We start from the raw sequence: 143,775 nt of genomic DNA on the forward strand, positions 1-143,775 counted from the left end.
TAGGACCCTCTGGGTCTCTCCAACAAAGTTTCCTGTGAGGCTAGGAGTTTATCCTGCTGACTCAACACCCACAGGTGTTTTCAGTCAGAGGCTTTGAGGCTTTATTTCCCCATGCTGGGACCCTGGATTGTGAAGTCCATCCTGCTCCCCCCTTGTTTCTCTTGGTTTATCTGCGTGCAAATGTGGGACCAACAAGGTCCTCCAGCCGCTGCCTTGCCTCAAGTCCTCTCCACCCTGGCTGCCTGACTCCACCCCTCCTACCCGTCTGGATGAAAATGACTTCTTTAACTCCTTGGTTGTCGGACTTCCATACAGTTCGATTTTCTGTCAGTTCTGGTTGTTTTTTGTTTTTAAATTGTTGTTGTCCTTCTTCTGATTACGGGAGGAGGCACTGTGTGTTTACCTATACCTCCCTCTTGGCTGGAAGTCCTTTTGTGTATTCATTAGGATTGCTGTCTCTGGGATAAATGCTGAGTCATATAGTAAACACAAGTCTAGCTTTGTAAGGACTGACATCTCTTTCCCAGAATGGCTGGATAATATATTGTCCCCATTAGCAACCCATGAGCGATCCCAGTTCTCTGTACCTTTGAGAGCACTTGATATTGTCACTATTTTTTTTTATTTTAGCCATTCTGACAAATGTGCAATGATATCTCACTGTGGTTTTAATTAGAATAGTCCTAATGGCTATTAATAATAAACATTTTTTCATCTTTTTTAAGTATAACATTTTCAATGCATCCTATATTTTGCCTATTTTCTAAGTGGCTTTTCTTGATGAGTTAGAGATTTCCTTGTATATTCTAGATATGTCTTTGTCAGACATGTATGTGGTTGAGAAATATTTCCCCAGCTGGTATATTGAATTTTCATCATTTTAACAAAAATCACACAGCAATGATTTTAAATTTTGATGAAATCTGATTTACCATTTTTTCCTTTTATGGATCATGCATTCAGTGTCATATTTAAAATCCCTTTACCAAGCTGTAGAAATTTTATTCCATGTTGTTTTTTAAAAGTTTTATTGTTTTACACTTTACATTTAACTCCATGATCCATTTGGAGTTAATTTTTACCCAAAGTTAAAGATTTAGGTCAAGGTCTATTTATTTAATCTCTGGATGTCCAATTGCTCCAGCATTGCTTGTTGAAAAGAGCTTCTTCAGCTTCAAGTCTGTATTTATACATCCAAAACAAGCAAGCAAACAAACCTGGTGACCTCACTGCCATATTGTTCTTGGGTCCTGAGGTCTCCAACTGGCCTGCCTTCTCTACTTGGAGTCTTATGCCTTTTTATATACAATGTGCTCAGTTTTCAGTTGGAAAACTAGGTCATTATTTATAAAAGTGGCATTCAACATACAAGGGGGCTCAGAGAGTCCCAAACAAGTTGGATCCAATGCCAAAGGTTAAAGACAGAGAATCTTAAAAGCAGCAAGAGAAAAGCAGCTAGTTACCTACAGGGGAGCTCCCTGTAGGGACTGGCAAGAAATATTCAAAGTGATGAAAAGCAAGGATCTACAACCAAGACTATTCTGCCAGCAAAGCTATCATTTAGAATTAAAGGGCAGATAAACAGCTTCCCAGACAAGAAAAAGCTAATGGAGTTCATCCTTACCAAACCAGTGTTACATAAAATGTTAAAGGGTCTTCTTTAAAAAGAAGAAAAAGAAAAGATCATAAATTTGAACAATAAAATGGCAATAAATATGTATTTATCAACAATTGAATCTAAAAAACAAAACAAACCAGCAGAATCAAAACAGACTCATAGATACAGAAAACAGTTTGATGGTTACCAAATGGGAGGGGGAATGGGAGAATGAGTGGAAAAGGTGAAGAAGGTAAGAAGTACAACTTGGTTGTTACAAAACAGTCACAGGGATATAAAGTACAACATGGAGAATATAGTCAAAATATTGTAATAACTATGTGTCAGATGGGTGCTAGATTTATTGAGATGATCACTTAGTAAGTTATACAAATGTCAATCACTGGGGTGTAAACCTGCAACTAATACAATAGTGTATGTCAACTTTAATTGAAAAATAAAATGATTTTTTTAAAAGTAGTTACATTGTGGGGTCTTTGTATCTATTTAGATAGTCCTTTGGGTCACTAATGGGACAAGCTTGGAATCCATCTTGGTTCTAGTGCCCAGAAGTTTTTTTTCTATTTCAAGCATAGATTTGTGTTTAATACATTTTGTCTGCAGGTCAAGGTGTCTATACCAGGGAGGTAGTCTGCTGTAGCTCATTTCATGAAGATGCAAAAACCAATATCTAGATCCAAGTTACTTCGAGTGCTGGCTCCAGACAGGATAAAGACTTTGCACCCGAATATAAGTCATACACTGCTTCCTTTACCAAGAAAGCCTTACCATGAAGAGAAGTCAGCTTAGCTACAAAACACACAAGACTGTAAATCAGTAATGTCATTGATTTACATTTTTGCACAAGCCCCTTCCATCAACAGGCCTCACTCTGGGTAGCCGAGGTCTGGTCAGCTCATTTGACAGAGGAAGTAGTATTTCCACCTAAGTAATTAATTCCATGTGGTTCAAAGTTGCCCCATGTGTAGAGAAGCAATTATCAGTATTTGTTGATGTTTTAATGCTATGTGAAGTGTGGTAGATTAAATGTTCCTGGGGTAAAAGTAAGTCCCAGATGATTTCTTATAACTGAAGGCAAACATGCATTCTCTACATGCTGGTTCTGCCTCTGGGTGTCGGCTCCACTGACTCTAAAGCCTTCCTTCACGTGGTTTTCAGCCTCCTCTCCAACCACAGCTGGCATTTCCACCTTTAGATTTGGGGTAAGTGGATTCCATTTTCCAGTCATTATGGAATCAAATCAAATCATTTGGCAAAGAGATTTTTAAATTCACAAAGCAATTTAATTTATCTTTTGTAGTTTAGATAAATAAGTAAAAAGATCTCTGGGCACCCTTTTTTTAAATTAAAGAAAGAAAACAATTTAAATAAATACAACCAGGTACAATAAACATGAATTATTTTATTAAAAAATATCACTCTTACAAAATTAAAAATAAATAAGTTGCTGCCACAAAATTGCAGCATAATATATAGTGAAGTCCTTCCATTCTGTTCAGTTAAGAAAGAGATGACAGGATGAACAGAACAAAGTAGGGAAACAAACATGAGGGGGAGCAATTTGAAGACAGTAAAAAGAGGAAGAAGAAGATGGACAAAGTGCTTTAGTGAATGAGTTAGTTACACGAGGTCAGCAAGAGGAGCCAGCCCATCCTCTTGGCAAGTGCTGTGCCAAGAGTCACACTATGGGGACAGTTTCGTTGCTCTTGAGCCTTAGCCTGGGGTAAGGAGCTACTCCCAGTCTCTCTCAAAGGCACTGGTGGCAAGCTCGCCCTCCCACATGGCTGAGGACTGCAGAGTGCCGGCCTTCTTCCAGGCAGGGCCAGCCGAAGGCCCACTCCCTCACACCCATGCACCTGGGGCTGGCTGGGCTTGGCCACTGGGGTCTGGCAGTCCCACTGCCAGCACTACTGAGGAGACTCGAAGACAACGGTCAACTCAGGCTTTTCTTCTTGAAGTGTTTCTAATGCGCAGATTGTCTCATAATTGAAATACATTTTACACAACCTATAAAAGCAAACAGAGAGCCTGGAGTTACACTCTTCAAATGAACACTCTTGGAGCTTTGGCCTTAAACTTCTCAGCTCACTTCCCTCATTCTTTCACACTTCTCAGCACTCCAGTACTGCACTGCACTTCCTACCTAATATGGCTTGTGTTCTGTTTGAACCTTCAAGTCTGAAAATGTTTCAACATATGCAATCATAGAGTGAATAGGGTGATGAATCCCCTATGTCTGTTATTCAGGTCTGACAATTAACAGTCAATCCTGTTTCAATTAAACACAACATGTCACCTATAAATAGTTCATGGAATGACACAAAATGAAGAAGACTTTTTAAACATAACCACAATGCCATTATCACAGCTTAAAAAGTTAACAATAATTCTTTAATATCAACATATGTCCAATAGGTTTAAAGTTCTTTGTTTGGTCATTTTTTTATATCATGTTCATTTATTAGGAGCCATATAAAGTTCACAGGTTGAAATTGCTTGTTATGCCTCTCAAGTCTTCTTAATCATAAATTTTTTCTCCCTCTCTTTTTTAAACTTTTCCTTGCCCCTTAACTGAGAAATCATGCTATTTGTCCTGCCTCATTTCTAACAATTGTGATCTGATTTTGTTGTGGTTTGAAAGTTTATGTTCCTCCAAAATTCCTGTGTTGAAACCCTAAACTCAGTATGCTGGTATTTGGAGATGAGCCTTCAGGAGGTGATTAGGGTTAGACAGGTCACTGGGTCAGTCCTCACAACGGGATTAGTGTTCCTCTAGAAGGTGATACCAGTGTTCTCAGTCTCTCTGCCACGTGAGGACACAGCACAAGGGCACCCGTTGCCAGCTCAGAAGAGAGCTTTCCCCAGAAACTGAGCAGGCAGACTCTGGACTGTCCTCCTTCCAGAACTGTGAGAAATGAAGGTCAGTTGTTCAAGGCACCCCATCTGTGCTACTTTTTGCGGCAGTGAAGGTGGCAGGACAGGCTGACTGCATCTGTGGATGCCCCAGCCTATCTGGAGCCTACCCCTTATCCCCGGAGTGACCTTGAGGGCTGGGTCAGTGACCCCATGCAGCAACAGCCTGGTTCATCCTGATCAATCCCTCCCTTTGTTCCTCTAGTTCTCTTAGCTCTGAGGCATTTGGCTTTTCCTGTAGCAAATGTGCTCCACTGTGTTGGCCTGAGGATGCAATGCTGAATCCAATTTCTGTTCAAACATACATTCCAGTCAGTTCTGGCCTTGAGGTCATGGACAAGGACAGAGGTCCCTGGGTTAATAGAATTTATACTCCTGGGGTAGCACATAGATGACAAATAAACAAGAAAATGGCCTAGCACACACAACGGTGGTCAACATGGGGGAGAAACAAGAAGGGAAGAAGAAAGTGTGCTGGCCTGCTGTTCTCAACAGGATGGCAGGAAACACTTGCTCTGAGGAAGATCATTTGGCAGATCAGTGAAGGGGTGCAGGAATGAGGCACATGGATATCCCAAGGGGAGAGTTCCAGGCAGAGGGAGCAGCAGGCAGAAGTTGAGGGAGGACATGTCTGTGTGATAGTGTAAGGAGGCCAGTGTGCAAGCACCAGAAGGGGCAGGGCCAGAAAAGAACAAACTTGCAGAAACAGTGTGGTTAGGTCACACGGGGCCTTTGGCACTCTCTGTGACTATGACAGGAAGTCCCTGGTACATGTTGTCAGAGAGGACTCCTGTTTCAGATGCACACTCCCTCTTCTATGGCAAGAAAATAGATGCAGAGGAGTCTGGCAGAAGCCAGCATGACAATCCAGACAAAGGGGATGGCAGCCTGACCTGGGGTGAGAACCACAAAACTGGCAAAGGTGGTCAACAGGGACTTCTGGCCAAGATGGAGGTGTAGGTAGACACAATGTGCCTCCTTGCACAACCAAAAGAAGGACAACAACAATTTAGAAACAAAACAAAAAACCAGTACTGACAGAATTGAACTGTCTGGAAGTCCGGCAATAAAGAAGTTAAAGAAGAAACATTCATCCAGACTGGTAGGAAGGGTAGATTCAGGCACCAGGGCAGAGAGGACTTGTGGCAAGGCAATGGGTAGTGGACCCGGGTGCGCAGGCGGCAGCAGGCAGACCCAGTGAGGCAGCAGATTGTGTACAGGCATGGCGCACAAGGCAGCTGGCAGACCAGGCAGTCCCACATTTGTGCACAGATAAACCAGACAAAACTGGGGAGCAAGACAGACTGCGCAACCCAGGGTCCCAGCTCAGGGAAATAAAGCCTCAAAACATCAATTGAAAACACCTGTGGGGAGGTTGCAATGCTGGGAGAAACTCCCAGACTCACAGGAGAGTCTATAGGAGAGACCCACAAGGTCCTAGAACATACACAAGCCCACCCACATGGAAATCAGCACCAGAACAGCCCAGTTTGCTTGGGAGAAGCAGAAGAAGTGACTGAAATCCAGCAGAGAGCGGAGCAAGTGCCATTATTCCCTCTCAGACCACTTTCCCACATACAGTGTCACAACCCAGCAACAGGGTTGCCCCACCTAGGTAAACACTTAAGGCTCCGCCTCTCACTATGTAACAGGTGGGTCAAGACAAAAAATGGCCCAAACAAAAGAACAGATAAAAGCTCCAGAAATAACACAACTAAGTGACGAAGAGGTAGCCAACCTATCAGATGCACAGTTCAAAGCACTGGTGATCAGGATTCTCATAGGATTGGTTGAATTTGGTCACAAATTAGATGAAAAAATGAAGGCTATGATAAGTGAAATAAAGGAAAATGAATAGGGAACCAATAGTGATGGGAAGGAAACTGAGATTCAAATCAATGGTGTGGACCAGAAGGAAGGAAGAAACATCCAGTCAAAGAATAAAGAAGCAAGAATTCAAAAAAATGAGGAGAGGCTTAGGAACCTCCAGGACATCTTTAAATGCTCCAACATCTGAATTATAGGGGTACCATAAGGAGAAAAGGAAGAGCAACAGGTGGAAAAGTTATTTGAACAAATAGTAAAGGAGAACTTCCCCAATGTGGCAAAGGACTTCCAGGAAGTCCAGGAAGCTCAGAGAGTCTCAAAGAAGTGGGACCCAAGGAGGAACACACCAAGGCACATCATAATTACATTACCCAAGATTAAAATTAAGGATAGAATCCTAGAAGCAGCAAGAGATAAGGAGACAGTCAACTACAAAGGAGTTCCTTTCAGACTGTCAGCTGATTTCTCAAAAGAGACCTTATAGGCAAGAAGGGGCTGGAAAGAGGCATTCCAAGTCATGAAAGGCAAGAACCTACATCCAAGATTGCTCTATTCAGCAAAGCTTTCATTTAGAATGGAAGGGCAGATAAAATGCTTCCCAGATAAGGTCAAGTTCAAGGAGTTCATCATCACCAAGCCCTAATGTTAAAGGGACTTATCTAAGAAAAAGAAGGTAAAGAACATGTATAGTAAAATGACAGCAAACTCACAACTATCAACAACCATACCTAAAACAAAAACAAACTAAGAAAACAAGTAGAACAGGAACAGAACCACAGAAATGGAGATCACATGGAGGGTTATCAACAGGAGAGTGGAAGGAAGAGAGAGGGGGAAAAGATACAGAGAATAAGTAGCATAGATGGTAGGTAGAAAATAGACAGGGGGAGGGCAAGAATAGTATGGGAAATGTAGAAGGCAAAGAACTTATATGTATGACCCACGGACATGAACTAAGGGGGGTGAATGTGGGTGGGAGAGGCTGTGCAGGGTGGAGGGGAGTAAAGGGGGGAATATGGGGTAACTGTAACAGCATAATCAATAAACCGTATTAAAAAAAGAGGTGGTCAATGGGCAGGTCTGCTGTGGAAGCAGAGCACACAGGACATGCCTACAGAGTGGACAAGCAGAAGGGAAAGGGGCATCAAAGGTGGCACCACTCTTTTCTGGCATGAGAGGTTCAGATGGTTACCAGACTGATACCAGGAAGGAGCAGTTTCAGACAGACTGGAAGTGCCCAGGTTTGGATTTGAACAGGTAAGTCTGGGAGGCTTATCAGACACCCAAGTGGGCAGGGCAGATAAGCATTTGGGCCTGGTACTCATGGAGATGCAAACTGGGGGGCACAGCACATGTAGGGTAAAGCCAGAAGACTGGACAATATGTATGAAGGAGAAAATGTAGAAGGAAAATGAGACAATGGTTGAGTCCCAGGTAATTCAGCATGTAAATGTCAGGACAACAATAAGCAAAAGATGACTGAGCAGAAACAGCCATGAAGTAGGAGGAAACACCAAGGACAGCATGTGGTCTCACCAGCCAAGGAAGGAATCTAGTGCAGTGGGGGCATGGCCCTGGGAATGTGCATTGGGGAATGTGGCCCAAGGTGCTGACTGACACTCACAGAAGCTCTTCCTACAGAGGTAGGCACCTCTTGAGGGGGATCCCGGCACTGAAGGGAGCCAGGGGCCACCCCACACTGAGCTGGCTGAATGTTATGGAACTTCCCTCCTTGCTTTCTCTGAGGCACTCTCTCAACTTTAAGAAATCCTCATAAATAAGACCAACAACACCCTTCTACGCCAAGACCTTTGCAATCAGGATGAACCTCAGACAGGTCTAGGTCTGCAAACTCCAAGCCCCTGCAGAGAACAACTTCATTTGGCTACTTTCACTGGGCCTTACATTTCTTTTAAGAATGTGAAAGGAAAGTCTTTTCATTCCAACTGACCCTTGAATATATATTCTCAATGTCTAGATGAAGTAGAATATGTAGGTTCATAACTCCTCTACTGTTTTTATAAAATATCTGCAACAGCTAGCCCAGGCCCAACTTTCACCTGAGTATAAAAAAACCAACTTGGTTTTTGGTAAGTGGCCAGCTTTTCCTAGGAACTCAGAGCCCTGCCCCTCACACCCTGCAGGGAGCACTTACTGAAGGCTTTTCAGGAGGCAGCTCTGCTGTCTCAGCACTTTGCAGAACAGCATGACCCCGAGATCGCCCAGGTCGTTGCTGCCCAGGCTTAGTTGTCGTAGGCTCTGGTTGAAGGTCAGTAATGTGGAGAGATCCCAACAGCAGTGTGAGGAGAGGCTACAGTTGTCTAGTCTGCAAGAAAGAGAGCAATTCAAAGAAAATGTCCCCTTACCCTGCCCCAGGTCTCCCCGAGCTTAGCCTGTAATGTTTCAAATAAAAGTGCAGGATGAACAAGCACAGAGTAATTGTATGTGCCATTATTATTTTTTGCAGGTAAGAGTATTTTTTTTCCAGGCTACTGGATTATCCAGATTCAATTAGCAGTAGCAGTTTCTGAATTGATTTTTCCCAAATTTGGTGTCTCCCCCTAAATTTCCTTAGAGCACAAGATCCACACCACGTGCATTCTCTTGCAGTAGAGAGGTTGGTGGTAAGACGAGCCCAGCCCTCACCATCAGCCACCTGGAGAGAGAGCCCTCGCCCCCAGCTCTGTGGTTTGGTCACAGGTCAAACATGGAAGACAGTATCACTTCTTAGGTACCGATGATCTCATCGTCACTTCCCCAACCCTGACCCCACCATCCTCCCATCACTGTGACAAGCTAAGGAACTTACTCCAACATCTGAAGCTTGCAGTTGGGGTGTAGGAGTCCCTTACACAGCAGCTTCACGCCTGTGTCTCCAAGAGCATTGCCTCGCAGGTAAAGGTGTGTGAGGTTCTGGTTAGCACTGAGCACCGAGGACAGAGCTGGACAACAACCAGATGTAAGGCCCACCTTCACCAGCCTGTAGAGAAAACAGGACAAGTCCTCAGGGTGCAGCCTTCCTTGGACACCACATGGATCTCTCACCATGGAGCCTCATCTTATTGGAAAAGCTGCATACTTCCTTAGAGAGGTCTAAGCCAGCCACACAGATAACCTGAGGAAGCATAAAATCCCTGTCTCTGGCCCCATAAGACACAAGTACAGTCTCAGCAGACACTGTGCTGGGGTCAGAAGAAGAGAGAGTGAAAGCAAATTCAGCCAGACACCTCCACAGTCCCTCCTCTTCCTCACACAGAGACCACAGGCTGGGAATGCGCCTCTCCACTGCTTCTTCCATCTCAGGTTGTCCCACAGAACTGCAGAGACCTGTCTTACTTGATTCTTACATCAGCCAGGCAAGGTGACCATGCAATAGTCAGTGCTGCATATTTTTTACAGATGAGAAATCTCAGGCTCATAAAATTGTGTGTTTCTCTTAAGTCAAAGAGCAAGTGTGTGGTGGAGAGGGAGCCCAGATTTAAGCTTTTCTAGGGTCACTGCTGCCTGCTGCTCACCTGTCCATAGCACACTGACTTTGCTATAAGCACCCCTGGAGGCACAAAGGCTTGGCTGTGCATTGCACTCTGTAGCGTTAAGATTTGGATGCACTACTTTGGGTCAAGTGAGCTTATTTTCTCACCCAACAAGAGCATGAGGGCTCTGGAATAGAGAGCTGCCATTCCTGCATAGCACTCAGAGGGTGGGACACAGTTACAGAAAGGCACATGCATGAGGCCAGAGACCTTGGTTGAAGAACATCTTATACAATCACATTTATTCATACTAGAATTTTTAACAATCACATGTTGTTGAGCTCTAATGGGTGTGAAAATCAGGAAAAGTGGGAACACAGAAAGAATTCGTTCAGACTGTGGAGCATGAACAGACTGCGTCAAGGAAGTGAAGTGCTGATCCACCCCCTGCTCTCCATCTTCCCTTAAGTCAGAGTAAAAAGACAGAGTCAGCAGGATGAAGAAGGAAGTGGACCCAAGAGGGACGAGCAGAAACCAAGCAAGTCACAAGTGGCTTCTAGTAAGTTTTGTCTCCAGCTAAGAAGTTCACCACAGGGTCCTTAGTAAACACTCAGAAGGAATGTGCAGGATTACTAGCTGTTATAGACCTACTGTTTGTATCCCTCTAAAACCCATATGTGAAATTTGTAACTGCCAGTGTGATAACATTAGGAGGAGGGGTCTTTGGGAGGTTTGATCAGGTCTCCAGTGTGGAGACCTCAAGGTAGGATTGGTGCCCTTCTAACCAAGACTCCAAGAGCTCCCTCGCCCCACAGTGGGAGAGAACTCAGTGCGAAAGTTACTGTGGACCTGAAGAGCCCTCAGCTGGAACTGGGTCATGTGTCAGAACTGTGATCTTGTACTTCTGGCCTCCAGAACTGTGAAAAATAAATTTTCATTGTTTAAGCCACTCAGCGTATGGTAGCCTTGTTATGGCAGCTCGAACAGACTAAGAAACTGGCAAGATAGAGAACATCCCAGGAGACTAGAGACAGACATCAAAAAGGTAAGGGAAGAATATTTTGAAAGTTATAGAATGGCAAATATCACCACTATTTCCAGAAAAGGACTAGAAGGGATTTTAAAACAGATGTTTGAGGAACATAGTGAAGTGGCAGCAGTCACAAGCAGAAGAGAGGTTGTTAGGAATAACTCACATTTGAATGATCAAAATGTTGGTAATCACTGAAACTGAGGGAAGGGTACACAGCATGTAATGAACTGCTGAGAAAATTGAACAAGCAAGTCCTCCCAACCAATCCACTAGGGTCAGAGCATGGCAACCAACATTGTGTATCTTGGTTTCAAATGATCTATTCAACTTAGCACAGATACTGTCTCATGCACCATATTAAGTTAAAAAATTATTATTTTTCTAAATTTTAATAATGATATATACTTTATGTCAGAAAAAAAGTCTCACAAAAAATTGAGGAAAATTTACATTTGTTGAACATTTACTATGTACCTGGCATGGGATGATGACTTTTAACAGGATCAACTCATTGAGTCATACTAAACCAAGATACAGGTGCTGTTTTTGTTTGTATTTTTAAATGGAAAAAAGACAGAGGTTGAAAAAAAATTACTTCCTGACTGAGAAGAAGGAGCTTCCTAGCTGCAAGCTGGGGATGGGAGGGTAAAGGGACCCTCCAGGCCAAGGAAGATGGTACACAAGGGTGAGGCATAATGGAAGAGCAGGAAGGCTCTTAGGACCAAAAATGAATTCATCACTATTCAGAGTAGAGTGGAGGGTGTGGTGGGCAAGAGAGCAGAGTAGCCCACTAGCAGTTGTCAGGGGCAGCCTTGCAAGCTCAGGTCAGACACATGCACCAACTTTAGTCTGACTTCAGAGAAGAACTTTTGAAGAATTTTAAGCAAAGACTCAAATTTATCAAATTTGCATTTGAAGGCTTCCTCTGGGATGTTATGTAAAAGAAACATAAGAGGTAGAGGGAACCAAAAGTTTCTTGTTTCTCATTTTTTATTTATTAACTAGAATTGTCCTCTTTTTACTGGCTAATATGCCTCCTGGATGTCTTGATATTCAACAAGGCAGGGCCTAAGGAGCAGGCAGGAACAGGACAAAGGGTGAGATGGGGAGTGGGTTACAAAAGCTAAAGGATCCTGTAAATACTCAGTGTGAGACACTTGTATAATGGTGGGGTAAAGAGATAATGGCCTAAAGTTCAAGAAAAGAAAATTTGGAGTTTCAGCCAAGATGGAGGCATAAGTAGAAACCCTTTGCTTCCTCGAACAACCAAAAGGAGGATAACAACCAATTTAAAATTAATAAACAACCAGAAGTGCCAAAAATCAAACTGCATGGAACTCTAATAACCAAGGAATTAAAAAAAACAATCAACCAAAACAACTAGGCCAGTAAGGCAGTGGACAAAGAGAACACATGGTAAGGCTTTGGACCATGCGGGCAGAGCTGGCTGAACTGGAAACCCAACTCAGAGTTGACTGTGGACTAGGGCAGCTGCATGGTGGGAGAAAGTCCCAGTCTCACAGGAGAGTACATTGGAAAGTGGGGCTAGAGACACGCAGGGAAGCAGCACTGTTCCCTCTCTGGCCCCTTGCCCACAGGCAGCTCGGCAACACAGCAAAGAGGGTTGCCCTGCCCTGGTGAATCCCTAAGCCCCCCCTCTTACAATCTAATAGGTGCCCAGAGACAAAGAAATAGTCCCAAATGAAAGAAAGAGCAAAACTTCAGAAAGAGAGCTAAGTGATGAGGAGATAGCCAACCTACCTGATGGAGAATTTAAAGCCTAGGTAATCAAAATGCTCACAGAACTGATTGAGCTTGGTCAAAAAATGAAAGAACAAATTAAAGACACCCAAAATGAAATAAAGCAAAACATTCAGGGAACCAACAGTGACAGGAAGGAAACCAAGATTCAGATCAATGATTGGAACAAAAGGAAGAAATAAAACATCCAACTGGAACAGAACAAAGAAACAAGAATTCAAAAAATGAAGAGAGGCTTAGGAACCTCTGGGACAACTTGAAATGTTCCAATATCTGAATTATAGGGGTGCCAAAAGGAGAAGAACAAGAGCAAGAAATGGAAAACTTATTTGAACAAACAATGAAGGAAAACTTCCCCCAATCTGGTGAAGGAAATAAGACTTTCCAGGAAGTCCAGGAAGCCCAGAGTCTCCAAGAAGTTGGACCCCAAAGGGGAGCACACCAAGGCACATCATCATTAAGTTACCCAGGTTAAAATAAAGAGAAAATCTTAAAAGCAGCAAGATGAAAGGAGAGAGTTCCCTACAAAGGAGTGCCCATAAGGCTATCTGCTGATTTCTCAAAAGAAACCTTGCAGGAAGAAGGGGCTGGAAAGAAGTATTTGAAGTCATAAAAATGACTTGATAATCCAGTACATCCAAGATTATTCTATCCAGCAAAGCTTTCATTTAGAAATGGAAAGGACAGATAAAGTGCTACACCGATAAAGTCAAGTTAAAGGAGTTCATCATCACCAAGTCCTTATTATATGAATATAGAAGAGACTTATCGAAGAAAAGATAAAAAATACGATCAGTAAAATACAACTCACATTATCACAAATGAACCTAAAGAAAAAGAAAAACAACAAAAACAAAACTAAGCAAACAACTAGAACAGGAAACGAATCATAGAAATGACATCACATGGAGGTTTTCAGTGGGGAGGGGGAAGGGAGAAATAGGCAAGAAAGGTACATGGAAGAAGAAGCATAATTAGTAGGCATAAAATAGATGGGAAGAGGGTCAAAAATGGTATAGAAAACAGAGGACTCAAAGAACTTATATGTACAACCCATGGACATGAGCTAAGCAGGGGATGCTGGAGGGTTGGGGGATGCAGGGCAGCAGGGGGGAGAAAGGGGGAGAATTGGGAAACTGTAATAACCATAATCAATAAAATATACTTTAAAAAGAAAAAAATTTGGCTGTACCTAACAAAATATAAATTGCCTGATAGTTTTGCTTCATTAAGAAATACACATGCATAAAGTTGTATGTACAAATATGCTTTGTTAGAGTTGTTTGTAATGGTGAAAAACTAGAAAACTAATCAAAGTTTCATCATTCAATCAGTAGCTAAATAAATTGCCACAATGAATTCCAAGGGATATTTGCCCAAGTCTGTAGATCAGTACCTACCCGCACAGCAATGTAGTCACAATAAAATTAAAATGCATATCATAAGAAAGTAGTCACATTATGATTCCAGTTTTGACAGAGAGATAGAACATTATGGTTTGAATTGTGCTCCCACCAAAACTTCATAAAGTTCTAGCCCCAGTATTTCAAAATGTGACTTTATTCAGAAATAGTGTCATTGCAGATGTAATTAGTTAAGATGAGGTCATTAAGGTGAGCCCTAATCCAATGTGAATTGTGTTTTTATAAAAAGGGGACATTTGGACACAAACAGACACAACCACTCAGGAGGTACACCATGGAGACATGAAGGCTCAGAGTTGGGTGATGGGTCTGGAAGCCAAGGAATGCCAAAGATCACCAGGGAACCACCAGAGCTGGAATGCAAGTACCAAGCAGGGCTCTCCCTCCCAGCCTCAGAAGAAGCCAATGCTGCCAGCACCTTGCACTTTGTCAGCCTGCACTACTGAGAGACAATAAAGCTCAGTTGGAACATTCTATACAACAATGGCAAAAACACACATTTTCCTCAAGTACACATGGAGCACTGATGGGATAATAATAAGTTAGGGCCACATGACAAGTTTTAAGCAAATTCAAGAAAACTGAAATCATACCAAGTATCTTCTCTGACTACAATGGTATGAAACTAGAAATGAGTAAAGAAAGAAAACTAGAAAATTCAAGAATACAAGAAAATTAAAACAACACTCCCAAATAACCAATGGGTCAAAAAAGAAATTATAGGGGAAAAAATAGTATCTTGAAACAAACAAAATACTGAAAATACAATCTGCTAAAACTTATGGTATGCGGGAAAATAGTTCTAATAAGAAAATCTCTAGCTAGAAACATATATATCAAAACCATGGAGATAACTTAATAACTTAACTTTACACCTCAAGAAATACAAGAATAGAACAAACTAAGCCAAACCTACCAAAAAAAAATTAAAAAGTGATTATAACAAATAAAACAGAGAACAGGAAAACAATAGGAAAATTTAACAAAGTAAAGAGCAAATTAACAAAATTGACAAACCTTTATCTAGACAAACCAAGAAAAAAGAGACCCAAATCAACAAAATTATAAATGAAAGAGAAGATATTGCAACTAATACCACAGAAATATAAAAGATCATCAAATGCTACTATGAACAACTATAAGCAACAAACTAGACCACCTAGAAAAAATAGAAAAAATTCTTAGAAATATACAACTCCCATACTGAATCAAGAAGAAATAGAAAATCCAAATAGATCAATTACTAGTAAAAAATAACCAAACTAGTAATAAAAAAAACTGCCAACATAGAAAGGCCCAGAATAAGATGACTGCATTGGTAAATTTTATCAAACATTAAAGAAGAATTACTGAAATTCTTCCCCCAAAAATATCAGAGGACAGAATACTCCAAATTCATTTTATGAACCAGCATTACCCTGGTACCAAATCAGACAAAGACCATACAACAAAAGAAAACTATAGGTCAATATCCATGATGAACATAAGTGCAAAATTCTCAACAAAATACTAGTTAACCAAAATTTAGGAGCACATAAAAAGGATCATTCACCATCATTAAGAATAATGTATCCCCCTAGAATGCAAGAATGATTCAAAATGTGCAAATAAATGTGATACATCATATAAATAGAATGCAAGATAAAGATTATGTAGATGAAGAAAAACATTTAACAAAATTCAACATCCACTCATAATAAAAACTTCTAACAAATCAGGTGTAGAAGGAATGTACCTTAACATCATGAAGTCCATGTATGCCAATCCCACATTTAATACCATGCTCAATGATAAAGGGTTGAAAGCTTTATTTCTAAGATCAAGAACAAGATAAGAGTGTCCACTCTCACCACTTTTATTCAATATACTAGGGGGGAACCTCCAAAAAAAGAAGTTATTTATTAAAAATTGTGCATATTTTTTTACATGTTTAAACTTCAGTCACCTTCAAACTATTCATTTGATGCAATTTACCTACAGAGACATTTTTTCCCACTGCTCAAAACAGTTTTTGAACTTGTCAACTGTGATGCTTTTTAGTGCTCCTGCCATTTTTTGCTTCATCTCATCCACATCAACAAAACATTTCCCTGTGAGGACTTTTTTATCCTGGGAGAAAAAAAATAATCACTCAGGGAAAAATCTGGTGGATAGGGTGGGTGGGGCATGGGGGTCATGCCATTTTTTTAATCAAAAACTACTGAACAATCAGCACAGTGTTGACGGGTGTGCTTGTAAATTGCCCATGATGAAATGGGCAAATGTGTTGAAAGAGTCTTCAGAAAATTTCACTGAAGCTGAACACAGTCTCTCATGGCAATACCAGCTAGTACACTGATACAGATGGGTTCCTAGAACACTCGCCTAGTAGGGGAAGCCTGGACTTGATAATTCCAGTTTTGGGGGGTTCCCCTCATAGTACTGAAAATCCTAGCCAGAGCAATCAGACAAGAAAAGAAATAATAAAAGACACCAGAACTGGGAGAGAAAGAAGTAAATTGCCTCTATTTACAAATTATGTGATATTTTATATTTAACTGAACGTATTGAGGTGACACTGGTCACTGAAATTTTATAAGTTTCAGGTATACAATTCTATAATACATCATCTTTAGTCTCATCACCATTTATTCCCCCTTTACTTTTTCTCACTTCCCCCCAATACCCCTCCTTCTGGCAATCACCATGCTGTTATCTACATCCATGAGTCTTTCTCTTTGTCTCTTTGCTTAATCCCTTCACCCATCTTACCCAGCCCACACCCCCTTCCCCCAACAGCAGATGACATGATTTTATCTAGAAAAAATCCTAAAGACTCAACCGAATAACTGTTAGACTTAATCAATAAATCCAGTAAATACAGAATACAAAATTAACATATAAAAGTCAATAACATTTCTATATACTCATAAATTATCCAAAAATAAAATAAATGTGAATACTATCCCATTTATAATAGTATCAAAAACAATAAAATACTTAGGAGTAAATTTAACCGAAGAGGTTAAAGATCTCTACACTAACAACTACAAGACATTGATGAAAGAAACTGAAGAAGACACAAGAAATGGAAATATATCCCTTGTTCATAAATTAGAAGAATTAATATTGTTATTAAAATGACTATATTACCTGAAGCCATCTACATATTCAATGCAATTCGTATCAAGACTGCAATGCCAATTTTTACAGAAGTTGAAAAAATAATCTTAAAATTCTTATGGAACCACATAGTAGCCAAATAGCCACCCTAAATAGCCAAAGTAATCTTGAGAAAGAAGAACTAAACTGAAATGTTTTGATGATTATAAAGCTATAGTCATCAAAACAATATGACACTGGCATAAAAACAGTTACACAAACCAAAGGAACAGAATCAAGAGCCTAGAAAAAACATATGTATCTACAGCAAACTAATTTTGACAAGGGATCCAAGATTACTCAATAAAGAAAATAGAGTGTCTTAAGAGCTGAACAAGTAGCATTATTCCCTCTCAGACCACTCCCTCACATATAGCACAACAATGCAGTGATGTGAGCTGCCCTGGCCTAGAAACTACCTAAAGATCTGCCCCTTACTACATAACAGGCATGCTAAGACAAAAAAAAAAAAAAAAAAAAAAAAAAAAAAAAGCCCAAATGAAAGAACAGATCAAAGCTCCAGAAAAAAATACAACTAAGTGACAAAAAGATAGCCAACCTATCAGATGCACAGTTAAAAGCACTGGTAATTAGGATGCTCACAGAAATGGTTGAGTATGGTCACAAAATAGAGGAAAAAGTGAACACTACGCTAAGTGAAATAAAGGAAAACATACAGGGAACCAACAGTGATGGGAAGGAAACTGAGATTCAAATCAATGGTTTGGACCAGAAGGAAGAAAGAAACATTCAACCAGAACAAAATGAAGAAACAAGATTTCAAAAAATGAAGAGAGGCTTAGGAACCTCTGGGACAACTTAAAACATTCGAACATCCAAATCATATGGGTGCCAGAAGGAGAAGAACAAGAGCAAGAAATTGAAAACATATTTGAACAAATAATGAAGGAGAACTTCCCTAATCTGGCAAAGGAAATAGATTTCCACAAAGACCAGGAAGTTCAGAGAGTCCCAAAGAAGTTGGATCCAAGGAAGCACAAACCAAGACACATCATACTTACATTACTCAAGATTAAAGATAAGGAGAGAATCTTCAAAGCAGAAAGACAAAATAAGACAGTTACCTACAAAGGAGTTCCCATAAGGCTATCAGCTGATTTCTCAGAAGAAATCTTGCAGGCAAGAAGGAGCTGGAAAGAAGTATTCAAAGTCTGGAAAGGCAAGGACCTACATCCAAGATGACTCTATCCAGCAAAGCTATCATTTAGAATGGAGGAGCAGATAAATTGCTTCCCATATAAAGTCAAGTTAAAGTAGTTTATCATCACCAAGCCCTCATTATGAAACGTTTAAAGGGACTTATCTAAGAAAAAAAGAAGATGATAAAAATATGAACAGTAAAATGACAACAAAACTCACAACTATCGACAACAAAACTAAAAACAAACTAAGCAAACAACTAGAACAGAAACAGAATCACAGAACTGGAGATCACATGGAGGGTTATCATCAGGGAATGGGAGTGGGGAATGGAGGAAGAGGTACAGGGAATAAGTAGCATAAATGGTAGGTAGAAAATAGACAAGGGGAGGTTAAGAATAGTATCAGAAATGTAGAAGCTAAAGAACTTATATGTACCACCTGTAAACATGAACTAAGGGGGTGGGGAATGACAGTGGGACATGGTGTGCAGGGAAGAGGAGAATAAGGGGAAGAAATGGACAACTGTAATAGCATAATCAATAAAATATATTTAAAAATAAAAATAAATAAAATTTAATTTTATTTTAAAAAGAAAAGAAAAGACAGTCTCTTCAATAAATGGTGAAAAACTTAATATTCACATGTAAAAGAATGAAACTAAACACACTATCTAATACTACTTACAAATATTAAAAATAGATTAAAGACGTAAATGTAAGACCTGAAACCATAAAAAACACTAGAAAAAAATAGGAAAAAAAAAAACTTCTGACCTGACTCTTATGCAATGATTTTTTTACTGTAGCACCTAAGACACAAGTAACAAAAGGAGCAGATGAACATCAAACTACAAAGCTTCTGCAGAGCAAAGAAACCACCAACTAAGTTGGAAGACAACCTATAGAATGAAAAATAAGTATTTGCACACCATATATCAGATAAGAATTCATATCCAAATATATGAAGAACTCATACAACTGAACAGCAAAAAGAAACAGATAATTCATTTTTTAAATGGGCAAAAGGACCTGAATAGACATTTTTCCAAAGAAGATATTCACATAGCCAACATGAAAAGGTGCTCAACATCACTAATCATTAGAGAAATACAAATCAAAATCACAGCAAGATATCACCTCATACCTATTAAAATGAACTGCCACCCAAAAAGAAAAGATATAACAAATGCTGGCCTAGACATGGAAAAAATAGACACTTGTGCACTGTTGGTGGGAATGCAGACGGTGCAGACACTATAAAAAACAGTGTGGACTTTCCTCAAAAAACTAAAAATAGAACTGCCATATGATCCAGTGATTCCACTTCTAGGAAAAATATCTGAGTGAATAAAATAACTATATTGAAGAGATGTGTACACCTCCATGTTCATTGGTGCACTTTCTACAATAGCCAAGAAATAGAAACAAAATAAGTGTCCACCATAGATGAATAGATTAAAAATATGTATAGTAAAGAAACCATCAACATAATGAAAAGACACCCACTGAATGGAACAACATATTCGACAATGAATAGGAGTTTAATTTCTAAAATATATGAAGAACTTATAAACCTGGCTGCGTTATAAACCTGGCTGAGCAACTGAGTAGCTCAGTTTGGTTGCAGTGTCATCCTGTACACCAAAAGGTTGCAGGTTCAATTTCCTCTTGGGGCACATAGAAAGGCAACCAATTGATGCCTCTCTCTCTCTCTCTCTCTCTCTCTCTCTCTTTCTTTCTCTCTCTCTCTGTCTCTCTCGCTCTCGCTCTCTCTCCCTCTCTCTCTCTCTGTCTCTCTCCCTCTCTCTCCACCCCCACCCTCTACTCTGTCTCTAAAATCAACAAAAACACATCTTCAGGTGAGGATTAAAAAAAAGAATGGCTATTATCAATACAGCAGCACATGAGTGCTGGTGAGGATATGTAGAAAAGTGAACCCTCCTGCACTGTGTGTGGGAATGCAGATTGGCACAGCCCATGTGGAATGCAGTATGGAGTCACCCCCAAAAAATTTTAAAAAAACTTTCTTTTGACCCAGCAATCTTACTTCTGAGAATATATCCTATGAATATATCCTATGAATATGAAACACTTCAAACAAATATATGCACCCTTATGATCACTGCAGCATTATTTGCCATCACCAAGATCTGAAAATGACCCAAGTGCCCATTAGCAGATGAGTGGATAAAAAAGCTATGGCACATTTACACAGTGGGACACTATTTGGCCATAAAAAAGGAAATCTTACCTTTTGTGACAGCATGGATGGACTGGAGATTATTATGCAAAGTGAAATAAGCCAGGCAGGGAAAGGCAAACACCATATGACTTCACTCATACGTGGAAACTAATAAAAAAATAAACTGATGAACAGAATACAAACAGAGGCATAGAAACATGAAACAATTTCTAGTGAAGATGGAGGTGTAGGTAGATACACTTTGCCTCCTCACACAACCAAAAGAAAACAAGAAATTTAAAAACAAAAAACAAGCTGATCTTCCAGACAATCAGACTCTATGGAAGTCCAACAGCCAAGGAGTTAAAAAAGAAACATTCACACAGACTGGTAGGAGGGGAATAGATGGGCAGTGAAGGAAACAGACGGGCAGTGAGGGCAAAGAGGCTGCCCCATATTCATGTGTGGATAAACTGGGAGGAACAACTAGGGAGCGAGACAGACCATGCAACTCAGGGTTCCAGCATTGGCAAAACAAAGCCTCAAAACCTCTGGCTGTCAAAACTTGTGGGGATTGTGTTGGTGGGCAAAACTGCCCATCTTTTGAAAGTAGAGTGAGAACCAAGCAAGCAGCATTGTTCCCTCTCTGGCCCCTCCGCCACATACAGTGCCACAACATGTCAAACTAGGTAGCCCCACCTGGGCAAATAACTAAGGCTCTACCCCTTACAATGTAACAGATGTGCTGAGACAAAGAAATATGACCCAATGAGAGAACATATCAAAGGTCCAGAAAAAGAACTAAGTGACAAGGAGGTAGCCAACCTATCAGATGCAGGGTACAAAACACTGGTAATCAGACTGCTCACAGAAATGGCTGAACATGGTTGCAAAATAAAGGAAGATTTGAAGACTATGCAAAGTGAAATAAAGAAAAATCCACAGGGAACCAACAGAGAAGGGAAGGCAGCTGGGGTTCAAATCAACAAATTGGAACAGATAGAAGAAATAAACATTCAACCAAAATAGAATGAAGAAACAAGAATTCAAAAAAATGATGAGAAGATGAGGAACATCTGGGACGGGTTTACATGTTCCAACATCCAAATCATAGGGGTGCCAGAAGGAGAACAAGAGCAAGAAATTGAAAACATATTTGAACAAATAATGAAAGAAAACTTCCCCAGTTTGGTAAAGGAAATAGACATACAAGTCTAGGAAGCACAGAGAGTCCCAAAGAAGTTGGATCCAAAGAAGCACACACCAAGGTACAACATACTTACATTACCCAAGGTTAAAGAAAATGAGAGAATCTTTAAAGCAGCAAAAGAAAAGGAGAAAGTTACTTACAAAGGAGTGCCCATAAGACTGTCATCTGATTTCTCAAAAGAAACTTTGGAGGCAAGAAGGGGCTGGAAAGAAGTGTTTGAAGTCATGAAAGGCAAGGACCTACATCCAAGATGACTCTATCCAGCAAAGCTCTCATTTAGAATGGAAGGGCAGATAAAGTGCTTCCCAGATAAGGTCAGGTTAAAGGAGTTCATCATCACCAAGCCCTTATTTTATGAAATGTTAAAGGGACTTATATAAGAAAAGAAGAAGATCAAAACAATGAACAGTAAAATGACAACAAACTCATAGCAATCAACAACCAAACCTAAAAAGAACAAAAACAAAGTAAACAACTAGAATATAAAGAGAATGCAGAAATGGAGATCACATGGAGAGTTATCAGCAGGGAGGGGGAGGGGGAAGAATAGGGGAAAAGGTACAGGGAATAAGAAGCATAATTCATAGAAACAAAATAGACAGGGGGAGGTTAAAAAATAATATAAGAAATATAGAAGCCAAAGAACTTACATGTATGATCCATGGACATGAACTGAGAGGGGGAATTCTGGAGGGAGGGGGATGTAGGGTGGAGGGAGGTAAAGGGGAGAAAAAAGAATGGGACAACTGTAACAGCATAACCATTAAAATATACTAAAAATAAGAAACATGGCTGGCAGCTGGCAGAGAGGAGGGGGTTGGAGGGCTGGGTGAAAAACAGTGAAGGGATTAAGATATGTATATAAAATCCATAGACATAGACAACAGTATGGTGATTGTCCAAAAGAAAGGGGGGTTCAGGGAGATGGAAGTGGGCAAAGAGGTATAAATGGGGACAGAAAGAGACTTTGCCAGGTTGATGAATGTACCATGCAGTGTGCAGATGTTTTATTTAGCTATGTACTCGACCCGTATGGTTTTATTAACCAATGTTATGCCAATAAATTCAATTTTAAAAAGAGTGGGATGGCATATGACTAGTTTTTAATTAAAAGAGTTAAAATAATTTGCCCTGGCTGGTGTGGCTCAGTGGATTAAGTGCCAGCCTGTGAACCAAAAGGCCATGGCTTCAATTCCCAGTCAGGGAGCAAGCCTGAGTTGTGGTCCAGGTCCCCAGTTGGGGGAGTACAAGTAGCAACCTCTCAACATACCTCTCACACATCAATGTTTCTCTCCCTTTCTTTCTCCCTCCCTTCTTCTCTTTCTAAAAATAAATAAATACAATCTTTTTAAAAATTAAAAAAATAATTTATGTATCAGAATATACATTTATGTCCAACATTATTTACTTCTATAGCTCAAAACTATTCCAAGAGTCCCAAATGAAAAACACCACACCCTGGATTTCTTAATAAAGGTGTATGCTTTTTGTCAGTATATTTTATTCAGAGCTATATAAGTATGGCATTCTAAAGGAGTTACTCTTTCTGTCTTCAGTAAGTCATTTGGTAGAAAAAGCATGGTCACTTGATAATTTTCTAAAGTAGAGAACCAGAATACAAGAAGAGGGGATAAATTGATAATAAAGGAAGTTCTCAATAAAAAAATTAAAATATGTGACAGCTCTGGCAGGTGTGGCTAAGTGGATTAGCACGAGCCTGAGAACCAAAAGGTTGCCAGTTCAATTTCTGGTCAGGGCACATGCCTGGATTGTGGGCCAGGCCCCCAGTTGGAGGTGTGTGAGAGGCAAGCACACATTGATGCTTCTCTTCCTCTCTTTTTCCCTCCCTTCCCCTCTCTCTAAAAATAAATAAATAAAATCTTTAAAAAGCATACATGGTATGTTTTTTACCACACTCATACACAATGGAATACTACTCAACCATTAAAAAGGAAGAAAACCCTGTCATTGGTGACAACGTAAATAAACCTGAGGGCACTATGCTAAGTGAAATAAGTCAAAGGAAGAAAGACAAATACTGTATGATCTCACTTATATGAAGGATTTAAAAAATCCTTAAACCAAACTCATAGGAAAAAAAAGAGCTCTGACTTGTGATTACCAGGGGTGAAGCTGGGAGCTAAGGTGGGGGAATTAAGTGAGGGTCGTCAAAGGCATAAAGTACAAATTTCCAGTTCAAAGATAAATAAGTACTAGGGATGTGATGTACAACATGACTGTTGTTGACACTGCTGTGTAAACTACTTTTGAAAGGTAAGAAAGTAAATACTAACAGTTCTCATCAAATGAAAACAACCATTTTTCATAAGTACACAAAGTGATGGGTATTAACTACACTTATTGTGGTAATCATTTCAAAATATAGGTATGTCAATATATATCAGGTGCTGCACACCTGAAACTTCACAGGGTTGTATGTCAATTACATCTCAGTAAAACTAAAATAGAAATAACTGCCTGTTGTTTAAGCCATTCTGTGGGTACTTTGTTACAGCAGCCCTAGAAAACCAACACATAGAGTGTGTAGAGATTGTTGGGTGGGTGGACAGACAGATAGATGTTTAAATACTTCTGTCTGGAAGTTTTCTCATCAGCCTGTTGTAAAGGGTTCTCTCAGAAGTGGGCTGAGAAGACACTGTCACTTCTTACTTTGTGGATCCAAGTCTTACTTCCATCATTTCCAGTCCAGCACACAGGAAGCCTAGGAGACAGCACTCCCCACTAACAACAAGTTAAAAGGAGAAAAACATAAAACAGACAAATCCATAATTCCTCTTTGATCTGTAAGAGATGTGAGGTCACAGGACAAACCACTGCCCCAAAAGGGGAGAGGCAGAGAACCTCACTTGTTGGATCGGAAGACTCTGCGGAGACAGCGCTTGGGTAGGGGCCCTGAACTGTGGCCTGCCGGCTGGAGGCTCGGTGTGGACAGTCAGAGAGACAAAACGCCACGGGCCCAGTCACAGAGGCCCTCTGCTTTTGTAAGTTTTACCTCCAGGAGTTCAATGAAACCCTCACAGTGACCTTCAGATAAAAATCCCTTTGTGCTTTTAGCAGGAGGAGGGGGAAAAGAACTCCATTCCTCTTAACAAGACTTGTTCACAGAAGAGACTGGTTACCCAAAGCCTGCCCTGCTGGGATATTGTCACAGCTTAACTGGCCTCGGGGAAAGGAATCCTCGGTGCAAGCCCATGTGGGGACCTGTTTCACCTAACAGGGCAGGGAATGGGAACTGTGATGCGGGAGTCCCAGTCCAGAGGCCCAGGGTCACCAAGGACTGAAACCTAATCCTAGGGTAACAGATGCATCCCACTCCACACCTCAACGCTGTGTAACTAAAGGCCTATTTACAGGAGTTCCTTTACCACATACAGCATGTCTGGCTATCAAGAAAAAATTACAAGACATAGTAAAAGGCAAAAAATCAAAGTTCAAAGAGACAGAAAAAATCAGAACCAGACTCACATATTACAGCACTGTTAAAATGAACAGATCAGATACTTAAAACAAGTACAATTAATACACTAAGGGTCCTAATGCATAAAGTAGACAACATGCAAGGACTGACAATGTGAGCAGAGAGAAGGAAATTCTGAGAAAGAACCAAAAAGATATGTTAGAGATAAAAATCATTGTAACAGAAATAAAGAATGCCTTTGATGGGATTAACAGGAGACTGTAAATGACTGAGAAAAAACAATCTCTGTGCTTTAGGATTTTAATACAAATTTTCAAAGCTGAAAAAGTTAACAGGAAATAAAAACACTGGAAAAAAAAGAACAGAATATCCAAGAACTGAGAAGCAACAATAAAAGTCCATGTATGGGTATAACATACACACAATGGGAATTCCAGAAGAAGGAAAAGGACAGAAAGGAACAAAAGAGACATGTAAGGCAATAATGGCCAAAAACTTCCCCACAATTAATGTGATACCCCTAACCACAGATCTAGGTAGCTCAGAGAACATCAAGCAGCATAAAATGCAAAATAAACAAACAAAAACCTACAGCTAGGCATATCATTTTTAGAATATAAAAATTCAAATGTAAAAGAAAAATCTGAGAGAAGCCAGACAAGGAATAATCCTTGTCTATTGAGGAGCAAATATAAGAATTACATCTGACTTCTCAGAAATCTTGTGAACAAGAAGAGAATGAAGTGAAATATTTAGTGCGGACAGAGAAAAAAACCCTAAAAGTCTATACCCTGTGAAATTATCCATAAAAAATGAAAAAGAAACAGACTTTCTCAAACAAAAAAAAAATGAGGAAAACTGTTGCCAATAAACCCACCTTGCAATAGGTATTTTTTTAAAGTTCTTTACAGAGAAGTAAAATAATATAGGTTAAATGCACATAAAGAAAGAAAGCATCAGAAACAAATAAAGGGAAGGTAAAATAAAAATTTTTGTCTTTCTTATTCTTAACTGATCAAACAGATAGCATCGTGTTCAATATAATGATAATAGAAAAAATGTATTCAATTATTTATACTGATGTGTAAATATATACTCATATAGAAGTGAAATTAATGACAGCCATGATACAAGTAACAGGAGAGAGGAACTAGGACTATTTTGTTATTATAAAGTATCCATACTACCTGTGAAGCAATAGAAGATTATTTGAAAGTGTTTCTTGCTAGTGTGGCTCAGTGGACTGAGTGCCAGCCTGGGAACCAAAGCATCGCCAGTTCAATTTCCAGTCAGGGCACAAGCCTGGGTTGACAGCCAAAGTCCCCAGTAGGGGGTGCATGAGAGGCAACCACACATTGATGTTTCTCTCTCCCTCCCCCTCTGTCTAAAAATAAATAAAACCTTTTTATAAAAAGATTATTTGAAAGTGGACTTAAATTAGTTGTAAGTGTATATCAAAAAGTCTAGGGTAGCCACTAAAAAAAAAGAAATATAATATATACTAAGAAAAGAAAGACAGTAAAATCATATAAATACTCAATTAAAACCACAAAAGAAAAAAAGAGGAAGACAAAGATAGGACCAAAGAACAAGGGAAACAAATAGAAAACAGGAATAAATATGGTAGATATGAATCCAACTATATAAATAGTTACTTTGAGTATTAGTGGTGTAAATAAACCAATTAAAAGACAAATATTGTAGAGTGAACAAAAAACAAGACCCAACTACATGTTATCTACATGAAACCCACTTTAAATGTAAAGATACAGACAGATTAAAACTGAAGAGATGGAAAAAATAAAAGTAAAGTGATAGAGAAAAATATACCATGCTAACACACACACACACACACACAGTAGAATATTATTCAGCCTTTAAAAAGGAAATCCTGCCATCTGTAACAACATGGATGAACCCAGGGGATATTATGCTAAATGAGGTAAGTCAGACAAAGTAAGACAAGTGTTGCATGATCACACATACATGTGGAATCTAAAAAGAGAAGGCAAACTCGTAGTAACAGAGTTGAGTGGTCATTACTGGGGCTGGTGGTGAGGGAGGGAGACTTTGGTCAAAGGGCAGAAACCCTGGGTTAGAACACCAGTACTCTGGAGACCTGTGTGCAGCATGATGGCTGTAGTCGATAGCAATACATTGTATGCCTGCTATTTGCTAAGAAAGTAGAGCTCAAGCATTGTTACCACAAAGAGAAAGGTAAGGTTGTGAGGTGATGAACCATTTGTGGAAGTTAATTCACAATGTATACATATACATATCAAAACATCATGTTGTACTTATTATTAAGTGTATATGATTTTTATTGGTCCATCATACCTCAATAAAGCTTGGAATATTTTTTTAAATAAAGCAGAAATGGCTATATTAATTTTGGGCAGCACAGCCTTCACAGCAACAAAAGTTGTCAGGGATAAAGTGGGCCATTACACGATACAAGGAGTCAGTTCTCCAAGACCACATAACAATTCCTCCTTTCAGCTGTTCTGAGACCTTATTTCTAACATGGGGGAGGGGCACCCACATCAACAAACAGTTCTCAGATATAAGCAGGGTGTCCAAAAATTCAACTCAGTTCTGACACTATCTGCCCAGAGACAATATCAGATTCTGCAGGCTGCGGCTCAGTCCTGCAAGCCTGCACACCACCTGGCTGCCTTCAGGAGCCAGCTGCATCATCACCTCTGACTGACCAGTTGTAAATCAGAGGGTCCCACAACCTCTCCTTGGGTTTAATTAATGTGCTAGACTGGCCACAGAACTCAGAGAAACGTGTTACTTACTAGATCACCAGTTCACTATAAAGGGATAATGTTAGTCTCTGCAGCTAGTAAAGGATTAACAAAGAGAAGAGAGAAAACTGGCTTAGCCTGATGAAGTTGAGAAAATACAGTTTCACAGACACTCCAGGGAATAGCTGGAATTGCCCCATCAAATGGATTAACCTGAGTGGGCAGAAAACACTAGGTTTCCAATCATCCCAGGAGACAAGTGGCCAGTTCCCCCAGATTAACAGGGGGAAGGAAGAGATGCATGAGGAGGTCCTTCTACTATGAGGCAGGTGCTGTAGGAGCCAAGATGGCAAGCCTAAAGGATAGGAGACACACCTGAGAAAATCTGGGGAAAAGATTGGATAGGATTGGGTAGGATAAGGATGCAAGCCCAGGAAAAACCAAAAAAGAAATTGGCCAATTGGAAAGAAAGCCTGCTCTCTCCCAAGCCTAAGGAAATACAGGGAAGCCTGGAAAAGGCCCCAGCCTCTTTAGCAGCTACACAGGCTAAAGTGTAGCACCCATCAAGGGCTGGATGGGGACAGAGGCTAAGCTAGATTACTGGAGCCTCAGATGCCAGGGTAATGGACCCAGGCCCTCCTCCTGGGCTTGGTGGGGACAAGTGTGAACCTGCAGCCCTGGGCATTGGGACCAGTACCCCCAGCCCCCGACAGCAGAACTCTCAGGAGCAGAACCAATGCACAGAACCCAACATTGTAGCCCTGTCAGGATAAGAACTCCCTCCTACTGCAGTGGCCACATCGCGCAGCAGTGGTCACACTGTACTGCTATAGCCACATCATACAATAGTGGCCACATTGTACTGAAGTGGCCACATCATGCAGCAGTGACCACATTGTGAAGAAGTGGCCACATTGTGTAGCAATGGTTGACTTGCATAGAAGTGTTCACACATAAAACAGGTGACTATCCCCATAAATATTTTAGAAGCAAGTGGAGAATTGGGAGGCACAATCTGTTTGATTTCATTTGACTCTGAGTCTCCAACTCTACAGTCATAAATACCTTACTAGCAGTAGGTAGTATATTCAAACCCTGTCAGAAATTGTCTCCTTTGTTCTCTACCCTCAAATCTGAGCAATCCCAACATTTCCCAATAATGCAACTTTGAAAAGAAGTTGCTTTTCTACTGAGACACTATGAACACTTACCCCAGTTTCTGCAGCTTACATTGTGGATGCTTGGCTTTTTCACATAGCATTCTAACTCCCAAGTCGCCCAGGGCATTTTCCCCCAGGTAGAGTCTGGTCAGGGACGGGCTGGTGGTCAGGATGGATGCGAGATCCACACAGCAGGCCGACGTGAGACAGCAGTTGATCAACCTTCAGCAGAGATGGCAGAATGCCAACATACCCGTCACCCACTCTGCTGTGAACCCAGAAGCATGTATCCCATCACCACCTCTAGTCCAAGCCACACAGGGGGAGAGTGCACCCAAGCTCTGTAATAGCTTTTGATTTCCTTTTCTGCTTGTCACCTTCTAAGCCCACAAGCTTCTTCAACATCTTCCCAGCTCCCAACATTTATTATTGTGTTGAATATGCACAACATACAACTTGCCATTGTAAAGTAACCCTTTCTAACTGTACAGCTCAGTGGCATTAAGTACATTCATTTTGTTATGCAGCCATCCCCACAGTCCATCTCCAGAGCTTCTCCATCTTCCTAAACTGACACGCTGTGCCCAAGAAATAAGAATTCCCAGTTCCCTTCCCCCAGCCCCTGGCACCCACCCTTCTACTTTTTGTCTCTATGACTCAGATCACTCTAGGGGCCTCATTCGTGCAAGTGGATCATACAGAATTTGTCCCGTTGTGTCTGGCTTATTTTACTTAGTATAATGTCCTCAAGGTTTTCCCATGTTGCGCCATGTGTCAGAATTCCTTTTAAGACTGTATTTGTGTATATATCACATTTTGAAATCTATTTATCCATCGATGGGCACTTGGGGTGCCTCCGCCCTTTAGCTATTGCAAATAACACTGCTGTGGACATGGGTGTACAAATATCTGTTTGAGAGCCTCATTTCAACTCTTTGGGATAGATCCCCAGACTTGAAATGGCTAAGTCATTTGGTAATTCTATGTTTAATTTTTTTTAAGGAACTGACACACTGGTTTCTGCAGCAGCTGGGCCATTTAACATTCCCACCAGCTACGTGTGAGGTTTCTAATTTCTCCACATTCTCGCCAACACATGTTGTTTTCTGTTTTGGTTTGGTTTGGTTTGGTTTATAATCACCACCTAATGGGTGTAAATCAATCCAATCATTTTCAAGTGCTTTATTTTCTTCTTTGAAATCCAAGTTGCGAAAGGCCACATAGACGATCAGGCGTCTGCATTGCTTCAGCACCGCCTACCCTGGTCAGTGCAGAGACCAGGGGCCTGTCTAGAGTCCTAAGACCCTTCTAGAGCAGTGCTTACATTGGCTGTGTATTTTCAGCAGGGCTGTGAATACCTTAAAAGAAACATAATTCCTTTTACCGAGTTTCCCTTCCAGGGCTCAGTATGTGGCCTTTCCCCCAGCAACACTACCTGCCCGACACCCAGAGGCGAGCCAAGGCTGACCGTCCACACACAAGCGCCCAGACTGCAGCTCACTGAAGCCTCAGCTCACTCACCACAGTTTCTCCAGGGGGCAGAAGGCACACCGCAGTCCCACACACAGGAGCCGAAGCCCGAGATGCGTCAGGGCATTGTGGCTCAGGTCCAGCTCCAACAGCTTCGTGGAGCCACTCAGCGTGGTGGCGAGGTGGGAGCAGCAGCGGTGGGAAAGGCGGCACCGCCTCAACCTGGGGCCAAGCACATGAGCAGAATGCACATCACCTGTGCTGCCTCCCATCTGCGCGCCTGTTTGGAGCCCAAACAGGGGCCCTTGTGTTCTCATGTAACAAAGGGAAATCATAATGAAGTTTTTGGGAAAGTGTCATCTTATCTGAATCTGAACATGGCCCAAGACATAGGGAAGGGTCACACTGCTGAGCCCCAGGCAGTGGACTCTCTTCCTCAATAATGGTCAAGTCTCAAATACACCAGCAGCACGTTCCTGTTCTGTAAGTAAAAAGGGCAGTGAACTCACACAGACGCTGAGCTCTAGAGGGGTCTTCACCTTCTCTCTGCCGACCTCATCCTGCTGCTCTGCTCAGTGCTTCAATCCCGGACCCCATCCACATAGAGGGAGCAAGCAGCTGATTCTTGATTTGCTTTACACTGACGCATGTGCACACATTCACACACATGCTCACATCACACATGCGCATGCACGTGCACACACACACTACAACAATAACAATGATTTGTCCTTGTTGTAGGAACAAGAACAATAAACAGCTCAGCTCCTTTCCAGGCCAGCAGCACAGCTGCCCCAGAGCTTTCTAGACCACCTCCCTTCCTGTCCCCACCTCCACACCAGCTCCAGGAGAAAGTGGACAGTTAAACCTGTATTTACCTGCAAAGCACCTCATCACCACCCATGTGTCCCTGCTCATGTCTCTGTCCCTGGAATCCCACAGGGGCACCCACAGGGACAATGGGGATAGGAGCAGCGGTGGTGGGGGCTGGGGGGGGGGGGGGTGCAGTTAGAAGCAGAGGTTTGGAAGTGCCAAACCCAGTCAGAGCCTTCAAAGCCAAAATTGCAACCATTTGTAATTTATCAAAAGAGCAAAAGCATTTAAGCGAATGGAATATCATGATGAAAATAGAATCATCCCTCTGATTTCTGCCCTGACAAGGGTTGGAGGGAAGCAAACAGCCATTCTCCCTTCAGTGCGTACTTCTGAGCAGAAACATGCACCGAGACACCACTCAGGCACTGCGGGGACAGCAGCCAAACCCACCCAAATCCTGCCCTGGGAAGCCACTGGTCTTGGAAGCAATCACACTGTCCAGGCAAGTGGCTGTGGTTGTTGGGCCTGAGCTCGTGGAGTGAGGATGAGGAAAGGGGACCATGGCTTATAAACAAGGTAAAGCTGAGAAGACTGGGGATGGGGTGGGTATGATGAACAAGACAGAAGGGCAGGAAGGCATTCAAGTGTTGGGCTGGTCACCATGTGGATGTGTTATGGAACAGGGCTATAGGGATGGCCCAAACACCACGTGCTCCACCTGCCCATACAAGCCTGATCTGTGGGTGGGCTCAAAGCATGCACTCAGAACAAAGCTACTGGGGGTTCCTGGGGACAAGTCAATCCACACAAAATGTGCTGAGGGGCTCCAGCCTTCTCTGTATGCAATGAAACTCTCAGACTCCCACCCATAAGCATGATCTGTGAGGACATGAAAGATACTGGAGATCATACCTTTTTATCACCACCAGCAGATGACCTGTTTTCAGTCCCCTTTTGTCCCTCTCTATCTGATGTTTCCCAAGTAACCGGACTCCAATCCATTCTGCCTTCTCCCTTGTCATGGCCTGAACTGTGTCCCCCACAAAAAAAAAAAATCATACAGTGACATCTTAACCTCTAGGACCTCAGAATGTGGCTGCATTTGGAGATGGGGCCTTTAAAGGAGGGAGTTAACATGAGGTTGCTAGAGTGGGCTCTAATCTGACACACCTGGCATCCTTTTACAACAAGGAGACAGACCTGCACAGGCCTGGAAGAAGACACCAGCCACAACAGAGGGGACAGGCCTCAGAGGGAGCTGGCCCTCCCCACACCTTCACCTCACACTTCTGGCCTCCAGGGCTGTGGGAAATAAGTGTCCATTGTTTAAGCCTCCAGACTGTGGCACAGTGTGATGGAGGCCATAAGAAACCAAGAACCACAGATCTGGCCCCTGACATCTTCGTCCAGTCCCCTCTCTCTCTCTCTCTCTCTCCCCCTCCTCTCTCAATCTGTCACACACACACACACAGGTCCTTACCACAATCTCTGAATGTTACAGCCAGGATTCTGGAGCATTTCACACAGTATCTTCACCCCTGTGTCCCCCAGAGGATTGTCACTGAGGTTCAGGTCCGTGAGGTTCTGCTTCGTGCTCAGGACAGAGAAGAGGCCCTGGCAAAAATTGGAAGTGAGACAGCAGTTCGCCACCCTAGAAATTGGGAGGAAGGAGTAAAGTTAAGAAAATCAGCCTGTGAGAACAGCAAATGATCTAAGGGGCGAGGAATGGCTGGCACTCGCTGAGACAACAGCCTCCCAGAGGTGAGAAATGAGTCAAGAACCATAGGCTGTCCACCGAGGAGGGGTGGGGCCAGGGGCCTGGGTTGAGACCACTCTGAGCATAACACAGAGACAGTGTGAGCCTGTGACTTTGGCTGACTGCAAACTCCCGGTGGTCTTCCCTCAAGTGCCCCCCCCCCACCCACTGCCAGTCCCCATGACTGAGCTGTCCCTCTACTAAGTGACACAGAGAGCAGTTCTCACCCTGGCTGCCTGAGGGTGGCAGAAGTGTTCTCAAAGGTCCCTAGGCCAGGCAACACCCTGGGAATAATGTGGACCAGACTCATCAGTACTTCCAAGACTTCCAATGCGCAGTCTCATTCAAATACAGATTCTAACTCCACGGGTCTAGGGTTGGGCCAGCACTTCTAACTGGCACTGGGTGGGTGCCCCTGCCGTGGTCCCTAGAAGGTTCTAAAACACACGAAGCAAGCACCTGCCCTCAGAGGAAGGGAGCTGGGATCTGGAGAGATAACGGCAGGCTTTCCACCCCATGTGTCACTCTGAGTCTCTATGAGCTTCCTCACAGCTGTGCAGGCTTGGTCAGGCCTCTTGTTTTCTCGCCCTTGCTTCTAGAGCTCCAGTGAGTGGATCTCCTTCTCCCACTCCCTCTCTCCACCTCCCCTATCTTCTTTCTAGCTATTCTAAACTACGTGCCCCCATGGAAACATATCTTGCTTTCCCACCTCCCACCCTCCAAGCCTTCTCACACCCCATCCTTCAGGAGCAGCTGGCTGGGGGCTCCCCCTCTCGGAGCCTCAGGTGCACTCTGAAAGTGTTCTTGCCGTAGCCCAGTTTCCTCAGTCTGCCTGAGACTCCCAACTGTCCCCACAAAGGAACCTTAAGTTTCTGTGAGAGGACCTGGATCTTAGCCACTGCCGAAACCCCAGGGGTGGTCCTTGGAAACCAAACAATAAAGGTGCTGGGGAGGCAGAGAAAAGAAGTTGAAAATCATTGCTGCTGATGGAAGGGTCCATCCTTCATTCTCCTTAATTTTATCTGTGTCTAGTGCCTCCTACAGAGGCCATTCTGTGCCCTCACAGAGCAACTGCCTCCCCACAGCTTCTGGGGCTGTGGTAGTCCCTGGAGGGGACTTCAAAAGTCAGGTAACAGCTGCTCCACTGCCCACCAGTGCAGCCTTGAGTGCCCAACCTCTGCACATGGGCAAGCAGACCCTGAAGGTGGCACTGCTGGTGGTGCTGCTGATGGCTGCCTGGTTGCAAGCACAGTGTGGGGCCTTGAAGCGCTCTCTCCCCTCTAGCACTGTTTTCCTCAGTTTCCCCTTGTCACGTTTGTGCAATGAAGCCCTGTCCCTCCCCATTGTCTCCTGCACACACTCTTCCTCAGAACACATTCATGTGTTGTTCTCATCAGACTCACTGTCCAAACTCCTCTCCCTCCTCTCCGCTGACCCCCACACCCCATCCCCACTCTGTCAAGTCACAGACTTCACCCAGAGAAACCTCCCCCAGTGTCCAGCATGGAGGGCCCTCTGTCCTCTGTGATCCTGGGGTAGAGTCACTGGGCCGCATTTGCCTCTTTGGTATTGACTCGCTGTTACCACAATAGAGCCCCAAGTGGACTGCAAGGAAGTTGAGTTTACAAACATTTTTATTCAGTTCCCCATTGCTTCCTTGGCTTTTTCTCATCCCACTTATCCAGCTACCCTTGTTCTACTGGTCAGTCTCTGCCAATGAAGGGATCTACTGGAGATGGTGGTGGCTGCAGTATTGCAGAGCTGTGGCAATTGCATTTGAAAGACAGCTGAGAAGTGGGGAGAAGGAGAAAGTGCCAAGAGAAAGGTGGTGAAAAAGTGGAGGGCAGGCTCTACTGCCTGCCTGAATCCAGTCTCCTTACCGATGAGAGGAGGCTGAATGAGGGCCTGGGATGACACACTGGTCCACGTTGGAGTGTCGAGATGCCTCCTCCTCCTCCTCTTCCTCCTCCTCTTTAGGTGAATTATGGAGCCACCTCAGGGAAAGAAATTGCAAACTGGGACAGTTCTTGATGCAGAAAGAAGAAACCACGTGGTCCATTCTGGTGGAGAGACTGATCTCCATTCTGGGGAAGTGGCACATGGCCCTACGCACAAAGTCTGCCTCCTGCATCTCGTACAAGCAGTAGAACAGCTCCAGCTGGCTGGGCTGCATCCGCAGGGTTGGGGCCTTGGCTTGGGCCTCGATCCACCTCAGCAGCTCCAGCCTGATGTGCTGGGAGATCTTACAACTCAGCTTCTTCTCCAAGTAGGAGGTTCTCTCCTGGTTTATGAGGCCAAAGAGGAAACGGACAACAAAAATCAAATACCCCTTTTCAAACTTGCCGTAGTTTTCAAGAAGGACTCTCACATCTCGGCTGGGGAGCTCACAAGGACTCTGCAGTGTGTTCTTGGTCCCCTGCTGCTCCTCCTCTTCCAGCAAGTAGTACATGGCAGCAAAGAACTCCTGGAAAGTCATGTGTATGAAGCTGTAGAACTTCTCACAGTCCACCTCCTTCTGGAATAGGTTCACCCTCAGGAACCCAGACACATCAGCCTTCTGCAGGCCGTGGTTCCTGAGGTCACTCTCCTCAAACAGGATCTTCTGATTCCAGATTCCATCCGCAGCCAACGAGCAGAGGCCCCGAAGGTTGGTGGAGATGTGCTGCCTCTGGCTCCCTGCTCGAGAATGCAACAGGCTGGAGAGGAAGAAGATATACACTGCTGTGGTGGTCTTGGAGGTCTGGGTGAGACTCTTGCCACTGTCCATCTGCTGTTTCAGCCCGGTGCACACAATCCAGCAGACCAGGGGGATGAAGCACATGGTGAAGAGGACATCATTCTCCTGGATCAGCCTAAAGGCTTCCCAGGCCTGCTGCTCATCAGAGAAGTATTTGAAGAAATATTCCTTCTTCTTGGCCTCTGAGAAACCCAGGATCTCCACGTGCCGTGGACGGTCCAGCAGATGGTGCAGCTTCTCTAGGGCCACAGGCCTCGTGGTGATGAGCAGTGAGACCTCAGGGAGCAGCTTCTTTCTGATGAGGCTGCTTAGGACAATGTCCACACGCTGCACCTCCTGCCAGTCTACACAGAGTACCTCTGCATGCTCGTCGAAGGCCCCCTGCAGCTCGTCAAAGCCATCCATGAGGAAGAGGATCCTGGCTGGCTTCCTCATGATCTTGCATAGGGGAGGGTTGGGGTCAGGGCAGCAGCTAGCCATCAGGTCCCCCAGGCTCCTGCATGTCCCCAGGCTCACCTCCCGGCAGTGGATGTAGAACAGGTAGTCAAACCTGTCTTGGTAAAGTTTCTCTGATGCCCAGTCTAGCATGATCTTCCTGGCCAGGATTGTCTTCCCGATGCCCGCTGAGCCCTGGAACACCACCGTGTGCACGGGCTCTGAGTGCGGGTCCTCGGGCTCAAACAACAGCTCCAAGTTCATGGAACTCAGAGGGCTATCCTGCATCTGGGCCACAGTCCTGCCGATGGCCATGAATTCCTGCTCCCGTTCCTGCTGGCTCGGGTACTCTTTGACGAGCCGCAGCCTGGTGTAGCGCTTATAGAGGTTCACACTCTCTCCCAGACGGGCATTCCTGTCTTTGATGCACTGGAATCTGCTTCTCACATGATTTCTGTATTTCTTACAGTAATCTGTGGCAGAGACAGAAAGTGAGACTCTGGGAGAAGCCCAAGCACGTCCCCCTCAGATGAGCTCTCTGCAGAGACCTGTCATCCCTAGGGAGTGGTGACTGGAGCTAAGAAATGGGGATGCAGTTCCTCCCCGTGACTGGGTATAATTCTGGGATGTCAACATTTTTCTACACACAGTTGAGCAGAACAGCCAAAAGCCTGGGTACTGCCCCCAACCAGAAAATCATTTTTTTAAAGATTTTATTTATTTTTAGAGAGAGGGGAAGAGAAAAAGAAGGAGAGGGAAATATCAATGTGTGGTTGCCTCTCACACATCCCATACTGGGGACCTGGCCCACAACCCAGGCATGTGCCCTGACTGGGAATTGAACTGGTGACCCCTTGGTTCCCTGGCCAGTGCACAAGCCACTAAGCTACACCAGCCAGGGCCAGAAAATCATTTTAATGTAATGTTACTCCCTTAGGTAGTCCGAAACCCATGCCTTTTAAAATCCAAAACTCTCAATGGTCTCCCCTTGGTTTGGGTACTGCAAGGAGCCAGGTAAACATGTACTGTGTCCTCAGCTATCAGGATTTCCTGAACAGGGCCTTTGCACCTCAAGGACCAGGAGCCCTCCAGGCAACCAGCTCCCAGCTTTCCAAAGCCTCCCAGAACGAATCTCCAAACCAAGTGAAAAGCACCACCCCCATGGTTACCTTTCTTTTTTTTGCAAATAGAGATTCTGGAAAGGTACCCCAATAAGCCCATCCATTCCTCTTCAAGGCTGTCTTCCCGGCACACCACAGACACATGTGCACCTTCTGAAAATAAAGGAAAAGCATGCCAACTGTCAAAAACTAGGACTTCTGACTAGGGTGATGTCACTGAGACACCACACAAGGCACAAGTCAAAGGCCCCTGCCAGGACATCAGTCAAACCAAAACACAGCTCAGAGTTGCAGACAGAGGGTGTGCAGCCAAAGATCTGGCCAGGGGGCATTCCAGTGGTCCTAATTTCAAAGCCATGGCATTGATCCACCCTCTAAGCATCATGTGCCCACAGGATCCAGTCTCAGAATCTCCCTCCCAGGCCCAGAAAGCAACCAGCAAACGTGTATGGCAGCAGGTTTCTCTGTTCCTCGTGTGTCTTTGACTGTCTCCCCTACCCACAGTGGTCTGGTGTTGGGGTCTCTCCATGCTCACCAGGATCCCCAAGGTGGCAAAGGGCTAGCAGGATCACCCTTCCCTGACCCCAAATGCCTGGAATTCATTGTACCCACATTCTGGGTCTTCAAGAGGGAGAATTACCAATGTGGTTTGTGTCTAACTCAGTGGTGCAGAATCCTGGCTGACTTTAGATTCACCTACAAAGCTTTAAAAGTACTGATTCCAGGGCTTCACTCCCATGATTCTTTTTCAGGCACTATTATATTCTTAAAGCTCCAACCTGCATCCACAGTTGAGAATCACAGATCTGAATAGTCACTAAATGATACATTTCAAAGGGGCATTTCCCAGGAGAAACTTAGACACAGTAGAGCGAGAGCAAGGCAGCAGGGGAAGCACACAGTGTACATGCCTGTGGGTGGGCAGGAGCCCATGGGGCCATGAAGGAGCACTAATAGACCTCTGCTTACCCTGAGGGCAAATGTTACTGGTGGCAAAACAAAATCTGCATGAACTCAAAGCAAAACCACAACTTACCTCTTACCTAAAGCCTGACTCCAGCCACTCTTCCCACCCCCCAAAAAGAAGTTCTGACCCTGGTCATAATCCTTCCACCTCAAAAACCACGTGTGAGAGCCAAGATGTCCCAGTGGTTACAAGCCAGGCTTGGGCCACAGACGTGCCTGGCCTAGGCCCTGATGAGGACACAGCCCTAGGCAATGAACACTTCTTACAGGCTCACTTCACATTGTTAGGCAGCCAATTCCAGGATTCTTGCAAAAACTGAAAATCTGTGCCCATTGAAGAATGGTTTTCCATTCCCCTCTCCCTAGAGCCCCTTGCAACTGCCTCTTTCTGTGTCTGCAAACTTGACTCCTCTGAGTGTCTCTTATACATGAATCATACCATTGTCTCTTTGGGTCTGGCATATTGCATTTACTGTAATGAAATGGAAAATTCACTTGAAAGTGCTGGCCTCATGGTGTTCTTGTGAGAAATGAACAAAATCCATAAAAACTGCAACTAGGATTTCACTTGAATTTGGTCACTAAGCATGCAATTATAATTGTGTCATCACATGCAATTTGTTCATAACACCCACTGCTGTGTACCCTCCTCACACCCACTGCTGTGCACCCTCCTCATTTTCCTCTTCCTTGTCACACCTACATTGCTTTCCCACCTCACCGTGCTTCTTCTGACCTGCTGCATCATTGAAATCCCTCCTTTCTAGTAGCTCAACATCATCAGTCTATGACTTGCTAGATTTCTCTGAGCCTGCCTTGTGCCCTTCCCTTGCTGAGGAGACCAAGCTGCTCCCGCCCTGTCCACATGCCCAAAGGAGCATCCTGAGAGGCTTCTAGCACACTTTGCACAGTCTGCAAGTGGGCAGATGGCCCTGAGCCAGAGACTCCAGCTGGTGGGCCTTGTGAGCAGACACAGAAGGAGCTGCAGGCAAAGTTGCAGCAAGTTTTAGATGCAGGAGAGATGTGGATAAAGTGGGGCTAATCAGGGAAGCTTCCTAAGGGTATGTGAGCCTTGACTTGGGTTTCTAAAGGAATTAGAGAAAAAAAACTGCTTTCTTCTACCTTCTCATAGCATGATCATAAGAGGAAAAAAGATAATGAAACTGAGAAAAATAAAAGAAATGATTAAAAAACAAACACACCAACTTTGATGCATCAAAAAGTACCATTAACAGAGTAAAAAGGCAACACATGGATGAAATGGGAGAAAATATTTTCAAGTCATATGTCTGAGAGGGGCTTAGTATCCAGGATATATAAAGAGCTCCTTCAAGTCAACAACAAAAAATAAGCAACTCATTTAAAACATGGGGAAAGGGCTTAAATAGACTTTTCTTCAAAGATAAATGGCCAAGAAGCTCATGAAAAGGCACTCCATATCACCAGTCAATAGGGAAATGCTAATCAAACACCAATGCAGTATCATCTCATACCCACTAGGACAGCTACAACAACAACAACAACAACAACAACAAAAATACATAAAATGAGTGCTAGCAATGATGTGGAGAAACTAGAATCTTAGTGCACTGTTGGTGGGAGTGTAAAATGGTGCAGACACTGGAAAACCATGTGATGGTTCCTCAAAAAAAATGAAACATAGAATTACCATGTAATTCAATAATTCCACTTCTGGGCATACACCTAAAAGAACTAAAAGCAGGGTCTCAATGAAATGTGTACACCCATGTTCATAGCATCATTATTCACAATAATGCAAAGCTAGAAGCAGTCTGAATGTCCATTGATAAGTGGATAGATAAACAATATGTGGTATATACTTACCATGGAATATTACTCTGCCTTAAAAAGGAATGAAATCTCATCATATATGACAACATGAATGAAGATTGAGGACTTCATGCTAAATGAAATAAGCCAGTCACACTAAAAGGCAAGTCCTATATGATTCCACTTATATGATGTCCCTAGAGGAGTCAAATTCATAGACACAGAAAGTAGATGGTGGGTGCCAGGGGCGGAGGGAAGGGGCTGGGGAATTGTTGTTTCATGGAGACAGAGTTTTGCAAGGTGGAAAAGCATTCTGGTGATGGATTATATAGCAACATGAATGTGTTGAACACTTCTGAAACATACACTTAAAGATGGTTAAGATGGTAAATTTTGTATTATGTGAATCTTATCACATTAAAACAAATTCTTTTTTCCTTGTACTCACCCCACTCTGGCTCATCCCTCTTAGCTTTCTCGTAAAGGTCTCTCCTGTTGATTGCAGCAAAAATCCAGACTGCCATACCCCATGCCTTCTGCTCCCCATTGAAGTCAATCATGAGGGTGGCTAGATCCACAGGATCTGCTTTCTCTGTCTGGCCCCGGGGGAGTGCAGTGCAGCCCTTCTGAGGGGGATAGTCTTCTAAGTGCATCTTGAACTTCTTCAAGTCCATGTCCTCCAGGTCCTCCAGGTACTGGGCCAGCTTGCAGCGGACACTGGCCATGCCTATCTGCATCCCTGGTCAGGGCCTAGGGCATAGGTCCAGCTGGGAAGTGGGGGTGGAAACAGCATATGGGTAAGGAGAGTAAAAGGACAAAAAGGCCCCTTTCAGGCCCCCTTTACCAGAGCTAGCTATTTCTTCCTTGAGCCCATCAAGCATAATTAAGAGTTGTTTCTCTAAGCCCCTATTCTCAGGACTGGAGAGATTACTAAAAGCATCCCCCATTCAGGTGCTTTAAAACTTACACAAACAGGACATACCAGACCAGAGCATCCAGACCCTGAACCCAAAAATAACAGCAAAACAAACTGAAGCCTGCACAATCAGCCTGAAACCTCCTGATTTATAACTAACTGCCATGACTACACAGCTTCAGCCCCCTCCCCCATATCACCCAGTAAAAGCCCACAGCACTAACTTTTTGCTGCTGGTGTATCTCTCCATGCCAAGCCCCTTTCCCCTCTGGGAAAGTCAATAAAACTTTGTCCTCTGCACTTTCTTCTCTTTGTGCATTCTTTCATAGCCCACATCACCGGCCACCCCAACAGAAAGCCTCTCTCAAAGTCTATCCTCAGAGAGCACTACCTGATCAAAAAGTCAGAAGACTGAAAGGAAATACATCATTGAACTGTAACGAATTTCATCTGCAGTTCTGAAAAGTGAGTCCAATGTCTACCAGACAGTTGTTCTCTTGGCTCAACTCAGGAGTGTCCTGAGCCAAGAAGGAAGGCATCCCTGTGGGGAGAAAAGATAATTAACCCAGAGACAGTCACACCAGCAGGGTAGTGGGTTCCCAGGACACCACATGGTGTCACCTCCACGGGTCCCAGGACACTCTGACTGGACAACAATCTTGCACAAATGTGTCACTATCCCTCAACTTCAGTTTCCTCGTCTATTAAATGACAGAGTGGAAAAAAAATGTTTATTAAGTTCCTTCCAACTGAAAGACTTCAATTCCTTGTTTCCCTGTTGACCCCAGGAAAGGAGATTGGGGAACAAATTACTCACAGGACATGAGTAATTGTGGTGATCCTGGAGAGATGAGTGGGAGGGGATAGTCCCAGATGCCCTCCAACAGCCCTCTGCAGAGAGAAACTGCAGTGAAGCAGAACTTGGGTGCACAGGGGAACAATGAACACACATCTTTCTAATGTGTCCTGTAAAATGTGTGGTTGTGATAATTAGAGTATGTCATACTAACAGAGTGTCTCAGGAGCTAGGCATGGCTGATAGTTCCTCCTCCCTCACCTGCACAAGGCCCTCCGAGGTGGATGAGCACTTCACCCACCCCATGATGCAAGTGTAGACCAAGTCAGAGAGGTGAAGCCAGCAAGGCACAAAGCCAGGATGGAGACCAGACTCCTTAGTTTCTGAGCTCAGGCTCCTAAGCTGTGTTTTTCACAGCCTGAATCAGTGTGAGACTATTGGTTCCACCACTTAACTAGTTACCTCAGCCAGATTGGAACAGAAATGATCAAAGACAGTAAACAGTAGTTAAAAGGCAAAGACACTCTCCCAGCCTTTATCAGATGAAGACTCATTGTCACGTTCAACAACTCAGGCTTCTGAATTAGACTTCAAGTTGCACAAAGACTAGAAATCAACTCTTTCACTCTCTCTCATTTCCTAGGTTTTGGATGGAGGGACAGACATGTGACTTTGCTTGGGGTCTATACCCTCACATTACTGAGTTGGGAAAAGCTCATCCACCAAAGCCACAGAAAACAACAATAAAGGGAACGGCCAGATGGTGATTCATGGTGCCCACCATTTGGTGCACACCAACATGCTCATCACTCTGTCTTCTAGCTCCGCCCTCACCTCTCCATTTCTGGCCTCACATGCCTGTCCAAGTCCATCCCCTTATGTATTTGAGTGGGGGAGTGTTTTATCCTCAAGTAGACCCACTCACCCACCAACCTTTCCATCCACATCAGGACTCCAGCTCTCCTCTGAGCTCCCCCACTCCAGACTCTTCCCACTTCTGTCTCTTGGTTTGTAAGGATGCCCACCCCAGCCCTCCACTCAGCCAATCTGCAGGAGTCCAGAACACAAGCTGTGACACTGCTCCTGTCCCCACCCCACACCACACGGAGGCACTTAGAGCCCACATAATAATAACTATATAAGAACATGCCAGAAGTGTTGTTAAAGGACACACAGGAGGCTGACAGAAGAAATCCCTTGTGAGCTCTGGCCCTGGAAACACTCTCCCTATTCCTCCCCAGGCCCATGTGGCCACCCTGTTCCATAGAGCTGGACTCACCCAGATGCTGGCCTCAGGAACAGCCCAAGAGGAAGCCTGGTGAATTTATAGTCTAAGACGAAACTTAGTGAACTGTAGTTATTACAGCCCAGCAGGGTCAGGAAGGATGTGGTCTCAGTGTGGACTGAACAAGATTGCACCACAGGCAAAAGCAGAGACTAACTGATGGTTACTCACATCGCCGGGTTTTCCAACCCAAGAGAACAGTATTCTCAAAGAGGGGCCTGGATACAGCCACAGAAGTCTGGCCTCTCTGAGGATCCACCAGGTGGTGTGGTGGGTGGGGCAGGGCAGGAATGTTCAGCAGCTGTGTGAGTGTTGTAAGGACAGAGGAATGCAATGCAGATCCCCCCAGAGCTGGTGAGCAGGGGATCCTGGGCTCTCTAAGATGTCACATGGAGGAAGCGGCAGGTAGTAGGGGTTCTCTCCATTACCTGTTAATTTTTAACCATTTTATTGAGGTGGGTGTACACCATGAAACCATCACCATCAAGGCCAGAAACACATTTATCGCCTCCCAAAGTGTCCTCTCTGATGATGATGATGATGATGACGACAACAACATGTATGTGTGATAAGGTCACTGAACATAAGGTCTACCCTTTTAGCAAATGGTAATATACAATGCAGTATTATTCACTACAGGCACTGTGCTGTGCAGTAGACCTCTGGGACTTTGTCATCTTGTACAACAGAAACTCAAACTACCTTTTAACTAAGATGCCTTTTCTGTCTCCTCCCAGTGCTGGCAACTGCCATTCTACTCTATAAGTTTGGCTATTTCAGATTTCATATATAAGTGAGGTTATAGAGTATTTGTCTTACTATTTCACTTGGCATAATGCTCTCTAGGTCCCTCCATGCTGTCACAAAGGGCAAGATTTTATTCTTTTCATGTCTGCTTTCATGTCTTGGCTATTGTGGACAGGCTGCAATAAACACAGGAGTGCAGATATCTCTCCAAAATCCTGATTTTATTTTTCTTGGATAAGAACAGACTCCACTCCCTGAATCACTGATTCAGTTATTTGGCTGACGTTCATGGAGTGCCTAGTGTGAGCCAGGCACTCCCACAAAGCTGGACAGCTCTGTGCTTTACCCAGGGAGCTGGGGATGAAACCCACAGGCCTGTGTTCTGGCTCTCACAATGGCTGCAGGACCACAGTCTGACAGCAGCATGAGTTCAAGAGAGTAGGGGAGTGGGGGGTGCTCAGCACCCCAGGTGGGTTCAGGGACTCTGGAGCAAGAACAAGTGTCCAAGTCCAGCAGAGCAGTAATTGGCAATTGACTTTGTCTCTTTGTGCCTCAGTCTTCTCATCTATCAAGTGGGACAAAAGTAGCTGCCCTAAGGATTGAACAAATGGATAAATGTGAGGCCTTGGAAATGCAGCCTGATTCAGAGAAGCCTGTCGGAGTGGACAGCTCCCTGTACTGCCGCTGTTAGAATACCACACAGCTTGGGGAGATGGGAGAGAGGCCTCTGCACCTACTGTGGCTGGGGTGGGAGAGCAGCCAGGTCCCTCTCCTCCGTGTTACTGGGGCCAGGTCCTGTGGGGGCAGCAAGGACCCTGGAGGCTGAGAAGCAGAGACAGCACTAAGACCAACTTCCTAAGGGAAAGGGATGCCTCAAGCACCAGGAACAAGGGGTTTTCTTTTTAGGAATGAGGGAACTTTCCCTTTCTTCTTTGTACCTTTCTTGTAGTTAAATCTTCACTTTGTTGCCATGAACTTGCATTATTCAAACCAAACTAAAACAGTAAATGAAAACAACAAACTAAACAAGTGAAATTAACTAACACTGCTTCTTCAACATAAACCCTAAAATAAATCCTCCCATTAAATGGTTATCAGGCCCTGACTGGTGTGGCTCAGTTGTTTGGGCACCATCCTGCAAATTGAAATGTCACCAGTTCAATTCCCAGTCAGGACACATGCCTGGGTTGCAGGTTCAATCCCCAGTTGAGAACAATAGATGCTTCTCTCACACATAAGTGTTTTTCTCTCTCTTTCTGCATCCCTTCCCTCTCTCTAAAAATAAATAAATATTTTTATAAAACAACAAATGCTTATCATAACCTGCCTATGAAGGAGGCTTGCTGTGCTACATGCATTTGTATGAATGTAGAAAGAGAAATTGAGTGAATTTAGGACTTTTTAAAAAAGCAATGTGTGGTTGCTGGGGGCCATAGCCTGCAACCCAGGCATGTGCCCTGACTGGGAATCAAACCTGCAACACTTTGGTTCGCAGCCCGTGCTCAATCCACTGAGCTACACCAGCCAGGCTAATTTAGGACTTTTTAAGGATGCAGTCAACTAGTTAATGGTGATATTGATACTTAAATTTGAGGGTCCTGACTTCTAGGATGAGATTTAATTTTTCATTGTTGAATAATCAAAATAAATTGTGAATTATTTTTCCCTCCTAGAACAATTATGTACTTTTCATGCTGTCCTAGTGATATGAGGTCTATCCAGAAGGTATCCAGCCATGTACTATGAAAAATAGAGACATTTATTGAAGAAGATTCAAGGTACAAGAAACATTCTACACAGGACAATAACACCTCAGTCCCCTTCAAAATAGGAACCTTGGAACCTCCAACAGCTCTTCTAATTGCCATCAGCTGCCCCATCATATTTTCCTGAATCTCATCAATGGTCTGAAATCCCTTCTCTTTCAAAAGGTGATTTAAGTTTCAGAAAAAGGGGGGACTTCTGGCCAAGGTGAAGGCATAGGTAGATACACTGTGCCTCCTCGCACAACCAAAACAAGGACAACAACAATTTTAAAAACAAAAAACAACCCGAACTGCCAGAAAATCAAAATGCATGGAAGTCTGACAACCAAGGACTTAAAGAAGAAACATTTATCCAGACCAGGAGGAGCAGAGACAGGCAACCAGGCAGAGAGGACTCGCAGCAAGGCAGCAGCTGGAGGACGTGGCATTGTGGTGGCTTGCACACTAGGTGGTCCCACATTCGCATGCAGTTTAATCAGGAGGAACAACTGGGGAGTGAGGCGGACTGCACAACCCAGAGTTGCAGCACAGGGAAATAAAGCCTCAAAGCCTCTGACTGAAAACACCTGTGGGTGTTGAGGCTGCAGCAGGAGAAACTTCCAGCCTCACAGGAGAGTTCACTGGAGAGACCCACAGGGTCCTAGAATGTACACAAGCCCACCCACCCAGGAATCGGGACCAGAAAGGCCCAATTTGCTAGTGGGTAATGGGAGAAGTGACTGAACCCTGGCACAGAGCTGAGCAAGTGGCACTGCTCCTTCTCAGGCCCCTCCTCCACATATAGCATCAGAACAAATTGATGTGTGTTGCCCCTCCCTGCTGAACACTTAAGGCTTTCACCCCTTCCTTCATCACAGGTGCACTGAGAAAAAAAAAAATGTCCCAAAGATGAAAGAACAGATCAAAGCTCCAGGAAAAATACAATGAAGCGACAAAGAGATTGCCAACCTATCAGATGCACGGTTCAAAACACTGGTAATCAGGATGCTCCAGAAACTCACTGGGTACTACAACAGCAGAAAAAAAAAGACCCAGGCAGCAATGAAGGTTGATTATATGAAATAAAGAAAAATCTACAGGGTGCCAACAGTGATGGAAAGGAAACCAGGATTGACATCAAATGGTTTGGAGCAGAAAGAAGAAATATTCAACCAGAACAAAATGAAGAAACAAGAATTCAAAAAAATAAGAAGAGGCTTAGGAACCTCCAGGACAACTTTAAACATTCCAGTATCTGAATCATAGGGGTGCCGGAAGGAGAAGAATAAGAGCAAGAACTTGAAAACATATTTGAACAAATAATGAAGGAGAACTTTCCTAATCTGGCAAAGGAAATAGACTTCCAGGAAGTCCAGGAAGCTCAGAGAGTCCCGAAGAAGTTGAACACAAGAAGGAACACACCAGGGTACATCATAATTACATTAGCCAAGATTAAAATGAAGGAGAAAATCTTAAAAGCAGCAAGAGAAAAGGAGACAGTTACATACAAAGGAGTTCCCATTAGACTATCAGCTGATTTCTCAAAAGAAACCTTACAAGCAAGAAGGGGCTGGAAAGAAGTATTCAAAGTCATGAATGGCAAGGGCCTACATCCAAAATTACTCTTTCCAGCAGAGCTATCATTTCTAAGAGAAGGGCAGATGAAGTGCTTCCCATATAAAGTCAAGTTAAAGGAGTTCGTCATCACACAGCGCTTATTATACAAAATATTAAAGAGACTTATCTAAGAAAAAGAAGATAAAAAATATGAACATTAAGATGACAACAAACACACAAAAACAGACTAAGCAAACAACTAGAACAGGAAGAGAATCACAGAAATGGAGATCACATGGAGGGTTATCAGCATGGGAGTGAGAAGGGGAGGGGGGGAAAAGGTGCAGAGAATAAGTAGCATAAATGGTAGGTAGAAAATAGACAGGGGGAGGTTAAGAATAGCATAGAAAATGTAGAAACCAAAAAACTTATATGTGTGACTCATGGACATGAACTAAAGCGGGGAATGCAGGTAGAAGGGGGCATACAGCGTGGAGGGGAATAAAAAGGGAAGAAATGGGATGACTGCAATAGCATAATCAAGAAAATATATTAAAAGAAAAAAAAGTTTTGGGAAAAGCCATACGTTGCAGGGCACAAGATCTGGGCTGAAAGTGGGTCTGAGTCACCTGGGTGATATGATGTTTCACAAAAAAAAATCTGCACAAGACATGATGCATGAGCAGGTGTGTTGTTGTGATGAAGCTGCCAATCACTAGTTACCCACAGCCTTCTGAATCATTCAAGTAGTTTCCACAGAGGAATGTTCAAGCTTCATGCAAAATTTAATGCTGATTTTTGCCGTACTTGCTCAGTCATTTTGAATGTGATGGCCACACAGCACACATGCTCACTCAGTGGCATCTACTGACCCCACAGACTAGTACAGTGAAGTTGTCATTGTTTACACGTGCATTCCAGTTCACTTACATTGATGGCTGCCAGGTTACATCAATGTCACACAAACTCTTCTTGTTATATTAACAATGGCTGGACTTTTTCTAAACAGACCTCATATGTATGTATATATTCTAATGAAATGGTTAGGCTCTATTGAATTGCAGTTTATCCTTTAGTTCTCTTGACAGGGGTCTTTGTTTGTTTTTATTTGGGTAAATTGAGCAAATGAGGTTACCGGACGTGCAGTAAAAATCCAGGCCTTTTTCATACACAGGTTTCTGAGTTCTCACAAGCATGTATGGCCACACAACCACCATCACAGTTGAGAGACAGAACACTTCTATCACCTCCCAATCTCTCCATGTGCCACTTCATAATCAACCTCTGTCCCTACCCATAGATCCTGGCAACCATGGGCCTGGTTTTTCTAGCTAAAGTTGTCGCTTTTCCAGAGCATCATAAGCAGAAGGCTATGGTGCGTGGCCTTTTGGACCCAGGTTGGCATAATCAATAAAATAAATTTTAAAAAAAGGAAAAGTGCTATTAAATTGCTTAAACACCAAGGTACGCATGAAAATTACTTCAGTGGACTTGTTCCTTCCATTTCTGGCTCTACCATCCTCAGAGTGTTTTAAGGTCCTCCATAGTCACAAAATGCCATGGTCATTCCAAGCATTCTTTTGACTGACCACATCTATTGACAGCAAAAGACCAAATATTATAAAAATTCTTTCTTAGGAGCATGAGCTATTTCTCTGTGAAGTTTTGGTCCCATAACCAGAACTTACTTGCCGGCCCACTCCTCACACTATCATTACCAGGGCCCCAGGAGCCTACAATGGAGTTGGAGGAACAGGTTAACTCTTTCAGAGTCCTACAGCAAAGGGGTGGATACTTGCACAGGTTTGGGGTCCTTTTAGCAAGGAAGAAGTCAGCCAATTTATGCTGGTCGGATGACCTGTGGGATCGGCGCCCCTCCTGTGCAATGTACACTCTTCATGCTTAGTGTTTTTGCAGTTTGTGATTTGACATGGATTAGAAGGCATAGGAAAGAGAATCAGCACCTCTAGGGGGAGTAGAAACAAAGGGCCTTGTTAGATAGAAGATTGCTGTGCTGATGAAGGCTGGAAACAGAGGCAAACCATATTACAACAAATGTTAAAAAGCTTGTTTTAAGGAGAAAAAGAAAAAACAGAAGAACATAGTTTTAAAAAATAAAATGGCAATAAATGTGTTCCTGTTAATAATCACTTTAAATGTAAATGGCTTAAATGCTCCGATCAAGAGACATAAGGTACATGAATGGATAAGAATACAAGACCCATATATTTGCTATCTATAAGAGACCTACTTCAGCCCTGACCGGTGTGACTCAGTTAGTTGGGCATCATCCAGGAAAGCAAAAGGTCACTGGTTTGATTTCCAGTCAGGGCACATGTCTGGGCTATGGGTTCAGTCCCTAGTCTAGGTGCATATGAGAGGCAACCGATCAGTGTTTCTCTCTCACATTGATGTTTCTCTTCCTTTCTCCCTACCTTCCCCTCTCCAAATAAATAAATGAATAAATAAATAGACAGACAAATAAATAAATAAATAAATAGAATCTTTTTAAAAAAGAGAGACCCACCTCAGAAAGAAAGATACACACCTAACCTAAAAGTAAAAGGATAAAATAAATATTTCATGCAACTGGAAATATTTTTAAAAGCTGGGGTAGCAATACTTATATCTTAAAAAATAGAGTTTAAAATCATGGCTATAGTAAGATACACTACATAATGATACAGGGAACAATCCAACAAGAGGATAACCCTAGTAAAGAGTTATATATCCAAAATAGGAACACCTAAATGCATAAGCAAATCTTGATGGATGTAAAGGGGAGTCAGACAGTAAAACAATGATAGCAGGGGATTATAACATCCCCTTGACATCAATGGAAATATTTTCCAGAAAGAGAATCAACAGGAGATAACAGGCTTAAACAACACACTAGATCAAATGGATTTAGTTGACATCTTTAGAGTATTTCATTCCAAAGCAGCAGAATATACATTCTCAGTGCGGGGCCAGTGGCACAATGGATAACACATCTGACTACGGATAAGAATATACAAGTTATTTTCAAATGTACATGGAATATTTTCTAGGATAGGCCACATGTTAGAGCAAAAAATAAGTCTCAATAAATTTAAGAAGACTGAAGTCATATCAAGCATCTTCTTTGACCATAATGCCATGAAACTAGTAATCAATCACAAGAAGAAAACTGAAAAATACATAAAGATATGGAAGATAAACATGTTATTAAACAATGAATGGGTTAACAATGAGGTCAAGGAAGAAACTGAAGATACCTGAAACAAATGAAAATGAGAACACACAACCCAAAATCTGTGGGACACAGGGAGCACTGTCCTAAGAGGGAAATTCATAGCACTACAGGCCTCCTTCAGGAATAAGAGAAATCTCAAGTAAATAATCTAATTTTACACTTAAAGGAACTTGTGAAAGAACAACAAACAAGGCCCAAAGTGAGTGAACAGAAGGATATAACTAAGAACAGGGCAGAGGGAGAGACCCATGTTTGTTGTCGCCACAAGTATCACAGACCCTCGGGGCAGCTTTCAGGTGGTTTAGGTGTTTATTTGGAACTGGCTTCTGGAATGCATCAGGCCAAAGTTGCCTCTTTGGGAATATGTTCAATCCAAAGAAGACATCCCTTGGAAGTCTGCTTCTCTCTCCAACTTGCATAATATGGATCAGTCAACCTGGGAGGTGGAGCTGAGCCTTGACTATGGAATCCCTCTATGAACCTGGCTGGACAAACCTGAAGTTGAAAACTGCATTGGACAGCACAGGCAGGAATTACTGGAGGTGTAGACTGGAGGGAGGCTCAGTGTCTCCAGAAGAAAACAGTTTCTTGAAGATCAAAGTGGACATCCTACTTGACATGTTCTCTGAGACCACTGTGAAATACCAAATAATGAAGAAGAAATTGGATAAACTGGAAGTGTCAACTGGGAGAAGAAATGAAGACTTCAAAAGACATTTTGTTAGGAGAATAGGGAGAAATCTACTGATCAGAGGAGTGGGATGAGCTGAAGGTTTGTTCGTTTTTTTTAGCCAAACTAGTGGGTCCTAGGAGAGAGTACCATGGCACCAGCACCCTTGAGTGGCAATAGAAAGGTTGACAACATAATAGAGGAAGCCCAGATTCCAGGCCAGGGCAGTAAATAGCAATGACTCTGGCTGCACAGCACAGGGAGGCCAGTCCTGTGAACTGGGCCTCTGGAAGACTAGTGGTGGTAAGACTTTGGGTGCTCTTCATCACTTAACATACAAATGCACCTGTCCCAAGTGCACTCTCACTGGACAGACACTCTTGGGAGAATCAGCTGGAGTTAATAATTGCATCCCCTCATATTGGTATTTGGGACATGGCTGAGATCTAAAGAGCCCTGTATGAGGTGGTTTCAGATGGGCAGCTATCCTGGTCTTCTGCCCCTGAGGCCACTCTCTCCATCCTTTAGAGAGTGTTCATTCCCTGAATCCACAGCCTCCTCTGGCTTCAGCTTCTCAGCGGCAAGCACAAGCCTTCTATGCAACACTGTATTTTTGTGCTATTTTCCTGTTTACACTACTGTTTTAAATTAAATGATGTTATATTTTTTAAAAGATAAGAGCAGAAATAAAGAAAATAGAGTCTTAAAACATACTAAAAATCAATGAATCCAAGAGCTGATTCTTTGAAAAGATAAACAAGATTGACAAATTTTAATCAGACTCATCAAGAAAAAAAGAGATAGCCTGGGTTCTCCAGGACTTACCAAAGTCTACACTGTCTTGTCTGGGTCACAAAAAAACTGTAACTGAAATGTAGCCTTGGCTGCCTACCACAACAAAAGCCAAACTCATGAGGCAGGTGGTGGTGCAAAAGGAAAGAAGTTTATTCATGTGTCATGACCTAGGAGAATGGAGGACTCCTGTCTCATAGAACATCCCTCCTTCCTGCTCCAGCAAGGATAAGGAGGGGGGGGGCTTTTTCTGTCTAATTATCTTGCTATCTTTTGGCACACTTGGGCCCTGTCTTGCTAGTATTTGGTGTGCTTGAGCCCTATCCATTCATTTGTCTAGCTTTTGGCACACTCAGTGTAAGAACCTGCTCCTGTGCCATTTTGGTCAACTGGGGAAGCTCCCCAGTAGTCCAACTGACTATCTACAGTTACAACAACATACTCAAAAAACCCTTCATGACCCAGACCCATGGAGGAAACACACATTCTGGGGCAACCAGAAACCTCAAGGGGGCTGAGACTGGGAAGGGGATGTGGTGCTGGGTGCAGCTGGGTAAGAAGCCAGTATCTAGGCCCAGGCTGGGACAGCTCAGAGGGGCCCAGCAAGGACAGAGATAAGCTCACCAGCACGTACCTCCCCCAACAAAAAGAAGAGAAGGGACAGGAGGTGGAGATTGCCAAGGAGGCTGAGATTTCCAAGAAAGAGACTGCATTTTAAACTGAAAGTAACCGTTGGACAAATCACATGGAACAGAAAGGGGCAGTGTACCAAAGAGGAATTCAGTGTGAGAACACAATGATAATTTTGCATTATTGAGTCCCTATGAGTCATTGTAAGGAGAAGCCTGGTGTAGGCCCTGTGTGTCGCTGCTGACTCTCCCTCTCCATGGAGGGACATTTCCCTACGGCCAAGCTGTGGGCACACATGCTTCTCACCTTGGCCACCCCTGGTGTCTCAGTTGAGACTGGTTTTCATGGTTTTATGAGTCCAGGTACTCCAGAGTCCCCGCAATGCTGGGCCCTTACACTTTCTGAAATGCAAACATCCTATACACTTTATTTGGAATTGGCATTTTGTGTCCACTTAGTTCTTCCTTTTTCAAGCTGTTCTCTATAATTATCCCCTAGAAGGAGCATCAGAATCAGAGACTCTCATCACAGGGCCCAGCTGTCCTCGCCACATGTACCTTTAAGTGATACTCCTCAGCACTCCCCAGTGGTTTTGGAGGGCTGATTGAGTTAAAGAAAATCTAGGAGTTTTTATTGCAAAATTGAATCTAGAATAAAAACAAACATTCTGAGTAGAAGTAGATAAATTATGTCTCAAAAGCAGCAGGTGTGGTATGAGAATTTGTGAACCTTACTAAAAATCAGTGGCATGTAAAATTTAAAAGTCATTTACATTTTATTTTACTGGTGAACTATAAACATTTTCACATAAGAGTAAATTCAGTTCCGTCTAGAATTTTTTTCTGTGTAATTCTGAGTGTTTTTTCCATATATTTTGTCTCCTTTAAAATAAATTCATAATTAATTCTTCCTTAGGAAAAGAAGGCAAATATTTCATTGTGAGGGTTAGAGGAAAATCTTGGCCTTCCAGTTTATTTACATTTTTTAATTAGTTGCCAAAAACAAAATCAGAGATTTCTCTTTGAATAAATTTTATTAATAGGTTTCTGTCTAAGTCTTAGAATTCTAAAACCAATTCAACCATCTCATTTCTTCAAGCAACATAAAGCCCGGAGCCAGGACAGATGGCCCACCTGAGCCAGAGCATGGATTCTTCAGCAGTCCATGGCCTCCGTTGCCTCTGCACCTCTTAGACTCAGCACACGCCTTATTTACACTGCCTGCTAGAAACTGTCAGGTTTTGAATTCCCAACTTGTGATTCTCAGTCGTATCACTCCCCAATGCAGACTTATTGAGATAATTGACAAACAACATTGTGTGAGCTTGGGGTGTACAATGTGATTATTTGATACATTTATATGTTGTGAAGTGATTACCCAAACAAGGTTACTTAACACATCTGCCACTGAACACAGTTACATGTGCGTGTGTGGTAAAAATGATTGAGATTCCTGTCTTAACAAATTTCAAGTACACAACTTTTCACCCTGACTGATGTGCTCAGTGGGTTGGGTATCTACAGCAAACGAAACTGTCACGGGCTTAGTTCCCAGTCAGGGCACATGCCTGGTTTGTGGGCCAGGTCCCTGGTTGGCGGCGAGCGAGAGGAAACCAATTGATGTTTCTCTCCCTCTCTTTCTGCCTCCCTCCCCCTCTCTCTAAAAGTAAATAAACAAATTAAATATTTTTTCAAAAGTACACATCTTTTCAGATAGTGGTGGAATAGGTGGATCTTGTACTCAGCAACTCCCAGGACCAAACTGGAAATACAACTAAACTGGGGAGCAATCATCCTGAAAAACAAATAAAGACTAGCTGAAGAGCAGCCTTACAACCAAGGATTTGCACAAGAAGGCATGTCCAGACTGGTAAAAAGGGTAGAGACATGAAAGGGGCTGGCCCTGCTCCCATGGGTAACGGCAGAGGGGCCAGAGGGACATGTCAGCTGCCAGAGATTGCCCCTGAGAGGCATGAGGCCTGAACTCCAGGCCAGGCTTCCCAGCCCAGAGCACCAAAGCTGGGAAGAGGAGCCCACAGAGCATCTGGCTATAAAAAGCAGCAGTGTTTCTGTTCATTACAGAGAGGCAGTGTGCTGGAGACACAAGCACCCTCCTGAAGGGCCAATACACAACATTTCGTTCACAACCTCTTACTCTGGGCCCTGGCAGAAGAGCGGAGTGCAGACTGAAGTCACCCAAGGAGAGTCTAAAGTTTGTGGTTCTGGAGAGACATGCGGGGGCGGGGGGGGGGGGGGGGGGGGGGGGGGGGGGAACAGCCACCAGGTTCCTGGCCCTGAGTCATTGTCCGATACTGCAGTAGCCATCTTTCCTGGTGGAGCGCTCACCTCCCAGTAACACCAGCCTCTGCACTCCCTCTGGTACTGCCCTGAAGAGCTTAAGCCCTGCTGAGGAGTCAGGTGCATGGGCCAGGCAAAGAGGTCTGGCAGACTTGGGGTGTCAATGAATGGCTTTGGAGCAGAAACCAATCCCCCATTTTCTGTGAACCTGACTGGCGCTTCCTTCTCATGGGAGGTTCAATAGAAACACCCTCTGGCTTTTCCAACAGACCCATCTTCTGGGTTCCAGAGGCCCCACTCACCCAACTACTAGAAGCTCCATCCCACCAAGGTCAGGACAAAATCCAGGCCAGACTCAGTCATGTGCTTCTGGGGCAGCAGATCACACCTACCACCTTTCCTGAAGCCTGGTGGGCACCTCCCCCTCACAGCAGATCCACTAGCCCCATTTTCCCAATTCCTCCAGGGGCCCTTTCAGTGACTGAGCCTGGCAGGCAGCCAATAGCTGAGGCGGGAGGAGGCCAATCCTGGGATGGCTTGGGACAGTTGCTGGCCTGCCCCTGGGGCCTGATGCTGCTAAAAACCAGCCTTAGAGCTCACCTTGGTCCTTCCTTGATGCAGAGCCAGGCCCATCAGAGTCAAGAAAGAGAAACAAAAAGGACTTACACATCTGTGAGTCACCAGTCATGAGAGGGTCCTAAGACACATGGAGTTGGGGACAGAGATAAGGAAGGATGTGAGGAAGGAGACCCTTTGACAGACACATGGAGTAGCCAGGGCTTCCCAGAGCAGCAGACACACACTGGCAGGCAGCAGGCAATGAAGCCTCACTGCCTGTGCACTCTATGGGACAACCCCATGGACACAGCAGTGGCTGGACACTCAGACTGAGCCAGCTTAAGGACCTGGGCCCAGGATCCTGAGGACACCAGATAAAAAAACCCCAAGGGGCTCTGCCCCACCACCCTCACCTGATTCCAAGGAGGCAATGCCAGGTGAACAGAAGGAACACCAGATCACCGACCATAAGAATGTCACCCCCCAACCTGGCTGGTGAGGCTCAGTGGATTGAGCACCATCCTGTGAACCAAAGGGTCACTGGTTTAATTCCCAGTCAGGGCACATGCCTGGGTTGTGGGCCAGGTCCCCAGTTAGTAGCGTGTAAGAGACAACCACACATTGATGTTTCCCTCTCTTTCTCCCTCCCTTTTCTTTTCTCTAAAAATAAATAAATAAAGTATTTTTCAAAAAAGAATGTCACCACCCCTCCACTCCATGTGTGCATACACACACACACACACACACACACACACACGGGAGATATATAATACACAAGAGATATACAAGAGAGATATATAATTCTATCTCCCTTTTAACCACTTGCTTCTCCAGCCCCAAGTGGAAAATTCTACAAGCCTTCCCTTTTCAAAAAGCCAGGTTTTTTGTGAAAACTAACTTTGTCCCCAGCCTGTAAAAGCAGCCATACAGAGGCAGCCCCAAGCCAGCTCAGGGAACCCTCCCTACCTCTGGGCTTCCTCCTTGTGCTCAAGCATGAGCTCAGTAAAGTCTGTCTGGAAATTTCTCCAGTGTTTCCTCTGCATTTCTATCTTGTGGGCTCAAAAACCCAATGACAGCAATGGCATGGCATAGGGCCGTGCATTTTCAAGTGTGGTGGCTGTCTGCTACCAGTGTGGGGAGAAGTTGAGTGATGGCAGCCTGAGCCACATCGACGCCCAGAAGCCAGAACAAGGCCAAGGGAAGCACCAGTTTGTGCCTGGCGTGGATATCACATGAGTCAAGGAAATTTCCGGTTACTGGGAAGAGGACTACACCCAGCAAAGAGGAGAAGAAAAGGCCAGACAAAAGATAGGGAGGCTGGCTGCTGCCCTGTGGCCTGATGACATAGATAGACCCTTCTCAAAACAGTGTTTTCAAATGCATTAAATAAAATTTATAAGCTACAGAGGCAGCCTGATAGTGAAATGCAGCTACTGAAGTATTTTTAAATTTGTGATATTTATGCATCAATTAATAAGATCTAGCAGTTGGCCTAATAATGGTATAATTTGGAAATGGTGATGAGGGTAACTGATATTTCAGAATACCAGCTGTGAAGTGTTTTAAAAACATCTCTAGCCCTGGCTGGTGTGGATCAATGGATTGAGCACTGGCCTGCGAGCCAGAGGATCGCTAGTTCAATTCCCAGTCAGGGCACATGCCTGGGCTGCAGGCTAGGTCTCCAGTTGGGAGCACACGAAAGACAACCACACATTGATGTTTCTCTCCCACTCATTCTCCCTCCCCTCCCCTCTTTCTAGAAATAAATAAATAAAACCTTAAAAAATATATCTCTAATTTCTACTAGTGACAAATGAATAGGATCAACAGTCACTACTGGGTTGTGTTGTCTGCATTCATTAGAGAAAAATCAAGATTAAAATTTTACCACCCAAGTGGCGGTAAAGATGGTCACTTGGACCGTCACTTAGACCCTTCCCCCATCCCCGGACTATGTCCACAGAATCCTGGGGATGCCCTAGGCCTTTCCCAGCTACTCTTCCAAAACAAGTTAGTCCAGGAAAAGCTCCATTATTTCAAAGAAGAGTGACAGATATTTTTAAAGGAATAATCATGAAAACTATGCAAAGATAGGTCAGGAGGAAAGGCATCTGGCCAACACAGATAATGAAGAGCACTGCCCCAAAGCAGGTGGAAATCAGCGTGGCGGCCGGAGTCTTCAAACCATGAACATGCCACATTACATGACAAAGAGGCATTGAGGCAGCAGGTGGGGTAGATTTGCTCAGTTGATCTTAAATCACAGAAAGTGTCCTGGATTATCCAGGTGGCACTAACAGAGGCACAAGGATCTCAGCAGTGGAGGAGGAAGTGAAAGGATTCAGGGGGTTCCATTGACAGGAACTTAGGGAAGGGCCTCCAGGGGCTGGGAGAAGAGAGCAGCTGGGTGTTGCTGGAGACTCAGGAAGGAACAGCCTGCAACACCATGAGTTCAGCCCAGTGAGGCTCCATGTGACTTCAGAACTGCAGAACTACAAGATAATTTTTGGCTTTTTAAGCCAACACATTTGTGGCAATTTGTTATGGCAGCCGTAGAAAATACAATTAAGAACCACTGGTTTCCCATGAAGTCAAATAATTTACAGAATGTGGTATCTGTCAAAGAAGAAACTGAAGAAGAGACATAGAGGGCTGGGCAGTAAGAGTAACAGGAAGAAAAGGAGCTGAAATGAGGGGCTGACAAGCTACAATTGACTGAAAATGGAGAACCTTACAGAAATTAAGGTAATGGCAGCAAAACAAACCAACAAAAGTCCTGACCAGTGTGGCTCAGTTGGTTGGGCATCATCCCATAAAATAAATGGTTGCCAGTTCAATTCCCTGTCAGGGCACATGCCTGGGTTGTAGGTTCAGTCCCCGGTCAGGATGCATACAGAAGCAACCAATCAATTTTTCTCTCTCACATCGATGTTTCTCTCTCTCCCTTTCCCTCTCTCTAAAAATATAAAATAAATAAAACCTTTGTTAAAAAAGTAAAAGGAACCCCTGATCTGCTAGATCATTCAGTGTGGTGGAGAGGGTGCTCAAAACACAGAGCAAAAGCAAAAGGCAAGGACAAATGTTTAAGAGGACTTTAAAGGGAAAGAAAGGCTGCATAAGGCAAAGAGCCGACTCATGCAGTCTTTGTCCCCAAAGACAAGAGCAAATGCTGTAACAAAAAAAAAAAAAGAAAGAAAGAAAAGAAAACTTTCCTAAAATAGAGGAATGACTGAATCTACCCACTAACAAGGCACAAAGTGGTTTGGAAATAACTGACTCAGGGGCACAACCCTTGGGCCCATCTTTCAAAGGTGAAGAAATAACCCTATGAGCAAAAGTAAACAGAGATGATGTTTAGAAAGAAGAGCCCTCAAGCCACCCCCACTTTTCATTGAAACCTTAAGACACAGTGTGGCTTAGGAACTGTGTGCATGTCAATATTCATTCCCACAAATAGTCCAGAAAAACTTTAAACAGATACAACCACAGATATTGAAATAAAGAACAAACTGACAGTAGTAACCAGAGGGGAGGAGGGAGGGTGATAATGGGAAAAGAAGGGGAAGATTCATCAAGGAACAAGTAGAAAGAACCCATGGACAAAGCCAAAGGGGGTAGGATTGAGGGGGGGAGGGGGGGGGGTGGGAAAGGAAGGTGGCAGGAAAATGGAGATAACTGTACTTCAACAACAATTAGAAAAATAAAATTTTAATTTCAATTTTTAAAAAGAATCTTAAAAACACTAAGATGCCCTGACCGATGTGCCTCAGTGGGTTGGACGTCATCCCCCAGACCAGGAGGTGGCAGGTTCCATTCCTGGTCATGGCACATTTCTGAGTTTCAGGTTTGGTCCCCAGTCAGGGCACATGAGGGAGGGGACCAGTAAATGTTTCTCTCTGACATCGACTTTCCTCTCCCTCTCTTTCTCCCTCCGTTCTTCTCTCTCTTAAAATACATATATACATACATACATACTAAGCCCATGCCTGCTTTACGAGGAAAATAAATCCTTGCTAGAGTATAAACTAACTTAATCCAAGCACATAAAGAAAGAAGATATTCTAAAATGATGTTGATGGGCACTGCATTTGTTTTCACATTTTTAAATTAACTTTCACCTTGCCTATATGTAGAATCTAAAGAACAAAGTAAACTAATGAACAAGGTAGAAACAGGCATGGACACCTGGGACAGACTGACAGCTGTCAGAAGGGAGGGGAAAGAGGCACTGGATGAAAGAAGGTGAAAGGAGTAGCCAAAGATCATACATGTGTGATCCACAGACATGAATGAGGGTGTGGGGATTTCCTCCAGGAGGAGGGGGGCTGGATAGAGGGGGACAAAGAGGGGGGAAAGTGGGGACAACTGTAATAGTGTAAATAATAAAATGTAATTTTAAAAAATGTCTGCACATAATTTTGACAACCAAGTTGTATTCCAGTCGGGTGCATTTCCCATGTTCAAGGTGCCTGGCTGCCAGGTGCTCCCAGCCCCTCACAGACAGGCAGGTGGCAGGGCACCTGCAGGAGCAGCCCTACATCTGCAGGAGTCACCGTGGCCTCAGCCTTCCTTCCAGAAAGCTCCTGTAGAAGAAAGATCCACCTCCGTACTGGCAGTGTGAGGAGCTCAGGAATCCCTACTGAAGCGAGACAACCACAACCAGCAAAAAATGTCAAAATAACAACCATTTACAGTTTCTGGAAATTGCCCTAAAGCAGGGGTGTCAAACTCATTTTCACCAGGGGCCACATCAGCCTCGCAGTTGCCTTCAGTGGGCCTGATGTAATTTTAGGACTGTATAAATGTAACTACTCCTTGTTGGGAACTGCCCTTACTGGTATCAGAAGCTGAAACCCCCACCTAGGCTAAGGCTAAGGGAACGCCCTTGGAACCGTAAGACAGCGAGGAGACAAAAGCTTATCTCCCTGGCAGGAATGCTGCTTCTGCTGCTTCATTCATAACTGAACCCCAAAAAGCTTGGTCGGTTAGCCAAAGACGGGTAAGATTCCCCAAGGGGGGAACGACCTAAGACAGGCACGATCACCTGCTTGGGAGGCCCCCCAAAAGAAGGACTTGGGGGGCTGCAGCAAAACGGGGTGATGGACCCTTGCTCCTCAGCTTTGACATAGCCTGAGTTCTCATCGTCTGGGAGAAAATCTCCTTATTGCCTTAGTTCCCACCTAAGCCTGAAACAATGACAGAGTGGTGCAGCTCTGTGTTGAAAAGGGCGGATTCCCCGGGTGATCATGCCTAAGAAAGAATATGTAAATTACTGTGAAACCTTCTTTGTTTAGAATGCTCTCAGTTGAATGAGAGGGGTCCAAGGAGGAAGTTAGTTTGTTCCTCAAAGTCTTACAGCTCTTTGACCCCGACTCAATAGACCAGCAGAGTTCCTTGTTTTCTATAGTTTCTTACTTCCCCCTAATGAGTACTGTACTTTACCTGAATTATTATGCAAAATGAGCCCAATAAAAGCAGGTATGGACTGTAAATCAGCGCGCTCCCCACTAGGGGGGGTGGCCATTTCGTCCCTACTTCCCCACAGAAACTAGTTTGTCTCTGTGCATGTGTTTTTTTCTCGCGTGTTTTTCAGCAAGCCATCCGCAGCGTTCTGTGGTCACTGCTGGCCGGTGACCCACGCGCAACAACTCCTTAACAGTTAAGCAAGAGCTTGGTGTTGCTGCCTGGTAGAAACAAGGTGCCCAGCAGGATACAACAAGGTGGAGGGCCAGATTGGCCCAAGGGCCTTGGGTTTCCCACTTGCACCCTAAAGGTAGGCAGCAAATGAAGCCAGTTACTGAAGGGCCTCTACTAACTCTCCTCAGGAATGGTGAGAACCTGCGGCCCCTGAGCCAGGAGAGGCACTTCCTTCACTCCCACCCTGTACAGCAGTAGGTGGTACCGCCCTGGGCAAGTGAGGCCCGAAACACCAAGACCTCCACCTCCTTTCTCAACCAAGCAGTACAGTACCTCCCCTGAGAGAACAGGGAGCTAATATTCCTCACCCCTGCAACCCCAAGGTGCAGAGAGTCAACCCCTGCAGGCGGAAGCACAGGAGCCCCAGTGGCCTCCTCCGCTGCTCCCGCTAGGCCTTGACGAGGACCTTCCCTCTTGCTTGGGCTGCAGGTCATAGTGTCCTCGCTGCGCTTGCTGCTGAGTGAGTCTGGCTGGCCCCTCACCGCAACACCTGTGTTACAGTGTCCTGTGGAAAGCGTTCCTTTCCACCATTTGTTTTCAGAGTTGTTCATTTATTTATTTTTAGAGAGAGGGTAGGGAGGGAGAGAAGCATACATTCCAGAAGGAAACAGCCATTGGTTTCCTCTGGCAGCGGCATTGGTGGGGCAGGTCGTGGGGCAGGTCCTGGCGCAACCCAGGCACATGCCCTGACCTGGAATCCAAGGGCAACCAACCAGTAACCCAACCAACTGAGCCACACCAGTCAGGGCTCCTTTCCACATTAACAAGTGTCAGAATTGTTCTTCTTTAACAGCGGTCGCTCAGTCTCCTAATGGTGTAATATAGTCCGGTTCACCTGGGTTCCAAGTGAGATCACTGGACTTAAATAAATAAATTTTTAAAAGCCTTCAAACCTCACACTGGGTCAGATGTTCCCATCACTTTTTTTTTTCTTTTGACATAGAACTAAGTTTATTGAACTAGACCTTGAGTTTTCTGTAAATGGAGTTTTATTCAAGGTAAACATTTAAAATACACCATACTTTTGCAATCCTGCTTCTCATTTCTTCTGCTTTTATAAATGCACCGGAATTCTCAAATCAAAAGAAAATGAAAGAAAAAAATGGAAGTGGCCTGGCACTGCTGTCACAACTTTCCTGCCCACACTCTGGGCACTTCCCGTTTCCCAGCCGGCTGCAGCCACTTCTGGAGGTGGGGTCTCAGCACCGCCACCGAACTTTCTCCTCCCCCAGACCTCTAAGCAAACCAGCCTGCCTCGCCTGCCTCCCTCCCTCCCCTGTGACAGACTGCCAGGCTCTCCCCTGTGCTTCACTAGGGGCGAGGAATCCCCCTTCGGCTGCTGCCCTCTGCTGGTCGTGGTGGTAGAGGCAATCAGCCCTGCACCCTGGACCGCAGGTGAAGAGAAAAACTGGAAACAGAGCAGTGCAAACAGCCCAGGGGAACTGAGGGTGTCCCGAGGTCTGAGCGTTCCCGGAGGCTGGCGGAGGACAGGACACTGGGAAAGACAATGTCTTTCTGGATGAACATTAATATAATTCTTTAGAGGCATGGGGGAGAAATAGCTGAATAAAAGAGGTGGGAGTCTTGTATACAGTAATTATTTTGCATTTGGGGAGAAAAAAGTCATTTGTTTGCAAGACCATCAGTCCTGAAACCTGACTTCTCCAAGTCTGGGGCCCACTTCCCTTTGCTGGGGGACCTGGTGTTTTCAGAGGCAAAGGGACTCGGCTCCTGGCACCACTGCTGCTCAGCCTGGCAGTACTGCTCCCTGCTGGGGCTGCTGTGCCAGCTCTGTTTCATTAGGAAGGTGGGTCCAAGGCTCCAGGGATGGTGGACACCTGTGACCCCTGTCTTCTGTGTCTGGTTCTGTCTCTGGAGGTCAGGGACCCTGGAACACTATGCCCTCCCTGGCTGACGCCCACCACCAGCAGAATGTTTTTGATTGAATTCATTGGGATGACATGGGTTAGTAAGATTATATAAGCAGTATTTTAATCTGGCCCTGTGCTCTGTCTCTTACACCTGAACAGAAAAGCAGCCAAACCCTGGACAAAGCAGAGAAGGAGGTGTCCCTTGTCTTCAGCACCTGGAGCCCCACCCTGTGGACCACTGATTTCTGGTGATGCCCCTCCTTTCACCCTCACCAATGCCCACTCTTAAGGCAGGTGTCTGGAAACCTGCATGCCAGGGAGCCACCTTCCACTGTCTAGAGTCAAGAAACATGAGAGGTCACCTGAGACTCAGAAGGTCCATTTGCCTAAATACTCTTAAGGCCACATCAGCGGCTCCCAGAAGACCTGGTCTCAGAAATAAGAACCCAGGACTCTGCCCTTGCCTGGTGTGGCTCAGTCAACTGAGCCCCAGACGGTGAACCAAAGGATCGTGAGTTGGTTCCCAGTCAGGTCACATGCCTGGTTGCCAGCCAGGTCCCCATTAAGGGGTTACATGAGGGACAACTACACATTGATGTTTCTCCTCCCTCTCCTCTCCTTCCCATTCCCCTCTCTCTAAAATAAATAAAATCTTTAAAAAAAAAACAAACAGGACTTTTGTGTAAGGATCACATTGATATGTACTTACTATATCAGAAATTTAGACATGGTCTTTGTGCTGATCAGTGTTGGGTATTTTTCAGAGCAAACCATATCAACAGCCTGTCCACCTCACACCATCTCCTGTGAAAGGACCTAAGCCAGCTGTGCATCTATCTCTCTTTGTCTCATAACATGTCCACCAATGAGAATGCTAATTCACCAGCTGCCCCCCTTAACAGATTTAAGAACAAGGGGAAAGACAGAACAGAAGTGAGGCCTTGCCAATACAAGTGAATGTGGAGCTGAGAAAAGCTAAGGATGACAGATGCTGAAAAGGAGAAATGTAAGCTCTTTTTCTGATATGCTACTTTTCCATTGCAGGAAAACCGCAGCAACCAGGGCACTATAAACTGGTCTGTTGAGGACATTGTCAAAGGCAATAAATAGCAACAATTTGGAAAACCAGCTCCAAGCTACTCAGGCTGCAAGAAACTGCTTCTAGGGGAAAAACTGCCAGGCATAGACAACATAATCCGGGCTGGTTTGATTCCAACATTTGTGTCCTTCTTTGGCAGAACTGACTGTAGTCCCATTCAGTTTGAATCTGCCTGGGCCCTCACTAACATTGCTTCCGGGACATCAGAACAGACCAAGACTGTAGTAGATGGAGGTGCTATCCCAGCATTCATTTCATTGTTGGCATCTCCCCAAGATCTCACATCAGTGAACAAGCTGTATGGGCTCTGGGAAACATCACAGGTGATGGTTCAGTTTTCCGAGACCTGCTAATCAAGTACAGTGCAGTTGATCCACTGTTGGCTCTTCTTGCAGTTCCTGATATGTCATCTTTAGCATGTGGTTACTTATGTAATCTTACCTGGACACTGTCAAACCTTTGTTGCAACAAGAATCCTGCACCTCCATCAGATGCTGTTGAGCAGATTCTTCCTACTTTAGTTCAACTCTTGCATCATGATGACCCAGAAGTATTAGCAGATAGCTGCTAAGCCATCTCCTACCTTACTGATGGTCCAAATGAATGGATCGAAATGGTTGTGAAAACAGTAGTTGTACCCCAGCTTGTAAAGCTCCTGGGAGCTACTAAATTGCCAGTTTTGACGCCTGCACTAAAAGCCAAAGGAAATATTGTCACTAGGACAGATGAACATACTCAGGTTATGATAGATGTGGGAGTACTTGCTGTGTTTCTCAGCCTGTTACTGAACTCTAAGATTAATATGCAGAAGGAAGCTATGTGGACAATGTCACCAGGACCAGGCATAGCAAGTTGTGCATCATGGAATCACATGATTCATGAACTCATATGAATCATGGACTACCCATTCCTCATTGTTCTTCTCTTATGGCAGACTTTAAGACACAAAAGGAAGCTGTGGGTTGTGACCAACTATACAAGTGGTGGGACAGTTGAACAGGTTGTATACCTTGTTTACTGTGGCATAATAGAACCATTGGTGAGCCTCTTAACTGTGAAAGATACCGAAATTATTCTGGTTATTCTGGATGCCATTTCAAATATCTTCCAGGCTGCTGAGAAACTAGGTGAAACTGAGAAACTTAGTATAATGATCGAAGAATGTGGAGGTTTGGACAAAATTGAAGCTCTTCAAAACCATGAAAATGAATCTGTATAAAAAGCTTCATTAAACTTGATTGAGAAGTATTTCTCTGCAGAGGAAGAGGAAGATCAGATTGTGCCAGAAACTACCTCTGATGGTTATACATTTCAAGTTCAGGATGGCGCTCCTGGGACCTTTCACTTTTAGATTGTACAGCTGAGGCATAAAATTCTGTTTGTTGTGTGCTATGTTTGGTATAAGTTTGTCTTACTGTTTCTCTACTAAGAACTCTTTTTAAATATGGTTTGTTATTGTAGCACTTTTTACAATGAAACTATACTTGAACAATTACAAACTGTACATACTGTATGAAACTTCTCCTTTCAATGAGTTTCTTATTTCTATGTGGAATTTCCTATCTTACAGTGTCTTGTAAATAAAGATTAAGTTTCACAAAAAAAATTTAATTGAGAAAAAACATAAAGTGATTATTGATTTATTTACAATAATAAATAGGTGAACGTAACACATTTTTCATAAAAAAAATTACTGTTGCCCAAAATAAACAAGCACACAAGTTTCATGAAGGGGATACCGTTTTTTCATACTCTGCACATCTCATTAATGTCCGCATCAGTGCAGAGCAGCTGGACCCTCCCCCACACATATGCAGCCAGTCTGGTGTGATATCGTGTGTCCTATACCTGTTGAAAGTCCCATCCACCCTTTGTGAGAGGGGAAAAAATCACTTGACCCCAAAGACGTCCTGGAAGGTGGCAGTTTCTGTCAGCATTCCCTGCCCATTCTGAGAGTTGCAGTTGCTCATCTGGAGACCTGGCTTCCAGGCTCTCCATGCTGCCTTCACCCCCTACTATGTGTTATTTTATCTCTTACCTATTGAAAAGTTCCGCACACCTGAAACTATTGTAGGTCAACTGTAACTGATAAATAGACAAATTAAAGAGAAAAAATCTGTTAGGCCTTCCTAGAAAAAATGTAGAAACTATATTAGGGACGTCAGGACTGAAAAGAGAAGTTGTATGACTCACTTAAAAAAGCAGGCCGTTTTCTCTTCAAAGAAACTGAACTAGAATTACGAAAACTAGGTTCAGACGCTTTTGTGGGTGGGGGAAAACACAGTGGTTTCCAGCACAGTCCCATTGCCCAGCCCTGCAGGTGGGAGCGGTGCGATATTGAACTGCATTTATTCATATGAAAACTCTATGTGATGCACTCCAGAGTGAAAACTGGTCCTGCTGTCTTTAACTGAATGGAAGTTAGTGGTTTAGATCACACAGTTTGGGCCAACCAAGGAGTTGAGGACTATCTGAATCCCATTATTAAGAAGCCAGCAAAGGTTACTGCAGGGGGGAATGTTTCAGTCCTGGGACCCACAGAACAGAGGGCTCTGCACAGCCTGTCTCCCTCTGCCTCTTCCAACTCACCTTGACCTGGGGTTTCAAGGGTCACGAGGTGGTCTGTCAAGACTGAGAAGAGCTGTGGTTCAGGCCTGTTACGGGCTGAATATCTGTGACCACCCCCCCCCCACTCCATGTGTTGCAGCCCTCCCCCCACTAGGATGGTCTGAGAAAGGGCCTTTGGGTGATGGTCAGGGACACGTGAGACCCTGAAGCGAAGGCCCTCATAGGGGTTAGTGCCCCCATACAAAGAGCAATAGTGACATGTCTCTCTCCACAAAGACAAAGAAGAGGCCATGTGAGCATTCCATGAGAGGAGAGCCACCTACCAGTCAAGAGAAAAAGGGATCAGAATGAAACCTACCCCATCAGCACCCTGCATGCAGACTTGGAGCCCACAGAACTGAGAGGCGGGACCTCTGTTGTGGGAGGCGCCAGTCTGAAACACTGTTGCAGCAGCCAAGCTCAGTGAGAGGAAGCTCTGCCTGCATAGCCTGTTTCCAAGCTCCAGGGTAGGATCCCCAAAATCCCCTCCCTCCAGTACTCCCAATTTTATCTCTATCTTGGTGTCATATGTCTGATAAATTGGCCCTCAGATACCCACATCTGGAATAGCCCAGAGGAAGTGAGAAGAGGGAAGAAGCAGATGTCCCAGCAGGTCAAACTGTCTCACTATCCATGGTTTTTTTTTTCTAATTGATTGAGAGAGAGAGAGAAATATCGGTTTGTTGTTCTACATATTGGTGCATTCTTGTATGTGCCCTGACTGGGGATCCATCCTACAGCTGTGGTGCATTGGGATGATGCTGTAACCAGCTGAGCCCCTGGGCCATGGAGCTCCAGGTTTCTCTATGTTCCTTTATTCCTAATCATTAAAGCAGAATCACAATCCACCTTACACACAGTTGCTTCTTTGCTTCAGTACCAGGGTACTGAACCCTGGGAGAAGCTTTGAAAAGAGTAAGTACACAATGTCTGCTGGATTATAAATATCAATTAAAAAGTACCTTATTCTTTTCTCAGTAATTTCATGGTAATCATTATATAAAAACCATGTGTCTGGACAATGCAGAATACTTTATTGATATCACCTATTGAACCCACTGAATTATTTTACTCCCACTGCTGACACCAAATGTGTGGGCTTGTTCTTCACCCAACAGCCAAGTTTCTGATTCTCTGGGCAATCACTGGGTGTCCTACAATTCAACTCTGACACTCTCAATCTGAAGTTATTGTTAAATCTCATGGGGCTCGGGGCTCAGTCCCAGAAGACTACCCCCACTCAGAAGCCAATCACAAGTTCAAGTTGTCACTGGTACTACTAACAATAAATTCAAGAGTTTCCATGCCCACTCCCCAATTCAGGTTTCATAATTTTCCAGAATAACTCACAGAACTTAGGAAAGCACTTTACTGGTTTATTATAAACCTGGTGGTTTTTTATAAACTGGGTGTGTGACTAATGTTAAGCCATAATGTTCAAGCTAGTCATGACATTGAACATATGCACCCAATATATGTAACAATATTTAAGAAAAGAGCTTGTTGGTATCTCTCAGATCAGCCGTGACCTCTGCCGAATACAGGATACAACTCAGGAACAGCCAAATGGGAGAGATGTGTAGTGTAACAGGGTGCAGAGCATGGGCCCCCTGAAAACCCCAACAAATTTTAATTGGGGGAGGGGGAAGGGGATAATACAGGTGTTTTAGACACTTTGCATTACAATGGCAAATTGATAGCCATGTCTTTCCTGAAGGGAAGTGGCTGCCACCCATGCAAAAGGAGTACGTGACTCTGAGAGCACCTAGTGGTTTGTGACATAGCCAGGGGATATGAATACCACCTCAGGTGTCCATGTGTGAGGGGGAAGTCTTACCCTGACTAAAGATGGCAGCCAGAAGGAGGTAAAAGGTACAGGGGAATTGGCAAATGTGGAATATCATAGGAGGGGCCAGATATGAGGTCACATAGGAAGTTCCCAGCCAAGCATCTTGAATGAGGGTGGGTTGAGAGAGAAGCAGGTAGCCATGAGGGAGGAGCCATGAAGTAGGAGGATTCCACCATGCAGCCTGGTGTAGTGAAGAAGCAGGCATGTGGTCTGTAAGCCATGTGGAGGAACGGGTGTACAGAGAAAGCTGATGGAGCCATGTGGGGACCCACCTAACCAAGCACAGATTCATGAGAGGTGCTTGGAGCTGAACTGAACCGTGACCAGGAATGCTGACTTCTGCTTTTCTGAAGGACGTTACAGAGAAGCCACTCTCTCGGGACATGTGATTTCTCAGACTCCACCATGATCCAGTGTAACACGGCATGTATTTCCTGGTCAGTTACATGGAGGCTGAGGATAATGTACCCCACATCCTGAAGGAGAGAGCTGCAATGAGAGGATGGTGACTCTGAAACCCACAAGAGCACCTTCCACAGGGGATGGAGGACTGTTTGAGCAGCTGGCTGAAGACCAGATAAGGATGTGGAGGACTTTGGGGCATGGTTGTGGCTTATAGCCTAGTGGGGAGCCAGGGAAGTGCTGGGTCTTGTGGGAGACAGGGCTCTAAGCAGTAGTGCTCCTAGTGTCCCAACCTGAGGTTGGAATCCTGTAAATAAAAACCTGTTTCCTTCAACAGTAATTGTTGGGTTGATGTGGACCCCGGCTAATGGGGTCCAAGACATTGTGGATGGGGAAGAGACATTCACACGGACTACCGAGTCCTGTGGAGGAAAAGGGTGAGCAGCTTCGCTCTCAAGGGGAGCAAAAAGCTGCAGCCTCTACCACGGCAGGCCTTTATTTCTATCTCTGGGCACATTACATGATGGTCCTCATTTACTGTCACACCAGTTGGCTTTAGGTGGTTACCTTTTACAGAAAACAAAGGAGCCAATGCTGCTAATCACATCACAGAAGAAGGATATTTGCAAATGAAAAGGGGAAAGTGGTTGAACTGGTTGCACTCCATACTGGGGAGTTTTAGCTCGGATTTTAGGAAGTTACTTTGCAGTAAATGTCCTTGATTCAGGGAGAGGGAGATTTTAGCAAAAGTAAGACTCAAAGCAGCCTAGGCACATTGCAGGCCTGATTCCCCATGGGAGAACCTATCCACAGGCATGGGTCCTGTGCATCTCCAAGTGGGAGCTGGGCCCATGCCACACAGAACAGTCTCCTACAGCGGGTCATGTATCAAAATGCCGTGTGGACAAGCCCCAGCTTCTCAGTTACAATAGCAAAAGCTATTGGGCTGGTGTTGTGGGGGCAGGGGTCACAGAGCTTCCGTGCTCTCCCTAGTCATTCCACCTTCCTAGAGCTGCCACAAGTTCATTCATCTGGAAGCTTCTTGAACTCTGTCATTTGGGGGTTTCATGGAGTTTCCATTATGTCAGTGTAATTGACTAAATCACTGACCACTGGTGACTGAACTCAACCTCCAGCCTCTCTGCCCTCTCCAAAGACTGGGGGTGGAGCTGAAAGTTCCAACTCTCTAATCAAATGGTTGGTTCTCCTGGCAACCAGCCCCTAGCCTGAAGCTACCCAAGGGCCCCACCTTGAATCACCTCATTAGCATAAATTCAGGTAGGGGTGGATAGGGGCTTACTGTGAAGAATAAAATATGCTTCTCTCACCTATATCATACCGTAAATTCCCAGGGTTTTAGAAATTCTGTGGCAGGAACTGGCAACAAAGACTAAACATGTTTCTTATTATCACTAACCCTGACAGCCATCCTGTTTAGTGTACACTATTGACAATATCAACATCCCAATCTATGGATAAGGGAACTGAAATTTAGATGATAATCACAGCTTGCAATATAGTGCTGCTAGATGTAAGCAATGACTGTGTATATGGCAGACCATATTGTAAATTATACTATAGTGCCTATATAACTGCACATATGCTACACATAAGGTTCTACCCTATGATCTAGAAGTGTTGTATGTCAGTAAAGCATTGTACAGCACATCCACTAGATGTTTTATTCATACAATAATCCTATATGGTGAAAACTATTATTTGACAGGTGAAAAACTGCACTACAGTGCATGTAAATTTGTGCATAGGATTAGACCTGGCAGGAAGTCACAGCTAAACTGCCGATCTGCACCTCTAAATCCTTTGCTCTCATCGCTCCCCTAAAACACCCTTCTCCATGAAGCCAAAACCTCCATAGGTCTACATGAGCCCCAGGCCTGAGTGCGGATTTGTCTCAGGGCTCTTAGTCATGACCCTTTCCAACACATCAATAGAGCTTCTTTAATTTCACAATATTCTCTCTCTACTTTGACTTAAAGTGTTTATTCCACTATTCACTTTTGGAAATGTTGGCTTCACATTTCCTATATCCTTGTACTTGACAAAAGGTGCCATAAATAAAGTTAGAAAGACAAATGATAAAGGATGTATTTGTAAAAGGATTATTTTATATAATAAATTATTAATATCCAAAATGTATAAAGGACTCTTAAGAATAAACAAGCAGATAAGGCATTATCTTAGCCATCTGTTGCCACACGTCTAACAAATGGGTGTCTGTGGGTCCAGAGACATGGCAGCAGGCTAGGTAGGTGGTTCTGGCTCCCACTTTCTGGGAGCTGCAGAAACTCCAGAGCACCCAGTTACGTGGTAGCACTGGGCAGCTGGGAGAAGACTCAGTTCCTAGTCATGATGCAGAAGCTGACTTCCCAGAGCAGGTGAAACAACACAAGGGGAGAGAAAACAGAGCAAGGAAGTGACAAGATAAAAGCCACAGCCCTTTATAACCTGCTCCTGGAGGGAACCTAATCACCCTTATGCCATATATTTTTGGGCACACACAGGTCTGAACATCAGGGCCATCTGGGATGCTGACTGCCATTGACATAAAAATGATCATGTAGAAAGACAATTGTCTCCCCAGTGATTAGGAAAAGAAAATTATAGCAATAAAAGACATTTTTCATCTCTCAGATTAGCAGAAACTTTAAGCCGGATAGTATCTGTCACTGATCACAAGGTGGGTGAACGGGTGTGCTTCGCCATGTCCTAAAAGTGTGCATTAAAGCATGATTTGCAGTCAGCTCTGATGTGATGTCACCATGTCTGGGTATCTCTTCTGAAGAAATATTGACTCACATTCACAAGATTTGTGTTCAGATGTGCTCAAGGAAGAGGTGTTTGTTATACAAAGAAAATAAAAACAAACAGGAGGCCTACAAATGGGGAATGATTTCATAGTACAAAGCACACAAATTGTGCTAAGTGAAGAAAACTCCATGCCAAATATATGTATCTTGTGATCCACTTTAAGCAAAATAAGTTTAAAAAGAAAAAAAAAAAACCTCTTTTGTCCAGGCAATACACACACACAGAGATGACTAAAGTATAAGAAACCCATACATCTTGTTCACAGGCTAGCCACCAGGGCTATGCACAGAGCCATCCTGGCTAAAATGTGTCACCAATGGTCACTGGCACCAATTCAACACCAACAGGAACCCCTAATTTGGGGTGCGATAAAGAAGGAAATTTTATTCAGTGCAAAAAGCTCAATTATGATTCAGCACAGCTACAAAACAGCTGAATAGTGTTACAGCTCAATTTTGAAGCAGCCCAGCTCTGAGGCCTGCAGCCAGGACCCTCTCTAGTGGGGCAGCTGTGCACTGCTGAAGCCTGCTCCATTCCACTCTTTTAAGTAACCAGAAAGTGGTTCTCTGAATCAGAAAGGAGCTCTTAAAGAAAGAAATCCCTGTCCCTGGTGCTGGATTGGTACATCCTCATGCAAATCAGAACTCCAAATCATCAAAGTTAGATTGGTCCAAAACGTACTGTCCTGATTGGTCAAAATAGAGCCACTCTGATCAGTTGGTGAAGGCCAATGGGGGATATACCTGCCCAGCTCTGATTGAAGGGAAGGTCTCATTCTTTGTGTTGAAGTGCTAGTCCTGGCTGGCAGAAAGCCTAGGCAGGCTCCTACCCACAGTGCAGTTTGCGTGAGAGGCTGTTATGCAGAAACAGCCGTTAGGCCTTGTTTTCATAACCAAGCCCAGTTAGCTCCTAGGAGTCCTTGTGAGTAATACCTTCTTTTCATACAAAAGTATGTCCCCAGATATCTGAAACAGATAAAGATATATCTAGAAAGATACATCCTCAATTATAGGGGGACTAATAGTATGAGACAATATTCACATTTGCACCAATACTATATATACAATGACAATTGATGGACTAAATTTTTGTAATTTATTTCCTTTCAACAACGTTGTCACAACCAACTCTAAAAAGAAAAGCCATGAGACTGGCTAAAGTCACGACAGTAAGGCCACCCCTCTAGCCTCCTTTGGAACTCCTCTCCAGGGCTTTTCAATCCCTAATTCAGTACACAGAGGAAAGACACAAGAGGAAGAAGCGGGTGGGGAGAGGAGGCGGAGGAGAAGGAGGAAGGGGAAGAAAGATGAGGAGGGGGAAGAGAAAAATAAGAAGAAAAACAACAGAAAGGAGAAAAGGTCCTTCGTGATCCTTCACTGTTGCAAATGGACAAGGGAGGAAGGTTAGGTGTCACTTCCTTTCACCTGGGTGTGCAAAGAGCCAACGTGTGTCCACAAGAGGGCGCACGAAGGACGCCTTGGCTTTGCTCAACCGAAGTCATCCCCGTACCTGTAAGTCTGTTAAGTCGAAAAAAGACAAGAAAAATAAAATTTTGCCCAGCACAAGAGCGGGTGTGCGCTGGCCTGGGGCGTGTGCACGCGGCTGCGGGTGGCCTGCGTGGACCAGGCCACGTGTAGTTGGGCCAGTCCTGGCCCCCCGGGGACTCCGGTGCTTGTGGGCTGGGCACTCATTCCCTTTAAGTGGCTCCCGGGTCTCAGCAGCACAGGTGGAGGAGTTAGTCGTTTTATAGCTGAGGGCTAGACTCATGAATGAATTGGAACCTGAATGCTACAGGCACCCGGAGCATCTTATCACCCCCTGGCGGTTACAGCAAAGCGAAACTGATGGGAAGTTCGCTCAACTCAGGGGTGCAGTCCCTCTGATTCTGTTGTGGATGTGTTGTCCCCACAGCACATACATGGCTGGAGCCCCACTGCCCAGTGGATAGCGCCTTCATCACCCCATGTTCCCTTCCACCTTCTGCGACCTCTGGGTGTGCCATCCCTGGCAGGCTCCAAGCTTGATTCACTGGACGCCTCAGGAATACCTGAGACCAGGACTGCGCAGCGGTCAGCCTTTGGCCCCAAGCCAGTGAGGCTCCTAGAGAACCACTCCCCCAGGATCTGGCCAGGGGGGCTCTCATGGGGTACTCTACCTGTAAAAACATTTTTAAGCCTTTGAGTCAGCAAGCCAATTCATTTTAGAAGAGTACACAACTTCTAACAAACAGTAAGAGCGGACATTATGCAGAGAGCTCATAACTGAAAACGCCCCACTCACCACCAGGTGCGAAGTGCACCTTTGCCTTTGCACTGTTGGGGAGCCCCCAAAAGCCTGAAAGTCCCAAAGCTGGAGCTTGGACAGAGAGTGAGGCTTCAGGCTTTATAGTCCCTCTTTGCAATGGAACTTTCCTTTAGGTCCATGTTAAAACACAGTAGGTGTGGGAAGTGTATGAAATGGGTGGAGGGGGTCAAAACATACAAACTTGCACTTATGAGATAAGTAAACCCTGGGATGTAATGTACAGGGTGGTGACTGCAGCTGACACTGCTGTGTGGTACATCTGAATGTTGCTAAAAGAGTAGCTCTTAAAAGCTCTTATCACAAAAGAAGTTAGCCCTGGCTGGTGTGGCTCAGTGGATTGCTCACCAGCCTGTGAAGCAAAGGGTCATTGTGATTCCCAGGCAGGGCACATGCCTGGGTTGTGTGTGGGCCAGGTCCCCAGTACAGGGTGCATGAGAAGCAACCGCACATTCATGTTTCTCTCCCTTTCTTTCTCTCTCTCTTCACCTTGCTCTAAAAACAAATAAATAAACTCTTGAAAAAAAAAGAAAAAAGTTAACTATGTATAAAGGTGGGTGTTAACTAAACTTATCTCACAATATAGACAAGTAGCCCTCTGGATCCCAGGATTCTGGATCCCAGGATTCAACCAACTAGTGGAAAATATATTTTTTAAGTTACATTGTTGCTGTCATGTACTATGTAGTTAGGCCTACAATGGTTGCATCTGAGACTTTTTTCTTGTCATTATTCCCTAAACAACACAGTATAACAACTATTTACATGACATTCCCATTGTATTACACGTTACGGTACTCTATAGAGACAATTGGATGTAGGTTACATGAGGGACTGGCACATCCACAGATTTTGGTATCCCTGGGGGTCCTGGACACAATCATTTGTAGACACTAAAGGATGGGTGTACATATATCAAATGATTGTGTTGTTCACCTACAACTAAAGCGATGTTATATGTCAGTTATATCTCATAGAAAAAAATACAATGGCACCCATGGGTAATGACTGAAAACGTTCAGTATATACCAACGACACCTAGAACAGTGGTCCTTCGATATCTGTGTTTAAGAGATGCAGCTGGGGAACTTTTGAAAAAGGATGCTTGTTTGGCCCTGCCCCCAGAAATTCTAGGACCTAGGAGCCTTAGCCTTAAAGAAACCTGGGTGTCCAGTGATGCAGCCGGCTGCCCCAGCCTGCTAAGAAATACTATGGGTGGAAATGCTGAACAATGGGTTCAGAAGACTCTTGCCTAGTCCTTCCCTTTGGAAAGATTTGCAGAGGCTGCATTCTCATTACAACACAGAAACCCCACAACTGACCACTATAAAGAACTCATGGTCTAACATGGGTACTGTCTTTCACACATTTTACAATTACAAAAAGAAAAACAAGAAAGACATATAGTTACCATTGTATCTAGTACTTATTTATTTACATGTATGTAAATATGCATGTATGGGACTTCTAGCCAAGATGGAGGCATAGGCAGACACACTGTGCCTCCTTGCACAACCAAACTAAGGACAACAACAATTTAGAAACAAGATAACAACCAGAACTGACAGAAAATTGAACTGTATGGAAGTCAGACAACCAAGGAGTCAAAACAGACACGTTCATCCAGACCCATAGGAGGGGTGGAGTTGGGCAGCCGGGCAGAGAGGGGTTGCGGCACAAAAAGCAGTGGGACCAGGCGCAAAAGGCATCTGGGCACGCAAGATGGCAACAGGTGGACCCTGGGTGCACAGGCAGCGGCTGGAAGACCCTAGGTGCGCGGTGGCAACTGGCAGACCCAGTGAACCCGCAATTGTGAAGCAAGGCACCATGCGCAACCCAGGGTCCTAGCACTGGGAAAAAGAGCCTGAGGCACTGATTGAAAACACCTGTGGGGGGTTGCGGCAGAAGGTGAGACTCCCAGCCTCACATGAGAGTTCATTGGAGAGACCCACAGGGTCCTACTATGTGCACAAGCCCACCCACCAGGAATTAGCACCAGAAATGCCTAGTTTGCTTGGGGGAAGCGGCAGAAGGGACTGAAGTCCAGCAGAGAGCAGAGCAAGTGCCATTGTTCCCTCTCAGACCCCTTCCCCACATACATCGTCACAACCCAGCAACTGGGTTGCTCTGCCCTGGTGAACACCTAAGGCTCCACCCCTCATATGTAACAGGTGTGACGAAATAAAAAAAATGGCCCAAGTGGAAGAACAGATCAAAGCCTCAGAGCAAATACTTTTAAGTGACTAAGAGATAGCCAACCTATCAGATGCACAGTTCAAAGCACTGGTGATCAGGATGCTCACAGAATTGGTTGAATTTGGTCACAAATTAGATGAAAAATGAAGGCTACCCTAAGTGAAATGAAGGAAAATGCACAGGGAATCCATAATGATGGGAAGAAAACTGGGACTCAAATCAATAGAGTGGACCAGAAGGAAGAAAGAAACAACCAAACAGAAAATAATGGAGAAATAAGAATTCAAAAAAATGAGAGGCTTAAGAACCTCCAGGACATCTTTAAATATTCCAACATCCGAATTATAGGGATACCAGAAGGAGAAGAGGAAGAGCAACAAGTGGAAAACTTATTTGAACAAATGATAAAGGAGAACTTCCCCAATGTGGCAAAGGAAATAGACTTCCAGGAAGTCCAGGAAGCTCAGAGAGTCCCAAAGAAGTTGGACCCAAGGAGGAACACACCAAGGCACATCATAATTACATTAGCCAAGGTAAAAATGAAGGAGAGAATCCTAGAAGCAGCAAGAGATAAGGAGACAGTCAACTACAAAGGAGTTCCTATCAGAATGTCAGCTGATTTCTCAAAAGAGACCTTATAGGCAAGAAGGAGCTGGAAAGAAGTATTCCAAGTCGTGAGAGGCAAGGACCTACATCCAAGATTGCTCTATCCAGCAAAGCTTTAACTTAGAATGGAAGGACAGATAAAGTGCTTTTCAGAGGTCAAGTTAAAGGAGTTCATCATCATTAAGGCCTTATTTTATGAAATGTTAAAGGGATTTATCTAAGAAAAAGAAAATAAAAAACATGTATAGTAAAATGACAGCAAACTCACAATTACTAACAACCACACCTAAAACAAAACCAAAAGCAAACTAAGCACACAACTAGAACAGGAGCAGAGCGACAGAAATGGAGATCACATGGAGGGTTATCAATAGGGGAGTGGGAGGAGGAGAGAGGGCAAAAAGGTACAGAGAATAAGTAGCATAGGTGGTAGGTAGAAAATAGACAGGAGGAGGGCAAGAATAGTATGGGAAATGTAGAAGCTAAAGAACTTATGACACATGGACATAAAATAAAGAGGGGGAATGTGGGTGGAAGGGGATGTGCAGGGTGGAGGGGAATGAAGGGGGGGTAATGGGAGAACTGTAATAGCATAATCAATAAAATATATTTAAAAATAAATAAATAAATATGCATGAATGTATAAAATGGAAAGAAATTTCAGGAAACAATACTTACTCCAACACAGTGTGATGATGGCCCCTCTCTAACCATACCTTTCTCCTGTGATCCAAAACACACAAATACAAGACAAAAAAAACCATATCTTACACTTCCTCCCTGAAGGTCATGCTTGTCTTTGTTCTGAATAAAACATGCACTGCTCTAAACCCTCTTTGAGATGTATATTTGGACTTCCGGCCAAGATGGAGGTATAGGTAGATACACTTTGCCTTCTTGCACAACCAAAAGGTTGACAACAACAAATTTAGAAACAACAACAAGATCTGCCAGAAAATTGAAGTCCAACAACCAAGGAGTTAAACAAAAAAAATTCATCCAGACTGATAGGAGAGGTGGAGACAGGCACCCAAAGCAGAGAAGACTCATGACAAGGCAACAGCTGGAGGACTGCATGGCCAAGATGGCAGCTGGCAGTCCCACATTTGTATGTGAATAACCAGGAAGAACAACCAGGGAGTGAGACAGACCACAATACCCAGGGTTCCAGCCCAGGAAAAGAAAGCTTCAAAACCTCTGGTTGTAAAAACCTCTAGGGGTTGTGGCAGTGGGAAAGATTCCCAGCCTCACAAGAGAGTTCAATGGAGAGACTTGCAGGGTTGTGGAACATACACAAACCTACCTCCCGCCCTGGAATCAGCACCAGAAGGGCTCAGTTTGCTTGTGGTTAGCCAGGGGAGTGACTGAAAGCCAGCTGAGAGCTCAGCAAGCAGCATTGTTCCCTCTCTGAACGCTTCCCCACATACAGTGCCACAACACAGAGCCATGAGTTGCTCACCCCGCCTCTAAAGGCCTAAGCCTCTGCTCTTTACTGTGTAACAGGTGCACCCAGACAAGGAAATATGGCCCAAATGAAAGAACAGATCAAAGCTCCAGAAATAGAACTAAGCAATGAAGAGATAGCCAACCTACCAGATGCAAAGTTCAAAACACTGGCAATCAGGATGCTCACAGAAATGATTGAGTACAGCCACAAAATAGAAGAAAAAATGAAGGCTATGTAAAGTGAAGTAAAGAAAAATATACAGGGAACCAACAGTGAAGGGGAAAAAATGAAGACTTAAGTCAACCCTTCAGACCAGACAGAAAAATAAACATTCAACTGAAACAGAAGAAATAAGAATTCAAAAAAAAAATGAGGAGAGGCTAGGAACATCTGGGACAACTTTAAACTTTCCAACTCTCAAATCATAGGGGTGCCAGCAGGAGAAAAAGAAGAGCAAGAAATGGAAAACTTATTTGAACAAATAATAATGAAGGAGAACTTCCCTAATCTGGCAAAGGAAGGAACTAAACTTCCAGGAAGAGCAGGACTCAGAGAGTCCCAAAGAAGTTGGACCCAAGAAAGTACACACCAAGGCACAGCATAATTACATTACTTAAGATTAAAGATAAGTAAAGAATCTTCAAAGCAGCAAGAGAAAAAAAGAAAGTTACCTACAAAAGAGTTCTCATAAGACTGTCAGCTGATTTCTTCAGAGAAACCTTGCAGGCAAGAAAGGGCTGGAAAGAAGTATCTGAAGCCATGAAAGGCAAGGACCTACATCTAAGAATACTCTATCCAGCAAAGCTATCATTTAGAATGGGAGGGCAGATAAAGTGCTTCCCAGATAAGGTCAAGTTAAAGGAGTTCATCATCACCAAGCCCTTATTTTATGAAATGTTAAAGGGACTTATCTAAGAAAAAGAATATCAAAGCTATGAACAGTAAAATAACAACAGACTCACAGCTATCAGACTCAGGCCAACAACTGAACCTGAGAACAAAACAAACAAAAATAAACTAGGCAAACAAGTACAACAAGAATAGAACCACAGAAATGGAGATCACATGGAGGATTAACAGCAGTGGGGGTGTTAGAGAACAAAAAGGTGGGGCCTGGGGCAATATACTATTACTAAAAGGAACCCCTCAGGTTCGTTATGTCCGCTGCCTTATAGGAAAGACATCTCTCAATGCCAGAGATTTGTGAAAAGGAAAGGAAATGTTTATTTAATGCTATACAAACTTAAAGTAGTGACCTAATGTCTTCATCAAAATCCCAAAGTCCCTTAAAACACCCACAGACAAACACAGCCCTTCCTTCCCCCTTTGCCCAGTCTGGGGTACTGTATCTCAGGAAAAGAAATAGAAGTCCATGGCTCAGGCAGCCCCCAGTTCTTCCCAGTAATCCATCTCAGCTGGTAGGCCTCCCTCAGTTCCCAGCACCATCAGCTGTGTCGCTGGGATCTCTGCTAAAGCTGGGTGGTGGTTCCCCCATCTAAAGCTGCAGGGGCCCCCACTCTGGCAAAGCCACATGGCTCTCCTTTCTATTTCCACAGCCATGTGGTTCTCTCCCCTCAATGGCTACGAGGAGGGGGGTCGCCACTCTGCCAAAGCTGCGTGGCGGTTCTCTGCTAAAGCCGCATGGTGATTCTCTCTCACAGGGCTGTGGGAGTCCCCACTCTACTAAAGACTGAGTGGTTCTCCTCTCAATGGCTGCCATGTGTGGGTTTAAATCCCTGCACCAATCTTCCTCTACAGCCCCATTTCTGACTCCTCCCACAATCAGCTACACTTGCCAGCACTCTCATATCCTTCCAGCTTTACTGGGCTGCCATAGTGAGTCTGGGCAGGCATGGCCCCATGGCACAGAGCCAATCATCTCCAAGCTCCCACTCGGACACTGTAATTCAGGGGACCTGCCCCAGTTCCACCTTGGTGTGGAGGTTACTTCCATCCCCCTGGCTCAGAGCATGGCCACAGCTACTTAACATATCTATGTAACCAGTTAAAGGTTATAGATATGTTAAATGACCACACCAGAGGTTAGCTGCAAAGCTGTTGCTGTACAAAATAACTCTCAATGGCCCTGCTCCATTTGTCCTTTCCCCCAACCCATACCTGTGGGGGTGGCGGGGCATCCTAAGATTTCCTGGACACCCTGAGTTCTGGACCCCATTCCAAATCCCTATTTGGGGCCCCCTCTTGGCTGCACCCTGTTACAGGGGAAGAATTGGGGAAATGGTATAGCGAATCAGAAGAGTAATTGGTAGGTACAAAATAGACAGGGGAAGGTTAAGAATAGCATAGGAAATGGAGAAGCCAAAGAACTTATACGTACAACCCATGGACATGAACTAAGGGAGGGGAACAATGCCAGTGGGAGGGGGGTGCAGGGCAAAAGAGAATAAAGAGGAGAAAAAGATGGGACAACAGTAATAACATAATCAATAAAATATACTTTAAAAAGAAACATATTTGGATCATTTTAAATGCACAGTGTGCCTTAATGTTGGTTATTTAGGGTAGATTTCAAATCGTGTATTTGGGTAGCTTTTCAAACATAGGTTGTGTGTTTACTTTTGAGGACTTTTGGGCTCCAGGTTGACACCCAAACCAAAACATTGCTAGTGGGGGATGTCTTCTTTTGTCCTGGAAAAGAACCCATCAAACTGAGGAGAACTGTGGGAAGTCCTCAGTCACTGGGCTGTTGGGTGCTCCCTTGATTCCTACTTCTGGCAGGTCTTGAGAAAACAAAAGTCATATATCAGAGACCCCAGGGTTTGTAGACTTATTTCCCCAACTAGGGCGATGCACTCAGACAGCCAGTCTGCACTCGCCTCTCCATTAAATGGCTGTGGCCGCAGCGTGGACTCACGACTTGATTGAGCGCTGCACACCTCATGGACCTAAAGAGGGGTTGCTGCGAAGTTCCAGGTTTAAAGCCTGTCTTAATTCTCACTCTCCTGGTGGAGCTGCACCACCAACAGTCCAAAGAAAGTGGACTTGCGAACTATGCCACACACCCACCAGGGAGAGAATCCAAAAGGGTCTTACGGGCCTGCAGATTGGCCATGGTCCTGGAAGAGGAGAAAGGGGAGGAAAGCTGCCCTGTGTCCAGATGCTAGTACAGAAATAGTTGAAGGAGACAGAAGCTCTGAGCTGGAGGCGCCTGGAGCTGCGAGCAGAGGGCCTGCCCCTGCGGGACTCCCAGCATCCTTCCAGATCTTGAGGGGGCACCTCTGCCCTCTGCCCCACCCCCGCTCCGCTGGAGCAGGTCCAGTTTTGATCTCCTACTTATTCCTTTAATTTGCATAAACAAAAATGCCTCAGGACTGAGAGATATAGATGACATGGTTTCCTTATGTTTTCTTAAGATTCTATTCATTTATTTAGAGAGAGGGGAAGGGAGGAAAACATCGATGTGAGAGAGGAATATCTGTGGGTTGCCTCTCCCAGGCACCTCAACCAGGAATGAGCCCGCTACCGAGGCATGTGCCCTGACTGGGGATTGAACCTGTAACCTTTCAGTTTGTGGGAAGTCGCCCGACTGACTGAGACATGCTGGCCAGGGCACTTTCCTTTTTTTTAAAAAAAATGTATTTTTTCATTACAGTAGACATACAGCATTACATTAATTTCAGGTATGCAAATTGTCATTTGTTCACAGAAAAAAAGAAATCACACCCAAACCTGTACACGGCCAAACTGATGTAATGTGCTAAAGACGCAAGATGTCAAATGCCCTGAAGAACAACAGATTTTGCAGATTCTTGAATGCATTTGAAATCATGGAGGAAGGAAGGAATGTAAAGGAGGAGGAAGGTAAGGAAGATTACATGAAAGTGAGAGAAAGCAAGGCAGGGACTGAATTAAAGCACAGTTAAATTTGGTGCTCTCTTGAGGGTGGTTCCCTCAGAAGGAAGCGTCCAAAAGGAGGCTTTTCAAAGCTGTGTCACCTAGATGCTCAGAAACAACAGACACAGCTGGCTTCAGGCCAAGGTCAGCTTCTCCCTAAGGAAGTTATATGCCTGGGATGGGGCACAGATCTGCCCAATTAGGAATTTCCCACATGATCTGCCCAATTAGGAATTTGTCACTTATAACAGCACCCCTTTTTGTCCACAGATTTGACATTTATATACCTTGCCATAGCTTCCTTTTTCAAGGAGCTTCCCTAAGAAAACTATTTGCTTTTTAAATGTCTTTAAGCCTTTTGCCATAGAAATGGGAGGACTGAAATGCTGCTGGATCCTGATTTCAAATGTCTGCATGGTAATTTGGAAATAAATGTTCACCCCTGAGGTCTCTCTCCATTCACTTATGGGGATGGGAGGGGCTACCTCAGACTTGTCCCACCTCTCCCAGCGGGCCAGGACCTGCCCTGCTTACTGTGACAGGACAGTAAGAAGCTAGGAAAATTCCTGGGCAAGTGGAATGGGGAAACTGAGACAAGAAAATTAAACAAAGCCAAACAGTTTGAGCAACTTACAGCCAGCTGGTGAATTGCAAAGCCTTATCTCCCCTAACCAAGGACACTTGAAAGTGAATAGTTTGTGCCTTTCCTCCCTGACCAGAGAATACACAGCTTAAATGTCCCTGGTCTGGGAGACAGAGGACAGAGACCCAGTAAATGTCATTTGTGCCAGCCTAACCCAGTGAAGTCAGAGGAACAAATAACAAAAACTCCATTAAAACCCAGACAGACCGAACCAAGATAAAGGTAAAAACAGTAAAGCAGACTGAAGAATAATCCCCCTATACACTCATTTTGATGCATCAGCATATTAAAAATACACCTGGAAAGTTGATGAATATTCCACTGAAACCCTCCCCTAAGATTCTCACCCACAGAAGAAAGATGAAGACCCAGTGCAGACTCACTCTAGGGCATGCCCATGCCCCTTCCTGAGCAGGAACTTTTTACTTCCTCCTACACTCGAAGGGTCCCCAGGAGACTTCCAGCCAGGGGAGCAGTGGGCAGCAGCAGCTCAACCCAGGCTTACCTCAATCCTGTCTCCAGGGCCCCCTTTTCTCTGGCTTCCTGGTGAGCTAGCAGCAGCCCCTCCTTGGCTTACTCCTTTCCTATAAGGTTCCTAGGGAGCCGAAGTAGAGCCCTGCCTAGGCTCTCTTCTGTTACTTCTTCTACCCTACGTCCCTTTGTCCCCAGCCTTAATAAATGTACTCTCAAAACCACCTGGACTCAAGTTGTGAAATCTTTCCTGCATGACGTCAAGGACCCACATGCTGCAGCCGGCCTGAGGCTGACCCACTCTGGTCCGATCCCTGTCCAATAACACTACCACAGAGGCCTGGCACCAGAGTCGGTGGCCACTGGTGACCAACAGTGAGTGGCTCCAGACTCTCACAAATTCCTATCAGGGTGCCCACAGGCTTGGGGAAACTCTTCCCAGCAAAGAGTGTGTTGGTGGCCACAGTCTTACACCCTCCCTTGTGGTCAGCATACCCCTCCCTCCACCACAGGGGCCCAGGCACATCTGTGAGAAGCATTCCCAACTGGAGGGACTGGTCTCAGAAATCTCCAGAGCCCTTGGCCACTGCCATGGTGGTGTGGGGAGGAGGAACCATTGAGGCCACAGGCTCTGTGGCCCAGTGAAGGGAAGGCTCTGTAATGGTAGAGGCCAATCAGGGGTCCTTGCCAACAAGCTAGGAGTCAGGGTCAGGCACCCATGTCATGTCCCCAGAGATTCCTCCAGTGCCCTATGTGTGGGTCCTTCACATTTCAGGGCCTTAGTTTCAACTCATTTAAGAAGTTTGATACTAGATAATTTCTGAGGATTTATTAGGGTGTTAACTCCATATTAATAGAAGCAACAAATAAAAAAAAACTACTTTTAAAGGAATTATACCAAATAGTTACAGTAATAACTGAGGTAAGGAATAACTGATCGTGAGACATGCAAATTTTTTAAAGTAACAGTAAGGATACATGTAAATCGCTGCCTTCCACCTGAGAATAACTAATGTAAAACAAGAAATGGGAGGCACTGTCTCCCCTCCTCCCTCCAGAGCATTACCTTCACTTTTTTTTCTCCTAAGCTCCAAGAGCCCCCTTTTTGCTTCTGTAACTCATTCCCTAGCCCACACAGCCCAGCTATCTCCTATCTACTACCTCTGTAACTTTATTGTTATTTTTAGAGAGAGGGGAAGGGAAGGAGAAAGAGAGGGAGAGAAACTTCGATGTGTAAGAGAAACATCAATCAGCTGCATCATCACACACGCATCAGAGACCTGGCCCCGCAAACCAGAAACGTGCCCTTATGGAGAATGGAACCAGTGACCTTTCAGCTTGCGGGCCATTGCTCAATCCACTGAGCACACCAGCCAGGGATGTAACTCTCTAAATAAACATTCTCTTATGGAAGAAAGAGAAAGAAAGAGGAGTACAAAGTAAGATTTAAACCATCTCTTCCTAGAGTGTGAAATCTGTGTGGATAAAAAGGGGTTCTTCAGGAAGTAACTTCACAGGTGGTCTGATCAAAATTGGTTTCTGGGCAGGTTGTGGTGGGTAGCCATGCCCCAGGCCTATGACATTTTAGTAAAAGCTTAACTTTGCCTTAATCAAGGCCCATCCCTTGTTTCTGTAATATAAGTTAACACACTTTTGAAATGCCCACTTTTACATCCCTATTTCCTAAAATGGAACCACCCTCTAGAAGGCACATTATCTTAACTATCCTGCAATCCAGTTGAGACCAGAAAAGTCAGGGGTTCTAGCTGCCTGTCACTACCAGAACCAGTAAGCAGAGACAAGGATTGAATCTTTATGGGCAGTTTTGTCAGCTGCCAAGCGATCTGAGAAGACAGTGGGTTATGTACCCTAAAAGACCCACTGTCTTATATCTTGTCTCAAACTGACCTTTTTATAAGGAGACGAAGAGGGTGGGTAAGGGGTTTGGAATTTAAGAAAAAAGTAGGTAAGGGGTTTGGAATTCAGGGAAAAGTTTAATCAGATAAAATCTGCAGTCTGGCAATTTTCCTAGCATCCTTTCTTCTGTGATTGTTTATCTGCATCCTGGTCTAAGGGCATTCTCTCCCTGGAGCACAATGGCTCAGTTACCATCTTCAGTCCTCCTGGGGTACAACCCTCGTATTGCTGGGGGGTATTCTGGAGGCAGAGTGGGTCCTGTCATACATCCCATTTCCTGGAACAGTAGCTTTCTACCTGCATTAATCACTAAGTCTGTTAACTATAATTTAAAGCTAAAAATGTCTAAATTCTTGAGCTCCCCCATCACAATTCCCACCTTGCTTTCTCCCACCTCTATGGAATCTTCTTTACATTTCCTCCTTAATTTCAATGCACTTAAAAATTGCAAAACTGTCATTCTCCAGGGCATCTGAGGTCTTGTCCCCAATGTGTTTATTGCCAATTTGACTCAAATAAACTGATAAAAATTATCTACAGGTTTGGACATTTCTTAGGTGCATACCTGGACCAAGAAAGCCACACAGGATGGCAGGCATTCCACATCAAGTTAGTTACACACAGGGCCTCTGCCCATCTGGTGTTCTGTCAGCCTCCCTCCTGGCACAGCTTGGGGGCTCCCAGGAAGGTCAACAGCAAGAGTCGGATCAAAGGCCCACCTACGGTGCATGGTGCAGAATTATATCTTCAAACATTTGGGGTGATGTTTAGAAGCCAGAACTTTCTTATTTCTAAAGCCCACAATGCAGGCTTTGGGGTGCTCCTTTCTGGGTTGATATCACAACATCCAAACCTGTGGAGAATTTTTATAAGAGTTTACTTGAGCCTAACTAATGTAATATGCCAAGAAGCAAGGTCTCAAATGCTCTAGAATATTTTTTATGTATCTGGAATTAAGGAGAAAATGTAAAGAAGATTCAGTGGAGGTGGGAGAAAGCAAGGTGGGAGTTAGATTATAGGAGAGTTAACAAGATTCTGTACTCTCTTGAGGTGGGCATGCCTTCAAGGGGTATTACTTCTCAAAGGTGTGTTAACCTAGATACACAAGGACAACTGACAGGGCTGGCTTAACACCTCTCACTCAAGAAGTTACCAGCTGAGGGGAGGTGGGGGACTGCCACCATGCCTGTGCAATTAGAAGTTGTGACTTATTACAGCACCTCCTTCTTTTGCCCACATCTGCAAACTACTACAAGCTGAGCATTTTTGATTCCCAGCCTTTCCATGCATTTGGGGGAGAACTTTTACCTAAAAATGTCTTTGCACAACCTGACAGTGGCCAAGACTGATAAGGGCCCCCTTCAGCGACTGTTGGATTCAGTAAGAGTTGTGAGGCAGTTTCTTTCACCTTCAACTCCTATACCAATAATTGGCATTCCTTTGTCATGCCAGTGAGCCAGGGACCCACACTGCTCCCTCCTGAGATTTCCAAAAATGCTAACTGAACTCTGGTACCCCTCAAGTGTTCTGGTCTCCCTTGGCCTAAGGAGAAGCTTTTATTCCACTCCATTCTATTGAAAGACCCATTACAGTGTTGGACAAGACACTCCTCTACCCTCAGTATTCTTCTGGCTGGGCTAATAAGCACACAGACATGAGACAGGTTAGCAGAAAAACCGCCTCTAATACATACATACACATGGGGACCCACATGCAGGAGAGGTTCAGAGACACAAAGGGAAAGTGGGGTGCATAAGACATCCTCCCCTGGGGTAGAGGGAGGGTGCCTTGGGGACCTCAGAGGGTCAGTGCAGGAGAAGGGTAAGCGTGGATGTTTGGAGATTCCAGGTTTCTCCTGCCCTGTAGCTACATCAGAAGAGGTTATCTGATACTCTCTGATTATGGGCAAGGCCCCTAATTCAAGTCTCCTAGGTAGTCAAGTAGGCAGATATTTCTCAAGTCCACAGGGTCTTGGTTGCCTCTAGCTCAAAACAATCCACATACCACAGATGCACACCTGGTTTTGTTTGTTGGTCTGTTTGCTTTTTGAAGAGGGGAAGGGAGGGAGAAAATGAGGTAGAGAAACATAAATTGATTGCTTCTCTCCTGCCCCAAATGGGTCAGCGAGGGTGGGGAGGGGCCTGGCCTACAACTAGGCTTGTGCCCTGACCTGCAACCTTTCAGTTTGTGGTGGGACACTCAACCCACCGAGCCACACCTGTCAGGGCCACAGAGACACATCTTGAGGTGACTGGTTCTGAGCCCCCACAACAGCTTGTGACAGCATTAAAAAGCAAATTTAAATTGCCCATGACACTTGGACATTGTGCGACTGAGCACTGTGAGACTTACTAACAGGAAGCGTGCGTGCGGGTACAGGGTTCTGGCTAAACCCACCCAACCTAAGGGTGTTCTTGCTGACCACATCACTGGAGGGAGTGGAGCTTGAGGGACATGACCAGGTATCCAGTGTGGTCAGATTTCTTAGGATTCTTGCTGAAACTCGACCATGCGGACATGAACACGGAATCCCAAAGTCAGTTCTACTTGAGAAAACACTATGGGAAGCCTGAGTGGAGTTTGGTTTGGGAGAGAACTGGCAACACAAGAGCATCAGAACCTGCAGAGAATTTTTATAAAAGGTTATTTGAACCAAACTGCAGTTGCTGGGAAAACAGTGTCTCAGATTCTTCGAAAATGACAGTTTTGTGGTTTCTTTTATGCATTTGGAGTTATGGGGGAACATGAGGAAGACTCCATGAAGGTGGAGGTTCAATGACAGGTAGTTAAGATTATGTGCTGTCGTGAAGGGGGTCGCCCTTAAGATAAAGGCACAGAATCAACTCACCGGGCTTGCTTAAGGCAAAGAGGAAACTTTTGGTAGAAAAGTCATAGGCCTGGAGCCTGAGACTACCAGCCATGACCTACCCAGTTAGGAATTTATGACCAGATCTGTGAGGTTACTTGCCATAGATTTCCCCTGACACCTTTTTTTCGTTGACAACATCCTAGCCTTTTTCTAGCAGAATAGAGTAAAGCAGAGATCATCAAGCTGAATATTGATGTGTGTGCCTTTCTCTGGGCTACAGGCAGAAAAGTGTGAGAAATGCTGGCTTCAGAGTGAAATCCAAACTCTTCAGTCTGCTGTGTGAAGATCTCGGACTTCACCTCCCAGCGAGCAAGTAGCACTGCTCACCTTTACATAAGCTTCCCAGAAGCCCTTTCCTCTGCTTTCAAGTTCCAGAAACCCAAGTAAACCTTAACCAGGCATCACCAATAACAAAGGCCACCTTGGAGATACTCCAGGTAGATGGTGAGCTCTGCCTCCCTGCTGACCCTGTCAGTTCCCTTCAAAAATAGGCACTGAGTCCTGGCTGGTGTGGCTCAATTGGCTAGAGGGCCATCCCCACCCACTTCCACATCCAGGTCCAGGTACATATGAAAGGCAACAAATGGATGCTTCTCTCTCACATCATTGTTTCTCTCTCCTTTCCTTTCTCTCTAAAAGCAATGAAAAAAAATGTCATTGGATGAGGATAAATACATATATTTATCTTGAGACCCTCCTTACCTGCAAGCCCCCCCCCTGCCAGCTGCAAACACCCTGCAGGGGATGCGGCTTCTGCATACCTGTCCTCCAGAAGGGCCCTCCCCAAAAGGTTATGCTTCCCTCTTTTCAGAAGAGTCATGTGTTCACTTGTTTTACCTTCCTGCTGTGCCTATGAGGTTTTCAGGTCTTCCGGAATAAGCCCACTTGCTCACCCTTACCCGGGCCGCTCTGAGTTGATAGCTAATGAATGCTAAATTGAATGAACTCAGAGATGAGGACAACAGAGCCATTAGACATTATCTCAATATTCTGAGAGATGACTGAACAAAGACAACCAGAATGCAAAGGAGAGGGTAGATAGGGACAGGGGGAGAGGGGGTGGCATGGTCCTTTTAACCAGTTAGGTGTGGGAGATAAACGGCAGGAAAAAGCTGAAGGTGACAAGTTTCATGTCTCATTGAAGGGTCCAAATTTATCTACAAAAGACTGTGAACAACAGACTGCAAATAATCATCACCCACAAACACCACAGTAAACAAGCTGCAAGGTCCCTAACCTCGCAGGGCATCGCTGTGCATGGTGGGTGTTTCCAGGCCTGTGTCACTTTCCCAGGGCTGGCAGCACACATCTCACCACCAACCAGGTGACTTAAAAGGACAGGAATTTATCTTCTCACAGCTCCAGAGGCCAGACTCTGAAATCAAGGTTGGGGCAGGGCCTGTCTGTCTGAAGGCTCCAAGAAGGAAGCCTCCCTTGCCTTCTCCTGACTTCTGGTAATTACCAGCAATTCCTAGTGTTCCTGGCCTTGTGGACACACTACTCAGGTCTCTGCCTCCATCCTCACTGTGCTTCATCCTGTGCATCTGCATTCACATGTCCTGCCTATAAAGATGCCCATCACTGGATTTCAGGCTCACTCACCCTAATTCAGTCTAACTTTGTCTTACTTAGCTTATTTACATCTGCAAAGACCCCATTTCCAATAAGGTCACATAAGAAGTTGAGACTTAAACATATCTTGTTGGGGGTGGGGTGGCATGTTTCTACCCATTAGAGGACCTTCACTTCCACCCCGATTTGCACATGAAGTAAATCGAGCTTGAGGGGATGGAGCTACAACACTGATTTATAAAAGAAATATATATTTGGTTATTCAGATAACCAAAGTACATATTTACTTAGTGTGGACAGTGATAAAGGTGGCTTTTGTTATGGGAATCAGTTGATTTTGTTAAGTACCCAAGTGTGGGGGTGGACCTCCAGGGTACCAACCCATGATTAGAGGGTTGTAACTTTGGTACCACACCCTGACCTCTAGGAAGGGAAGAGGGCTGGAAATGAAGTTCCACTGGGAATGACCAATGACTTAATCAGTCCTGCCTCAGCAATGAAACCTCCATAAAACCTCAAGAGCCAGGATGTGGAGAGCTCCCGGTTGGTGAACACAGGGAGGTTCTGGGAGAGGGGTGCCCCTAGAGTGGGCATGCAAGCTCCCTGTCCCTTTCTACATACCTTGCCCTTATGTCCCTTCCACCTGGATTTCTTGAGTCTTGTCCTTTTATAATGAACTGGTGATTCAGTGAGTAAAATGTTTCTCTGAGTTCTGTGAGCTGCTTGAGCAAATTAACAGAATTAAAGGAGGAAGTTGGGGGAACTCTGATTTACGGCCAGTTGGTCATAAGTACAGGAAACAACATGGACTTCTGATTGGCACCCTCGTTGGAACCTCCAGTCTGTAGTTGGCTGGTCAGAGGCACAGACAGGTGAGAGCTGACTTCTGTGACTTGTGTGTGCATGTGTGGCTTAAATTTGCATTTGGCTTAATTTGCATTTCCCTGATGATTAGTGATATGGAGCATCTTTTCATGTGTGTACTGGTCCTCCGTATGTCCTCTTTGGAGAAGTGTCTATTAAGGACCCCAGCCCATTTTTTAAATCAGGTTGTTTGTTGTCACTATTGTATTGATATTGGGTTGTATTAGCTCTTTCCAAATTTTAGGTATTAACCCCCTTATTGGATATGTCATTTGCAAATGTATTTTCCTGCCTGGTAGGTTGTCTTTTTGTGTTGTTGATGGTTTTCTTCGTGGGGCAAATGCTGTTTAGTTTGATGTGGTGTCATTTGTTTATTTTTGTTCTTGTTGTTTTTTCCCCAGATTTCTCCAAAAACATATTGCTGAAACCAATGTCAAAAGTTTATTCCTGTTTTCTTCTAAGACTTTTATAGATTCAGGTCTTACAGTTAGGTTGGTGATCCATTTTGAGTTTATTTTTACATATGGTGTAAGAAAGTGGTCTAGTTTCATTTTTTTACATGTATCTGTCTACTTTTTCCAACACCATTTATTGAAGAGACTGCCTTTAGCCCATTTTATATTCTTGTCTCTTTTGTTGCAGATTGATTAACCATATAAGTATGGGTTTATTTCTGGGCTCTCTATTCTGATTCATTGATCTATGTGTCTGCCCTTGTGTCATTACCATGTTGTTTTGATTACTATGGCCTTTCACTGTAGTCCAACTTTGTTCTTCTTTTTCAATATTGCTTTGGCTAGTTGAAGTCTTTTGTGGTTCCATCTTAATTTTAGGATTACTTGTTCTAGTTGTATAAAAAATGCCATTAGTATTTTGATAAGGATGGCATTGAATCTGCAAGTTGCTTTAGCTAATACGGATATTTTATTGATAGTAATCCTTCCTATCCATGAGGATGTTCTAGCCTTTCATTTATTTGCAACTTCAATTCCTTCCATCAATGTCTTCATTGTAGTTTTCAGAGTACAGGTCTTTTGCCTTTTTGGTTAAATTTATTCCTAGGTATTTTATGCTTTTTGATACATTTGCAAATCAAATCACATTAGTATTTTGTTATTAGTGTATATAAACACAACAGATTTCTGAATACTAATTTTATATCCTGCAACTTTACTAAATTTATTTATTAGTTTCAGTAGTTTCTGTTGGAATTTCTAGGGTTGTTTCTATATAGTGTTATCTGCAAATAATGACAACTTTACTTCTTCCATTCCAATTTGAATGTCTTTTTTTCTTGCCTAAATGCTGTGGCTAGAACTTCCAATACTATGTTGAATAAAAGTGGGCATTCTTGTCTTGTTCCTGATCTTAGAGAAAAAGATTTCAGCTTTTCATTATTGAGTATGATGATGGCTGTGGGTTTGTCAGATGTGGCCTTTGTTATTTTAAGGTGTATTTTCTCTATCCCTACTTTACAGAGAGTTTCTATCATAAGTTGATGTTGATTTTTGTCAAATGCTTTTTCTGTATCTATGGATATGATCATATGACTTTTACCCTTCATTTTATGTGATATATCATGTCCACTGATTTGTGGATATTGAACAACCTTGCCTCCCACCTAGGAATAACTCCTCCTTGATCATAGTGTATGACCTTTTTAATGCATTGCTGAATTTGGTTAGCTAATATTGTGTTGCAGCTATGTTCATCAGTGTTATCAGCCTATACTTCTCTTGTTTTGGTAGTGTCTTTGTCTGGTTTTTGTGTCAAGGAAATGCTGTCCCCATAGAATGAGTTTGGGTACTTTCCTTCCTCTTCAATTTTTTTAGAAGAGTTTGTTAATTCTTCTTTGAATATTTGGTAGAATTTATCTGTGGAGCCATCTGGTCCAGGAGTTTTGTTAGTTGGGAGTTTTTTGATAACTGATTTAATTTCATTACTAGTGATTGTTCTGTTCAGGTTTTCTGTTTCTTCCTGATTCAGTACTGATCTACACAATGTTATTATATAATGGACTTGAGCATCCATGGGTTTTGGTATCTGTGAGAGTCCTGGAACCAATTCCCAATGGAGACATGAGTAGTGAAGTTTGTGATGAGTTTAAAGTTATACATAAATTGTTGACTTTGACAGTGGTCAGAGTCCCTAACCCACACATTATCATTCAATGATTAGATGTAATTGGAGTGTTTGAGGAATGAGGAGTAATTAAAAATTCTTCCTGCCTGGTGGAAAAACATGTGGTATCATCCAGGTATTCAACAGCAAAAAAGTAGATGGAGCTATGCTAACATAGGAGGTGTAAAACACTAAAAAGTTCAAAAGTTCATGTGCAGCTAATAGAGAAAGGAAGAGGACTGTGATGAATGGGTACCTGTTACATATCTCTGTGCTGGGTACTTAAGAAATCTTTTTTGATCCACGTCTGCTGGGTGTTGTATTATCATGGCATGAATGGAAGAATGCATCCACTTCTCCCTAGCATCTAATGAGGTTACACAGCAAGGGGGCAGGCACAGGACTTTCCTACTATTCCTGGGACTGAGAGGAAATACTCCAGGTAGGCACACCGTGGTTCTGTGACTTAAATGGTACCTAGTGGGCATGCTGAGTGAACATGGAGGGGCCAGGATAAGTTCTGGGCTCTGAAACAGGATCAGGAAACAGATCCAGGTATGGGATCAGGGTGTGGGATCCAGCATGCAGCAAGCCCTTCTTTCCTACAGAAGAGATTTCAAACTGTTATGTGGACCTTGGGGCTCCAGTCTCTGTGGGTTCTGGTGAAAATTAAATGATAAAATGCGGGTGGTGAGCCTAGCAGCTCCCGAACATATTGTTCATAGTTTCTGTATCATACCAATAGATGCAGACCCCTCACACCCCCACATCTCTACCACTGGGTCCTTGACCCATTTCCTTTCTCTGAGCCCCATTTCTTATTCTGAAATTCCAGGATCCTGGGAATCACCTCACTTAAGGAAGAGACAGAAAGGATGGAACTCATGTAAATGGAAACATCTACAAAACTGCAAGGATCAGGGTGGTTCCCTTCTGATGGAGCTGAATCCTGTCCAGGACAAATGCATGAGAACCGTGAGGACAGAGAAGGCACAAGGCAGCAGGGCAGAAACTGGAACAGGGTCTCCCAAGTCTTACAGCTGCTGTGACATGCCACAAGGCCCCATCTTCTTACCACAGGCTCCCCAGATTGGTGTCCTGCACTCTTCCAGGACTCCATGGCTAAGCCATCACTCCCTGACAGCCCAGGACCCCCAGTTGACCCCCCTTTCCTGAGCCACCTCTAAATAGTGGCAGGGAAGTGACCCCTGCCTCCTGGCTACCCTCCTCCAGTCCCTCTGTCCTCCAGGTGGACCATCTCCCTTCATTAAGGCTCACTCCAGCCCCCTTGGGTTGCTGAGTTCATCAGAGTTTATTGACTATGGCTGGTCCCCAGGTGTCTGGCTGAGTTGGTGTTAACACCCCAATGCTAGTGAACAGCTCCCCAAACTGACATTTGCAGTACTGATGTTGTTTCCTAGACCACAGCACCCAACATGTGAAAGGAAAGGGAAGACAACTTTCTCCCGTGACAACTGGGCCATTTTTGAGGCACTCTGCTGGAGCTCTGGGCAGTAAGCTGTGTCAGCCTATGTTTTAGTTTTAAAGTCTTCTTGCCTTCAGCAGAAGGAAAAAGAAAACATAAAAGTAGGTTAACAGCCCTCTTGTGACAGCTAGGAGACCTGTCTTGTGAGAACCTTATTAACACAGAGCTCCTGTGCTCAGTGGATTATCACTGGGCCTTTGCACAGGGCACATGCCTTCCCCTCCCCGTCAGCTGAGGACCATGTTTCAGTCAGCGTTTTCTAGAGAAACAGAACCAGTAAAGGGGGAGGGGGAGTGTGTGTGTGTGTGTGTGTGTGTGTGTGTGTAGAGTGTGGGGGGAGGATTGGCTCACTGGGCGGTGGGCTGGGAAGCCTGAAATCTGCAGGGCAGGTGCGGTTGGAAACCCAGGGTGTTGTTGCAGTCTGGAGTCTGAAGGCAGATTCCAGGCAAAGTCCCTCCTCCTTGCTGACATTAGTCTTTATTCTTAAGGACTCCCAGACTGGACGAGGCCCACCCACATTACTCAAAGTCTATTAATTTAAATGTGAATCTCATTTTTAAAAAATGGTGTTTGACCAAATTCCTGGGCCCTGTGGCCAGGGCAGGGAGACACATAAAATGAACCGTCACACCCTGCTTCTCATTCCCCTGAAGGGCACAAGCACTCATGGGTCCATCCACACCCACAATGCCCACCCCTGCCCAGCCTCCCCTGCCCCCTTGGCCGAGCACCCCAGACTCGTCCTGCCTGCCGGGCCTCCGTCTAACTTCCCCCACCTTCACCAGAGGACCCAGGCCCCCCGAGGCCACACCGGCCACCTCCACTCCCTTACTCCAGCCCAGCGGTTCTGCTCTGCCCGTCGTCTCCACCAGTACCTGCTTCAGAGACACCGGCAGTGTTTTCTCCTCCTCTAACCGGATCTTGAAACAGCACTCAGCATCTTGACCAGCCCTCGTTCTGGAACCGCTCTTGCGCCTCGCCTCCTTCACTTCGCTTTACCCCGCCCCCCTTCCCCCTGCCCTCCCTTGCTCTCCCATCTTCTCCTCTGGGCTCCAAACCTACCCTTTCTGAGGCTGCTTCCCCATCGCCCATGCCCACCCAGGGTCTCTACTGCTGTAATTCCAGATTTGTACTCCAGCCTCGCCCTTCTCCCAGATACCTGTTTCCAAGCCTGACCCAGTTCACCGCTTGTCTTTGGGACATCTCAGACCCAGCGAGACAAACAAACAAAAAAAACAAACCGCCATCTTCTCCCAACCCCTCCCAGATACCTGCTTCCAAGTCTGGACCCACTTCAGGCCCAAGCCACAGCTGTTCCTCATTCTAAGGCCACCCAGCACAGGAAGGAGAAATCCGCCAGCCAACTGTGGGATCACCATCTTCTGCGTGCATTTCTGCTGCCCAACGTGGCACCCACTTCTTCTGTTCCAACCTGTTCCGAATGATGAATAATGGTGGTCGTGTTAGAAGGATGGTCCCGTTAGGCCACGCCCAATCGAATTCCACTGCGCTCTCTCCCTCTCGCCCCAAGGGGATCAAGCTCCCGCTTCAGGGCCTTCGCCCATACTGCTCCCTTTGCAGGAACACTCTTCCCTTCCCACACACTTCTGCTTTGCCCGCCGGTGGCCTGCTGTGCCCTCAGATACCACTTCCTCGTGGAGGTTCCACCTGACAGCGGTGGCAGGCTCCTCCTGACATTCTGTTACCAATGGCATTATACTGAAGAGTCATTTATTATTTCCTGATTCTCCTTCCATCTCTCAGGGACCAGGATCTTCTGTCCACTATGGTCTCCCCAAGGATAGGACAATCGGTGACACACAGCAAGCATTTTATAAAAACATACACAGCCAGCAGCAGTAATATAAAACGAAGACCTGCACAGGTCCCAGTGGGCCTTCAGTGGGCTTAGGGCACAGCTTCTTTGCTGGTGCTTCACAGTAGGCATCGAACACAGCCCCACTTGGCACTAAAGAAAGCACCTTCCCATGGCTCCCAGTGTCCCCCACCAGTTCAGACACCCCACCCCCTTGTTCACTGGTCATGACCCTGTGCCACCCTTCCTCTCCTTAGGGACCCTGTTCTTATCCAGCTGGAGCTTAACCAGCTCCCTCATTCCAGATGTCACTGTGGCAATGGAGCCTGCCCTAACTTCTTTAATCCTGTTACCAGGCATTGCTCCACTTTCCTTGTCCTCTGCAGCATGGATCAAACTTAGCAGATCATGGTATTGGTTTTACTAACTGCTTGCTTCCCCTTTTCCCCCACAAGCTAGTTGTGTTGACAGATGTACTCTGAGTACGTGGAAAAGCACCTAGCACTAAGAGAGCCTATGAGGTTCTTGGTATGTTTGTTGAATGATGAAGGATTCCATACCCACCCAATGAGGTGAACAGCATCGGCTCTGTTTTCTGGATGAGGAAACTGAGGTGCAGAAAAGTGAAGTAGGCCTGAGATCATATGGTGAGGAGTTAAGAAGGCAGGCTTTAACCCAGGTGCTTAGTGAAATACAGGACAAATGCAAAGTAAAGGCAAGTTCTGAGCTGAGATGGATTAACAGTTTGCAGGGCAATGGGGACTGACCTGATGTTGTGTGCTAGCAATCTCTGGGTTCTGCATGTTACCTGGTTTAGGGTCACAGTAGGGCAGAGCAAAGAGCACACGTTCCCGATGCTCAACTGCTGGTTCCTCAGCCAGTCTTAGGGCTGGGAGCTCCAGCAGAGAGTCTGGACCTTCACAGAAGGGCCACAGGCTGGAATTATGCTCAAGCCTACGTCACTGGTCCCTGGTTCCTCCCGGGGGGGGGGGGGGGGGGGGGGGGGGGTCTCTGCTCAGGCTACATGGCCACGATGGTGCTGGCCAGTGCTCCTGGGGACGGAGGGGTTAACACTGAGTTCCCAGCAGTCAGATGGGGGTGGCTCCCTTTGGTATCCACAGGTTCCAGGTGAGATCCCTGGGTGACCATTTGATGAACAACCACTGTTCACTGAAAAGAGCTTCACTCCTTTGCCTTCCTCCATCTCCTGCTGAGGTCAGAGTCCAGGCATTTGACAGATGCAGCTCCCAGTAACTTCCACCAGCCAGGCGTGGTAATTGGTAACTTGAAGAAAAAAGAGGCACCAGACCATGGAATGAAAAGACACACGGGGCAAAGGGCTGGTGTCTTGACCCACCCGCCCCGTCCCAACTCACTTAGCCAGGCCATTTTTTTGGGGGGAACTAGTTTGTTCTGCTTGCCCTTCAATCAGTCTGACTGAAAGCAGAGGTGTCTTCCGGTCGGTGACCCTCCGGTGCTCCGTGCTCAGAGACTTATGTGCTTTCTGTTCCCTGGGAGAGTTTAACTTCAGGGCGGCTCGATGGAGCAGTGGCGTGGGTAGGAGGGAATCAGACCTGCTCAAGGGACCCGAGGCACTCTTCCTCCCAAGCTCCGGAATCTGGAAGGTTAAGGATGACCCAGGAAGACCCTTCTTGATTCAGGGGCTATATTCAGCATGGGGTAGTGTTGGGGGAATTTGGGAGGCCCGAATTCCTGCTTGCCACTTCCAATGGCCTCTAACCTCCCCCTGCGCCTCTGACTCGATGAAACCGGAGAGCCCCGAGCTCCCCGCCAGCCGCTCAGAGTGAGATGCACCCGGCTCCCCGCGCACTCCCCAGCCTTGTCCTGATGCTCAGAAGGGCCGTGCAGCGGGCAACCTTCCTTAAACTGAAACTCCGCAAATCTGTTTACGCCCAAGCAAGTGCAAGCTGACACCTCGGACGTCCCAAGGCAGCGGAGGCAGACTGAGGGGGTCTGCGTTTCTCTCGCCCTTCTTGTCTTTTCGGCGGCCGCAGCCGGCTCTTAGAATGGGTTTTGGCCATCAGGGTGGTGGCGCCTGCCATGGGAGGTTCACAAGGGATTCCTAAAAGGAGCCGCTCCCTTTCCCCCTTCCAACCTTCAGCCGCGGGCCGAGATCCGCAGTTCCCGGCAACCACAAGCCCTGGGGCGTAAGAGTGCAGAGAACAGCAGAAAGGATAGCCCCGACACCTCTCCGCATCGCGCGTCCTGGTAGCGAGTGTGTCCTCGGCCACCGCCGTGCCCTCTACGCCCCCGCCCCCAGCCTACTAGACGCGCCCCAGGCCACGGGGAGGCCGGGCCAGGCGGCGGGGCAGACTCACCCACCAGCACCGAGACCCGGACGCGCGCGAAGAGGGGCGGGGCAGGGCGCGAGCCGGGCTGGGCTGGGGGTGTCGGATGTCACCCGGGCGCACACCTCGGCCGGGGGGCGGGGAGCGAACCACTGAGACGCCGAGACCTCCGCGGTCCTAGAGCGGAGCAGGAAGTGTCCCAGGGGAGGGAGCCCGAGGGTCCGGCCTTTTCTTTCCTCCGCGTCCGGCGGGCTCCGGCGGCGGCCAAGCCTGCGGGGCCCTCCGACGGGGACGCGCTGCGGTGGTGAGTTCGGCCGGGCTCCTGCGGCCCGCGTAGCGCCCTTCCACCCCCTCCTCCGGCCGCAAGGACCCTGGTCTCCCGGCCCCGCGCCCCCCCCCCCCCGATCGCGCGCGCCTCCTGGCCCCGCGCGCCCCCCATCCCGGAGCCGATCGTCGGTGGATCTGCGGGCGGGGGGTTGGTTAAAGCAACATCAGTATTGTTTTTCAGGAGCCTGCATTTGTTCCTACTCTTCCCTTCTAAGTGGAGCCGTGGTTTTCTGGATGAGCAGGAGACGGGGCTTGGTTGGCCAGGGAGGGAGTCGGGCCCGGCAGAGAGCCCGCCTCGGGAAGGACACCGGGAGGCCGACCGGGAAGGATGAAGAACGGCTGCGGAGACTAACGCCGCGGCCGGAGCGGTTTGAGTTGGATGCAGGGAAGGAGTTCCAGGCTGTGAGGTGAAGAGCCGGGAACTGGCTACACTGGGGGCGCGCTCGTGAGTGTGTGTGTGTGTGTGTGTGTGTGTGTGTGTGTGGTGCGCGCTGCGCGCGTGGGCGCGCGCTGCAGGGGAAGCGGGAGACGCGGAGCGAGGAAAAGCTCGGCCTTTCCTTGGCCTAAAATGCCCTCCCCTTTCTTTTCTGCTGATCGCGTGCAGTCCCTTCCCCTAGAAGCCCGCCCCGCCCCGTCCCGTCCCGCCCGCCCCGCGGGGATCCTCTGGGACCCACGTTCGTTCATTCATCAGGCATTCATTACTCTTGAGCCTCCTCCTGGGGTCCGGCTGACAAAGAGGAACACCGCCGTCTGGTTAGGGCTGGTTCTCAGCGGACGCCGGACCTAGAGCGCTGAGGGTGGGGCCTGGCTCCCTTAGGATAAGGCAGACCTGAGCCCCCAGAGTTTCTGCAGTTGTGTGGCGGCTGAGCTCAGGGCCTTTGGGGTGATGAAGCCGAGACTGGGTTACTGATGCAGGAGCCGGCCCTGAAGAAGGCAGACAAGAGGCCCTCTGACGGGCCCAGCCGGACTCCTTCAGTCCTTTTCTGCTAGACTGTTTTCCCTTGGAATGCAAAGCGGTCTGGCGCCTGGGTTTTTCTGACTGCCATACCATGGGTTTGTGGCTCTTCTGTGAACTAGCAGCGAGGTCCTCATTCCACATGGGATCCTTGGGGCCGTTGAGCGGTTGGCGGTTAAGGTTAAGCTGGGATGTCTCATACAGTCTGGGTGTGGAGGTCCAGTGACTGTGCCCAGTGGTCTTAGAGGCCTGGGGGCGGGGGGGGTTTCTCTGGGCCCCATAGTCTGTGAGTAGTACTGTTACTCTCTGATGTTTCCCTCTGTGTGTTCACTGGAACTGGGGAGATGGAGGAACCCTGAGCCCCCTCTGTGCTCATATGGGGGCTCCCACCTCTGTCCTGCCTTGGGAGGGCTCTTTGGTGTGTACAGGTGCCTTCATTATGGTTTAATTATGCCCTGCTGGCGTGGCTCAGTGACTTGAGTACCTACTTGTGAACCAAAGGGTTCTGGGTTCAATTCCCAGTCAGGGCACACGCCTGGGTTGCAGTCCAGGTCCCCAGTGGGTGGTGTGCGAGATGCAACTGATCAGTGTTTCTCTTGCATGTTGATGTTTTTCTCCCTCTTTCTCCGTCCCTTCCCCTCTCTCTAAAAAATAAAATCTTTAAAAAAAAGATGGCAAGGGTAGAGAAGGTGGTAGAGGCAAGGTCAGGTATCTTAAACTTAGTGAGTTGGGGAGGGCTGATCTGGAAGTGCTGGTGTTTTTAAATACACAGTGTTACTTTTCTCCAAGAATCTCAGGATGTGGCTGTCACTTTTTGACTGTCCCCATTTCTTGTGTGAGTATCTTCTCAGCCGTTTGCTCCCCACCCCACCCCCTCAGTCTCCCAAGGCAGACAGACTCCATGTCAGAGCTGCCTTGGCACTCTGTCCAGCAGGTCTGTCACCAGTGCTGGCCCTGGCCACCAGCATGTGTATCTCCCATCCTGGATGCACCCTCATGGCTCTTCCCTGCCCACCTCTCTGTCTTTCCAGCTCATGTTGTGAAGGTCTCAAGGGCAAGGACGGTGACTTTGGCTCAGAAGCCCCAAGATAGCAGCTTGCCTGGCTCAGCCCTCTCGGGACACTGAAGGTACCCTAGAGTCTTAATTCCTTCTGGCTCCTGCATGTAGCCCTGTCAGTGTGCTGGATGCTCAGAATGCCATTGTCATGTTGCAAGACCACTGCTTTTCTCCTGGACGCTCTGCCTTATTTGTCCATTTGACCAGTTAGGGGAGCACATAATGATGCTGTTGGGGGGTGGTAGTGCCCTCTCTCCCTTTATGCAAGGACCAGCCATACTGACACTTCTCACAGGTTCCAAGAGCTTCTCCCAAGGGTGGTCTCTGGGCCTTTTCGCTTTCCCCATCACCACCCCCCAAAATCTGCTGCAGGAGACCAGAGCATTGAAGCCAGTGATTTCTGTTTGGAAATAGGGTCGTCTTCTGCTGCTGACCCCCATCAAATCCCATCATGCCCACAGCCCTGTGCCCCCGTGTGTTGGCTCCGAAGGAAAGTGAGGAGCCCAGGAAAATGAGGAGCCCACCGGGAGAGAGCCCTGGCCCCCAGGGCGAGCTTCCCAGCCCAGAATCCTCCCGACGCCTCTTCCGCCGGTTCCGCTACCAGGAGGCAGCAGGCCCCCGTGAGGCCCTGCAACGCCTCTGGGACCTGTGCCGAGGCTGGCTTCGGCCCGAGCGACACAGCAAGGAGCAGATCCTGGAGCTGCTGGTGCTGGAACAGTTTCTGGCCATTCTGCCCCGCGAGATACAGGGCTGGGTGCGTGCCCAGGAGCCCGAGAGTGGAGAGCAGGCTGTGGCTGCTGTGGAGGCACTGGAGCGGGAGCCGGGGAGACCCTGGCAGTGGGTGAGCAGAGCGGCTGCTCTGGGCTGGCCAGAGGCTGGGAGGAGTGAGGGGGAGAGCAGCTGGGCATCAGTGGAGATGGGGCCACGCACTCCCTTGCAGGGCTGAGGAATTCTGTCTGGAACTCCATGCTTTGGTTGGGCCCATAGAAGTGTTGGTGTCTCAGTACAGCAGGTTATGTTCTCTAAAGGCTCTAATTAGGGGGAAAATAAGCCATCCCCTTTTTAAAGCCCTGTCCAAGGCCTGGGTTGAGCCTCCAATGGTCGACCACTGGCCCTGGCTGGCTGATGCCCTCTCCACCTGTCCTGAGACACTCTCTCTGGGATTTCAGCTCAAGCACTGCGAGGACCCAGTGGTGATTGATGATACCGATGGTCCTCGGGACCAAGAGCAGGAGCTGCTGCCAACAGAGCCCCAGAGCCATGTTGCAAAGAGCCAGGAAGCCCCGCCAGTGGCTCTGCCCCAGGGCCCGGGGCTCCAGAGCAGACTGCCAGGCCAACTCAGTGGGGACCCAGGTAGGGAGCCTGGGGGTGTGGGGGAGGAGCCTGCATGCCCCATCCTGTGTCTTGGTGGTGGCCCTTGACCTGAGTAGTTTTCTCTTGTCCCCTAAGGAGCCATAAACCATTTTCCAGGTCTAGGTTCCTCCCTAGAGCAATTGAATCAGAAGTGTCTGTTCTTTTCCTGGCACCCAGTCTACCCAGAGGGACCTCTGCCGTAGTGGGTGCCTGAGTCTGCACTATCTTCTCCCTATGAGGGCACATCTCTGAGCTTTGCCATTTTGGGGACAGCTGGACACTGGCTGTCCCAGTGGCACATATGTCAGGACCCAAGTGTAGCCATCTCCACTTGTCTCCCTGAACCCATCTGTACCAGCTAAACAACTCCTGACCTCAGGAATGTTATTATGCTGCAGGAAATCCAGGAATACCCTCAGAAAGAACAGGTAGGCATCTCAGGGTTCCTGGCTTGAATGTCACCTGGACATTTCTGAATATCTGTACAGAGTATGCTGGTGGCTGCAGGCAGGTAGGTGGCTTTGGCCCAGGTACACTTGACTTTGAATCCCCTTGCTGTACCCGGGGCATGCTTCCGAATTCTGCAAGCCTCAGTTTCCTGGTACATCCAAAGGAGGCAATCATTGCCCGTATTGGATTTCTTAAGGATTAAAGGAATATATCCATAAAATGCAGAGCTGGGGGCCTGAGCCAATCATGATTTTGAGTTGATGTCATCCCCACAGGAAGTTGTGCTGCCCTCAGGTTGAGTGAGTGACCTGTATGGGGTACAGGGGTTACTTAGGGCAGGCTTTCCACATTGTATTGGGTTGGCCAAAAATTTGTCCCTATGGTTTTTCCATAAAAAGGACACACTTTTCATTTTCACCAATAACTATATTGATTTGGATATTTCAAGTATATCAGCTGTCTCCCACATGGTGTGATGTTCATTGTTCTCAATTAATGTCTCAGTTTGATCACTATCAACTTCAACTGGTCTGTCCAACCATGAAGCATTGTCTGGCAAGAAATCTCCAGCACAAAACTTCTCAAATCACCTTTTTAAAAAAGGTTTTATTTATTTTATTTTTTAGAGAAGGAAACATCAACATGTGGGTACCTCTCATGTACCCCCTACTGCAGACCTGTCCTGCAATGCAGGCATGTACCCTAGACTGGGAATTGAACCTGCGACCCTTGATTCTCAGGCCGGCATTCAACCACTGAGCCATACCAGCCAGGGCCACAAACCACTTTTGACACATTCAATGAGTCACAACACCTCTGTACATTGCCCAAATCTCTTTCTGCACTTCAATTGCATTTTTATTTTCCTTAAAATAATAAAGTATAACATGCCGAAAATGTTGCATATTTTCTTCCATCTTCAATATTAAATTGAAGATAGCTACACAAAAATTTACCCATTTTGATAAGTTTTTTAAGTGTGGGCCAATAGGATAGCTTCACAAACTTTTTGGTCAACCCAGTACTATAGATAACATGCAAAGGAGGGGGCGTCCAGGAGAGTACTCTTGCAAATCACAGAACTTGTCCTTGGCATTGCAATAAGTATTTCAATTAAAAAAATTAAAAAGAAACGTTAAATTTCTCTGTGGGTGAAACCCTTGAGTCCTGTATAAATCAAACTCTTCAGCCTCTCATTTAAAGTCCAGATGGCTGTATTAGTTTTCTGGGAATTTCCAAACCAAGTCCCACAGGCAAGGTGGCTCAGACACCAGACGTTTATTTTCTTCCATTTGTGGAGGCTAGAAGTCAGATCCAGGTGTGGGCAGGCCTGGTTCCTTGGAGGCCTCTCTCCTTGGTGTGTGGATGGCCATCATCTCTCTGTGTCCCTCTGTGTGTGTCCAGGTCTCTTACAAGGACACCAGTCAAGTAGGGTTAGGGTCCATCCTTAAGATGTTACATTAATTTAATTACCTCTTGAAAAACCAACATCTCCAAATATAGTCACAGTTTGACATCCTAGAGATCGGGACTCCCGCATATAAATTTGGTGGGGACACAGTTCAGCCTGTAATGACAGGCATAAGGCAAGCACCGTCAGTCCAAATAAACTCTGCATGTACAGGCAGCCTGGGCTGTGCAGGTTGTGGGGGCAGGAATGCCCCCAGGAGGGGCTCCCCAGCCTAAGCTGGTACTTCATGGGGAAGTTGGGAGACAAGCCAGTTACCACTGATGGGCGGCCAGTCAAGCAGCTCGGCTGCATTTTCCCTGAGCCAGAGGAGACCTGGTGAGTCACTGGGCTGAGCCTCCAGTAAAAAAAAAAAAATAAAAGCCATGTAGTTCCTAATCTTGAAAGTCTTTCTAAGAAGCTAGATTTTGTTTAGAGGCTAAAAAGTTTCCACAGCAATTTGCAAAAGTATGTATTCATGTCTCATGGGAAAGGTGGGGTGGAGCTGTCATCACCCCAGAAGGTGGCAGGTGTGAGAGCAGAAGAAAATCATGCCTCACATCCTTGCCCTCCCTGCCAAGCTTCCCGGGTAGGGGGTGGGTGGGCTTCCTCTCTCAGGGACCCCCAGTGTCACTGCCAGCTGAGCTGTCCCCTGTTCTGGGCCTTTGTTCTAAAGAGCTATACCTGTCCCTGCTGCAGCCTGGGTCTGAAAGGTGAGGGGCACTGGCTTTTGTGTCAGCCTTGACACTGATTGAATGTGTTGACGTGGAGTCAGCCTTCAGGAGACTAGAACACAATGGCGCAGCTTTCCTGTGAAAGGACAACCTTTTGAAAGATCTTTTCACATGGCTGCACCCTGGGTGAGGTATGAGGCTCACTGTTCACAGAAGCCTGAACCAGGTGGGGTTGCCAGTTAGAGAGAAGCTCTGTTGGAATAGCACCCCCACCCAGGCCCTAGGGTGGGCCAAGGGAGGTGTCCCAGGGCTGCACTCTACACCTTCTAGTGATGGTGGTCAGGGCACTGCGACAGGTGTTTGTTCCGAAGTTTATATTTGGTAACTGTAACGTGTATGTGTTTATCTGGCCCTGGAGCCCCACAGTAATCCGCACTGCCAGCAGCTCTTACTGGTACTCAGAGCTCTCAGCTTTATTTTTTCCTGATTTTGGATCATGAGGTTGAGCTCCCTGCACCTGTGGACGTTGCATTCCCAACTTGGTGGCAGGGCCAACTGGAGCTCAGGAATTCCCTGTTAAAAGTCCCCATCATTGTCTCTGAAAGCAAAGGAACAGGTCTTGTGGTTTGCCCAAAACTTTTTCTGTGTATTATCTTGGAATCCTCCCTTTGCAGATGAGGAAAGAGGCCTGGGGTTATGAGATAAGCTTTTCTCATCTCTTTCAGTTCCACAAGACTCATCCCTCCAGGACCCAACCTTGAGGGATGCACAGCAGGTGACTGCCCTCCAGCTGCCCCTGGTGAGTGACCTGCAGGAGCTTTGAAAACCCCCTTTGCCTCTGTCAGTTACAGGAGGACCCTGGCAGGTCTGTGTCTGCCACAGAGGCTGTTCAGCCCCATCCTAGAAAAACTGAGGGGACCCACCCAGGTTTACATGAGTCCATCTCTCCTCCTGCCCCAGAGTCTGGGCTGCTCTCTTTGAGGCTTTGGTGTTCCCTGAATTGAAAAAGGGGAGGGAAGGCAGATTTCTTCGGTACCATTACATAGCCATGTGGAGGGGTGTTAGGGAATTTCCCCTCCCCTTACAGAGGTAAGGCCTCCGTTCCCGGGTGTCCTCCCCAGGTGGGAGCTGGGCTTGGTCTTCAGGTGTCCTCACTCACTCCTTCCATCCCAGCTCCTGCCTGGGGGTTTCTGACTGCACCGCCTTCACCGTTCTCCCGAACAAATCCCATTAGCTGCCATGAGGTGCAGTTGTGAGAGTGTGGGTGCCATCGGGTTGGGGCGCACCCTGTTGCCACTGTTCTCTGCAGGTGGAAGACTAGCTGCAGGACAGTCTGTGCAGTGTGTTCTCCACACAGTGCATTTGACAGGACTTTAAACCTGGGATGGGTGGGCTCCAGGTGGGAAGGAATAAGCCAGCATGTGGGGTGGGATGTCCTCACCTTGGGAGCTATCCCAGTAAGCAAGGCATGTGTCCTAGTATCTGTTCTGAGCTGCCTGAGCTGGTAAGTCAAACTATCCAAAGGAGGTAGAACTATTTTTATTGAAAATGGTTATTTTGGCTAGTATGCCTCGCAAGGGGATGCTGTAAATTTAGTACCTATGGAGCTTTGGTGCTCACCTTCAGATTCCCAGTCCCTGTAGATGCTGCAGTGTGCTGAGGATGCAAATTTTGATGAGTCAGTACTGTTTAATCCTCACTTAAGAGTGTTCCTTCCCATGCATTAAGAATCAGCATCCCAAAGGTCTTATTGTTTAAGGTCTTTTTAACTTTTTACTTTTAGTTGTAAAATACATATAACAAAATTTACAATCCTAGCCATTCTTAATGTACAGTACTGTTTTTAAGTGTTCAGTGATCTTAGGCATATTCCCATTATTGTGCAGCCAATCTCCCTAGTTTTTTCACCTCTCCAAGCTGAAACTCCTCAGCCATTTGGTAGTCATTCCCCATGTCCCCAACACCGCCGGCTCTGGCGCCCACCATCCCCTCACTCTGGGGAGCGTGCATAAGTGGAATGACACAGCATGTGTCCTTTTGTGTCTGGCCAGTTTCCCTCAGTGTATTGTCCTCTAGGTTCACCCATAGCGTAGCGTGTGTCAGAAATTCCTTCCTCATTAAGGCTTGGGTGATGTTCCATGGTATGTGTATAAGCCACTGTGTTTATCCATTCATGCTTTAATGGACACTTGGGTGGCTTGCATCTTCTGGCTACTGTTAATGATGCTGCTTTGAACACAGGTGCATTTAAAGTTTGTTTGTTTATTTGGTAATTGCAGATTCACTTACAGTTGTAAGAAATAATAGACTCTTTGTACTCTTTACACTGAGTGGTAAAGTCTTGTAGAAATACAATACAGGGTCACAGCACATTAATACACAGGATACGGAATGTTTGCTTTCAGAAGGACCTTTCCTATTGCCTTTTACAACCACACCCACTGCTTCATTGGTCTCTGGTAACCACTGATGTGTTATCCATCTGATAGTGTTAGTGTTTCAAGAACATTAACTAGGTGGGAGGTAGGCTGTTTTCAATTAGCATATTTCTGTGGTGCTTTGACCACTGTTTTGCATGTGTCAGTAGTCCCTTCTGTTTTTATTGCTGAGGAAGAACCCATGGTATGGATGGACCAAGGTTTTGCTGAACCACTTCCCTGCTAAAGGAGACCCAGGCTGTTTCCAGTTTGGGGCACTATGCAATTGTTGGGTTGTCTGGTATCTTCTTCCCAGAGTGACTGTACCATTTTACATTCCCACTACATTCTCCACATCCTCACCAGCATGTGGTGGTGTTGCTGCTTTGTATTATATTTTTAATTTTTTTCTTTAAGCGATTTTCAGGGGCCTTAATGACTTCAGTGTCTTTAAGGCTTATAACATGGCCTTCCTCGTGGCAGCTCTCTAAATTTCTGCAGAAACCCACTCAGGTGAGCAGACTTACTGGTTGGCTTTTGCTGTTTTTCATTTTAGCCATTCCAATGGATACACAGTGATATGTCCTTAGGATTTAGACTGCATTTCTGTATGGCCAATGAAGTTTGTTATCTTTTCCTGTGCTTGTCTGCTGTCTCTATCCGCATGACATTTGCCCACATTCTAATTGAGCCATTTACTTTTGTTACTGTTGAGTTTTGAGAACTCAATATATACTCTACATATTTGTTCTTTGTTGGATGTATGTTCTGCAAACATTTCCTCTCATCACAGCCTGTATGGGGTCTTTAGCAGAGCCAAAGTTTTTAATTTGGATTAAGCCCAATTTGTCAGTTTTTCCCTTTAAGGATCATGCTTCTGGTGTAAAGTCTGAGGACTCTGCCTTGTTTTGATCCCCAAGATTTTTTTCCTCCTATGTTTTTTGCTTTAGTTATACATTTTACATTTAGATGCAGGATACATTTAAGTCTATAATCTATGATCTGTAGTTTTTGTATAAGGTGGAGAATTAAGTCACAGATTGTTCTGTTTTGTTTTGGTTTTGGTTTTTGGTTTTTGGTTTTTGCTAGTGGATGTCCAGTTGTTCTGGCACCTGAAAAGCTCTGCTCTGTTGTTAAAACCCAGTTAAGTGCATTTGTGTGAGTCATTCTTGGGTTCTCTGTTTTGCTTCATTTGATGTATTTGTCTTTCTCTCCACTAAGAGTACACATTTCTACATGTCAGTTTTGAAGTTGGGTAGAACCTGCCTCTTATTTTATTTTTCAAAATTACTTTAGCTATTTTTGTCTCTTTGTCTTTCTGTATCCAGTTTAGAATAACCTTGCCCACATATGCACAAAGTCCCACCGAGACTGTGGGTAAGAGTTTTGTCAGGTTGTGTGTCAGTTTTGGGAGCGTCAATGTTGTCACTCACTGTCTGAGTCTTGTGATCTGTAAATGCCCCACACCTCCCATCCACCTTCCTTCTCTGACTGTCATTGCTGCTCCATGGTTCTCAGTGTATAAGTTCTGTAATTTTTTTGTGAGATTTATACCTATGTTCTTTATTTTTCTGAGCAGTTGCAAATGGTATTATGTTTTTAGTTTTGTTGACAGTAACATAATCTGTAGTATAAGACACACAACAGATTTTTGTATGTTTATTTTATATTCTGTGACCTTGCTGGGTTTACATATCAGTTTAAGAAAGGGTTTTTTGTGCATTTGTTTCTTTTTAAGTAAAGTCCTGGGTCTTCTATGTAGACAATCATGTCGTCTGCAAATAAGGACAGTTTTATTTCTCTCCAATGTGTATATCTTTATTTCTCTTTCTTGCCTCATCTCTTTGGCTAGAATGTCCAGCACAGTGTTGAGCAGCAGTGGTCCAAGGGGGCATCCCTGCCTTGTTTCCAGTTTTAGAGAGTGTCCATCTTTTACCATAAGTATGCTGTTAGCTGTAAGGTTTTTTATTTTTCATTTGTTTGTTTGTTTGTTTAAGAAATAGAGTTTCTAGGGGGTTTTAAAAGATTTTATTTATTTATTTCTAGAGAGAGGGGAAGGGAGGGAGAACGAGAGGGAGAGAAACATCAGTGTGTGGTTGCCTCTCATGCGCCCCCTACTGGGGACCTGGCATGCAACCTAGGCATGTGCCCTGAGTGGGAATCGAAACAGCAAGCCTTTGGTTTGCAGGCTGGCGCTCAATCCACTAAGCCACACCAACCAGGTTGGTTTTTGTAAATTCTCTCTGTCAAGGTGAGGAATTTCTGAGAGTTTTTATTGTATAGGGGTGCTGAGTTTTGTCAGAGTCTTTCTGCTTCTGTTCAGGGTGAGCATGTGAATTTTCCTTAGGCTGTTAATATGGTAGATGATGTTGACGGAGATTTTAAAATTCTAATCCAGCCTTGCATCCCTGGGAGTCAAACCCTTATTGTCATGGTATAAAATCTCTTTATGTATTGCTGGGTTTTGTTTGCTGTTACTTGGTTAAGGCTTTCTGCATCTATTCAGGAGGGATATTAGTCTTTGTTTTTCTTTACCACCTTTGCCTGGTATTGGTGTCAGGGTATTACTAGCTTTACAAGGTGAGTTTGAAAGTGCCCTAATGCCCCCACAATTTTCTAAAAGAGATTGTGCAGAATTAGCGTTAACTCTTTCAACATTTGGTAGAATTCTCTAGTGAAACCACATGACCTTGAAGACTTAGAGGGGGCATAGCAGAAGTGGTATTTCAATTATAGGTTCCACATCCTTACTGGTAATGGGGTGTTTCCCACTACCTGCTTCATAGTGGATGAGCTGTGGTGGTTTGTGTTTTCCAAGGGATTGGCTCTTCTCATCTTAAGTTGTCAGATTTATGCATGTGGAGCGGTTTGTTCATGGCATTCCTTCACCATCTCAACCTCAGCAGGGTCTGTCGAGGCCCCTGCTCTATCCCTGGTGTTGGAGATGCGCCCTCTCTTTCCCTTGTCAATCTTGCTGGAGGTGTCAGTTTTACTGATCTTTCCCAAAGAACCAGCTCATTGTTTCACTGATTTTTTCCTACTCTTTTTATTTTTACAATTTTATTGATTTTTTTCATTGCATCTTTATTATTTTTTTTTCATCCTGTGGGCTTTAGGTTTTATCTCTCCCTTTCTAGGTTCCAGGGGTAGGAGTTTACATTGTTGATTTGGGACTTCTTTCTGGTGTGAGCATTTCTAATGCAGGCCTTTTAGCACTATAAACGTCCATCTTAGCACTACTTTAGTTATGGCCCACAAATTGTAACATGATGCTTTTATTTTCATTCATTTCAGTATATTTTGTATTTCTCATGAGCCTTCTTTGACCCAAGGGATATTTAGAAGTATGTAGTTTAATTTCCAAGGCTTGTAGATTTTCCTCTTAGATTTCTATTTTTTTAAAGATTTTATTTATTTTATTTTAGAGAGAGGGGAAGGGGGAGAGAGAGAGAGGAGGAGGAGAGAAGCATTGATTTCTTCTTGCACACACCCCACTGGGGACTGTCCCAGATAGGTTCCCTGACTGGGAATCAAACCAGTGGCCTTTTTGCTTTGCGGAATACTGCCCAGCCAACTGAGCCACCCTTTCTGGGATCTGGGAAGCTTTCTGTTATTGATTTGTAGTTTGATTCCATTGTAATCACAGAACACACTATCACTTTTTTCTGATTTTGGGGGGGTTTCTTCTCCTGGGACCTCAATGGCCCAACCTGTGGTCTTGCTTGTATATTATGTTGGTATTTGAATGGAACATATATTCTGTTCTTGTTGACTGTTCCATAAATGTTGATTAGAGCCTGTTGGTTGATGGTGCTATTAAGTTCTGTATCCTTGCTGGTTTTCTGGGTAGTTGACTGTCCTTCCAGTTTCTGAGGGAGGGATGTTGATGTCTCCAAGTGCAATGATTCTTTAAGATCTATCCATTTCTGCCTGTGTAACTCTCTGTTTGGTGCACATGCATTAGAATTGCTGTTCACATGTTTACATGCATATTTAGGAATGCCTTCTTGGGGGGTGGACCTGTTTATTATTATTAATGTCTCTTATCATTTTCTTTGTGCTACAGTCTACCTGTTATTAATACAGCTACTTCTTTTCCTTTTGATTAATGATTGCATAATATGTACTCCCATGTGTCTACATCCAACCTGCCTACATCATTTGTTTTTGAAGTGAGTTTCATTCATTTTAGCTATTTATTTATTTATTTGAAGTGAGTTTTATTTAAATAGCCCATATGGGCAGACCTCATTTTACTGCCTTTTGCAAACACTGTGTTTTCATCAACATTGAGGTGTGATACCTTCCACCAGCAAAAACATTGTCCCTCACTCAGGGCCCAGGTGATGGTTGTTTTTTGGACAGTGCTGTTGCACACTGAATAGAGTACAGTGCAGTGTAAACATAACTTGTATATGCTCTGGGAGGCCAAGAAGATTGTATGACTTGCTTCATTGTGACGTCTGCTTCATTGCCGAGGTCTGGACCCGCACCTGCAGTCTTCCAGGCCTTCATGTAGCTGAGTCACGTTTTCTAATTCACTACCAGTTGCTGTGTTTTCACTGGTGTATTTGGGCCATTTGTATTTTAACGTAAGTATTGACATATGAGGGCCTAAATATGTCTTTCCCCGTTCTGGTTTTTGCCTGTTTTCTTGTTTTTGCCTTCTTATGGGTTACTTGAACATTTTTCAGAACTCCATTTTGATTTACCTAGTGTATTATTGAGTGTATTTCTTTATATTGTTAAAGAAAACATATTTAGTGATACTTGTTTAAGGGTGGTAAGGCAGACGTTATCCAGGACCATGGTGGTAGGTGTAAAATCACGGCAGTGGGGTTTCACAGTAGGGGACAGAGGTTTGGCTCAGCTCCAAACAGTGTGGGTAAGAGGGGATTTGTAGCCATGGAGCAGGGTTGGGGATCAGTGGATGGAAGATTACTAAGAGGACACATCAGGGTTAAGGGGGACTTTTGGATGGTCTGAGACCCAGTTTCTAATATGGAGGGGCTTCCCCCACATCCACAAACACTCTCAAAGATAGCATGGATTCCAGAGGCAAAGGGCTCAACCCTTCAAGAGTGCACGCCCACCTCTCCCACTCTGGACACCAGGCACAAGCCAAGGTGTGTCACCTGTACTTCTACTGACTGGCTCTCAATCCGAGGTTCCCACAAACCCCTCCTTGGGTTTGATTAACTTGCTCGAGTGGCTCGCAGTACTCAGGAACATTTTACTCACTAGATCACTGTTTCATTATAAAAGAATGTAGCTCAGGAACAGACAGATGCACATGGCAAGGTGTGGGGAAGGGTTGGCTTCCCTGGACTCCGAGGCCACCACCCTCCCTGCATCTCCACGTGTGCACCAACCCAGAAGGTGTCTGAACCCTGTCTGTTTGGGTGTTTATTGAGGCCTTATTATTGTTATGATTGATTAAATCATTGGCTAGCAGCTGTTGACTCAACTTCCAGCCTCTCTTCCCACTGTGGAGGTTGGGGGAGGGCTGGGACTGAGAGTTTCAAACCTCTAATCGCTGGCTGGTTCCCCTGGCAACCAGCCCCCATCCTTAGGTGTGGTTCAAAGTCACCTCATTAACATAACTAAGGACCTTTGTTGGTCTTATCACTTAAAAATTCTAGGGTTTTAGGAGATCTGTGCCAGAATACGGGTCCAAATACAAATTACAAATCACTGGGTCACAGTGGGCATTCTGGCTAAACTGACCTAGCAGGATTCTTGCTAAAGACAGGCCAGGTGATCAGACAGCACCTGTGGGGCTGCATGAAGCACCTGTTCAGATATCTAGGATGTTCAGAAGCCGGGGTGATCAGATATGGGGGGTGGGGTTCTTACAAGGAGGCACACAGTTGGGCCCAGGAGCAGGTTCAGGAACCTGACTAATGTTTGTCAGCCAAAGGATTTTTGTCAATATAGCATTTTCAGAGATTATCTTGGTATTGCATTATATACAGAGTAACTTACTACACCCTCAACTTCTCTTCACTCTTCCCCTTTTCTAGCACAATTGATTTAAAGAGTTCCTTTGTTGCATTTAGAAGCACATCCCAGTGTTACAATTTTGCTTTAACTGTCAAGCCTTAGAAACTTAAAAGGAGAAGGAAAGCCTATTGCATTTACCCGTATTTTGGCTTACCAATCTTCCTTTCTTACGTTTCCTTCTTTTATTGTGAGAGGGTGGTGGGAATTTTCCTCTGTGGTTCTAGGTTCTTTTGGCTGGTCTGCTAGTTAAATGTACATGAGACAGGTTAACAAGAGGAAATAACCAAATTTATTACATGCATATGCACAGGAAACCGATAGAGCCAGAGGGTCCAGACAAAGGTAGAATGAGGAAGGTGTGACCTTGTCAGCTAGGAGCCAGAGCTTCGGAGAGGAGCGTGTTGCGGGACCAAGAGAAGAGCAGTGTTCAGTGATGAGAAGATCATCACCCTCTTGTTGACAAGAGAGACCTGGTTCTTCTTGCTGGCTCATGTAAAGAATTACATATCAGCAAATCTAGTAGTATGTAATCTGTTTATTAGTGGCCTGTTCCCATGGAAGAGAACATGACTGGGTAGAGTAGGGGGTAAAAGAAAAAGTTTCAGAGCAAAGCAGGGTGAGAAAAGCAAGAGAGGCTGAAGACCAGGGTGGCAAGCCCCTGGGCAGTCTGAGACCAGGTGGCCAGAGGCAAGAGAGAGAGAGAGAGAGAGTCAGTCAGTCCTTTGTTCTCAGGACTTACATAGTTGGTGGGATAGGAGGGGAAAGTTACATATTGATTAACAGGTAAATGTGGCACCAGCTTTCCTGGGGAAATGTGACTACCCAAACTGAGGGATATGTGGGGGTCTGTCAGCCCAAATCCTTATCTTGCTCCAGACCCAATTTGGTCATCTCGTTGTAAAACAAATACGTGACAGGAGGCAGTTAATTAAAATTGGGGCACTTTCCAAAGTTATTTACGGGCTCTTTCTATAAGCATCAGGGACTCCCTCATAAAACAGATAGTGACCAGAGGTAGGCAATTAACCAAAGTTGTTTTATGGGCTCCTGCTTTGGACACTGGGGACCCTCTCCCACATCCAGGCCTTGGGATGAAAACACAGTTTCAAGGCTTTCTTTCCCAGATAGTGGAAATGCTACATAGAATTTCAAGGACTTCCCTTGTTTCTTGGTAGCATAATGTTTCTTGTGATGTTAGAACACCTGGCAATATTATCAGACTAGTCTCAGGACTAATGAGTTAGCGTGTGAGACTTGTCTCCTTCCTCCTCTCTGCCTCAGTGTACTATTTATTCTACCTAATTGGTAAAAGGCATTTCCTGGCAATCAGGGTGCTAAATGCTGGCCAGTAACAGTATTGCAGTCTCAGAGTTCTTCCTATGCTGTCTCCCTCCTCAATCTGGGGGCTCAAACTCAGGTATTTCTGGTGATGACTTATATGGGCAAGGAAGGCCCGACTTAAACTCTTTGGGGGAGAAGTGTCTGCAGAGTCTGTGGGGCCTCCAGCACCCTCATCTTGAATAGGTGTCGAGTCTGAATGCTTTGTCCTTTGTCCTGTCCTTGTTTCCTTTCTGTGTAGCGCATCCCCTTCTACCTCACCTTTAGGAGAAGCACGCTGCTGGCCTGGTGATGCTCGGTCCTGGACTTATCTGGACTCATCTGAGAAGTCTCCCTCCTGGTTCGCCTCTGAGGGCTGTTTCCTCCTAAGGTGGCGTTGGAAGCTGGCAGCCAGAGATAGGATTCTTCTGAATTTCCTTTCCTCCTGCAGGGAAGATGGGTGTTATCTTTAAGATGTTTTTCTTCTGGTTTTAGTTTTCAGAAGTTTATTATGATGCACCTTGGCATGAATTTCTTTGGATTATTGGCTTGGGTTTTACTCTCCTTGAATCTGTGGCTTTATGTCTCTTTCTTGAATTATGAAGACTTGAGCCATTTTTTCTTTGGGTGCTTTTCCAGCCCACCTGCTCTTTCCTTCCAGGATTCTCCTTACACGATTTTACTCTTTTATTGCAGTGTCAGGTGTACCTCAGGCTCTTTGTTTAAGGTTCCATCCGTGTTCTCTCTGTTGTTAGATTGGACAGTTTCCCTTCCTGTCTTTCAGTTGGCTGGTCCTTTTCTCTCTCCCGTCCATTCTGCTGTTGAGCATGCCCCGAGCCCTTTGTTTCGTCCAGGCAGCCTCAGAGATTTTTGTGGTTCTGTTCCAGACCACCACCATGAAGCAAACATCCCAATGAAGTGAGTCATACTTTTTTTGGTTTCCCAGTTCATATAAGTTATGTTTACACTATACCAAGATCTATTAAGTGCCACGAAATTGTCAACAAAAAACAGTGGTCGTGCATACATTAATTTAAAAATACCTTATGTATTTTTACACCTGGCCAGTGTAGCACAGTTTGTTGGAGCATTGTTCTGTAACTGAAAGGTTGCCGGTTTGATTCCTGGTCAGGGCATAAACCTAGGTTTGATCTCAAGCCTGGGTGCATACAGACACCCTGAGGGCAACCAGTTGATGTTTCTCTCTCACACTGATGTTTCTCTCTCCCCCAAACCCCCGTAGAAGCAATGAAAAAATGTACTTGTGTGAGGATAAAAAAAATACCTTATTGCTAAAAATTGCTAACCATCATCTGAGCTTTCAGTGAATCATACATAGTGTTTTTGCTGGTGGAGGATCTTGGCATAGATATTTATGACTGCTAACTGATAAGGGTGGTGGCTGCTGAAAGTTTTGGGTGCCTGTAGAAATTTCTTTTTTTTTTTTTTTCATTGAATATTACATTAGTTTTAGGTATGTAATGTAATAAACTTAGTGAGAATGTCAACAGCTTAAAAAAGAACCAGTCAGAAATGAAGGCTACACTAACTGGAATGAAGAATATAATCTACAGGGAATCAACAGTAGAGTAGATAAAGCCAAGAATCAAATCAGCTATTTGGAATACAAAGAAGCAAAAAACACCCTCCCTTACTGGAAGATTCTATTGTAAAAACTGGCAAGATTTAGAAAGCAAAAGCATGTTACATATCCCCAGTCACCACCGAAGATGTGCAGATGTCCAGTGTGCTGTCTTCTGGGCCTCACCATTGTGTCTGTGGCTCGCTGGGTGTCCAGAGCTGTTGGTGGGCTGTCGTTGGGCAACTGGAGGGCCGCTGCCCAGACACCTGCGCTGGCACTCTGGCTGGCTTCCCACTGGTTTGTGAGTGTCCTCCTCCTATGTCTTTGCAGATACCACCAAGGGTCAAAGCAGGAAAAAGACCTTATATCTCTTTTGATAGCACATGCTGCCTACTTTTTCTTGGGACTCTGCAGAGCCAGATGCCCACCCCATGCAGGCCCAGGCCCAGATTCCTCTCATATTTTGCTTATGAAAGGTGGGGACTGTCCAGGAGGGGAAAACCTCCTTTTCTCTACTTTCTTAGGTTCAGAGTCCAGCGCCCTGCAAACTGACAAGAGAGACTCCCAGGAGACAACTACTGATTTTACCTGCCTCACAAATGAAATGAAAGTCCCAGACAGCAGTCAGAGATTATTCACCATTTTCATGGAGAAATGACAAGACAAAGGAAAAGGATTTTGAGCCTCAAGGAGCAGAGTTGTGGGCAGGGAAATATCCTGGGGCACTGATGGAAGATAAGGGTTATTCAGTAGTTTGCTATGCTGACCTGGGTTAATGAGAGTCTCCAGTTCTGCCTGGTAATCCAGGGTCAGTCTGCCCTTCCAGGTAGGAATGGGGATTGGGATCCCTGGATAAAGGAAAATTCAGACAAGGAAGGGAGGATGAGATGACTTTTTCTAGGTCTCTTCCTAGAAGCATAGCCACGTGGGGACCCCTTCAAATGCAGCATTCAGGCTGCACCCCAGACCAACACAGACAGAATGTGTACTTTTGCCCATATTTCCAAGTGAGTCATAGGTACATAGAATTTGAAAAGCCCTGTTTCAAACTCCCAATTTCAACTGTGGTGAGGTCGTCAGTGACGTGGGCTATGAAAGGTTCACAAAGAGAAAAAATGTGTAGAGAATAAAGTTTCTATTCACTGTCCAAGAAAAAAGAGGGACATGGTGTGGAGAGATAACAACAGCATTGAGGGGTGGGGGCTTTGAGTTTTTACTGGATTGTAATTGGATTAAAAAATGTGAGGGGGTGGTTGCTGTTGTTTTGTCCCTTGGGATAACTCCGAGGCTGCAGTTAGTTCCAAAGTTATCTTCCTCCTGTGGCTGTAGGGAGCGATTAGTTCTGTTCTTGCTTCGAGCAGTTCCCTTTCCTGGGGACAAGCTTAGAAGACAAACATTGTTTAACAAGGTCATAGGCCTGCTAGGCTAATGGTACCACAATAGCAAATGGGGCTGGCTTTGTCTTTTGACACTGTAGACTTTTTTTTTTTTTGCACTTTATTGTTTCTCAATTATCAAGTAGACATTTTTGAAATATTCTACTTATTTATTTTTAACTTTTTCTTTGGAATTTATTTCAAGCCTGGGGAAGTTACAAGTAACTAGTACAGAGCCCTGTCTGGTGTGGCTCAGTGGATTGAGCACCAGCCTGGAAACCAAAGGGTCACAGGTTCTATTCCCAGTCAGGGCACAGGCCTGGGTTGCAGACCACATCCCCAGTAGAGGGCACACAAGAGGCTACCACACATTGATGTTTCCCTCTTTTCTCTCCCTTCCCCTCTCTCTAAAAGTAAATAAACAAAATATTTCTTAAAACAAGACTAGTACAGAGATTTCCAAATAACCTTCACTGTAATTTCCCTATATTTGTTCTCTCCCCCTTTCCCTATCTGTCTCACCTCCTGTCCCTACACACCTTTTTTTCCTGAATTTTTAGAGAGTGAGGTGCAGGCTTTGTGCCCCACTATCTATTAAGACAGAGGTATATTTTCTAAAAGCTAGGACAGTTGCTTACTTAACCACAATACAGCAGGTTCTCGAATAACATAGCTTTCGTGTCCTTTCATTACAGCGTTAAGGAGGGAAAAAGCCATTTCCTGGCTGGGGACAGGGCCACTTGCTGTCTGTGTCAAGTTGGCCGTTCTCCCCACGTCTGTGTGGGCTTCCTCTGGGGTCTCCAGTTTCCTCCCTTGTCCCAAAGACATGCACAAGGGCCACTGGTGTGCCTCCCTCGTTTGGTCTGAGTGTGGGTGTGGGCGGCTGTGAGTGCCTGAAACAGAAGGGCATCCCCGTTCAGGCCAGGTCCCGCCTGTGCCCTGAGCCGCCCAGCAAGGCTCCTGCCCCCACGACCCTGAAGAGGAATCAGCACGTGGGAAAGTTGTCTTACATGTTCGTACTAATCTTAAATGTCTGTCAGCTCACGTTTATTTCAAGGTTTAATGGGAGAAGTGTTTTGGGTCTTCATTTAGAATTTTGGTGATGTTTTTGTGACTAGAAATATGCTTTAGGAACTTGGTCTAGTTTATATCAGTCAGCCTCTGATCAAATTGGTTTCCTTATTTGTTTTGCGTAAAGTAGTCGTTTACAAGAACCTATCGTTAGCGTTAAATGGGGACTTACTGTGCGTTTGTCACACTCTGGAAATGCAACATTTAAACAATACGTTCCAGGCTGTGCTCTCATTTTGTTGTCCTGGCTCCCGTGTTTCCTCCTTGGGTTTCTTTCCCTTTTTGCTATGGCACCAGTAACTCTGGAGAGTAAGGCTGGACTGCAGTCAGGTTTAACTCACTGAGGTTCAGGTCCCACATTTCGGCAGGAGTGCCAGGCTGGTTGTGTCCTTCCCAGGGTGGCATCGAGGTAGTGTGCCCCATACGGCTCCTGTCAACATTGTTTCATTTTGCCTTTTGTTAGGTTTTATTTATTTTTAGAGAGGGGAAGGGAGGGAATAACAGGGAGAGAAACATTAATGTGTGGTTGCCTCTTGCACACCCCGCACTGGGGATCTGACCCGAAACCCAGGCATGTGCCCTGACTGGGAATCAAACCGGCAACCCTTTGATTCTCAGGCTGGCACTCAGTCCCCTGAGCCACACCAGCCAGGGCAACATTGTTTTATTTTATTAACAATTTTTATTTATTGATTTAAGACAGGTGGGAGAGAAAGACAGACTGATGTCAGTCTGTTGTTTTACATATTTATGCATTCTTTGGTTGATTCATGTATGTGCCCAGACCAGACATTGAATCCACAACCTTGGCTTATCTGGACAACTCTGTACCCAGCTGTACCCTACCTGGCCAGGGCGGCATTGTTTTTAATCTTCACCAAAATGATGAATGAAAATGGTGTCTACAGTTTTCGAACTGGAACAGATTTTGAACTGTGAGTTATATATAACTCACCTGTTTAAATGCAAAATGTAGAGGGTTTTTCAAAAGTATCTACACTGAGTACCAGTACCCCAATCAAGATACAGAGCATCCCCAACACCCCGAATTTCTCTTGTTTCCCTTGCAGTGAAGCCGGGCTCTCGTGCCCAGGCCAACACTGACCTCCTTTTTGCTTCAGTATTTTCACTCTTGCCGAGTTTCATGTAAATAGAGTCACGTGGGTCACCACATCTTGGGTCAGGCTTCTCTTACTCAGCCCAGTGATTTAAGCATCCTTCTCTCTGTGTGTTTCAGCGGTTTCTTCCTTTTCATTGCTGAATAGTACTCTACTGCACAACCCCGTCACAGGTGGGTTACCCACTGACCGACTGGTGATAAGTATTGGCTTCACTGTAATTTTTGTCTGCTGTGAATGAAGTGCCTGTGAATATTCACATGTAAGTCTTTCTGTGGACGAATGTTTTCATCTCAGAGGTAGGGGACTCCGGTGGAGGCTGTCGTAGGGCCAGCCGGCATGTGGCTGTGGCCGTTGTGCATAGTGTTCACCACTCACTGTGTCGCAGGCACACCATATCTTCACCACCCTTTGGTGTTGTCATTTTTTTTTACAAAAGCACATTCTGGTTATTGAGGGGAAATAATGTAATTGCGGTTTAATTTAGCATTCCCTGTTGACTAATGAAGTTGAGCATCTTTCCGTCTGCTGTGGGTCATTTATGTGTCGTTTGGGAAGTGTCCACATGCTTTGCCTTTTTACTGGGTTGTCTTAACTGTATTTTAAGAGCTTTTAAAAGTATATTGTGGATAGAAGTCCTGTGTCAGATGTGTGTACTGGGAATATTTTCTTCCATTCTGTGGCTCACCTTTTCATTGTGTTCATGATGTTTTTTTAAAGATTAAACATTTTTAACTTTAATGAGGTCCAGTTTATTGATTTTGTTTAATCATTTATGCTTTCTGTGTCCTAACAAATCTTTGTCTACCTCAAGTTCACAAAGAATTTTTTCCTGGAAGGTTTATGGTTGTAGAAGTTATTTTTTGCGTATGATACAAGGTATGGGGTTCCTTTCTCTTCCCTGGCCCTGTGTTGGATTTGCTTGTTTGTTGCCATTCACTGACAAGATTTCCTTTTGCCTTTTGAATTCCTCAGCACCCTTGTCAAAAATCAGTTGTCCACACGTGTCTGGGAATTTGGGCCCAACCTCAATTAAGCTTTGTTTTTATTCTTTACTCCAATATCACTGTAATGGTAGTGTGTTTTGAGGCTGGTTACTGTGAGTTCTCCAGCTTTTAAAATTCTTTGGGCTGCTTCTAAGTGCTTTGCTTGTCCATATACACTTTAGAATCTTCCTGAAGTTTTTGCTCGGGATTGCATTGAATCTACAGCACATGGTGGGCCATATTGACATCTTGTTAAATCCTTCATTTCTTTGTTCTCAGTGTTCATTTGAGGAACATGTTTTATAAACATTTTTCTTAAGAATTCCATGGTTTTTTATGCTATTATAAATGGTCTGTTTTTAAAATGTATTTCATCTAGTTGTTTATATAGAAACAATGAAATACAATTGGTTTTTGTTACATTGACTTTCTATCCAGAAACTTTGTTAATTTTACTTATTACTACAGTAGCTTTTCTGAAGACTCCAGAGGATTTTCTGATTGGGTTGTGGGAATATTAGCTTCTAGGTCAAAGTGTTTAAAGTGTTTCCAATACATATTTATGTGTAATGACAAGATGATTGTTGAAATTTCATCACCTTTCTTTTTTAATCTTTATCAAAGCAATGATTGATAATAGTATTTTAGCCCTGACCAAGGGCGGCTCAGGGTCACTGGGCCGATTCCCAGTCTGGGTACATGCCTGGGTTTCAGGTTTGGTCCATCCCAGTTGGGCACTTGTGAGAGGCAACCAATTGATGATTCTCTTGCACATTGATGTGTTTCTCTCCCTCTCTTTCTTCCTCCCATCCTCTCTCTCTAAAAATGAATAAATAAAATCTAAACAAAGAGAATTAGTGTTTTATATTCATATTTTTATGTACTAATGAATGTGAGCTTTTCATATATTTTAATACTTGCTTTCTTGCTCTCCTTTTTTCATTGACATGGAAGGTTCTTCCACATGTTTTAAGGGCTCTGTGTATCTTAGCCCTCCCTCTCCACCTCTCATGAGTGTGTGTCTGTTCTCTGTGTCATTGGCCTTCCAGTCTCCCTCGTGCTGTTTCATTACTGTCGGCATTTATAATTTTTGTGTGAACATCTGCCCGTTGCTCTTCTTGTGATCCATCTCTATTAATCTCTGATAGCCATTTTTTCCTTTTGATGTATTAGGGTTTTTATTTTTGTAATAGTTGTGAACAAGAATCAGAATCTAGTTTTATTTCTGAACATTCAACCAACTATATCAGATAAAAGTCATCTCTCTTTCCAATGGTTACTAGCGCTGTATTTTTTCTTGTAGATTAAACTTTTATGTATACCAAATTTGGTTTCTGGACTTTTACTTTTCTTTTGTGTTGGTATATTTTTGTTCCAAAACCACATTTTTGATTTTGCAGCTTTTTAATCAAAATTGTCACCATCCTAATTTGGTAAACACTTTCTTGCAGTTTGTCCTATCTTGCTAATATTGCTGAATAATGAGGTATATCTACAATTTAAAACAAGCTGGTTAAAAAATAGGAAAAGCAACCCATTAGAAAATAGAAAAATGAGCAAGGACTATGAACAAGGGTCTCAAAGAAGAAAAAAGCCCATTGGCTAATGAACCCATAAAGGGATTTTCATGGAGGGAAGGGCAGTTCCAGGACTGTGGGACCCTCACTGCATTCCCGCTGAGGAGCCAGAATCTTCGACCTTGGACAGCCCCAGTGCTGGTGGAGGCATGTTTCCTGTCAGTGGGCACATTTCCCCAGTGGTCAGTGACTCTCCTGCCCTAGAACCACACTGGCACATGTGGGGAGACAGACGAGAGTTCACTGAACCGTTGCTGGCAACAGCAAAGGACAGCCGGCCGCAAGCTACCATGGTAGGAAAGTGATAGGCATCTAGTAGAAACCATACTTTCGTATTTAGATGTTTTTCCAGGCAAGCCATGTGCAGGAGGATGCTCTCTTATGGTGCTGGGGAGTACAGTGAGCGCAACTGGCCAGCCGCACGAGCCCAGGGGCCAGCAGCCCGTTCTTTGCAGTGTGGTGTCACATGCATTTCCAACTTAGGATGTTTTCAACTTATGATGGTTTATTGGGATATAAAACCCTATCCGGGTCGAGGAACATCTGTACTGGGAAAAACCTAAACATTATGGACAAAAGAATGGGTAAAATCACCACACTGAAATCCTACACATCAGTTTAGGTCAGTGAACTGGACCTACGTAGATGTATGTGAATAAACCTTAACCAGAAGTTCAGCATTTCAAAACATGAAACAGTGCTTTGATGGCGTTTCAAGCTCTATTCAGAAGTAACTGGAGTTTAAAAGACATGCACTGAATAGAAACACCAAACCCAGTCAGCAGCCTCCCTCTGGGAGGGTCTGGAGGTGGGGCTTCAGGCAAGGGAAACTCAGAGATCAGCCACAGCATCTGCAACCCACCCACCTTGTCCTTCCAAAGAAAACCAAAAGCAAAGACTAACCTGTTTACAGTTTTTGTATCTTAGAGATGGGCACATGAGTATTTGGTTTCAGTTAGGGTGAGTCTGCAGACACTGGAGAAAGGCGTAAAGAAGAAGCCTGACGCATGATTCTGCTAGTGTGTTCTTCGTTCTTTCACGCACACTCTTGCCTGCACAATCATCCCTGATGATTTCCTTAGGAAATGTCCTGGAATTGGAATTACTGAGTCACAGGGTGTACTTGTTACTTTCTCCCAAAATTACTTAGAAACTTCCTCAAGGACCCAGGGGAGCATTACACTTAATCTCTTTTTTTTTTCTGAAGGGAAGCATATGACTGCTGTCATATAAACATGAAACTATTGGATTTCACTTGTATACCTGATGATTGACATTTAAGGACCCAATTTATGTTTAGCAAGATTCCTAAGGCCCACTAGAGAGCTTTCACCCAGCAATACCCAATCCTGACTTCTTGTCATAGTCACCTGTAAGGGTCTTCATAATTTTTTTCCTTGAAAAGGTAATACTATGTCATAGTTCAAAAGACACTAAATGGTCTTATTGAACCCATGTTGAATTATTCTAATGTAGAGCAGTTTCTAGGCTATTTTGACTGACAGTTCTTTGTCACATGGGGCTGCAAAAGACACAGACACTTATTGGGGTAATGTATTGTGATACCTGCAAGTCCCCAGTAACCTGGGGGATGAGTAACATGCCCACCATCCTATATGAGAGACGGGGAACGTGACAAGTAGGTGAGCCAGGAACTCGGTGGCTCTATTTGAAGTCTATTTGACTCTGTGCCCGTTGTGCCCATTGTTCTGCTGTCTGCTGTCTCCGGGTGAATGTGGGAAAACCTGTGCGTGTGGGGGAGGAGGCCAAGGCACCAGGGGACATCCCCTGAAACTGTCCTTTCCCAACCCTATCTCCCCGCGTACACACCTGATCCCAGCCCCAGCACAGCCATCCAGTAAGTGGTGATGGTCTAGAGCAGCGACTTTCAACCTTTTCCACCTCAGGGCACACATGTATACTAATTACTAAATTCTGTGGCACACCAAAAATATATTTTCTACTGATCTGACCAAAAAAAAACAAGTACATTTTTCATTCATTCATTCATACCAGATGACTATTATTGTGTTGGCTGTTGTCATTTTTTTATTTGACAGTCTGAGGGAAAAGAGGTCAGTGCAGCTGACTTAGGTAGTTCATGTTTTAAAAATTCATATGGCGCACTGGTTGAAAGTCATTGGTCTAGAGTTGGGCAGATAAGAGGACATGTATGTACAGTATTATGAACTTTTTTATTTTTTAGACAGATTTATTATACAATACTATATGGGTTGTACTTTTCCCCTAAAATTTTATTTTGAAGTCCTTTCTAATGGACTGTATAAAGGAATTATTTTTTTATAACCCAAAATGGTATTTTATTTTAAAGGCTTTGTCATTGCAGAAGGTAGGTCCCTTGTTAAGCCAATATCCAGGGACGTATTTGCAGACAGGTCCTCTACCCATATGTTAGTGAGTGGCACACAGTCACTGACATGCTCAGTGGAGGTACACTGTATGCTTGTTCTTCTGGTATTTGACAGTGTGAACAGAAATGTCTGCTCAACCAGGAGTTCTCCATCCTTCACATCTTCCTTCTCCCAAATATTCTTTCAGATAATTAAGGTTCCAGATTAATTTTTCAGTGACATCTTTTGTTGTCATCGATCTGTTGTCACATTAATATTTATAGGAGGTTTGAGATCCTAATACTTCATGCTTCAATGGGCAAAGATCTGTGTTTTCATTTTGTAAGGGACTTCTTTATTTTTAGGATTTCCTGGTATTGTATGGGTATCCTACCATTCTTTAAATTAAGGTTCATTTGACACATTCCCTTGGTGGGTGACTCGAAGTGTCAGAGAAGCCTCCCAGCTGTACCTAACCCCAGGTCCCACTGGGAAGCTGCTGGCCAGTCTGTGTGTTGGGCAGCCCAGGGCACTTTGTGCATAGGTGCTTTCCATGTGACACACACTCGGAGGGCTTCCTCAGTGCAGAGGCCCACGTTCCTTCCCACAGGAGTGCTCCGCCTGGTAGGGTGTCCTGGGCTTAGTCACCACTCTGATGATAGGCAGAGAGAGCTCATCTTTGGCCTCTATTATCTATGATCATCAGTGCTGCTGGGAAGGGGCTTGTACAGACAAACTCTAAAAATGGAGCATCGCCTTGCCAGCAGGGTGCCCAGGTGGCATGATGGCCACAGCCCTCGAGGCAGGCCTGGGACTGTGCGCATGTGTGCTGCCGGCACTGAGCAGCAGAGCCTTTTTCGGCACACCTCTGGCCACTGGTGAGTCCTCTCAGTTCAGATTTGGCCAAACTCGGTAGGAACAAGGTGGATCCCAGGCGAGACCCAGAGAGCAGCCCTCTGCGAGCTTCCTATCATGCGCACATCACAGGGGTGTGTGTGCCCTCAGTCCCAGCTTGTCCCTGGACTGAGGCATCCATGTTCTCCTGTGATTTCAGAAGCGGGTATCACCTTTTGAGGACATGATCTTCTGCTTCTCGGAAGAGGACTGGTCCCTTCTAGATCCTGCTCAGACTGGCTTCTATGGGGAGTTCATCATCGGAGAGGACTATGGGGTTTCGCTGCCTCAAAGTAAGACGTCCTTCGGCCCTCTCCTGAGACCAGGGACATGGAGGGCCTGCATCTGATCTTGCTCACCACCCCACAATGCTGATGGGAGGTCACCTGCACTCAGTGACCCCAAACACACTTAGCAGAGGAGCCTTCACGTGTAAATTAGGCTTGCTGTCTGTTTTGCATACAAAACCAAACATAACAGGTTCCTCTGTATCACTATTCTTTCTCTTTGATCCTGCGCCTCTTCACATGTGGCCTCCTAATTAATGCATGGGCCTGGAAGAGCTGCCCCAAGCCCATGGCGTCCACCCTCCCTGCCTGCTCCAGCTTTTCTGCATCTCTGCAGCCCTTCATGGCCCTCTCACTGCTGTGGCCTGTCCTGGGTCCTTCTGGATCCCTGAAGAAGATGTGTCCTCCCCTTTTCTGTGAACAGATGACCCAGCAGCCCAGCTGGACCTCTCCCAGGGGGAGGAGAATGAGCCACGTGTTCCAGAGCTGCAGGACCTGCAGGGGAAGGATGCTACCCAAGTCTCCCACTTGGGTGAGTCATGATTCCACCACTGGGTGGACAGAGTGGAGTGGTAGGTGCTACTGGCCAGAGGTGGACCACTCCTTGCCATCTCTCTACATCCCTCTATATACCCAGACTGTCTTCATAGAACACATCTTGTCTCTTCGCTGACTCCTCACAGAAAGAATGTAGGTTTTTATTTTGGCAGGTGTGGGGATTGCACTCCCTCAACCAGGGACTAGGACACAATGGGAATATATTTGTCCTCTGCTGTGAATAGCACTTGGGCTGTGCTGACATGCCAGTAGCCCCTCCACAAGTGAGGTCTCACCCCCCTTAGGTCAGGGAGAGAAGGAGGACCAGGCACAGGACTTCCAGGTGTCTCATCCTCTAGTCCTTCCACCACGTACTGCAGGTGAGGAAACTCAGGCATGGGGTGCTAGGGCTCGGCTGACAACAGCACTGCTCAGCAGCAGCATTTCCCAGTCCCCCTGCCCTGGGCTTTTTGTGTCACCAGAACCTGAGTTTTAACCACTCTGCCATAATACCTTGAGAAACTGCCCCTTTAAGACAAAAAGCTTCGTATGGCATCAGTGGCAGCCCACCCCCCTTCCCCTACAGGAACTGGAGCCAGCACAGTTCAGTCAAGTGTGGCTCCCCACCTCCCCTGGAACCAGCATGCAGGCCTCTTGAGAGGCCTGCTCCCTGCCTTGTCTGCACCGGCAGGCTCTTCCGCCTGTGTCTCTGCAAAGGGGGGCACTGGGACCTGAGAAATCGCACCACAGAAGTGGAAATGACCATGGTGTGGCAGGCACTCATTCACAGTCACGTAGGCAGGGCAGAACCAGGACCCACACCAATACCATCTAGCTTCAGAGCCTGTGTCTGTGGTGTCAGCCATTTGTCTACAAATTCATTTTATCTACAAACACTGATCAAGGTGCTGCCCTTGGGTCACGGTCTGGCATCTGTTAAGAGGCCCCCCAGGTAGTGCTGCAGCTGCACAACAAATTCACTTTTCCATTTTCTCTGGAAAGACTTTCCAAGTCTCCAGCCAATCCTGGTGGAAGAAAGAGGAAGACGGGAGGAGCTGCAGGTGCCAGAACTCCAGGCCTGCCAGCAAATAGCTCTTGTGCAGAGCACCTGCCCAGGTAAGGAGAGCCTCGGAAGGCATGGGGTATACCCTGTGTGTGTGTATGTGAGCGTGTGGTATGTGTATATGTGCATCTGTGTGTGTGCAGGTGTGTGGTGACGGCATGTGGTACATGTGTGATGTCTGCTATATGGCAGGTTACATGTGTGTGGTATGCGATTTTTGTGTGTGTGCCATGGAAGTGTGCGTGTGTGGCACATGTGCGTGCATATTTGCTGTTGGGGATAGGGCCAGGGATTGAACTCAGGTCCCTGCCAACCTACCGATTGTCAGCCGAAGGTGCTGATTCCCTTTTGCTAGGGTCTCTCCCAGCTGATCTCCCACCTACAGCCCTCCCCTTGTGGCCTTCCCATGTAGGCTGAAGCAGGTGTGCCATGGCGCTGCTGGCCCTGTAGGAATGTGTTTCTTACCCATGTAGGAGTGTGTTTTGGCACAGGGCCAGAATCTTGGGCCAAATCTTGCATCTAAGAGCAGGGTTGTGAATGCCAAAGTGAAGGGACACTGGAGAGCATGTGCCTCGCCTGCCCTCACAGGTGGCCCACACACATTTGCACTCCAGGTCATGTTAGTAAAAGTCACCACTTCCAGAGGCAGACTAAAATATAACCAGCCATCTTTTTGGGGTTTTTTAAATATATTTTATTGATTATGCTATTACAGTTGTCCCATTTGCCCCCCTTCATTCCCCTCCACCCTGCACACTCTCTCCCACGCACATTCCCCCCCTTTAGTTCATGTTCATATGTCATAAGTTCTTTAGCTTCTACATTTCCCATACTATTCTTGCCCTCCCCCTGTCTATTTTCTACCTACCATCTATGCTACTTATTCTCTGTACCTTTTCCCCCTCTCTCCTCCTCCCACTCCCCTGTTGCTTAACCCTCCATATGATCTCCATTTCTGTGGTTCTGTTCCTGTTCTAGTTGTTTGCTTTTGTTTTTGTTTTAGTTGTGGCTGTTAATAATTGTGAGTTTGCTGTCATTTTACTATACATGTTTTTTATCTTCTTTTTCTTAGACAAATCCCTTTAACATTTCATATAATAAGGGCTTGGTGATGATGAACTCCTATAACTTGACCTTATCTGAGAAACACTTTATCTGCCCTTCCATTCTAAATGAAAGCTTTGCTGGATAGAGTAATCTTGGATGTAGGTTCTTGCCTTTCATGACTTGGAATACTTCTTTCCAGCCCCTTCTTGCCTATAAGGTCTCTTTTGAGAAATCAACTGACATTCTGAAAGGAACTCCTTTGTAGGTTACTGTCCCCTTATCTCTTGCTGCTTCTAGGATTCTCTCCTTTATTTTAGTCTTGGGTAATGTAATTGTGATTTGCTTTGGTGTGTGCTTCCTTGGGTCCAGCTTCTTTGGGACTCTCTGAGCTTCCTGGACTTCCTGGAAGTCTATTTCCTTTGCCAGATTGGGGAAGTTCTCTTTTGTTATTTGTTAAATAACTTTTCCACTTGTTGCTCTTCCTCTTCCCCTTCTGATACCTCTATAATTCGGATGTTGGAACATTTAAAGATGTCCTGGAGGTTCCTAAGCCTCTCCTCATTTTTTTGAATTCTTGTTTCTTCATTCTTTTCTGTTTGATTGTTTCTTTTTCTTTCTGGTCCACTCCATTGATTTGAGTCCCAGTTTCCTTCCCATCACTATTGGTTCCCTGTGCATTTTCCTTCACTTCACTTAGAGTAGCCTTCATTTTTTTCATCTAATTTGCAACCAAATTCAACCAATTCTGTGAGCATCCTGATCACCAGTGCTTTGAACTGTGCATCTGATAGGTTGGCTGTCTCTTGGTCGCTTAGTTGTATTTGCTGTGGAGCTTTGATCTGATCTTCTGTTTGGGCCATTTTGTTTTTCTTTTGGTCTGGTCGCACCTGTTATGTAGTGAGGGACAGAGCCTTAGGTGTTTGCCAGGGCGGGGCAACCCTCGGGGCTGGGTTGTGATGCTGTATTTGGGAGCAGGGTCCGAGAGGGAACTATGGCGCTTGCTCCTCTCCGTCGGATTTCAGTCCCTTCTGCCGCTTTCCCCAAGCAAACTGGGCCTTTCTGGTGCTAATTCCTGTGTGGGTGGGCTTGTGCACATTCTAGGATCCTGTGGGTCTCTCCAAAGCACTCTCCTGGGAGGCTGGGAGTATCTCTCTGCGCCTCAACCCCCACAAGGTGTTTTTAATCAGTGTCCCGAGGTTCTGTTTCCCGGCACTGAGACTCTGTGTTGCAGAGTCTGTCTTCCTGCCCAATTTCACCTGGTTTATCTGCACGAGAATGTGGAATCGCCCAGACAGCCAGGTGCCTCGCGCACAGTGCCTTGCTTGACAGTCGCCCCCTCGGTGGGCCTGCCAGCCGCCTGTGCGCCCAGGGTCCGCCCACTGCAATCTTACACCCGGGATGCCTTACACACCCGGTGCCACAGCTTTGTGCCTCGACCCATCTCCGCCCAGCTGCCCAACTGCACCCCTCTTACAGGTCTGGATGAATGTGTCTATTTTAACTCCTTGGTTGTCTGACTTCCATACAGTTCAATTTTCTGTCAGTTCTGGTTGTTATCTTGTTTTTAAATGGTTGCTGACCTTATTTTGGTTGTGTGAGGAGGCACAGTGTGTCTGCCTGCGCTTCCATCTTGCCAGCCATCTTTGATGTCTTTGTTGTTCAGGGGTTCTTCCAAGCACCAAACCTGAGTCTCTGGTTCTTTTTTTTTCTTTCTTTCTTTTTTTCTACTTAAAAAAAAATTCCAGTTGATACTTACCTGGCAGGGGAGATACCATGATGATGAAGGTGGCTTTCGCAAGATGAGGCTTATCCATTGCACTACGGATGTGCTAACCCCTGTGATTTCCCCAAATGTGGGAAACTTGACTGCATAATTTGTGGTGTGGGGGACTGTGTTCACACTCTCCCCTGAAAAAAAAATAAAATAAAAATTCTGGTTGACATAAAATATTATATTAGTCTCTGGTTCTTACTTGAACCTACTGTGTCATGGAGACTGCCCACAGCTGTGGGTACTGACTCACACACAATCTGTTTTACCCGAGACAATAACAGACAAATCTTGCCCTTTTGGGGCAAGATTTGTCTGTTATTATAATTGCACCCAGCACTATATAGGGCTCAGTGCCACTTCTCTTCACCCCATCAGGTGTAGACAAAATGGGTTTTAGGGTTACAACAGATCCAGAAGGAAGATGGCCCTTCCCCACACACTTGGAGCTCCCTCACCACTGGTTTTCGGAGGTACCTGCTACAGGCCAAGGGTGGCCCCTCCCCAGGCAGAGCACAGCCAGCTCAGTGTCCTGGACGAATGCTTGCTGCTTATACGTGCTGTCCCATGTGCACTTGGGGCTACCTCCACCCCTGCCTTCCCACAGCAGCCTCACGCTAGGCAGGGTGGGAGGTAGTTACCCAGGGGCTTCCAGCCACTCTCGCCCTTCCTGGGCTCTGACACAGAATACATACTGAAATGTCCAGAATCCCAGGTTGCCTGAGGACAGGAGAGAGGATGTCAGAGGATAGGCATTGTCTTTATTTCAGTAGCTTCTGCCACTCCCTCTGACAGCAGCTGAGGTGTCCCTGTGTCCACCTTGGTGGAGACTCATGCAAGAACCGACCCCCCCCGCCCCACACTGCTATCTGTCGGTGCCACACTGACCAGCATTAGAATGCTGCCCTGAGTTGTTTTCTCTGTGGATCAGGTAGTTATTGTTTAGTTTCTATTTTTGCCTGTTCCTCCTTTACCCTGGGTAAGCTCTGTTTTCAAGCCCTCCAGAGTATGGCCCTCATGAGGTTTTATGTACTGTTTCTGTACAGTACCTTCTGAAGTAGGTAGGTACTATCTCAGTCAGACTGGCTCATGGAGCAAAAGCCATCAACAGGGCAGCTAAAATAGCCCATTTCTCTCCTACAGTGTGGAGGTGGGTGAGCCTGAGACCGAGGCCCTGGCAGAGTCTGGAGTAGGGTGGGCTCTCCACCTCATGGCTGCCTTCTTGCCCTGTGCTCCCCGGGCCTTGTCCCAGTGTGTTCTGTGTGGGCAGAGGGCTCACTCCTCACTTGTGTTCTTGCTCACTCATGCTCTTCAGCTTCAAGACATATCTAACCCTAATCACCTGAAGGCTCCACTTCCTAATACCACCTCAGAGGGAGAGGGCTTCAACCTACACATTTTGTGGGGGGGCACAAACACTCAACCTATAGTGGGTCCTCTGATGTCTCCATTCTGCCGTGGCTGTCAGACTGTGGAGCCGAGGGAGCCGAATGCGGCATCAGACCCAAGGCCTGGACTTGAGTCCACTCTGCTAAGCAATAGTTTACTGTTTCTATGCAATCAAAATTATGGTTCTGAGTCCATTGCCTCTTATTTGCACATAGTTCCTCCCATTTTTCTTTTTGTAAAATTCATGGGTTGTCTCAGCACATTTGTTTTTCACATTTTTTGCCCAAAATTTTATTTATTTTTAGAGAGAGAGAGGAAGGGATGGAGAAAGAGAGGGAGAGAAATATCAATGTGTGGTTGCCTCCCGTGTGCCCCCTACTGGGGACCTGGCCTGTAACCCAGGCATGTGCCCTGACTGGGAATCGAACCAGTGACCCTTTGCTTCACAGTCCAGCACTCAATCCACTGAGCCACATTAGCCCGGGCAGTTTTTCAGTTTTAAAATGTAATACTCTATTCATCTTTTGGTTTTATGTCTTGTAAGAAAGCCTCCTGATCCTAACATGACAAAACTTTTTTATAATGTCTTTTTGTTGTTTTTTTCCCCCTTGGCTTCCTGCCCCCTCCCACTTCTCTCTTCTGCCCCTCAAGCTCAAGGGGAGCACCCGTCATCTATTCCCAGCCCACGGGGTGCTGTCCTTGAGGAGTTTGCGCCAGCCTGGCACAAGTCTTGCCCAGCTCACAGAGCACTGCCACAGGCTTCGGTATCCCCAATCCCGATTGAGCTCAGTTCCCCTCGCAGCCAGGGCAACTTTTCTCTCTCCTTTAAGTTTTTTCCTCTAAAACAGAAATAGGAATCAGAGCTTCCTTCTTGGGTTATTGTTTGAAGATTACACCATTTAATACGTATGCAAGCATGCAGACCACAAGTCTTTACTGTTTTCCTATTAGCCTAGCAGCCAATTCAGAGGATTCCCACTGCCCTGCACAGCCCCTTCTGAACTCATCACTGCTGAGCTGAAGCTTCCTGGTCTTACTCTTTCGCTGGTGTTTTGGGAACACCTCCATCCCACCTTGTCTGGTGGGAATTACTACCTGTGTGTAGATGGCCTGCAAGAGCACTAACCGTTGTTTATGCCCCTTTTTTAGCAACCCTGCATTTGTCTTTGGCCACGTTTGCCGACGAGGGAGGGCCGTTCCCTGTGCACTCTGTTAGTCTCCTAAGGCTCCCACACCACAGGGCCATAGACGGGGAGACTCAAACAGCAGGAATTATCTTTCTCAAAGTTCTGGAGGCTGGAGCTCTGAGATCTCAGTGTCAGAAGTAGGGGTGAGGTCGCTCTCCTGCAGCCTCTCTTGGCCTGTAGATGGCCAGCCGTCTTGTCCCTGTGCTTCCACGCGGTTGTCTCTCTGCACGTCTGTGTCCTAATCTCTTCTTGTAATGTGTAATGATGCCGGTTGGATTAGGACCCACCCTAAGGATCTCATTTTAACTTAATTACCTCTGAAAGAGCTGAACTCCAGATATCCTATTTAGGTATATGGGGTTATGACTTCAGCATAATAAGAATCTTTAGGGGATGTAATTTAGCTCTTAACACTCCATCCTCTGGTCCCCCCAAATCCATGTCCTTCTCAATGCACAATACATTCACCCTCTTCCCACAGCCTCCAATGTCATAACCTATTCCAGCATCAACTCTAAGTGACCTCATTGCTTTCCTGTAGCCGGAGATGACTCGGCGCCCCCCAAGGACAGCCTGGATGAGGAGGTGACCATCGAAATCGTTCTGTCCAGCTCTGGGGATGAGGACTCCCAGCTAGGCCCCTACTGCACAGATGAGCCGCGGAGCCCCACAGGGAAGCAGCTTGGCGCCCCCACCCCGCAGCAGAATGGTGCCCCGCTTGGGGGCGAGGTGCACACCTCAGGGAAATCCTACGTGTGCCCCAACTGTGGTAAGGTCTTCCGCTGGAGGGTCAATTTCATCCGGCACCTGCGCAGCCGCAGGGAGCAGGAGAAACTGCACGAGTGCTCGGTTTGCGGGGAGCTGTTCAGTGACAGCGAGGACCTAGACGGACACCTTGAGGCCCACGAGGCCCAGAAACCTTTCAGGTGCGGCGCCTGCGGGAAGAGCTTCCGCCTCAACTCCCACCTGCTCTGCCACAGGCGTGTCCACCTGTCGCCTTCCGGGCCCCGGCCGGTGATAGGAAGCGAGCAGGGAGCGGCGGGGCCGGACATACCACTGGCCGAGGGCAGGGCCCGGCTGAGCGCCCAGTGCTGTGACTGCGGTAAGCTGTTCCAGCGGCCTGAACACCTGGCGAGGCACCGCAGCAGTGTGCACGGCAAGGACCCGGCACGGCCTTTCCGGTGTCGGTACTGCGTCAAAACCTTCCTGCACAACTCCGACCTCCTGCGCCACCAGCGCCTACACATGAAGCGCCGCTCCAAGCAGGCGCTCAACTCCTACTAACGGAGGCCAGACCCTCCCAGGACCAGGATGGACCTTCCCTAGGACACACCTCATCCTCCCGCCCTTTGCTCTCAGGTAGAAATGAGATAGTGGCCAACTGAGCATTTCTTCTGTCTCTGCTGTGACAAAAAGCAGGGAGGAAGGCAGCAACCAGCTTGGACTAGCCCGGTCTCTCTGGGTCCTAGAGAACCTCCTTCAGTGCTTCCCAAGCGGGCGGAGGGACTGCGCCGCTCCAACTGCCGTCACCCCTTGGGGTCTATCCCTTGCCACAATTCACTTCATGCCAGGCAGCCCTGTTGGAACATTCGCCCTCATCCTGAGGTTCCAGGGTAACCACTTCCCATCTGAGAACAAGAAGTTGTGGGCAGGTAAAGCTAGAGAGAGGCTCTGGGGAGCAGGGCCGGGCATGCCTGGCAGGCCATGTTGCCAGCAAGCCTGAGGAGCACCCTCTGTTATGCGGCATTCCTTTCAGGGTTGGGACCCCCCCACCCCCATCCCCAGGGCGCTGTAAGCTCCTCACAGGGGAACTGTGTCCTACATTTATTTGTGATGGTGGCTGCTTATTAGGGATTGTTAGGTCACTGAGGGCAATACCCCATTTTGAACTATGTTGCACCCCCTGCCCAATGTCATTTCTGTGTACCCTGAACGTTCTGGTAAATGGTGTGGGGTGAAAACAGTTGTCATCATGTGAGAGGCACTTAAGTTCCCCTGTCTAGGCCATTGTGTCGGGAATGGGGAGCTCAGGCCCACTGAAGAGTCCTATTGTCTGGGTGAGGAGCTGTGCGGAGCAGCCCCCTGTGAGGTCAAACTCTGCATACACATTAACTTGGCTGCTGTTTGTATTCTTTTGCTAGAGCTGCCTTAAGAAAGTACCAAAACAGGTGGCTTAGAACAACAGAAATGTATTGTCTCATTTCTGGATGCTGAGAGTCCAAGGTCAAGGGGGCGGCATGTTGGTTCCTTGCAAGGGAGGGTTTGTTCTACGCCTCTGCCCCAGCTTCTGGGGGTTGCTGATGGTCGATATTCCTTATAAAGCATCACCCCATCTCTGCCTTCATTTTCACGTGGTGTTCCTGTGTACATATCTGTCTCCAAATTTCTTTCCCCTTTTTATAAGGACACCCATCATATTGGACCAGGGCACCGCTGCCTACACTGGTGTATTCCTGTCTTGACTGGCAACATCTGTGGTGGTGACTGTATTTCTGAGAAAGGCTGCATTCTGATGCACTGCAGTCAGGACGTAAATATGAATTTAGGGTGGCAGGGAGACAATCCAGTCCACAACGCCAGACCGTCTGTCTTGTGGCACCACTCGTCCCAGATGGACAGATGACTCAGTAGACATTTGAGATGGCTGGCTCCCCACCCCACTGGAAGCAGCAGAGCCGTGAAAACCCGCGGCCTGGAGTTCTGGGTTGGGAGGAATGTTGCAGTGAGGCCTCCAGCCACATAAACCATTGGCCAGGTTCAGTGTCAAGAAAGCACAGGGGCTGTGCAATGGTGGTTGAATCACAGCCGCCAGCTGTGCATTTTGTGTTATTTGTATGTCAGGTCCATTGGTAGGCAGCCAGATTCCTTGTCACTCATGTCATTTTCACACTGAGATGCCACTGCCACAAGCCCAGTGAAAGAGCCACAGGGTTTTCTAATTCTGATGACTGCCTGTGTAGACATACCTACACACTGAGAAGCAGTACATGCAACAAAACTGTCAGGTCAGACCCTGGACAAGAAATAAACATTGGGGCTCGTCATTTCTAAGTAGTTGGCCTCTTTTATTGATTGCCAGGAAAGGGAAAGATGAATCCTGAAGGCCATCGGAGGGGGAAATTCCAGTAGAAGCCAGGCTCTGTATTTGCCCCACTCTCCTGCACTCTTGCCCAAGAGCTTGTCAACCAGAACGTCACTGTCCGTTTGCTTCAGACATTTGCCTAGTGGAGGAACATTGCTCTACTTACTGCTGTGTCTCGCCTATAAAACCAGATCCTAAATAAGAGAAACAACGGGGATATAACTGCAGGAGTGGGGAACCCCTGCACCCTCTGACCCAACACACCCTGGAGCCTACCTAGTAAGAAGCTCGCATCACTTAGGATTAGTTTTTATGACAGAGGATGAAAGTGAGAACAACAAAAAGTAAGGGATGCACTGGGTGAGAGAGGGGATCCAAAGGCAGAGCTTCCATGCCCTCCACCCTGGAGTTGGGTGCAATTGCTCCCAGCCCAACTCAACCCATCACCCTGGGCTCCACTGAGCCATCCTGAGCTGTTACCACCTTTCATGACTACGCCTCATATGGTTGATCCCACCTCCAGTCTCCAGCTCCCTTGGCTCCCCTCCACTCCCCAGACTGGCCTGGCATAAAGTCCCAACTCTAATCATGAATTTGGTCTTTCTGGTAATCAGCACTTCCCCCTCCCATCCTACTCCCCAATGTTCACCTCTTTAGCATAACAAAGACATTCCAGAAATTTCAAGGGTTCTTGAAGTAAGGTGCCAGGAACCAGAAGCAGAGACATATACTCTTTATTGTGCTGCCCTGACTTCAGAGAGTATGCAGGGTGCCTGCCCCACTCTGCTCCCAAGTCCCAGCCGTGGCCATCTGTCCCATTGCCTCGTTGCCCTTCTTTGCTGGCTTTGGCCACCAAAGCTTGCTCACTTAAGAACGCCAGCTCGCTGGTTTCTCAGAAAGCTGCTTTGGTGTCCAAGACAGCACTAAAAGCCCAGTGAGAACTGTACTAACCCTGGAATGGGAGTTTCCTAGGAACACCTGCTCTTATTAGTACTTTTGACAAGCTGCGATTTTGGGCAGCTAAGAAAATTACACAATTAGAGACTAGGAGAACAAAGAGGCCTTTGTTAGGATTTTATTCAAAGATGGTAGACACCTCTTTAATGATATGTGGCTTCATATCCCAGGCACTGTGTGCGTGTGCACAGTGGGGCCTGCAGAGGGGTCTGCAGGTCGGTCAGCTTCATAACTCCAGTGGACAGCTAAAGAATCCAGGAAGGAATATATACAAGTGTGTTACCTGTCCAAAGCCTGTGTGCCTGATGTGTCAAAAGGTCAAAACTCAAAACATCAGAGTTTGCGGTAAGGAAAGTCATACTGATTGAGAAGAGAGCTCGAGTAGTTCGTCAAGTTCAGAGTTCAGGCTGCTTTCATGTCAAGGGGAGGGGAGGGGCTATCTGTGTGAAACTCAAACTGCAAACAGACTTCTCGTGATCAGCATGTCTACATTCAAAACTGAGCAGTTTTGAACAGGTGGAGTCAGAGGGAGACCAAGCATTTCACTCTATTACAGGTGAACATCTCCTGCATTGACCTTGAAATCCTAAACATTGGTAACCAGAGACAGCCTTCCAAAAAGAATCTTTGGAGACCTGCTTCTCCACCCTCAGGGAGCTGGTCTTATGAGGTCAGGTGTTGCAGGTGGTGGGCTGGAGGCCAAGTGATTTTAGATGTGCTGTATGCACCCGCTTTCCTCTGCCCACAACAAGGAGTGTCCAACTCCTCTGCCTGTCTCAGGAGACTCATGAAATCTAAAGTGAATGGACATGTGAGGAGTGGTGTTAAACACTGGGCCACTGTCATTGAACCTCTGCCTTAGATGCACACCTGATGGGGCCACAGGAAGCAGCAGGGCTGCAGTTCCCATCCACAGTTCACTCCCTTGGCCTGTGGTAAACTTGGACTCTAATTGTGAGAAGTGGAGCCGGAGGTAGACACCTGGGCTTCAACAGCAGTCAGCCCATCTGCTTCCTCCAGTCCACAGCTGTGGGAACACCCACATAGGTGGGTTTTAGAAATGTGGTCCCTTCAAGCCTTTTTAGATGGTTTATGTTTGCAAATTATTCACTGGCCTAAAAAGGAGAAATATATTGAACACTTCAATTTACTGGGCTGCATTCACCAAGATTTAAATATGACTGGAGTACTTTTCCACAAGGCCCACTTTTTTGTTGCTATTGGTGCAGGATCTTCCTGATGCTGCATTGCAAACAGCTCTCAGCAAAGTAGCATGCGCACAGGGGAGGCAGGCTCCACACCCCAAAGAGGCCAGAGTGAGGAAGCTGCCTCTAGCCCCGTTTTGAAGCAAATGAGGTGCAGAGGCTCATAAAACATGGAATTAGTTAGGTCGAGGTATGTGTGGTTGACCTGGTTTCCCTCTCCCAGGCAACAGGTCTCATGCATTTCTAGTCACCGCATGGTTTATCCACAAAACTCTGGAAGTCAGGAGCAACTTCCGAGTACCTCTCAGCACAGAAGTACATTATAAAAAGGCAAGAGAGAAATACAGGAAGGAGGTTTAAAAAAAAGCAATTTGCCTCATGGTGAGCCAGGAAGCCTTAGAATTTGAGGCTTGGGAGTACCTGGGTCATGATCCTGGTATCAAGACTCCAGGACTGATTGGCTGAGTGATGCAGGACCGTTCGGACCAGTGGCCATGGCTCCTGAGTGCCTTTCCTGAGACTCCCTTCTCTTCGAGTAGTGACGAAGACTCCAGGACCTTCAATTCAGTAGGCTTTATTCTTAGGAGCGAATCCCAAGTTACAGCACAAAATCTTGGGAGAGAGAACATTCATTCAAAATTCCTGAGAACCTGGTATAAACAGGTAATAACAATCACGTGTCCCCAGGGCCAGCAAGAGAAGACACTGGGAAACTGTGGGGACAAAGGAGGCATATGCAGTGGGTTGAGTTGTGTCCTCCAGAGATATGTCCAGGTCCTAACCTCTAGAATCTATTAATGGGACTTTATTTGGAAAAAAGCCTTTTCTGGTGTAAGCCAATTAAAGTTCTTGAGAACAGATTACCCTGGATTCCTTGGTGAGCCCTAAATCCCCTGACACGTGTCCTTATAAGAGGAACAGATGTGACAGTAGAGGAGACACACGGGGGATGGTCATGTGAAGATGGGGGCAGAGGCTGCAGTGGCATGATCACAAGCCAAGGACCTTTTGGAGCCAACAGAAGCTGGAAGAGGCAAGGAAGCATCTGTCCCTAGAGCCTTGAACACTGTGATGTCATGCTTCTGGACTTCAGAACTGTGAGAGAAGACGTTTTTGTTGTTTTAAGCCACCCAGTTTGTGGCAGTTTATTACACCAGCTTCTGATGATTCCAGGCATCCCTTAGCCTGTGGCCACATTACTCCCAACTCGGCCTCTGTCTCCACATGGCTCTCTTCTCTGTGTCTCTTGACACCACACCATGGAAATTAGGAGTAGTCCAAGCAGCCCTGGTGCCCATGTCTCAAAATCCCTAACCTAGTTACATCTGCAAAAACCCTCCAATCAAGGGCACTTTCTTAGGTGACAGTGCTCAGGTCTTGACAGGGACCCCATTTGGGCCACTGCAGTGATCCTCAACGATTTGGTTCTTTAAAGGGAGGAAACCAGCCAGGTGATCAGTAACCTATGACTCTGGCAAATCACACTGCCCTTGACATTCTGGTGTCCACAGTGAAACAATGCTCCCTCCAGAAATAGTGCTCCTCAGCCAGAAGTTCAATGTGAAAACTGAAAGAGACACAGTAAGTTACCGGAAGCCCTCCTTGGCAGGTGGGGACAATTTGGTTAACACTGTGTCTAAGAGCAAAGACAATTTGTGGAAAGAACCCAGGATTTCTGCCCATGGACAACATCACGGCTTTGCAACCTAAAGCAGTGAGGGACTAGGGGCCAGAGACAGGGAAACACCTCAGTGTATCCGTTAGGATTCTCCAGAAAAATGGCAGCACCAGCATGTATACTTACACAAAGGGGCTTGATTCCAAGGAATTTGCTCACAGGATTGTGGGGGCTGGCAAGTCGAAAACCCACAGGGCTAGCTAGCCAGTGGGGGACTCAGGAAGAGTTGCAGTTCCAGTCTAAACGCCCTCCACTGGAAGGATCCCTTTGTTTTTGTTAAGGCCTTCATCTTAGTTTGGGCTATTGTGACAAAAATACCATAGACTGGGTGAGTAAACAATGTTTCTTGAAACATTCATTTCTCACAGTTCTGGAGGCTGGGAATCTGAGATTGAGCCACCAGCAGATCTGGTGTCTGGTGAGACCCTACTTCTAGTTCATAGCCATCTCCTTGCTGTGTTACCATTTGGATAAAGAAACTCTCTGAGTCTCTATTATAAGGTCACTGAATTTCATGAGGACTCCACTCCCGTGACCAATCACCTCCCAAAGACCCATCATCCTGGTACCATCATATGGGAATTAGGTTGCAATGTGTGAATTTTGAGGGACATAGACATTCACTTCCTAGCAGCCTTTGGATGGGGCACACCCACATTATGGAAGGCAATCTGCTTTCTTCAAAATCTACTGATTTAAGTATTAATTACATATACATATATAAATGCCTTCCCAGAAACATCCGAAATTTTGACCAAATATCTGAGCACCATGGCTCAGCCACACTGACACATGAAACCAGCCATCACACTAACTTTTTCAGGTCTGTGTGACAGACACCAAAACCTGTTCCTAGGATACCTGGTGAACAGAAGTCTTAAGCAAGTTAAACACTTGGCTTCCATATAAGCCCTAAGCCTGGGTTAACAGATGATCAGGCATTGTGTTGGCTTTTCATCACTAGAGTAAACGTGGGTCTGGTCAAGACAGAGCTCAATTTCAAGCTTCTTGATTTGTCTTTTGCTGAGAACCTCAGGGTCCCTTGAGTGTCCAGGGCAATGTCCTAGCAGGGATGCCCAGAAGCAGCCTTAGGTACCCCCAGAAGAGGCCAGGACTCAGGGCTGTGCACCACCCTGCTCACCACAACTGCTTTGGAACATTGAAGATTGTTCACTGACCATTCCTGCCCCTGCCAAGGCCCTGAGACTCCCCTCCCTGTGGCTGCCCACCAACCTGGGGGAGAAAGAAGGCTGTGAGAGGAGCATCTTGATCATCTCTGTAGCTCACACAGGAGGTTCTCAGGATGAAATTTTTCAACAAGAGCCAAGATGGAGGCATAGGTAGAAACCTTCGCTTCCTCACACAACCAAAAGGAGAAAAACAATCAATCTAAAATCAATAAACAACCAGAAGCGCCAGAAAATCAAACTGCATGGAACTCCAACAACCAAGGAACTAAAGAAACAGTCAAAGAGAACAACCAGAATGGTAAGGCGGGGAACAGAGAAAAACCTTGGTGAGGCAGCAGACTGTGGGGGTGGGGCTGATTGTGGCAGGGTAGCAGGGTGCACAGGAGGGGCTGACTTAAGGGGAAATTGAGACTCAGAGGTGGTTGTGGGCTATGGCAGTTGCTGTAGTAGGAGAAACACCCAGTCTCACACAAGAATTTGTGAAAAGTGTGCTAGAGAAGAGCAAGCAAGCTGCACTGTTCCCTCTCTGGCCCCTCCCCCACAGGCAGTTCCAGAGCCACAGCAAGGAGGGTTGCCCTGCCTGGGTGAATACCTAAGGCCCCACCACCTTACAATTTATCAGGGGTCCCAAGCAAAGAAATAGGCCAAAATGAAAGAACAGAGCAAAACCTCAGAAAGAGAGCTAAACGAGGAGGATATAGCCAACCTATCTGATGGAGAATTTAAAGCCTAGGTAATCAAAATGCTCACAGAACTGATTGAGCTTGGTCCAAAAATGAAAGAACAAATGAAGGATACCCAAAATGAAATAAAGCAAAATATTCAGAGAACCAATAGTGACAGGAAGGAAAACAGGACTCAAATCAACAATTTGGAACAAAGGGAAGAAATAAACATCCAACCAGAACAGAATGAAGAAACAAGAATTCAAAAAAGTGGAGAGAGTCTTTTGAACCTCTGGGACAAACATTCTAGTATCTGAATTATAGGGGTGCCAGAAGGAGAAGAACAACAACAAGAAATGGAAAACTCATTTGAACAAATAATGAAGGAAAACTTCCCCAATCTGGCTGAGGAAATAGGCTTTCAGGAAGCCCAGGAAGTCCAGAGAGTCCCAAGGAAGTTAGGCCCAAAGAGGAACACACCAAGGCACATCATCATTACGCTACCCAAGATTAAAGACAAAGAGAGAATCCTAGAAGCAGCAAGAGATAAGGAGTTACCTACAAAGAAGTACCCATAAGGCTATCAGCTGATTTCTCAAAAGAAACCTTACAGGCAGGAAGGGGCTAGAAAGAAGTATTCCAAGTCATGAAAGGCAAGGACCTACATCCAAGATGACTCTGTCCAGCAAAGCTATCATTTAGAATGGAAGGGCAGGTAAGGTCCAGTTAAAGGAGTTATCATCACCAAGCCTTTATTATATGAAATGTTAGAGGGACTTATCTAAGAAAAAGAAGATAAAAAATATGAACATTAAAATGACAACAAACTCACAACTATCAGCAAATGAACCTAAAAAAATAAAGAAAGACAATGAAAACAAAACTAAGCAAACTAGAACAGGAACAGAATCAGAGAAATGGAGATCACATGGAGGGTTTTCAGTGAGGAGGGGGAGGGGGAAATGGCACAGGGAAGGGGAAGCATAATTAGTAGGCATTAAATAGACAGGGAGAGGTCAAAAATGAAATAGGAAACAAAGAACTCAAAGAACTCATATGTACAACCCATGGACATGAACTAAGGGGCGGGGGGATGCTGGAGGGCTGTGGGGTGAAGGGTGGATGGGAGATAAAGGGGAAAAATTGGGGAAACTGTAATAGCATAATCAATAAAGTATAATGTTAAAAAAATTTTAAAAAGGTGAAAGGGAATATAATTAATAATATGGTGATAAACTTTCACACACACACACACACACACACACAAAAAAAAGAAAAAAAGAAAGAAAGAAATTTTTCAACAAATGACCAAACCTTGGTAAGGTAGATAATTGGGAGCCAGGAAGATGAGCTTGAAAGGTGAGATGAACCTTCCCTGGGTTGTAAGATGCCACATCCTGGGGGTGTCCCCCATCCTGACAGGCAGTGGGGCTCACTGGTTTCCTCAGATGAGCTCTGGACAGGCCCAGGAGGCCCTGGCTAGTGACAACCACATCATGCAGTGGGCAGTACTCAGGAGCATTGGGGCAGGGGACATGATGATACATGAAAGTGATAGGGAACTTAAGAGTTGGAAATTTTTAGTTTAAGTAATAGCTAATAAGCTTAGTAATCAATGCATATGAAAGCTTTTGTTCCAGGAACTGAAGGTACGACCTACACTGACTGTAGGAACTGAAGATAAGACCCACCCTGACTCCAGGATAAGCAGTTCCACCTTTGTTCCTCAAAGGGACTGCAAGCAACTCAAGATGATATCTGAGCCATTGTACTCCAGGATGAGATGACCACTGGTCAGGACACAGCTAAAGACCACCACCCAAGATAGCAATGCTGAAGTCTTTTTTTTAATACAATTGACATTTCCCTGAATTTCAAAAGCCCTCGCCCACCTTGTCAATTCCCTGCTATAAAAACCTTGTCCTGGAAAGAAAAGACAAGATGGTCTGTTAGTGTATGAACCCACCATCTTCTCAGATCGCTGGCTATCTGAATAAAGCACCCATAAAGATTCAAGCCCTGTCTCTGCTTATTGGGTTTGGTAGCGACAGGCAGCCCAAACCCCGGTGTCTTTTCCAGTTTCAAAAGCACTCACCTCTGGGCTTCAGGAGGCTGAGCCCCTGACCACCACTCCCCCCACCTCCCCCACACACACTCCAATCAGCCCTGCTCTAACCTGACCTTCTCTCTCTTGGCTTCCATAACCCACCACTTCAGAGTCTGATGTAGAGTAGGTGTCCCAGGCACCTTCGTTTCCTCCTGTCCATTTCCCTTGCATCCACCAGCCTTAGACCTCCAGTTCTCACCATATCCCCCACATCGTCCCCAACTTATCCCCAACTTATCACCACAACCTCTGCATATAGCGTTTCCAAGCCAGCCTACCGAAGGAGTAGGAGGGCAGGCCAAAGAGAAAGGTCTGCAGGCTCGGCTTCCTCTACCAAGAGCCTGCTTTGCTCCAAATCAGGGACCTCCTCCCAGCTCTAGGCTCAACCTAGAGTCTCCCTCTGGGTGGCAAGAT

The 143,775-nt window shown here is 45.4% G+C and overlaps 2 protein-coding genes, 1 long non-coding RNA gene, 2 other non-coding genes and 2 pseudogenes across 6 annotated transcripts; 4 read left to right on the top strand and 3 right to left on the bottom strand.

Moving 5' to 3' along the window:
• Positions 1-2,996: 2,996 nt before the first annotated feature.
• NLRP3 (NLR family pyrin domain containing 3) lies at positions 2,997-42,979 on the bottom strand. Its single transcript, XM_028534392.2, has 9 exons — positions 40,635-42,979; positions 37,478-37,582; positions 35,017-36,781; positions 32,861-33,031; positions 30,616-30,786; positions 29,146-29,316; positions 9,168-9,338; positions 8,514-8,684; positions 2,997-3,625 (listed from the first exon to the last, which is right to left on the bottom strand). The coding sequence occupies exons 1-9, from the start codon at positions 40,921-40,923 to the stop codon at positions 3,526-3,528; spliced, it is 3,114 nt and encodes a 1,037-aa protein (XP_028390193.1). The 5' UTR covers positions 40,924-42,979; the 3' UTR covers positions 2,997-3,525.
• Positions 42,980-48,544: 5,565 nt separating this feature from the next.
• Positions 48,545-51,285, top strand: LOC114515310 (annotated as a pseudogene).
• A 12,527-nt stretch (positions 51,286-63,812) lies between these two features.
• On the top strand, positions 63,813-65,679 carry LOC114515133 (annotated as a pseudogene).
• Positions 65,680-95,830: 30,151 nt separating this feature from the next.
• Positions 95,831-98,306, bottom strand: LOC118502050. Its single transcript, XR_004904726.1, has 2 exons — positions 97,309-98,306; positions 95,831-97,216 (listed from the first exon to the last, which is right to left on the bottom strand). It is a non-coding gene; the product is annotated as an uncharacterized LOC118502050 (long non-coding RNA).
• A 135-nt stretch (positions 98,307-98,441) lies between these two features.
• Positions 98,442-135,528, top strand: ZNF496 (zinc finger protein 496). 2 transcript variants are annotated; one of them, XM_028534379.2, is made up of 10 exons: positions 98,442-98,545; positions 98,750-98,975; positions 100,555-100,651; positions 100,995-101,421; positions 101,750-101,933; positions 105,230-105,303; positions 125,357-125,489; positions 125,908-126,015; positions 127,023-127,136; positions 133,019-135,528. In XM_028534379.2, the coding sequence occupies exons 4-10, from the start codon at positions 101,032-101,034 to the stop codon at positions 133,759-133,761; spliced, it is 1,746 nt and encodes a 581-aa protein (XP_028390180.1). In that variant the 5' UTR covers positions 98,442-98,545; positions 98,750-98,975; positions 100,555-100,651; positions 100,995-101,031; the 3' UTR covers positions 133,762-135,528. The 2 variants fall into 2 exon arrangements, with proteins under 2 accessions (XP_028390180.1, XP_035888664.1); XM_036032771.1 differs by lacking the exons at positions 98,442-98,545; positions 98,750-98,975 and adding an exon at positions 102,332-102,361 and having other exon boundaries at positions 100,587-100,651.
• LOC114515438 lies at positions 107,331-107,458 on the bottom strand. The gene has a single exon (XR_003686188.1). It is a non-coding gene; the product is annotated as a small nucleolar RNA SNORA33 (small nucleolar RNA).
• LOC114515443 lies at positions 129,879-130,041 on the top strand. Its single transcript, XR_003686191.1, has one exon. It is a non-coding gene; the product is annotated as a U1 spliceosomal RNA (small nuclear RNA).
• Positions 135,529-143,775: the final 8,247 nt, after the last annotated feature.

Source organism: Phyllostomus discolor, chromosome 8 (assembly GCF_004126475.2).
Source record: "Phyllostomus discolor isolate MPI-MPIP mPhyDis1 chromosome 8, mPhyDis1.pri.v3, whole genome shotgun sequence".
Lineage (NCBI taxonomy): Eukaryota > Metazoa > Chordata > Mammalia > Chiroptera > Phyllostomidae > Phyllostomus > Phyllostomus discolor.

Bases quoted from the DNA above. Each gene is read 5' to 3' on its own strand.
- ZNF496 (XM_036032771.1), top strand. From the start codon at position 101,032: ATGCCCACAGCCCTGTGCCCCCGTGTGTTGGCTCCGAAGGAAAGTGAG. The intron at 125,490-125,907 runs GTAAGACGTCCT...TTCTGTGAACAG, and splicing joins TGGGGTTTCGCTGCCTCAAA to ATGACCCAGCAGCCCAGCTG. The intron at 127,137-133,018 runs GTAAGGAGAGCC...GCTTTCCTGTAG, and splicing joins TGTGCAGAGCACCTGCCCAG to CCGGAGATGACTCGGCGCCC.
- NLRP3 (XM_028534392.2), bottom strand. From the start codon at position 40,923: ATGCAGATAGGCATGGCCAGTGTCCGCTGCAAGCTGGCCCAGTACCTG. The intron at 37,583-40,634 runs GTGAGTACAAGG...CTTTATTTTCAG, and splicing joins GAGGGATGAGCCAGAGTGGG to AAGGTGCACATGTGTCTGTG. The intron at 8,685-9,167 runs GTAAGTTCCTTA...TCTTTCTTGCAG, and splicing joins TGCAAGCTTCAGATGTTGGA to ACTAGACAACTGTAGCCTCT.